The following is a 144,179-nucleotide window of genomic DNA, read 5'->3' as shown; positions in this document are numbered from 1 at the left end:
GGTGCTCTGCTTTTTAGAGTTTCCAGTTTTTCTGCTCTGTTTTTTCCCCATCTTTGTGGTTTTATCTACTTTTGGTCTTTGATGATGGTGATGTACAGATGGGTTTTTGGTGTGGATGTCCTTTGTGTTTGTTAGTTTTCCTTCTAACAGACAGGACCCTCAGCTGCAGGTCTGTTGGAGTTTGCTAGAGGTCCACTCCAGACCCTGTTTGCCTGGGTATCAGCAGCGGTGGCTGCAGAACAGCGGATTTTCATGAACCGCGAATGCTGCTGTCTGATCGTTCCTCTGGAAGTTTTGTCTCAGAGGAGTACCCAGCCATGTGAGGTGTCAGTCAACCCCTACTGGGGGGTGCCTCCCAGTTAGGCTGCTCAGGGGTCAGGGGTCAGGGACCCACTTGACGAGGCAGTCTGCCTGTTCTCAGATCTCCAGCTGCATGCTGGGAGAACCGCTGCTCTCTTCAGAGCTGTCAGATAGGGACATTTAAGTCTGCAGAGGTTACTGCTGTCTTTTTGTTTGTCTGTGCCCTGCCCCCAGAGGTGGAGCCTACAGAGGCAGGCAGGCCTCCTTGAGCTGTGGTGGGCTCCACCCAGTTCGAGCTTCCCAGCTGCTTTGTTTACCTAAGCAAGCCTGGGCAATGGCGGGACCCCCTCCCCCAGCCTGGCTGCAGCCTTGCAGTATGATCTCAGACTGGTGTACTAGCAATCAGTGAGACTCCATGGGCGTAGGACGCTCCGAGCCAGACACTGGATATAATCTCCTGGTGCGCCATTTTTTAAGCCTGTCGGAAGAGCATAGTATTAGGGTGGGAGTGACCCGATTTTCCAGGTGCCATCTCTCAACCCTTTCTTTGACTAGGAAAGGGAACTTCCTGAGCCCTTACACTTCCTGAGTGAGGCAATGCCACACCCTACTTCGACTGATGCAGGGTGCACTGCACCCACTGACCTGCGCCCACTTTCTGGCACTCCCTAGCGAGATGAACCTGGTACCTCAGATGGAAATGCAGAAATCACCCGTCTTCTGTGTCGCTCACGCTGGGAGCTGTAGACTGGAGCTGTTCCTATTCAGCCATCTTGGCTGCCAGCCTAGATCCCAGCTTTGTTCCATTGCTGGTGAGGAGCTGTGTTCCTTTGGAGGAGAAGAGGCACTCTGATTTTTAGAATTTTCAGCTTTTATGCTCTGGTTTCTCCCCATCTTTGTGGTTTTATCTGCCTTTGGTCTTTGATGATGGTGACATACCGATGGGATTTTGGTGTTGATGTCCTTTTTGTTTGTTAGTTTTCCTTCTAACTATCAGGACCCTCAGCTGCAGGTCTGTTGGAGTTTGCCAGAGGTGCACTCCAGACCCTGTTTGCAGAATGGCAAATGTTGCTGTCTGATCCTTCTGGAAGCTTCATCTCAGAGGGGCACTGGGCTGTATGAGGTGTCAGTCGGCCCCTACTGGGAGGTGTCTCCCAGTTAGGCTACTCGGGGGTCAGGGACCCACTTGAGGAGGCAGTCTGTCCATTCTCAGATCTCAAACTCCGTGCTGGGAGTAGCACTACTCTCTTCAAAGCTCAGTTGAAAATGCAGAAATCACCCATCTTCTGCATCACTCGTGCTGGGAGCTGCAGACTGGAGCTGTTGTTATTCGGCCATCTTGGAACCTCCTCCCTAATAACTATGTTTTCATCTGTCACATGGGGACCACATTAGCTCGTTTATGGGGTCGTGATAAACATTCCATGGAATGATGCTTTTAATGGGTTTTTTAGCTCTTTATTCAATACCTGACACATCTATGTGCTGTGTTCCATAAATTTTCATTTTCTTTTTCATCTTGTTGCTATCCTTGGGAACACAACTTTCAGGTATTCCCTTAAAATATGGTGTCCAAAATTCAACCCACTATTCCAAATGGGATCTGACCCTTCTAATATTTTGACATCTCTATTTGGTTTATTTGAGATGTTTTATCATTTTCATTAGTCATCCAAATTGGCATGGGTGGTCCTAACAATAACATTGTCAGGGTCTTAAAGAGTGCAGGTTACATGCCACTGTTTTTCTTGCCATGCTGTAGATAGAAATCCACGTCATCAGGAAAGTGATCTTTGCCCAGGGAGCATCAACCCAGAGGTCTAGCCTCTGAGCTCCTGGCTGCCTGAAATCAAGGTTGTAGCTAAGTGCAGTTCAAGAGGCCTGTTTTCCTTTCCATAGTATAGCTTGTTGGCCTGAGGGAAGAGGAAGCTGTTCTTTCCATTGGCAGATTGTAACTCCCAAAGAATGAAGCAAACCAATTGTGTAATAGGGAGACATCCAGGAAAATAAGCACAGGACAGTGCTCTCTGGCCACATGGGTACTTTCAAGGCTAAAGCAAGCTCTTTAATATCCAGACAATGTTTGTAGTCTATGAGAGAACATGTTAAAAGTCTGATTGGTTGCACTTTATCTTATAAGGAAAACTTCCCTGATTATTTGTATATGGCACATACATATCTTTGATAATCAACAATTTTTTTAGTAACCACCATGTGTTAACACTTACAGTAGTGTAATAGTATAGTTATTATAGTAACAGAATAAGAAGAAATAATAGGATCTCCCATGTGTTGGACAACTACAACTCTTATATTATTCCCTCCATTGTACAGATTAGACAGCAAGGCTTAGGGGAGGTTAGTCACCTGGCCAAGGTCATATAGCTTAAGAAGCAAGGTCATCCAAATCTAGAGCTCAACAGTTAATCTTCACATTCTATTATCACTTTGCTATCAACAAGATGTCTAGACAAGCAAAGGGCCTTCAATAACAACTCCTCCCTTTCAGATCCAGCCAAAGACTAAGCTCTCTCTCTTATGTCCATGGCTCTGGGAATTTCTTTAAATTCTGCTTTCTGACATCCCTAACTCCGTCTTGCCCATTCACCATTGAAGATCTTCTCTTTAGGTTCTAATCTTGCTTTCTGCTCACTCCCATGAGTTTCATTATTTATATCTTCCGTTGTTATTTGCTTCTTCTCCATGAAAGATAGGGACACCAGTTCCTTCCATTCTCCCAATCTTTTTTTCTTTTCCCCATAATTTGATGGTTCCCCCACAAACATGTAGATACAAACATGTAGACTGGGCAGGCAAAGCTCCAGTCTAGGGAGTAGAGAGACTGGGCATTAAGTTACCAAACACAAAATCTCTGCCCTCAGTAGGTTTTGACTCATTATGCAGCCTCTGATCATGAGATTTCAGATATTTTACATCCTGAGAAGGAGATCCAGTAGAGGAAGGAGGGGAAAGATAGTATATATGTTGGAGGAAAGAAAAGAGAAGGGAGAGAAGGAAGATAGGAAGGAGGAAGAAAAAAAGATAAGGAGGAGAGAAACTGAGCCTGGTGCAGTGACCTCAGAGGCATGTTAAAACAATTTGGTGGTGTTTGTGAGTAATTAGCAATTTGTTATAGTAGGAGCAAGAAAACAGGTCTGCAGGTGCTGCCTGGTGCTGCAGAGGGAATATTGAAATATCATTTACCGTGAGCAGAAGAAAAACAGCATACAAAGAGAAATTCTCAGTTTGTAACAAAGCACGGGCCTTTCCAACTCTCCAGTTTAAATTTCTCTCCAGGGGAACTCCAATCTTCCCCAAAACTAGCAATAAAAATAAAGTGCTTGGAAGATGTATTTGAATTTCCTGTCAATTAAAACGTTTGTTAGTTCAAAGTACTGAGAGTTGAGGGTAAAGGGAGCTATATTTTCTTGCTGAGCATTTTTGATGGTGGTAGCGTTAAACTGTATTCTCTTCTCATTCAGCAGCAGTTGGCTGAACTGAGGGTTTATGGAGTACTACAACATCCCTGACATCGTTAAGAAAGGATGGCGATGCTGAAGCAGGAGATATAATCTATGCCTGCAGGAGCTCAGCACCCATGGGGAAATTTGGAAAACAAGATCAGATTCCCTCCCCATTAAACAATGGAAAAAGATACAGCACAGTGTAGTGTTAAATATACTTCTATTTAGAGATGGTACTTATTCCTCCTTTCATTCCAAGTGCGAACTTCATTTCCTTAGGAAGGCCTTCTCTGACCTTCCAGGATAGATCAAGTCACTTGTTTTTAGATGCCTTGTAGTTTCCTTTTCAGCATTAACCACAGTTTTTAATTATACATACTCATATATTGTATTATAGAAACTTGCACACAAATTGTGTGTGTACATATATATATAGCAATTGTATATATTTATTTACGTGATTTAAGAAGAAATTCATCTCTCTCCATAATGGCAAGATTGGGCCTGTTCTGCCTACTATTGTATTCCGCAGTATCTCATACACATTCCAGGTACATAGTAGGTATTCAATAAATATTTCTGAAATGAAAAACCAAAGGAACATGTTGAAAGTCTGAAGAAAGGGAAGAGCATCGTTATTGGGCTGGTGAGGGAGTTTCAAAAGACAAAGCTGACTTTGACCTAGCTTCCTCTTATAAGGAATTACAGGAGAAATTTCTTTCAGGTCTTAATAGCAAGAAAGACTGAATTTCCACTGAAAAATAGGTCTGTTTTTAGGCTTATGGATTCTGTGAGTGATATATATCAAGGTATTTTTGTTTGCTTTGGCTGCTAGGAAGCTTAGAGCCAATTTTGTTACCTATTTCCAGCAACTGAATTATATTTTAATGTACTAACCTTGCACTGGATTTCAAATATTTTCCTAACCTTAATTTTCTTTTATTACTTTTTCTACATTTATTTACATGGTAATAATGTTGTATTATACCCCTTTAAAATGAGATTTGGTGTAAAAATCAATGCTTAAATGAATAATGGCTACTGATGCTGAAATTAATCTATGACAAACTTTATATAGCGTTGATGCTTTAAAATGGATGTGGGCATTCTTAACTTATCTTCTGTTGAAGATCCTCTCCAGAAATTATTTAATATAAATACCTGGGGTGAGGTGGATCATATATGCCTGTTAGAGTTAAGATTCCAGCCAGAAACAGAACCGTACATAAGATGACCAAAATCTCTACCACCATGCTTTGAATTTTGAGACATTATCATAAAAAATATTTAAACCTTGTAAAAATTTTGGCCAAGATAAATTGATTTTAAGTAACTTCTTTACCCTTCATGCTTTAGTCTTATGTCACCAACTCATCTGCTGCCAATGAATCTGTTACACATCGGTTGATCTAATTGGGAAAGCCATATTGATATTAAGCTTGAGTTACGATGGAATAAAAGTTGTTATATTATCTCAAGGGAAAAATTTTTTAAAAGTTAATGTCCAACTACTCTCTGTCACCCCCCCTTTGGGCCCAAAATGAAAAGAATAATTTAAACGCTTATGTTCACCCTAACCAAATAATCACAATGTGCTCTGACTGTATGATTCTATAATGGAGTTACTTTGAAGAAATACAATAAAATATATTATACGGTATTGTTTTTGTATTTTACTATATTAAGCCATTCCAGGTGGTGACTGAACAACACATTTTTGGAGACTCTTTCATTTATTTTCTCCAGCTTAATAGTTATGTAGCAAAGCTTTTGGAGTATTTTATATTATTGTCTGCTTTTGGCACTTTACCCAGTAATTGTTTACTAAAACCACGCCTAGTAATTCTATTTGGGTTAAAATATCCAGCAAATATTAATGTGCTCCTAAAGAAGATGTTAACGCTCATTTAAGCTATTATGGCAAGGAGTGGCAAATTACTAAAGATCTATAATCATGGTCAAATTTACAGTTTGTTTGAAGGTCAATAAGAATTTGGACAGACCTTCTGAATATGAAATACACATCACCATGGTGATAATTGAAAAATTTCTTGTAATTTTAGAAGTCTTTAAAATTAAAAAATAGATATTCAAGTATAGTGGGTTCATAAGTGTATCCTAGTGCACACACTTCACTCTTGGGGTCTCTGGGACATTAGGCAGGCCATCAGAGTCCTATGTGCTTAAAGTCCCTATAGGCATCCTGGGAAAATACTGAAGAAATGGCGCTAGAAATATGTACTCAAACTTATTCTCAAACAAAGAGAACTGGCCTCTGCCCCCACCAATGATGAAGAATCTTGGAGGGTTAAGGAACTCACAAGTGTATAAGACAGTTACACATGTACTCCTTTCTGAGGTTGGTTTTTGGTCTATGGGGAAAGAACTTAATGCAACCATGAAACAGGGACTGGCCAGTTCTTTTACAACATATCTCAAAGTGGAAGGCTGTGAAAACTGAGATGATTAACATTTTGAGAGCAACTATAGATGTGTTCACCGGTTTGAGTGTCATGAGCAGGTCGGCCTATTATCATAGCCTGATTCCTCACAAAGAGGTTACTTACCTCCCCCCTTGTGTTATCTCTCATGATTTCCTGGTTTAAAATTTTCAAGTAAGCCATTGTCTTACCATTCACAGAATGCTTCTTGCCCTACTCTGCCTACAGAATTACTCCCAGAAACTCAGGAATGGGAGAACCTGGAGGTGAGGGTTTGGGATTAGAGCAGTGACAAAGATTGATGATGGTGACAGCAAACATTGATTGAGAGGCAATGGTAGTATTGCTTTGTTGTCACTGTGTGCACAGACCCGGGAGCCAGACTGCTGTGGCTTTGAGTCCTGGCCCTGACACTTACAACTTTGGGCAAATTATTTATCTCTGTTTCCTCATTTATAAAACTGGGACAATAATACTGCCTGACTCCAAGGGTTGTTAATATTTGTAAAGCACCTAGAACCATACCTGGAACATAGTCAGTACTCTGTACTTGCTTGTTAAATAATTGGAGTAGGTAACACATGCTCTTTGGCTATAGAAAGGTAGAAAGCATTAAAGAATATCCTACCAGCTATAGCAACAGTGATTTAAAGACAGAAGAGACAAGAAGGTACAAGAACAAATTAGCAGTGGGAGTCCTCAAACATGAAGTATTAGGGCTTATATTACAGTGGCAGCTTTAGAAAGGAAGAGATTTGCTGGGACTTGTGAGAAAAACAATAGGCAAAAATATGATGATAGATTGGTTTAGGGGGAAGAAGCTGGAAAGAAACTTCTAAATTTATAATCTTGAGGGACTAGAAAGATGATGGTACTGTTGACAACAATGGAGAAATTTGGAAAGAGATGCCTGTTTCTGCAGGAAAGACAGGAAACTTAGGCTGTGTCAATATGGAAGCAACAAATTGGCCATGAGAGCTGAGCTCACTATGGCCTGTGCATTTGACAGATGGGCTGCAGCTGAATCAATCGTGATGCTTCGTGAGGATGTCAGAGGTGTCTCAGATGTCCCGTGCCATGGTCTAATGGTTTTGCCACCAATGAACACACCACCATTTAGTCTGGGTTTGTTATTGGGGTTCTGCTTCATCCTACCGGCATGTCATGTGTGAATAATCTTGGAGAACAAAATGATATATTGAGCTCTCACACATATACATCTCCAAAGTTTAAATCAATATGTACTTTCATAAGAAAATAGAACTTGGCTGAAAAACGTGACGGTTTTATTTTGATTTGTATCATCTAATATCATGAGATAATAACTTTAGCCAACATTTATATAGTGATTGCCAGGGATTATTATAAGCCCTTTATGCAAGCTAACTCACTTAATCATCACAACAACCCTATGTGGTAGGTAATATTATCATCTTCATATTAAGGTAGAGAAAATTGAGACACTGAGGAGACTAGTGGTCTCAGGTTGGATTCAACAGGCTTCTGAGACAAAGAATTGTGTGCAAATGATTTATTAAGGAAATCCTCCTTAATAAAGGTGCATTTTAATAAAGGGGTGAGGATGGGACCAGTATAGGAGAGGGGAGAACAGAAAAGAGAAGAGGAAGAAGCCAAGTAAGGAAGCAATGGTGACAAAGTCTTGCAGAAGGGAGTGTCAGTCTAATCCTGCAGGGGAGCTACAATGTGTAAGTTATACCTCAAAGTCACCCCATTCCAAAGTAGGAGAGCTAAGCTTTCATGCCTGAAAGTCATTAGTTAAGAGTTGTCTGCCTCAGGAGGATGTACCTTTGGCTTTTTGCACCTATTGGCAAATTGGCTCCAGTTGGTCTAAAGCAATTCTCCAAAGAAGGGCTGCAGATACTGCCTTTTGGATGCAAAAGCACAGTGAAGGTGGAGGATGGATGGGGGAGACATTGCTCAAGAAGGGTAAGGAGGAGACAGAATCTTGCAGAGGATGACACTGTTGGCCTCACCAAAGCTTCAGGGTCCCAGCAATATCTGTCACATAGTTCTAGGGGATCAATCAACCAGACTGATTTTTTTTGTTGTTGTTTTAATTTTTCAGTTTGACTCATCTTCATATATGCAGATGGATCTAAGATGTGTAAATCCGTGTGTGTACACACACATAGACATAAGCACATACATGTGATACATATGCACTGAGAAAATGCAGAGCTGATGCAGCCCAGATGTTATTTGTCAGATATCACAAACTGGTATGAGTTGAATGCAGCCTACAGCCATTCTTGATTTGGCCCTTTCGGAGTTCTCAGAAAGTTGAATTAATAGCCAATATTTTAAAAGTTGGGAGATGTCAATCAAAACTCCAGATTCCTGACTTCTCCCCACTTTCATGCCTCACATAATTTGCTGGAAGTGAGTAGCAGATGATGCCTCTTGGAACAGGGCATGTGCTGCCCAGTTTGCCACATTCTTTATGGCCCCTGCTTATCATTCAGACATCATCACTCTTCCTTGTCATCTACTTGGCTTCTATGAACATTTAAACTCACAACTCTTATTATATGCAATTTCTTGAGCATTTCCATTCTCATTTGTTTCTCGAGACCAACAACTCATGCCAGATAGTCATAACTTCTTTCTCGTTTCTATTTCTAGGTTTTGTGCTAGGTTTTGATACACTTTGACGGAAAGTATACTATTAGGTTAATTCTGTCAATGTAGACAGCAACCAAACCAGGTGGCTGTTTAAGCTAGAATGACCTGGGTTGGCTTCTACATTGATGAGACTAATGCAGCAATTGCCAAACTATTCCTTTGCTTATTATGCCAGGACTTCTATTGGCACAAAACACAAATGTTAAGCATAGACAACATTTGTAGATGACAAATTCCAGTTGTTTACTGCTCAGATAAAGATGCCCTAATCAATCTCTCAGCAAGTTCTAATATGTTCATTTTCCATGTCAAAGGCTATGAAATAGATATGAAAATGAAATCCTGAGCTGGATGGGAGTTTAAGTAAATTATAATTTTCTGGGAGTTTAAGTAAATTATAATTTTCTGGTTAAGCAAATAATTATATTGTTTCAGCAAATCATCATTTTCCCTGTATTAAAGCCCTTTTTCTTTGCTTTTAGCATTCCAATGAAAACATGTCTTAATGGGTCAAATATTAAAACTGAATGCCTGGAAATATCATAAGTTCTAAACACCTTCCATCGCAATCTCATTTTAAATTTTCTGGAGTGTTCTTTTGAACATTTTTTCTAACCAACTCAACATAAAATGATCAGATTTTTAATGAGCTATTAAAAAATTTATTTTTCTTCAGAATGTTGAATGCTGGCTACTGGTCAAGGAAGAGCAAATGTCTGTTCTCTTTGCTTGCTTTTTTTCTGAGACAGTCTAGCTCTGTTGCCCAGGCTGGAGTGCAGTGGCACGATCTTGGCTCACTGAAACCTCTGTCTCCCGGGTTCAAGCGATTCTCCTGCCTCAATCTCCTGAGTAACTGGGAGCCAACCACCACGCCCAGCTAATTTTTGTATTTTTAGTAGAGAGGGGGTTTCACTGTGTTGGCCAGGCTGGTCTAGAACTCCTGACCTCGTGATCCTCCCGCCTCAGCATCCCAAAGTACTGGGATTACAGGCGTGAGCTACCGCGCCTGGGCTGCTTGCTTTTTAAGTTTTAGTTAAAGGAGCTGAGATTATATTTTTTAAAATATATGAAAGTAGACTAGGTGTGGTGACTCACACCTATAATCACAACATTTGGGAGGCCAAGGTGGGAACATAATTTGAGCCCAGGAGTTTGAGACCAGCCTGAGCAACATGAGGAGACCCTGTCTCTACAAAAGGAAATTAGAAATTAGCCAGGCATGGTGGCAAGCACCTGTAGTCCTAGCTACTCAGGAGCCTGAAGTGGGAGGATCCCTTGAGTCATTTGGTCTGGTCAGAAATCTGAATTGGAACTGCAGTTATCCCTAAATAAATCCTTTGAAACCCAAATGAAAACAAACATTCACTCCCATAAAGTTATCTTCACTCCTTAAATGCAAAAATGGCTTTTTCGCTGGGCGTGGTGGCATGGCCCAGCTAGTCAAGAGGCTGAGGTGTGAGAATTGCTTGAACCCAGGAGTTTGAGGCCAGCCTGGGCAATATAGCAAGCCTCATCTCTAAAAAACAAACAAAGAAATCCCCCAAGATGCTGTCTCCCTGCAGTTATTCTTCTTGTAATTTATTCACTATTTGTTTAGATTTATTTGAACTCCTGCTTTTTGTTTGTTTTCTGTTTTTGCTGTTAAATGGAAAAACTTAAAATCAGATGCTTGGTATCTGCTACCAGCATAAAACAGACTAAGGAGAAAATCCTAAGACATCCTTTTGGATGTTTGTTTTCTAAAATCTATCTATCTATCTATCATCTATCTATCTTTCCATCCATCCATCTCTCTGTATGTAGACTTGTGTGTGTGTGGGGGGGGGGGGTGGGTGTTTGTGTGGGTGTTTTTTTATTTGTTCAAAAAAGAAGGAAAAGGATATCAGGGACTCTGCAATGCTTTCCTAGTTGGAGTTCTTCCCTTTTGTGTTTACTTCCAACTACCATTTTTGCTAGGGAACTTGATATTCCTAATTCGTGGTTTCATAGGCCAGTGTAGCATAAATCCAGAGAGACATTCAACTCTAATTTCTATGGGGTTAAGCTAAGACCCTGCCCCTTTCGCCTTCCCTTCTCCCAAATGAGGAGGATGTCCACATTTACCTTTGGAGGAGTCTTTCAGTGTCCTCTGAAGCTGGGAAGGCAGAACTGTGGGTGGAGAGGGGAGATTTGCAGGGAATCAAGGTCTGAGATCAAAGAAGACTTGTTTTTGTCCTGATTCTGCCTTCAGTGGGCATGTCATCTTGGGAAAGTCACTAAACCTCTTTCTCTAAGCCTCTGTTTTCCCCTCTGTGAAATGAGATTGATAATAATGTTTCTGCTTTGTTTGCAGGGTTACTGTAGAGAGAATGAAGGAAGATGTTATATAAGAAAGCCCTTTGTTAAAGGACTTAGTTGCTATGGTTTCCCTTGACCGATAACGATACATACATAGTTGACTTTTTAGGACATGTAATAAAAGACAGCGGTATTTCATTTCATAGATGATCATTATGCCTTTCTGCACTAGATGTCAGTAGAGTTCTATGATTCAAAAGCCTCCACTACCTGACCAGGAATAATCTGTTCTTGGAAAATTTTCCAAAGCAAACTCATTGTGTTTTTGCTTATTTTGCATTTCTTACCTAATGGCCATGAATTTGTGTGTCCTCGCCCTGCACCCACCCTCATCCACCCAACTAGAATTCCTCTTTCAGCACAATTTTCTGCTGTGTTGGAGCTTCTCTTTCTTCATTTTCTAGGGAAATTTCTACAAAAATCATTCTTTTTCAAGAGTTTGTTTAGACAATGTGAAAGCCAAAACAGAAAGTCCGAAGGCTATAGGGCAAACTCACAAAACAATTTAGAAGAGTTATTGCAGATGGATTTAGTGCTTTTAAAATTAAAGGTCACTTAAAAAAAAAAAAACTGTCTGCATTCATGTTTTTTTCCACCATCCTGTTGTTGTTGCCATATTTTAGTTTTTCAGCTATCATTTATAATTTAAAAATAGAGCAGAAATACCAGAGTGGCGCTTTCCTTTACCCAGAAATGCTTAGCAGAAGAACCCTCTGTTTTTCAAAATGCTGACTTGTCTCTATAGAGAAGAAAAATAAATCTCTGAGAACCATAGCTCTTTTTGCTTCTTGGAAATAGCTAAAAAGTTCAAGCTAAAGCCTGGCTTTGGACCCATGTCCATCCTTTGGGGACAGTTATGTTCTTTCCAAAAAGTGCAAATTTACTTATGAAGCAGGTCCATGTTTTAACTGGCTTATTCGATCACAGCAGAATTCACTAATTTAATTGCTTCTTTGACTTTCAACGTGAAAATCATTTACCAGCATAAAAATTTTAAAAAGTGCAAGTTGTTGTTAGGATTTTTATCTAAGAATGAAAGGAACTTAAAAGTGTCCAGTGTCTGAGATTTTCCAAGATGATCTCTGTTTTACATTCAAACATAGGGATTTAAAAGTTAAATTGCTTTGAAGTGAGACTGAACATCTGATTTATTTTCAAATGCCACTTTTAAAAAAGTCATTGACATCTGTTTACATAAGGCTATTGCCAATTTAAAGAAAGACACAGAGGCAAAATTAATATAGAGTTGATTTGGGCCAAGGTTGATGACTCACCCTGGGAAACACTGGGAATTGCTTCAAAGAACAAAGGAGAGACTCAAGTTTTCAAAGAAAAAAGGACAAATCAGGAGAAGGGTTGATTACAAAACTTGTTTTTTAGGAATTCTCATTGGTTTACAGAAATAACATTGACTCCTGATTGGCTATACATTGTTGAACTATAGGGTGTGAATTATGATGTCCAGCATATAACATTGTTGGGTTAATTTATGGCTACTCAGTGGCGACGCTCAGTCTAGAGCCCATATAGCAGGGAGATTACTTAGCTCCAGGGCGAGGAGTGAGATGTGACTGCTGTCACATTTCATTGCCCCTCTGGGCCTGATCATTTAAAGGGGCTCACACTCCTTAAATAAAAAGTTTCTTTTATTTCTCACTTTTCAACAGTTTTATGTTCCACTCTGTGCAAATTATTGCTTTTTGAATGAAAATGAGTTAATCATTTTTATTGAGCATCTATTATGAGATAGGTACTGTGCTAGAAGTTGAAGATAAATAATGAGCAAACCTAGCTGTCTTGGAGCCTACAGTCTAGTGGGGAACAAAAATATAATCCAGTAACCACAGAAACAAATGAAAAATTGCAAATCTAAGCTCCTGCATCTTTGTTCCTGCTTATTTATTTTTAAGTACTTATCACCCTCTGACATTTATATTTATTTGTTTTTTTATTGCCTGTTTCCCATCGTAGAATGTCAGCTTCATAAAGGAGAGATTTTGTTCTGTTCAACAATGTTTCCTGAGTACCCAGAACAGCATCTGACACAGGTGCTCCATAAATATTAGTTGAACGAAGGCATTAATAAGAAGTACTCAGTGTTATGAGATCCTAGACTAGAAGAAGTTGATCACATCAGCGAGGTTAAGAAAGGCTTAACTGCAGAAGGGATGCTTGAGTTGAGAAGTCAGCATTGACCAGGCCGAGAAGGGAGAGAAGACCATTCAAGGCAACATGGGCAAAGACCTCATGGCAAGGGGGAGCATGAAAAAGATAAGAAACAGAAAGAAGGCTTGAGAGGCAGAAGAAGAGAGACTGAGCAAAACAGGATTGCAAAGTGAAATAGGAAAGGAAGGGAGGGGCTAGACCTTGCAGATTCTCATAGGCAGAATTAAGAAGTTATCTTTATTCTAAAAACAATGAAAAGTCATTTGAGTTTTTTAAGTGGGGATGAGGCGTGGAAGGTGATGACTTAATTAGATTTGAAAAGATTACTGTGACTTCAGTGTGGTGAATGGACTGGAGGGTGGTCCAGAGTGGAGGTTGCAAGCCTGGCTAAAAGGCAGTGGTTGAATTGAGTGATGGGAGTAGTTTGAACTTGAGTGCTGGTGGTGAGGACTGGAATAGGTGGATGCAGAAGTCGATGAGTCCATAGCAATTTAAGAGGTAAAACCAATTAGACTAGGTGAAGTGCTGGATAAAGAGTGAGAGAGAAGGAGGTATTAAGGTTGAGCTGAAGTTTAGGGCTTGGACAATGTGGGATGGTGGTGCCATTCAATGAAGTAGGAAACCCTGGAAGAATATGAGGTTTGGCAGGAAACATGATGAGCTCAGTCTTAGTTCAGTTTAGATAGGTTTCTTTGGGGCATCCAAGAGGACATATTAAGTTGAAGATGGTCTGAAGCTTGGAAAGCCTGGGCTGGGGCTACAAATACACGATCGTTCCGCAGATAGTAATTGAAATTGTGGGTTAGAGACTAGACTGGAAAGTGGAGAGGATTGTTTGATATAAAGATATCTGGTTTTAAAGAAAAGGATGAAAATGCAGAATGAAGACAGATAAAGCTCTGACGTAAGTGAGTAGGCCTGGGCTATCCATGCCCACAGCTGAAAAGCATTAAATGAGATTTGATGCTAACTTGGTAGAGCATTCAATGAGCCACAGAGAGCAACCTACCAGACCTATTGGACCTTTCTAGATTCAAGCATCCCTGAGAATCAACTTCCTCTTCCTCATGAGACAGAAGACAAAATCTCATGGTATTTTCACCTTGATAAAGTACTTTTACCAAACCCATATTTTAAACATTATTTCTTTATAGTATGTGTATATATATTAAAAAATAGACCCACTGTTGTATTTAATCATCTATTAATTTTTTTCTTTTTTTTCTTTTTTTTTCAGATTGCGATTTAGGTTTATTCTATTATTATTATTATTATTATTATTATTATACTTAAAGTTTTAGGGTACATGTGCACAATGTGCAGGTTAGTTACATATGTATACATGTGCTATGCTGGTGTGCTACACCCATTAACTCGTCGTTTAGCATTAGGTATATCTCCTAATGCTATCCCTCCCCTCTCCCCTCCACCCCACAACAGTCCCCAGAGTGTGATGTTCCCCTTCCTGTGTCCATGTGTTCTCATTGTTCAATTCCCACCTATGAGTGAGAACATGCAGTGTTTGGTTTTTTGTCCTTGCGATAGTTTACTGAGAATGATGGTTTCCAGCTTCATCCAGGTCCCTACAAAGGACAAGAACTCATCATTTTTTATGGCTGCATAGTATTCCATGGTGTATATGTGCCACATTTTCTTAATCCAGTCTATCATTGTTGGACATTTGGGTTGGTTCCAAGTCTTTGCTATTGTGAATAGTGCCGCAATAAACATACGTGTGCATGTGTCTTTATAGCAGCATGATTTATAGTCCTTTGGGTATATACCCAGTAATGGGATGGCTGGATCAAATGGCATTTCTAGTTCTAGATCCCTGAGGAATTGCCACACTGACTTCCACAATGGTTGAACTAGTTTACAGTCCCACCAACAGTGTAAAAGTGTTCCTATTTCTCCACATCCTCTCCAGCACCTGTTGTTTCCTGACTTTTTAATGATTGCCATTCTAACTGGTGTGAGATGGTATCTCATTGTGGTTTTGATTTGCATTTCTCTGATGGCCAGTGATGAGCATTTTTTCATGTGTCTTTTGGCTGCATAAATGTCTTCTTTTGAGAAGTGTCTGTTCATATCCTTTGCCCACTTTTTGATGGGGTTGTTTGTTTTTTTCTTGTAAATTTGTTTGAGTTCATTGTAGATTCTGGATATTAGCCCTTTGTCAGATGAGCAGGTTGGGAAAACTTTCTCCCATTTTGTAGGTTGCCTGTTCACTCTGATGGTAGTTTCTTTTGCTGTGCAGAAGCTCTTTAGTTTAATTAGATCCCATTTGTCAATTTTGGCTTTGGTTTCCATTGCTTTTGGTGTTTTAGACATGAAGTCCTTGTCCATGCCTATGTCCTGAATGGTAATGCCTAGGTTTTCTTCTAGGGTTTTTATGGTTTTAGGTCTAACATTTAAGTCTTTAATCCATCTTGAATTAATTTTTGTATAAGGTGTAAGGATAAAAAGATGTATAAAGTGATATTATTTCTTGAACATTTAAATATAAATCTTAAATAGGCAGTTGACCAGACACTTTAAAATTAACATTTATAATCATAGCATACATTAGTTGAGGGGTTACTATGAGCCAAGTACAGTTCTAAGGGCTTTACAAGAATTACTTCTTTATTCCTGTGTAACCCTGGCAGGTAGTTAATATCATTCCCATTTGACAGATGAAGAAACCAGCACAGCAAGGTCAGGTAACTTGACCAAGGTCACACAGATAAAAAGTGGTAGAGCCGTGATCTGAACCCAAGAAGTCTCCTTTGGAAGCAATGTTATAACTACTGTGCCAGGCTTTATCAAAAATTTACCATGTACATGTTTTGTTTTGCATTTTGGAGAAAACACAGAACCTTTAGTAAGTCTCTTATGAACCACTTGGTGGTTTGCAGATGCTGGTAAGCATTAAAAATCTATTTAGGCCTGCAACCTGGTACCTGACTCAAATTGCCCTTGGATTGTCTGGGATGAAACAGCCCAGAAAGGCCCTGGATCCATTGTGGCTTGTGGAATAATATGTGATACCTTGACTGAGTTTTAATATAATGTTTTGGGGCCTGTTAGTCATAGTCGAGAGATAATTTTCTTGACTCAAAACAGAGGTGTGTCCAGACATGAGGGCACAGGAAAAACATTTAGTAAAATTCCCCATAAAAAATGAAGGTGGAAGATTTGATGGTTTATGTCATTTGGCCAAACTTTGGAGTAGATGTTGCAGCCAATGTTTAAATAACACCTCCAATCCTAACAACCAAGAGGGCAGCGACCCTTTTTCTGATACCACTACTCGCAGGTGTTGATCTGTAGCCCTCCTCTGGGCACGATGGTGACATCATGCACTCTTGGGAGGCACAGGAAATCCACTGATCCTGCTCCTTTTCTCTGTGATTTTCCCTTTGGTTCCTGTTTCCTGCCACACTCCCTCCCCTTCATCACAGCTCTCAAATTCTGCCACATCTGCTCACCCCTCCAGCCGCAGTATTTGGCAAGGAAACAAAAATGGAAATTAATTTGAATTTGGATTCAGCATAAGGACTTCATTTCTGATTTCTGGTCACTCATCATCTGATGAATGGTAGGAAGAGAAGACAGAAGAGTTTCTGAACAGTAGGCTAAATTTTGAGAGCAACCAGGATGACCTAAAGATTCTGTAATTCATTCCTAAATTTGCTCTAGAGCCTTCCCAATTCAGTAAAAATAAAAACTTTTAAAATGATAATAAAGGTTAATATTGATCGAGTGCTTACTGAATGCTAGGAACACCTGAATGTTTAATGAGTATTATGTCTTTTAGTCTTCACAATATCCCTAGGAGGTAGGTAATATGGTCTACCCTCCACCTCCTTCTTTTTCAGTTGAGGAAACGAATGCAGGGACAGGTTAAATAATTTGTCCAAGTTCATGAGGCTAGTTAATATTGTCAAAAGACAAAATTACAACAAATGTAGTGTAAATATGTCAATTGGCTTTACTTGCAATTCTAGAATCAGGCAACATTTCATGCCACAAGATAGAATAAGTGTTCCTTCCAATGAACTGGGCTAATGGGGTTGACATCAGGGCTGAAGAAAATGGAAGCAAAGAGCAAAGAGTGTATCAGTTCTTTCAAAGCTACTTTGCTTGCAAGTGGGGAAGAGGAAGACAGAACAATAGAAAAATAACTGATTAGTTAATACCAGGTTACTTTAGGCCACCTAAAATGTGTAAGGATTAAAGCAGAGAGAACATCACTGCCATGCAGACTGAAGATTTTAAACTGGCCTGTTTGAGAAGTTGGCTGTTATTTCTCCTCATAGCATTAGATAACAACTTACTTTCTTTTTGGCGATGTGGAATCTCACCATGGGTGACTCCATTTTTATTTTTAGTCTTGTCTGTTGGGGCCTCTTGCAGGAGTTTAGTCCAAAACAATGGCATTCTATAATTTTTATGTGACAATATCGAAGCCACAATTTGCACACATGAATTTACACAATTCACACTTCAGAGTCTGGCCTCCTGACCACGACGAGTGTTCACTTACAAACATGTGGACCTGAAAAGACACAATTCACCCTCTTCCCACAAACCCTAGGGAGGAAGGAGTTGGTCAGAACATATGGCACACCCAGTGGGCCTTGTCTTAGTCCACTTGGGCTGCTGTATCAAAGTAGCATAGACGGGGTGGCTTATAAGCAACAGACATTTATTTCTCAGTTTTGGAGGCTGGAAGTTCAAGATGAGGGTCCCAGCCTGGTCTGGTTGGGTGAGGACCCTCTTTCAGGTTGCAGACTGCCAACTCTTTGTTGTATCCTTGCCTCGTGGAAAGAGAGAGCTCCCTGGGGCCTCTTTAATGAGGGCACTAATCCCATTCATGAGGGCTGCACCCTCATGACCTAATCACCTCCTAAAGGCCTTACCTCCTACTACCACGACATTGATGGTTAGGATTTCAACATAGGAGTCTTGGGGGAACACAAACATTTGGATCATTGCAGATCTGAAGTGCACAATAGGAAATAACTAAGAGTAGGGGGTAGGATAGAGGGAGCAAAGGAACCAACACTTCTGGGAAGAAATAGTGGGCAGTGCTGACTCTACTGCAGGTGAGGTAGAATGGTCACATTTTGGGATAGTTTGCGTAAATTTCACAAAGTTTAATTGAGCGAAGAATGATTCATGGGCAGCTCCCAGAACCAGAATATGCTCAGACAGACTCCAGCACTATCTTTTGGTGGGAGAGGATTTATGGACGGAGAAAGCAAAGTGACTTACAGAAATCAGAAGTGATGGGCAGAAACAGCTGAATTGTTTACAGTTCAGCCTTTGCTTTATTTGAACACAATTTGAACAGTTGGCCACCTGTGATTGGCCAAAACTCTGGGATTGACACAAGAGTAGGTTACAGTCTGTTTATATATCCAGTTAGGTTACATATCCAGTCTGTTTACACATCCACTAAAAATATGTAAGGAAGCAGCCCTAGGCTATAAACTTGATTGAGCAATTCCCCTCTTTTGGTCAACCTCTCAATTTTGAGGTTGACCAAAACTTTAGGCATCATCTCCATCATAAGTGGACTTGTTTGGTCTCAAATCTCATTGGGAAATAAAACAGTGGGTTTTGTAAAGCAGGAATAAGAAAACAGAACAAGAGAAAAACATGATTACTTCTGGTTACTTTTTTGTAAGGGTTAGAGCAGAGGAAACTTTATTATGAAATTATCTGTTTTCAGGAGACAAATAAACAACTTGCCTGTGTTGAGATCTATCTGCTTCCTTAAAGTTTCAGTTTGACTATGTTGCATTTAGCATGAGTGGCTGCATTTTGGTTTGGTCTGTTAGGGCCCAGTACAGGAGCTCAGTCCAGAACAGTGGCCTCCCATAATTTTGTTTAACATTTGTACATTATTTCCCTTCTTCTATATATGGGTTAGAAGATCATATGATACCATCTTTGAGGGAGGGAGGGGAAAAGAGGTTACCCACTTGACAATAGGAGCAATCTTATCCCCTACTAAGAGAGATCCTGAAGTACCCTACCCACTCTGAACTGTTCTGTGGTGTCTGGGGGTGCTGAAATCTACACTTATCATTTCCAGATACAAGATACCCAGTTAGATTTGAATTTTGGATAAGCAACGAATAATTTTTAAGTACAAGTGCATCCCAAATATTGCATAGGACATACTTATGCTAAGAATTATTCATTGTTTGTCTGAAATTCAAGTTTAACTGGGTGTCCTGTATTTTTGTTTACTAAATCTGGCAAATCTACCCCCACTCACTGTCCTGCTGGAGCCCTAAAGTATGTAATTATGAACTGAGTAACACAGGCCTGTATGGCTGAGTGGGAGGACCCATCTCCTGGATGAAGCAAATGCTGTGGGAAAGGGGTGGAACCTCCCAAGGCTTGGTTAGATGATATCCAGCAGTGGTTAGAACCTGGAGTTGTTCTTTCAAGAGGTGACTAGAGGCAGAGGACAGTGAAGTAAGGTCAGAAACCACGTTATCCTGTGAAATGTTGCTTTCTTGAACCAGAATAGAGTCCATATTTATGTCACGTTCCAGCTTTTTTCTCCTATCATGCCGTTTTCTCTAGCTTGCCTGTAACACAGTCCTAAGGTCTTATGTTGGTAGAGCGTGGAGAAGAAAGAACAGGGCAGTGAAGGAAAACAGTCCTGCCTCGTACCCAACATGGTGCTTCTGTGGAGGGAGGGGTTTTCTCCCTAGGGGACTAGGTTTAGAGGTCCCAGGCACACAGGTTCAGGTCGTGACTGGAGGCAGTGGGGCAGAGAACGTGATGCACAAGGAATTCACTGGAGCATCTGCTTGGTGAACTCCATGTGAGGGACATAAGATAAACCATTCTCTCCCTTAATTACCATAAAAGAATACGGCATGTGGCTGTGGCTTAGATTATCTATGCCTTTGAAATCTGTACTGTATAAATCAAAGGGATCTTATCAAGGCCACTTTTATTGTGGTAACATCCAATCTTGGCACTATAAGCTCTCAGAACAGGATCACGCCAAATCTCTTCTATGAACACATCACCTGCCCTGTTTTGTTCAATCCATCTCTCTTGATCCTTTGTGCGATGTTCTTCCTGTAGCTGGGGTAGGCTTAGCTTGGTGCTGCATTCTCTTGGCTTTCTCTCATGAATAAGGCGGATTTTTAAAAAAATTTTGTTTTTAATTTTTGTGGGCACGTAATAGGTGTATATATTTATAGGGTATAAACAAGCATATAATGTATAATAATCACATCAGGGTACATGGGGTATCCATTACCTCAAGCATTTATCCTTTGTGTTACAAATAATCCAATTATATTCTTTTAATTATTTTAAAATGTACAACTAAATTATTATTGACTACAGTCACACTGTGGTGCTAGAAAATACTAAGTCTTATTCATTCTTCTATTTTTTGTCCCCATTAACCACGCCCACTTCCTCTCTCCCTCCACACTACCCTTTCCAGACTCTAGTAACCATCCTAGTTACTCTAGTAACTCTCTGTCTCCATGAGTTCAACTGTTTTCATTTTTAGCTCCCACACATGAGTGACAACGTGAGAAGTTTGTCTTTCTGTGCCCTTCATGGTAATCTGACTTTGAATAAGGCAGATTTGAATGTGCCTGATGTTTATCTCAAGTGGAATTTTGCTTTGTCTCTGGCATATAATAATAAACTCTTAATAAATCCTTCTCTCTGTCTCTCTCTCTCACTCACTCTCTCCCTGTTTCTCTTTCTCTCTCTCTCTGTGTGTGTGTGTGCGTGTGTGTGTGTGTTTTATGTGTAAGTAGATGAATGATAGAATCAAGGGTAGAGTTCATGGCATATCTCAAACCAAACAACAGGACATTTACTTTCAAGATGCTAATAGCCTCCATTAGGCATAAGTACATCCAAAAATCATGGGAACATTCTTACGAATTTAGTCCACCAGTATTTCTCCCCCGAGTACTGTCATGATGGCAAACACTAACTCCTTGTTTTAAAGGTCAGACGTTCTGAATTGCCCTTCAGAATCATGAAATAGGACATAAACGTTAGGCATTTGAAAAATTATTCTGTTTTAGAGAAAAACAACCAGATTGTGCACCTTTGCCCTTCGTCGGTGCATTTTCAAGTGGAATATTAAGCTGCCCACTGGACTGCATCCTAAGCACACCCACTTAGATTATAAACATTCAGAAAATTGCAGGCTTTTACCATCTAATTGGCGGTGCTTTTCCGAATAAAACTATATCAGGCCACATGCCACGTTCACTCCAGTTGGCAAGGAATCAAAAGGCAGAAACACTCCCAGCAGTGACCACAGCTCTGCTCCATTAGGTGGACAAATGGGATTTCTTGATGACCTTTTGTTTCCCTAAGCATCTCAGTTGCAGTCGGGCTGATTTCATACACCAGGTTATTCATCAGAATGGAAAGATTTCATGCTTTGATGTGTTCCTGAAGTGTAGCCAGCATCATCTGATGCCAAGAAGAGAAATTACCAAGTTGGAATTGTGCACTCAGCAGGAACAAGCCTCACTGAGTGTGGGTCTCCTGTCACAGCCAATACTTTCTCCAGGTCCTTTGTTCTCGCAAATCCTACAGCTTAGGTTCAGGCATTTTTTCCCTCCCAATCGTCACTCAGTAAAAATATATCATGTGTCAACTGACAAGCAGATATGGGGAGATGATCATGGTAAACTGTTAAATGAGAAAAGCAGGTTATAAACATTATGCAGTGCATGATGCCAAATTTGCAAAACAAACACATCAATATACACAGAGGAAAAGCTGTTACTAGAAATTATCTCTGTGTGGTGATATTTATTAGGTTTTTATTTGCTCCTTTTCTCTTATTGGTATTGTCTACATATATTTGTTTCTTTATAACAAGTAAAATAAATTAATTAGCAAAAGTGGAAAAATCTGCTATCCTTGTAGCCAGTTTCAAATCTTACCTTTTCCCAGAATCTTTCAACATATTCCTAACTGGAAGAAATAATTCCCTTGTCTAAACGTAGAGAGAAAACATGTAGGATGCATGGAATTGCATCTATGCCTCTGTAACAATACTTGCTACTTTCTCCCTTGAAGTACAGTGTATAAGTATTGTCTCCCATAGTAGACTGTAAGTACTTGGAGAACAGGAACTATGCCGGAGACTTTTTCTACCTCTTACAACATCTAATGTCCAACTCCACACTATGCCTGTTGTAGGCAACCATTAAATATATTTTGACTGAATGATTACGCATATTTTGGAGCACAATCTGTGTTTCTGAAAGATTCCATCAACATCTGTTCTCTCAAAATTAAAAATGCAATTTTTTAACAAAATAACTGTGAGATTTAAAAACATTACATAGGTATTTTGCTGTGGCTAATTTATGCAAAAATAACAAAATCCACGTTACTAAATATAAGATGCATTTGTATTACCTCTGAGACTCCAGAAAGTAGTCACTTCGAGAATTATAGGTTTTTTAAGGTTTATTTCTGGATTTCACAAACCACAGATACAGCTTTTCATTTCCCAAAACTCTTAATGGTTCCTGAAGTGCTAAGAAATATGTCAAAAATTCCAAAGATAAGCCGAGAAAGGATGGAGTGAAATTTACTGTGTAATTATTTTTTATAAAGGAATCATGATCGGTGACTTATTTAGTGTGTTGGCTTCAACCTAGCAGAATCCCTAGAAGACAATCACAGATTTATCTAACATGTGCATGGTAAGACATAGAAACAGGCCAAGGCATTTATGTGCAGGCTTAGCAGAGGGGAAAGACAGGCTATGATCTGTGTTTTCCCATAATGAGGCAAAGACTCCCTTGCTCAGATTTTGGACCGCTCTCCTCAGCATGCACATGAATCCTCATTAAATTTGCATTTCAATTAGCTCCTGAGAGCTGCAGAACATGTTTCAAATATTCCTTCACCACATCACTCTCAATCCAGCCTACCTACTTCTTTGACTCCCAGCTCCAGCAATGGTGGATGCATCTTTCTCAACTCAAGTATTGTATTGAAATATCAGACGGCAAGTTCTGATTCTTTTACAATTTGTATTTATTCACAAACTCAACAAACACACATGGAATACCTATGTGCAAGGCTAGTTGCTATGGATAAAGCAGTGAACAAGGCATTATACCTGCCCTTAGACAGCTTCCAGGTCAGCAAGGGAAAGCAGATATCCAAATAAATACCCAAATAGATATTCATCACCATTGTCATAAGCCCTGTGAAAGAAAAGGATGCTAAGGAATTACAGTGAACAATTAGCATTTCTGAACCAATCTGAGGAGTCAGGGCAGGCATCTCTGAGGAAGCCAAGCCCTTCTGGGTGAATTCAGAGTATCCTATGTGGAAAACACAGCACATGTGAGGGCTCTAAAGCCAAGAGGGTGGAGCATTCTAGGAACTAAGAAGGGCTGGTGAAGTCATCTGAAGCCTTGCAGGTCACATAAGAGGGCAGGAATTTATCTACAGAGCATTAGAAAGTCCTGAAAGGCTATGTAGCAAGACAGAGTAATGCCTCCAGATTTGCAGCTTTTAACCAGGAAACGAGGGGCTAGAAGGCCACTATGTGGGAGACTGTTTCAGTTGTTTGCAGTCACCCAGGTGAGAGGCTGTAGGGCTGCAAGCAGCTTGTGGTGTAGTGGAATTAAAGATGGAGGGAGGTGAAGGATTCAAGATATGTTTTAGAAAATGTTGGCAAAAACCAAAGTCAGAATTTATGTCACCATCTGTAAGATGTGAAGTTAATGCTTGGCAAAATAAAATATTTCAACCATATTTTGGTTCATTTTAATTTCATGAGTTTATGGGACTATAGACTTCCCTGAATATAAGTATATATTCCATAGCTAGTCTTCAAAACCCTCTAGGAGGACACTATAGATAACCACTACTAGAAGTCATGTTTTTAAGTTAAGTCAGTGGTGTTGAGCTCCAATTATGTGGAATGCCCTCTGTGATATTAAAAAAAATATGTGATCGTTGTCCTCAAGGGGCTCTGACAGTAAATGGGATCTCTTTGAGACAGAAGCCATAAATGCCAGGAACTGAATCTGGATATCATGCCATAATTCCCAAATGGAATTAGAAAGAGGAACTAGAAAAAGGAGGCCCAAACAAGCAGTTGAAAAGATGAGAAGAGAACCAGGTATTACCACCCAAACTGGGAGGACAGAGCTTGAAGATGCAGAGATGGCTACCAGAGCCTTAGGCTGAGCTGGCAAGGAAAAAAGTGAACAAAGCCATTAGGAAGAATTTGGTGACTTAAGACAGATTCATGACAAGAGAACAGAGAAGACAGAAGCCAGTGCAGTAAGCCCAGAGAGAGGAGAAGATGAGGAAATGAACACAATTGTGGACTAATCTTTGATTGATTCATTCATTTACATTTGCCTTGTTCCAGAAAGATTTAAGGAGGCTTCCAGGGATTCAAATATATGGAGGAAAATGTAAATTAGAAGAGGAATAAGAGGAGAAAGAAAAACAAGTGTGGTGTTCTAAAATGAAGCCAAGATTAGGAATTAGGTCAAAGAAAATGAACTCAACAGCTGCAAAGGGCTACACAACCCCTTTATCTAGCCCTTACTCTCTTTACTCTATTGTTATCTTGGTTTCTTTCCATTTTAAAATTCAGATTGTGCTCCAAACTGCATCAATTAGTCCACACTTCATGTGTTTCTGCTATTTGAAAGGCATCCTTAGTTATAAGATGGACAGAATTAGCATTTAGTCTTCATGTAAACTCATCATCATTCCTTAAAAGGCAAACAAAGCTTATGCCCCTCAAACACAGGTCACTACCGCCTCCTGTGAAAATAAAGGGTGGCACATTTTGGGGGTAATATGCAGTCCTTCAGTAACCAGAATAGGATGGGAAGTGGAGTTGTTCTATGTCTAGGTAACAATCTGAACTTAGACCAAAGAAAGAAAGCCATGGAGAAGGAAGAGCCACAGCAGCACAACATGGCAATCCTTGCCATGTGGCTCCTGCATGCTGCCCCAACAGACTGCAAAATCTGCAAAATCTCTTAAAAGCTCTACTGTGTTCCCTTCCTGATGCCTGGTTTGTGGAAGGTTTGCATAACAAATATATATTGAACAGTAGAAAGAAAATTGTGCCTTTTGGCTCCAATGAGCCTTTAAATAGTTGTGAATGTTGAAATGAATCATGTAGCTTCTCCAGGATTCCGTTTTCTTGTCTGTGAAAATAGGGTGTATGTAACAGAATTTGCTAATTGTCAGGCAATATTCATGCTCATCTTGTAATGGATGAGATGAACATTATTCTAAGGTTAATATGCCTCTCCTCCTAGCTGCTCTCCTGGGATTTTGTGGTCTGAATCATCAGAGAATTCTGCCTTGAGCTCAAAAAGAGCCTCAGGTTCACATTGAATCCTACAGTTAGGAAGGGGTGACAGCTCACCAATACTGAAGGTCAGCTGTGCAACAACAGATTAACCACATATGAGTAACTAAGAGCTGTCCTGGCACAGGCAACCTAAGTTTGTAACCCTTGCTTTAAGCAACTTGCTAACCAGAGCTACTTGGAGAAGAAATAGCTGGTATGGTCAGCTTGTAGTGCTCAGGACATAAAAGGGACTTCATAGCTTTATGAAAAGATGTTGAGGAGTAAATTAAAAAATATTGTCGTTAATTATTATATCAATTCTTTAAAAACTGTCCTTTGATATTTTTGTTCTTTGAAAATGTCCTTTGAAAAATATTATGATACAGAGTGTACCCTTAACAAATGATAAGAAAAAATATTGTTATTTTCAAAAAAAAGGGAAGGACTTTATAATAATAACATCGAAGAATCTTGATTTCAATAAATAATAAGATTGTCCACTATTATAGTGGAATATTTCTTTCACCCAAGGAATACAAACATTTTTTCTCCCAGACCCACCAAACAAAAGGATCTACAAAGTATCCTTTCAAAAACATATTGCCCTAATGTTTATAAAATACAATTCAATGTACAGAAGTTAAAATTGAAATACATACTACCTATCACAATGTCCAAAAATGAATGAATAACTCAAAGTACTTTTCTAACTAACCTGAGTAAGCTATTTACATGATTTATGAAAAAGTACATACCATTGACCTTATATGGCTAGCTATTTGGTGGGAAAACCACCACCACCAACAGCATTTTCAGAACCAACCCTCACTGCAGATTATTACATGCCCTGTGTGAATCTCAAATTTCTTCTGCAAAAGCAAGAGAGTTTTTACAGTTCTGAAGGGGGATATCTCTCTAGTTACCTACTCCAATAGATAGCATTAAATACGTACACACCTTCCTCAAGATTAGGGAATGACCAAAACCAACTTAACTGGAATGAATTCCCTGTTAGGTGGAGGCTCAGCCAGCCATTTAGGAGCCAGGTGAAGGATACTGGGCATCTGTTAAATGAAATCAGGGTCAGGTGTTTGTATACCTACCTGTATTATCAATGCTTATTCAAGATGTTGTGAACTGTCAGCAAAATCATTCCATTCTTAGGAGGGTGCAGCTTTGAAAGCATGTAAACACACACCTTGGTCTTTTCCAGTCTTTCCTATTCACCCTGAGTTAGCACTAGCTTTTGGCTTCTGCTCTGTGTAAAATTTGGCTCTCAAGCCAGAGATGAAGTCATGCTACTGGCTTTATAAGCTATTGCAGCTGCACAATGTCCCTAGAGACCCTCGTTCCCTTTCAGAGTGAGAACATGTGCCTGTGGAGCTGTGAGCTACACTAGTCAGTTCTTAAGGTGCTAGAGTATGGCCTTCTTTCCCAGTGGCAACCTTCATTCTTCACAAAGGTTGGTCTCCAGGCTTCCATGCCAGCAGGGTGCTCCAAAACCACCCCAGGGTTTTTCTTAAGGCCCCACCCTGTGTGGTTTTGGAGGCAAGGTTAGCACTTGTTCCATCTGTATCCTGTTAATTGCTCTAAAGCTGGAGCCTCATGGGGCTAGGTTCCCAATGAATGAGACATGTACATAAGTGCTCACATAGAAAATGAGTTTGGGATTCCTCCTGGTCCATTCTGTACCCTCAGTTGGAAGGCAAAATAAATCTATTTTTCTCCTGTCTTTGAAATTAGTCAATTAATTACTATAAAGCAGTGAACAAAGTGGTCCTCTGGAGGAATTCATGTAGCAAAAGAAGATGAAAGGACTGGGGTGAGATGAGGACAATGGAAGAGGATGACAAGAGTCATCTTCATAATAGGACAAAATGTTATAAAGCTTTGACAGAGAGCTATTTCCTTAAGTAGCTATTAGTGTCACGCAACTATTAATATGGAATTAAGAATATACAGTTGTAAACATGTGACATTATAATATACTAATGTAATTTAAATTAAAACAAAAATGGAATTTTAAATATATTAATAGAATATTGGTTTTAAACATGTCTACTTATACACTTGTTATATTGTTCTATATATTTTAAAAGACTGTACACTTAGAGGAATCCTTAGATGATTTTCAAGTCAGTGTGCTTCCTCTCTGCCATATTTTAAAAGACTGTACACTTAGAGGAATCCTTAGATGATTTTCAAGTCAGTGTGCTTCCTCTCTGCCACTTCTTTTTTTTTTTTTTTTTCTGAGACAGAGTCTCACTCTGTCGCCCAGGATGGAGTACAATAGTGTGATCTTGGCTCACTGCAACCTCTGCCTCCCGGGTTCAAGTGATTCTCCTGCCTCAGCCTCCCAAGTAGCTGGGATTACAGGTGCCCACCACCACATTTGGCTAATTTTTTGTATTTTTAGTAGAGATGGGGTTTTGCCATCTTGGCCAGGCTGGTCTCAAACTCCCGACCTCAGGTGATCCACCCACCTCGGCCTCCCAAAGAACTGGTATTACAGGCGTGATCCATCACGCTTGGCCTCTCCCACTTTCTTAGGGTCTAATTTTATGAGGTAAATCTCTTTCAGAGATAACTCTCCTAGGAAAATGAAAGAAGGAGGAAAGAGATCAAGAAGCAGTGGGTCTAAGAGGAATTGAAAAGTAAAGTTAACTCGCCATTGCCTTCCTCTTCTCTCAGGTATGGGTTACAGAGATCATGGAAGAAGGAGCCAAATGTGACTTATCTGAGAGCTTGTATGACTATTCCTTCTCACCCTTTAAATGATTAGTAGGCTATAAAGGAGTGTGCATTTTGGAGTAGGCTTTTTTTTTTTTTTTTTTTTTTTTTCACTAAAAAAGAGCACAGAGAAGGAAGGATAAGGCTTAATGGGTGTGTTACCGAAACATCAGGAGTTTGGTCTAGGTCCTACTGCTGGCTTCACAGAAAGACAATCACTGAGGCAATGAGTATTGCCAAGGAAGAAATCTTTAATCAGGTCCTGTAGCCAACGAAATGAAAGATCAGTCTCAAATCCATCTCCCTGCCTGACTAAAATTGGGGGTTTAAATAGCAGGGAAGAAATGTAACCATGTGTGGGAAGACAGGAATAAGGGCAGGGTAAGGAAGAGGAGTGGGTCAACAGGAAGCAGATGGTCGGTTAGGCAATCATGATGGGTGAGGGATCTGATGTCTCATTGTCCAAATGCAGTGATCTAATGAGTTTCAGCTCCTTGATACTATCTAGGAGTCCTGATGGTTGGTTTTCTGAGAAAGGAACTCAGATAAGAAAAATTAAGCTTTCTGAAGTTTTAAGACTGGGAGGATCAATTTCTATGTTTATTCAAAGGAATCATAACCATCAGTTCTATGGGACATGAGTTGGTTTCAGATTTATTATCAAAGAAAGGGCAGATAGTCAGGAAGGTGGTTTGGTTGGACACATTTGGGCTCTGGGTGGAACTGGTCTTAGGATGTTTCCAGAAGAGATTAGCATTTGAGTCAGTAGGTTTGAGTAAAGAAGATCTGCCCTCACCAAGGTAGGTGAGCATCAACCAATCTATTGAGGACCTGATAGAGCTAAAGGCAGAGGAAGGGCACATTCTCTGTCTCTCTCCCCTTAAGGGGCCTCTTCCATCTTTTTCTGCCCTCAGACATCAGAACTCCAGGTCTTGGGCCTTTGGCACTGGGACTTACAGCAGCAGGCACCCCAGTTCTCAGACCTCCTTATACCATCAGGTCCCCTGCTTCTCAGGCCTCTGGCCTCAGACTTAATGGTACCTCTAGCTTCCCTGGTTTTCCAGCTTGCAGACTGTGGGACTTCTCAGCCTTTGTAGTTGCATGAACCAATTTCCATAATAAATTTCGTCTTATATCTATAGTCAGCTGAAGAATGACAAGGTTCATAAATAAAAGGAAAGCTTTATTTTTCACAAAGGATGGCAGCCTGCAGGGTGGTCGTTCTGACAGGCTGGGAAGTATATCCTCCAGCTAGAAGCCAAAAACTGGTACTCCGAGGTTGAGAATAAGACAGAGATTAATTCTGAGCAGGTTGACAAAAATATGCATATTCAATAAGCTACAGGAGAAGTCATGAATATTTGTGAAAGGAGACATACATGCATGCATAACCGAGCTTCCTGATCCTTCATGGGTCCCATGTTCAAACAATGGTGGCATTAGCATGATCCCAGCGTGGAGTTTTCAGCTGTCTGATGTCAAAAGGTGAAGCAGAGGACATGAAAACCCCCACTGCACATCCTCCGTAGACTGACTAGAAAGTCTCGGTGGTTGTTGGTCTCTTACCAGGAAGAAATGCTGGTCAGCTGTGTCCAAACCACAGAAGAGAGGAGAAGTGGCAGGAGGTTGGTTGATATCAGTGGTGAAGTCTTTTGAAAGGACCGATTTCTGTTTAGCCTTTGGAGAAAAACCTAAATGGAAGTGAGGGAGGGAGGGGTATGACGAGATGTATCTGACCTCCCAACATGGCCAATAACTCAGTTTTCAGGGTTACTCTGCGGTGCCCTTGTCTAAGATGGGATTCATTCAATTGGTTGGGGGGCTTAGGATTTCATTTTCATTTTTCTCTATGTCTATCTATCTATCTCTCTATCATCTATCTATCTATCTATCTATCTATCTATCTATCTATCTATCTATCATTTATCTATCTTTCTAACTATCCTGCTGGTTCTGTTTCTCTGGAGAACCCTGAGTAATCCAAGGAAGTCTCTGGCACTAACTTCATGGGCTCAGTTGGCCACCCCAAAGATGGTCACATCTTTAAGGTGTATTCCATATTCTACCAGTGTTCTTCCAAAGATACTTTGAGATCCTTCAGGAGCTCAGCCTCTTGCAAGAGGGGAACTGGCAACAGATACCATCAGCAGTGTTCATCTGAGCTATAACCAGGAATCACCAAAAGTTTGACTATGAGGATAACTGAAAATCTGTAAAGAAACACACATCCTGTATGACTGGCGGACTGGGAGTTTACTGTCTAATTGACAGGAAGATGCACTAGCAGCAAACATTCTCTGTATAAGAAAAATGCAAAGGCCAGGTGCAGTGGCTCACACCTGTAATCCCAGCAATTTGGGAGGCCGAGACAGGTGGATCACCTGAGGTCAAGAGTTCGAGACCAGCCTGACCAACATGGAGAAACCCCATCTCTACTAAAAATACAAAATTAGCCGGACGTGGTGGCTCATGCTTGTAATCCCAGCTACTCGAGAGGCTGAGGCAGGAGAATTGCTTGAACCCGGGAGGCGGAGGTTGCAGTGAGCTGAGATCGCACTATTGCACTCCAGCCTGGGCAAAAAGAGGGAAACTCCATCTCAAAAATAATTAAATAAATAAGTAAATGAAAAATGCAACTACTTGGAATAATTTAGTTATCGTCAGGCTGAAGCATATGAAATAATGTGGTAAAAGCCATCTTGCTTCTATACCATTTTACACTGAAATAACGTAACCAATACTCCAAAAGCATTTGACTCCAGGCAAAAACGAAGACATCTACTATGCCTCATTACTGGGAAGTATAAATTGGACAGCCTTTTAGAGGACAAGTTGTCAATACAGATCACAAACCTTAAATAACATATCTGTAGCCCTTGCCCCATTCTACAAGAATGGATGCTGTAGAAATAACCAGACATACCCACAAAGATTTATGGCAGTGATGCTCCTTGTAGTGTGATTTGTAATGCAAAAAAAGGCAAAAAATATCTAAATGTTCCAATAACGGAGGATTGCTTAAAAAATTATGATGTACCTATATATTAGAATGTTAGGCAGCCATATGTTAAAGAAATTAATATAATTATTATTTCAATAAAAATTGTTTTAAATTATTAAAAATAATTTTATAGGAAAAGATGTTATCAGATGAAATAATGTTCTTGATACAGTGTTAAGATTTTAAATAGTAGGTCACAAACAGTATATAAAGTATGAACCCACTTTGGGGAAAATATCCAAACTATATATTCACTCATTTATGGAGCATCTAAATAGGGAGGATAAAGAATTAAACAAGATAGAGATAAGAAGTCTAATATGATTATGACAAGTTGGAGGAAATATTTAAAATATTAATAGTGATTATTCCTGTGCCATGATATTGTTAGTATCTTTAGTTTTCCGTTGTCTTTCTTATATTTTCCAAAATCAAAGTAAAATGAACATGTACTACTTTAAAGTCAGAAAACAAAGCTATATGTTGTTTTACATTGCACATTCAAGAATTCAAAACACAAGAAAAGCACTAATTTATGGGAAAAGGGTAATAGTGGTTTCTTAAAAAGCTTAATATGTCTTTAAACTCCTGGATTGTTTATCTATTTAGTTATTTAATATGACAGAGTTCTCACCATGTTGCCTAGGCTGGTCTCGAACTCCTGGGCTCAAGCAATCCTCCCACCTCAGCCTTCTAAAGTGCTGGGATTATACCACACCCGGACTCAATACTTCCTAAACTTCCTTGGTTCAGTGGCACGCACGGATTCATCTTCTTTTGGTTCCTCAGTATTTCCAGATACTTTTCCCTCTGCTGGAGTGCTCTTCCAGGAATAGAGAGAGATGGTGTCAGTGGGAGGAGAGAAGTGGAAGCAAAGGGCCGCTCTGTAGTCCTGATAGCCAGGTTGGAAGGACCCCCTTCAGACCTAGGTTGGAAGAGGGAACTTGAAATCCTAAGCACTCCTCTCACTCCCATTTCTGTAGTTCATTCCCTCTACCATTTCTTGGGCCCTGTTTCCTCACCTGTAATCAGGGGCTAATAGTCCCTCTCACCCAATAAACTGGTTGCTCTCTCTAAAATACTTTGGGATCTCTCAGTAAATAGTGATGAAAGAAAGCACCATGGGAAGTGATGATGTAGATACCATTTAGCTTGGGCCTCTGGGAACTTTGAGAACAGATACACATATAGATGAGTGAGTGAGTGAATGAATGAATGAATGAATATGGAGTTATCTAAAGAATGTCAAGAGCAGTCACCACTAGAAGAAGAAAATAATGCTGAAAAATATTTTTAGATTCATAAAAACATATTCTTCTTGGTAAGTGGCAGAAATGTATTAAAGCTAAAGCTAAAACAAAGTTTTCTGAAAGGGCAGTTACTAATAAAAAGATAAGCTCTGTGGGTTCTATCGTTCTTTTATTTTCCCCCTCCATTTATTCATCTATTCAACAAATATTCTGGGGTGCTTTTTCTGTGCCCGGCACTGTGCTGGAGCACTGTTTCAAGAGTACAGGAGGCTGAAGTGGCCAGGTTGAGAAGGATTCAGCCATGCAAAGAACTAGAGAGGGAGCACTCCAGGCCAAGGGAACAGCAAGGGCAAAGGCACTGAGGTGGAGCCAGGAAGGAGGCTGGTGTGGACGGAGCACTGGTGGAAGGTGCACTGGGCCTAGTCACTTGGGGCCTTGTGAACTAGGGTTCGGGTGGGCTGTTGAGGGACAATCAGTGGGATGGGTCTGATTTATGCTACTCTTGGGAGAATGGAAGAGGTGTAGAGTGAGCAAGAGCAGAAGCAGAGAGACCTGAGAGGAGGCTTCTGCCACAGCCTTGGCTAGATGACGGGGGCATGAGGTGAAAGTGAGTTAGCCAGAAGACTTGGGGTAAAAGCAGTGGGAAGGCTTCTGGATAGAGGGAATAATCTGTGCAAATAAGAAGAGTACACAGACAAAAGCAATTACAAGGGTTGTAATAAATCCTTGAGAACTCTGGTGAGGATTACAATAAAAGATTTAAATGGTAAATGTACCGAGGATTATATTGAATGCTGTAGGAGAAAGTGGCTCCTGGCAGACACTCAGTCTTAACTTCCTATCCTTTTGTTACTTCATGATCCCTATCCTGAGTACACACTTCCAAAGTACATTCCCTAAGTATTTAGTGTTAAAAATAACTAGCCATTGATCCACTTTAGATTACATCTCTACTTCGTAACACTTTGAATAAGGATATAAAGGAACGTAGATAAATACTGGAGAAGAATTAATGGCATTGCCCACTTCCTTAGAAACTGGAAATAAAAAGTTGGCTGGATCACCCATAAAATCAGCATTTAAAAATTCAATAAAGAAGATAAATGTCAGTTAAATCTCTGTTAGATGAAATTCTATTGAATTTCAAACTCCTTGAAAGTATTAGAGAAAATTGAATGCCAGGACTAAAAAGAGAATTCCACCCAGTTAAGATTGTGCATTGCATGGGTGGCAGGGATGACTCTGAAATTCAGCTGATCAATCTCTTATCTAAAACCCTGGGCCAGGTGTGTTTCAAAATCAGAATTTTTCAGATATTAGAAAGGTAACATGGTGAATATGCTGTATATTATATACCACCTCTGGTCTTGGTGTTGTGTGTGGGGCAGCACTTAGAAATCAAACACATTATTATTTCTTTAGAGAAATATAACACTGTTCACACCAAGTGACACAAATAGAACCCATAAAGCATTTCAGTTAAGTTTAGGGGAGGTTTTCCTACCAGATGAGTTTATGTCCAAAATAGCTTTTCTTGTTTAGATGTTGAAGACGTTCAAATTGTTTTTAAGGGGTTGGGAATCTAATGTGTTTTCTCTGGAATTTCTGCACCCCTGAGACCATCCCCACTCCTGTACAGGGCCCATAGGTGCTGGGGAGAGACTGGATTATGGTGGGCTCAGACTCAGTATCTTACTCAACCCAGAACCTCTGACCCCTGGACCCTGCTGCTGAACTCAGCCCAAGCACTGGAGTCTTCCTTAACTCATGGTGCTCTGGACTTGCTCCCTGAAATCAAGCCTTGACTCTGACCTGCCCCTAACCCTGTCTACCACTCATGTCTGAATTTCAGTTAGACATGGTGCAAGTGTCCTTCCTTGGGACTCCCAACATTCAGGTAAGTCTTCTGTGACAGCTATGTGATTTTTTTCTTGTTTGCACAGAAAACCTCTAAGGTAGGGTAGAAAGTAGCTTACAGCATCAGCTTGCATTTTCTAATCACAGCTCCAGAGCTTCCAAGACAATTTTATATGTACATTTCAGGGTGAGAGAATTTTTTCAGCCTATACTCAGATGTGCAGAAAACAAAACAAAACAAAACGTGTAGCTTATTTATTAGTTGATGACTTGATCTGAGTTTCCCCACAAGCTCCCTATCCTGCTGGGTGGAAATGGGGGTTAAATACATTTAGCCCAATTTGACCAACTCTTCTTATATTCTGGGCCGTTTGTTTAGATAACAGGGCCCCTTGTGGATCTATACCCAGTTTTTCAAATATCTGCCCCAGGGAGCTCTCATCCCTAAGATAGCAATCAGGGTGTGAGGGAAGGTTACTGTGAGCTTCAGGCAGTGTAGTGATGGGTCCTCAGAGCTGTGCTTGTGGTGTCCCTTGTCAGCCTTGCTGCTGCCCACCCAGCTTGGCTTTGTAGTAGACATTGGCAGCTGGTATAACCTGGGTTCTGGTGTCTCTGAGCTTGATCATGAACAGTGGTATACTTTGGCTGTGCTGGTCTCATTCCATCTCTCACTGATTCTATAGACCTTTCTGGACCTAGGTGATTCACATTTTGCCTCTGCTGTGAAAGTCACTTCACCCCTACTCATGGTGCCTGAGGGCAAATCCATGGCTCTCAAACCCATGGCTGCTTTCAAAGAGTCTTTTATGTGCACACAGGGCCCCATCTATGACACTAGGTGTGGAGGAGATTGCTGGTGGGCAACTAAAACCTGTTCACCCTTTGTTCTATAATAGAATTGCTATTGTTGGGCAAATATGGCTCCCCAGTGATACTGAATTTCCCCACATTCTTTGTGGTTAGGTTTGGTCATATGACCAAGTTCTAGCCAATAAAATATGAGAAGAGTTCATGTCTGCCACTTTTGGGCCAGAGTCTCATGACATTGAGTGTACTTCCTCCAGCCTCTCTTTTCCCTTGCTACCAAATGGAACCCAGATATAGTAGTCCCGTATGGTTGATGACAAAGGCCCTTGGACTTGTAGCACAGCAACTACTAGGAAAAGAATCTGAGTCCCTGAATGAAGAAGAGCTGACCACCAGCCTGGAAAATCACCTCAGATTATTTTAGGAGAGAACTTCTTTGTTCTTCAAACTACTATGGTTACAGCAGTGGTTTTCTAATAGCAGCTACAAAGAACTAATTGCAATCAGGGAAATCCACACCTGCCTTAAGCTAAGTAACCCAGATGCATCGCTTGGGCAGAAGTCCTCCATCCTTGGGTTCCTTTCATCCTATCTGACATATGCCTCTGTCTTAGGGCAGGAAGGGTGAGCTCTGCCCATCCTTATCTTGCCTCTTTCTCTCTCCATAATTTATGTATATGTGAATGTGAGAATTTTGGACTTTTTCTCCCCTATCCTATATCTCCCTCCTTCTCTCAGTAGCAAGCCTGATAGTTATCATAGGAAAAAGGAATAGCTTCTCTGTCTTTATGGAAAGAACTCTATATGAGTTTTTTAGGCTTGTTCTTGATAGCTAAAAGAATTTAGAAAATCCTCCCTCTCTGGACAGAACCTAGCTTTCAGGCTTACTGTCTGAAAAAACCTATTTTGATTCATGAACTTGGAAACAAAAGAGAAATGCTCATTAATAGTTTTTGAAGAATTACCTCTCATTACATAGACCAAAAAAAAAAAAGATTTACGCCAAGATGTTTGCAGTGGTTATAACTATATGATAAAATTATGCAATTTTTTTCAGCCTGGTATAGTGGCTTATGCCTGTAATCCCAGCACTTTGGGAGGCAGAAGTGGGCAGATCACTTGAGGTCAGGAAATCGAGACCAGGCTGACCAACATGGTGAAACTCTGTCTCTACTAAAAATGCAAAAAAAATTAGCTGGGCATCGTGGCACATACTTGTAGTCCCAGCTACCCAGGAGGCTGAGGCAGGAGAATTGCTGGAACCCAGGAAGTGGAGGTTGTGAAGACCCGAGATCATGCCACTGCACTCCGGCCTGGGTAAAAAAATAAATAAATAAAATTTTTTTTAAAATGTGATTTTTAAAAAATTCTTCTTGTTTTGACTGTGTTTTCTGACTTTTCTACAATGAACATGTACCACTTGACTAAAATTTAAAAAAAAAATCAATAAAAGTTATTTTTAAAATATGTCTGTAGCGCTATCAGTTGGGAGTTACTGATCTGTAGCAGGTAAGAACTCGAGGCAAATTACAGTCTCTGTGGGAGCTGATTTAAACTTGTCAGAGCAGTTAAATTAATTAGGTCTTAACTGACATTTAACAGCAAGGGTGGCAGACCTGATATCACACAGCAAGGACTTAGAAAATTAGGGATAATGACATGCAGATTGTATTTCTGCAAAGCATGCTCAATTCAAAGTGCATCAAGTAGTGTTCATAAAAAATGCCTCTGTATTTTAGGTTGTTCTTTTCCATGAGAGTTGCATGGGTGGAAATATCTAAGATGAAACACAAGCCTATTTTTGTTGGCACTTCTCCTTTGTATATTTTTGACAAGGGAAGTATTTCAGGCTTTGCTGGAGCTCATTCACATATGGATCATTGTTAATAAATCCTGCAGAACTTTCCCCCTGTAACAAAGAGGGATAAAGAGCTCTCTTCTTTGGTAGGTAAATGTTCTTGAAAAAAAAAATAATAAGTTACAAGAGTTAGATTTGTAATGTCCAGGAGAAAAGACGAACTTCAGAGTTTCCAGGGAAGTGTGAAACAAACTTCCAGGCTAGAAGGCAAGAGAGAGGCTTAGTTGCCATCACAGCTGTTCACTTGGCCTGGCCTGGGACAAAGCTGGGTGAAGGGAGGAAGTGAGAGCAGACCAAGGAAAGGAACCACAGCACGCCTTGAAGCCTCAAGAACAGTGCAGCTGACCGTCCCAAGCAAGAAACTTAAACCCCAGCCTTCAGGAAAAGAAAAAGGTTAGCAGGAAATCCTAGACTCTATTTTTGCTTCATATTTCCTTTGCATATATGAGGCAAACAGAAAGAGCCCCCATCTCCAGAGTCTAAAGAAACTAGCCAAGAAGTTTTCATTTTTCACGTGGAAACCTCCACAGCCATGTCAGACACTGAATCAAAATATAGCAGAGTGGGTTTGCCAAACACTTCTAGGGCAAAGGTTTCTTTCTGCAGCTCTACCAATCCCAGACTATTACCTGTCTACGGCCTCCTAGGCTGGGCCTTAATCACTTCCAGCTGTGCTGGCTCCTATAGTCCCTTTAGCCCCTCCCCGTCTGGCCTCCCTGCACTCTGCCTCTCATGTAGGAAAAATTAAGTATTGCACTTAAATCCCCCCTTAGGACTTAGGGGTCCTGAGCAGGAGCCTCACCGCAGTATCCATCTCCAGCCACAGATGACAGGGCTGTCTTGCCTCATGTAGGGGTGTCTCCTTTCTGCCCTGAAGCTGAGCTCTTCTCCTGGCTCACCACTAATCGGTTACAGCTATGCACACAAAGTAAAGGAGGTAGAGCACAGCTCCACTGGAGAGAACCTCTGCCCTCAAAATCCCATCCTGGTACCCACATACCCCAAATTCATAGCCAGTGGTGTCCTGATGGCACCAGCTGCAGGGATTGGTTCCTTAGGACTAAATTTGTTCCCTAGGGCTCAACCGTCTCCAGGCAGTCATCTTCTGAAATATACATCTTTCTGCCTGGATGGTATCTGCATTATATCAGTTTAAGCCTTGGTGATTTGCAGGGACTGAAAATCTGTGGCTAGAATTAGAATGGAAAGTGCCTGACACCGGGCAGCCATTACCCTATCTCTTACATGTCAATAATCAATTATGGGGCAAATTATCCTGATAACTAAGACTGAGGCTTCATTATCTTCAACACCTCATGTCAGGTAGCCACTAAACTCTGAAAAGAATCGGGAAATTCGGTGAACTCTCTTTGCCATCTTTGGGCTAAGTCCTAGGCTGCATCTTGGGTTTAGTGGGCAATGAATCTGGGCCAGTGGGCAGTGATTGCCTATATCAGTGTTTCCTAAACTTGACCTTACATCAGATTCATCTAGAGGGCTTTTTAAAACACAGATTTCTGGACCCCACCCCCAGAGTTTCTGACTCAGTCTCAGATGAGGGCCTAGAATTTACATTTCTACCTTGTTCCCCAATAATGCTGCTCCAGGCCTGGGGACCACATTTGAGAACCATTGTTTTACATCACAGCAAGGAACTTGAACTTTATTCATCAGGCAATGTAGGATCCTTGGAGGGTTTTAATGTAGGTGGGAGGGGGTCATGGGATCAAGTTTACAATTCTGAAAGCTCAGGTGGCCACAATATGGAGTATTGACTTGCAGGGACTGCAGCTGGGAGAGGATGGCTAACCAGAGGCTATTGGCAGAATCCAGATAATTTTCACTATGAGGTGTTTCATATAATGTTACAGTGTGAGATCCTGGCAACAAAATTGCAGTGATTAGCCTCCAGAACCCTGAGAAAGGTAGAAAGTTGAGAGAGATGATTTAGAAGAAAGATGAAGGCCGGGCATGGAGGCTCAAGCCTGTAATCCCAGCACTTTGGGAGGCTGAGGCAGGCAAATCACTTGAGGTCAGGAGTTCAAGAGCAGCCTGGCCAACATGGTGAAACCCTGTCTCTACTAAAAATACAAAGATTAGCCAAGCGTGGTGGTACACGCCTGTAATCCCAGCTACTCAGGAAGCTGAAGCAGGAGAATTGCTTGAACCCAGGAGGCGGAAGTTGCAGTGAGTCAAGATTGTGCCACTGCACTCAAGCCTAGGAGACAGAGCGAGACTCTTTCAAAAAAAGAAAAAAAAGAAAGAAAAGAAAAAAAGAAAAGCTCTCTAAAATATAGATATAGAAGGCCTGAAAGATAAATGTCGGCCATTTCACAATTTTGCCAAGGGCCAATCTGGTTCCCAGCGGGCACAAGAGACTGGGACCTTGCAGAGAGGTCAGAAGTCACACTCACCAGGCGGACCTCCTAAATAGGTACTGGCTCTCTCCCTTCATTCCTCCCTCTCTTTCCTGTGGAGTAATATTATTAGGGTGAATGGTGTGTAGAGAACAGATCATGATAATTACTAGGAGACAAGCAGTTTCCCAGCTTCATTTTTCAAAGTCTCAAAAACACAGACTTGGAGTGCAGGCTTTCCTGGTTCAGTTCAATAATGTTTGGCTAAGCCTGGTCCTTCTGGCTGAGTGTCTGAGGTATAATTTTGGAAGGACATTAAAAATAATCTATACTCTACCAATAGTGCTTTTCTAAGGAGGATAGGCCTATGGTTATTAGCATACACATGATAAAAGAGAATTCAGAATTTTACTATACATTCCAGATATGTAAGTGAAGCTACTGTAAGGTTTGGACAAATCATCATAATACCCACAAACGGCATCATGGAAGACCCTGCTTGTCAACTTTCAGTGGATTCATGTGGCTTCCAACATCCCTTGACTCAGCTACAGGCTACAAAATTGGTTAGATTGGCCTACTCTGAATCTGCTTTGCTTGTTTTCATCTTTGCTTCTGCCCAGAAAAATCTTCAGCTATGAGATTCCTGTCTCTTTCCTCTCTAAGTTCTGACCTAACCTTAGGGTCTCTCTCAAGTTTACCTTCCTTCATCACTTTTCTTCAAACACACCAACCCATTATCATCCCTCTCCACTCTGAAACCTTATGGCACTTACAGGCTAAGCTTATCCTTTGGTCCTTGGATATTAGTTCCCTTCTTAGGAGTAAAAGTCTTGGCTTCCCAGACTGATAGTAAATTCTTTGGAGCCTGGAGTAGTTGAGTCCCATCTGTCTAAAAATGAGCCATTATACTCACATTATACTTGCATGGGTGACATGGGGAATGTGTTGGCTCAGTTCCTAAATCCTTGGGCAATGAGGCCTGCAGTTGGGCCTCAGGCACAGCTAGAAGCAGGGACATAAACACTGCCAGCTCATGATCTCTTCCTCTCCAGCTCTTGTTTCTGAAACCTGTTCTGTTCTCTGAAACTGTATCCTCAGCAGTGGTGGGAATTTGGCCATTGGCAGCTCTCTGACTCACATTTGACAGTCAAGCCACCAGAGAGGGCATGGCTCCCTTCCCTGTTTACAAGTTCAAAAAAATCAGATTGGCCTGGCTTTGGGACATTCCTAGCCTTGGATCAATTAATGAATGATGGCCAGTGGGGAGGCGGAGAGTCCATTTCAAGCCCCATTCTCCTTTCCAAAGAAGCCCAATTTTGTTATCCTCCCTTTGGTGTATGGTTTCAAGGGGACCAGCTTCCGGTGTAGCCTCGAGGGTGGGTCTGAAAAGTCCAAGCCGAGGGTCAGCAAACTTTTTCTGCAAAGCACCAAATAGCCAATATTTAGGCTTTGCAGGCCATATCTCTATTGAAACTGCTCAACTCTGCCATTGCAGTCTGAAAGAAGCTATAGACAATATGTAAACAAATGACAGTGTGGTTGTGTTCCAATAATATGTTATTTACTTATGGACACTGAAATTTGAATTTCATATAATTTTCAAATACAATGAACTATTCTTCTTTTGATTTTTTTTAACCATTTAAAAATGTAAAAACTATTCTGATCTCTGGTTTAAGCTCATCCCCTGCCAATGTCTTGGATTGGACCAGAACATGTGACACAACTCGGGTCAGTAGTGTTACTGGTGGTGAATCGTTATGGCTCTGTAGCAACCTCAATTCTTGCCTCTTCAGAAGAAAGAATTTGACCTAGGGACAGACTGAGAGTGAGAGACCAAGGCAAGGTTTAAGGCAGGAGTAAAAGTTTATTGAAAAGTTTTAGGGCAGGAATGAAAGGAAGTAAAGTACACTTGGAAGGGGACCAAGTGGTCATCTTGAGAGATCAAGTGCATGGTTTCACCTTTTGACTTGGGGTTTTATACGTTGGCCTGCTCCTAAGATCTTGTTACTTCCCCCCTGATTCTTCCCTTGAGGTGGGCTGTCTGCATGAGCAGTGGCCTGCCAGCACTTGGGAGGGGCCTCATGCACAATGTGTTTACTAAAATTGTGCACATGATCACTTGAGGCATTCACTTACCAGTCGAGTGTTCCCAAAGGAAGGTCACAGACCAGTTAAATGCTACCATTTTGCCTCTTAGTGTGCATGCTCAAGCCCACTTGCCCAACTCCTGAGATCTTATTGGGAAGCTGGTGATCACCAGTTTCAGGTTTTTCTGTTGGGAGACTGCCTTTCCATGGCGCTGGCTGTGGCCAAATACTATTTTAGAGAGACAGTTTAACACCACCTGACTATTACCTGATGGTTGCCTGACATTCCTGGTTGGGTGGGGGTCATCTCCTGCACTGCTCATGTCTGACTAGTTACCTACTGGAACAGCAGGCTGTGAAGGGAAGTCTGCTGGGACAGTCTGGGGAAAGATTTTCTCACACTCAGAAAGAAGCATGGGCTGGGCACAGTGGCTCCTGACTGTAATCCCAACACTTTGGGAGGCTGAGGTGGGAGGAAGAGATAGTCTCCTTTCTGCTTCTGGACCCTGCCTAGTCTAGATATGGCTGCTGGAAATCCTGGGCCCATCCTTTCACCAGCAGGGGAGCTGGGCTGAGAGCAAAGCCCTCACACCGATGCTGGGAGAGCTGAGAGACAGGAAGAACCTGGTCTGTCATGAAGTCTGAGCCACTGAATTAACTACCTTGACACAGCCCTCCCTGCAGTCTTCTTGCGTGAGTGTATAAATATCTCTGTTATTTCAGCAATTGAGCTGGAGTTTCCTGTTAATTGGCTGCAAAGTGAGTGGGGAGCAAAACACTCAAAGAATAGTCTGGAAGCCCATTTTATATGTCCTCATACCTTTATATACTACATCTTCAGTATACCACCTGACTGACTGATCTTCACTCTCTCCCTCAAACCCCATCTCTTCCACATTCTTCTTAGTACAAAGTTGTATTTCTAGTTCCTTCTAAGGACTAAAATATTCCCTGAAATTGCACCAAATGCACATCTGAAGAAACTTCAGGGAGAGGCTCATTGCGACCTTGGGTCTCTCCTCGGCTCACTCACCAAAGTACAACCGAGAGTGTTTCCTCATATGACCTGTGGCTTGAATCATCATTCCCTCTGCCCTTCCTGATTCCAGCCTCACATCCATGATGAATTCCCCTCTTGAGTTAAACTTCTCTTCCCACAGTTCTGGCCACCCTCCCACCACATTCCTCCCCCCAGACCACCCTCTTGAGCATCTCCCCTCGCACCCAGGTGCTTGAATGTCAAGACAGGGAAGTTGTTGTTACCCAGCGTCTGACCGCAAGAGATGGCACAGGCTCACAGCCCAAGAAAACACCCTGCTTTGCCCTCAGACACAGATTTGGCTAGCAGGTTACCTCCCTGTTTGCTTTTCAGGCAACTATGCAGTCCAGTCGGCTGCCTGCATTTTTCCACCAGCAGCTGCAAACCCCTATTCCTTTCTCTGCTTGCTGCTTTTGTCTCTTTCTTCTCTGTATTTATTTTCCTTGCTTGCACACCTTGTTTTTCTTTCAGGGGACCTGCCATATGGTTCTCCTTTACACAAAGTGTGGAGTGTGCAGAGGCAGCCGGTGGGGTCCCTGAACATGCTGGTCTATGCAGGGGTCCCTTGGAGCTCGAGCTGCCACCCAGCAGAGAGAGGCTAAGCCCCAAATGTGGAGAGGAGAGGAGGAGACCAGAAAAAGGCCAAGGCAGGCCACACAGCTCATTAGTTCATTTTGATTAGTTGCTTTTATCCAGTTGTGAGGAATGGTGAACAGTGATAGATGGCAGACAGTCCTGAGATTTTTATCCCCTGAATTACTTACAACTTGGCAAGATTAGATAAACCATGGAGATAGCAGATGAAAGTTGATGTGTGTATGACCAGATTGACTTGTAAGATTTATAGAAGATAGCCTGAAATCCTGATTCTACAGCCTGGAAAGTCTTCTAGGGGGCTTAGACTTTAATAGCTTTCTTTGTCTTTTGCCTCCTTGTTCATTTGTGCTGTTTTTTTCCTCATCAACCTGGGCTGAGAGCCAGGACAGCTGTTCATCTGGACACAGAACCAGGTTAGACTCTGGGCAAGGTGACAACTAAATCCAGCTCCAGATCAGCATTCCAAGGAGAGTTTAGAGGAAGGGGTGTTTTAGGTGATTCCTCCACCCAGAGGGTACACCAATTTGTAATTTATTTCACCTGAGGGCCTTTTCTAATTTGTACAAAGATATCACATAGACTAGCTGAGGGTCAGACCTTAGTCCCTCACTGACTCCTAGGAGGGAGTATCTGCTCACACCAGACACAAGTGAGTTTCTCGTAAACTACAGATTTGAGGGGTCTTGGGCAGAAGGTCTCTTTGCACAATGTACAATCTCTCTCTCACTCTCTTGTTCTGTTCCTTTGTCCTCATCTCCTTCCCCAGAAGCTTAGTGTCATCCTTGTTGCTTAAATAGGTCATTGGAAGTCTTGCTCTCCATCTCCAATGAGTTATCAAAGTATTTATTTCAAATAAATGCAAAGCTCTCCCTGCAGGGATGTCTAGTGAATAATATTACCTCTACCTCAATATGTTGTTGATGACCAAAACAAAACAGTTTGTCTTTGCTAAGCACTAAATTGTTAAACATTGTTGGTTGCAGAAGTAGAGCTCGTAAGGTCAAGAGCAGAAAGCAAGCAATCAGTTATTCTCTCTTTACCCCCTCCCCGACTCACCATTCAAACTTGTTCTGTGGAATTATGCTTTCCTCAGGTCTCCCAATGTACCTGCTTATTTTCGTTACAGTCTTACTTCTGTAATTAAACTGTCTAGTCACATGAAATAGTAAAAACTTTAAATTTCCTTTAAAATGAAGGCTCCCCAATCCTACCAGCTCGGGTCTGCACGATGGTTTCACCTGCCCATGATTCCCTTTCCTCCCTGATTCTCTTTGGGTGGAGAACCAGGGACAGGAGACGTGTGTGTGCCTGGTACCCATGAAATCTGGTGTTGATTCTCTCAGGCCCTGGCAGAAGCTTAAAGCTGAGTTTCTTTGAGCTTGATGAGTGTATAGATCTCTTCCTTTTTCTTGAAGTGTATTTGTGGGCTCTCTGGAGTTTCTCTTGCTGAACCCCTTTGACCATAACTTCAGCTGGCTGCTTTTTTTTTTTTTTTTTTTAGACCAAGTCTCTCTCTGTTGCCCAGGGACTACAGGCACATGCTACGACACATGGCTAATGTGCTGAGGTCAAGATTGATCACTGGGTTCAGGTGCTATCAGCTTGATCTAGACATCTGCCTTGGACCTAATAATGCTAGCAGTTATTAATGGTTACTTCCTAGATCCATTATTTCATTAGATGATTAGCCTTTTATACCCACTAATAAAAAAAAAGTGCATTCTAAATCTAGCATCCTTATGCATTGATTGGCTCAATTTCTCCTATAGAGAGAACTTTTCCTCATTAATTATGGGATACAGTCCATACAGGAAAGGGAGGTTAGGTGTGAGGACTAAGCTCTGATTTTTTAATCTTGCCCCAATTCCCCCCAAGCTGTCTCTTGTGGGGAAAATCTACATTCTATAGAGAATCCCCTTCCCTTTCTAGGTTTTTCTTGATCCAGAAGATAATTAACAGGGTTTGGCATCTTTTAAGTCTGATAAGAAACATTTACACTCTATTCTGTCTGAAGTATGCTATCTGAGGCTTCATCCACATAATAATAACCTTGGCTTCCACAGCTCTTTATCTTGATCTAGACCCTCACTTCTATTGATTCCAAGTCTTTGGATAAATTCTTTTAACCAACTGCCAATCTGAAAATATTTGAATCCACCTACAACCTGGAAGCCCACTGACTCAAGTTGTCCTGCCTTTCTGGACGAAACCAATGTACATCTTCCATGTATCAATTGATGTCTTATGTCTCCCTAAAATGTATAAAACCAAGCTGTAGCCTGGGATCTCCTGGGGCTGTGTCACAAGACATGGTCACTCATATTTGGCTCAGAATAAATCTCTTCAAATATTTCACAGAGTTTGATTCTTTTCATCAACAGAATGAATATTTCAAATATTATTAAAAGATTAAGAGTATTAATGGCTCCCAGTCAGAGAGGGAAGAATAAATTGGGAGGTGGCAACTCAGTAGGTCAACACCAGCAATTTTGTTGTCCTGGCTATTTTACTGAGGACTAAGCTCTGATTTTTTTTAATCTTGCCCTAATTCGTATCTAAGAGATCTATGGAGTCATGCCCTACAATCCATAAGTTCTCATCAGATGGATTTTATTTAACCTTATATATAGTGACTTACTTTCTAATCGGACTCTGGCATAACATTATGTGACAAAGAAGAAAGTCGAAGTGTTTTACCCCAAAACATGCTTCTTTGCCATATTTTGAAATGGTCCTGCAAAGCTGTCCTTTGTGGGGGAAAATCTGCATCTGTAAGAATCTCTATTAACATAGCTAGCTCTTTTTCTTCCAGGCCCCCCAAGTCCTGAAAAGATTAAGTAAGAGTCTAGCACCTTTTAAAGGTCTAAATAGGAAACATTTGTCATCTATTGTCTCTAAGGGCAGCCACTATAAGGCTTCAAAAGAAACTTGCTGTCTATAACCTTTTATCTTAACCTGAACATTTCCTTTCTATTGATCCCAGGTCTTTAGACAAACTCAACCAATTGTCAACTAGAAAATGTTTAAATTTACCTATAGCCTGGAAGCTCCCCCCTACCCCCTGCTTTGAGTTGTCCCACCTTTCTGAGCTAAAACAATGTATTTCTTAAGTGTATTTGATTGATGTCTCATGCCTCCCTAAAATGTATAAAACCAAGCTGCACCCTGACCACCTTGGGCACATGGTCTCAGGACCTCCTGAGGGCTGTGTCATGGTTCATGCTCTTGGCTCAGAATACATCTCTTCAAATATTTTACAGAGTTTGACTCTTTTCATTGACATTACTATGCCTTGGTTTTCACATTTGAAAATAGTTTGTTCGTTAACCACTTTGAGCTTCATTCAAGTTTTTAAAAAGGGAGTTATGCAAAGTCCTGTGAAAATTAGTGTACCCTCTACTGCTACTAAAGATAGAAGACAGAAATATGGGGTCAGCTTTAAATATGAAAGTAATTCAATCAGCCCCAGTGCTCATTTGCCATAAATGTAGACATCAAGCAATGGAAATGTGCTGTTTCCTCTTAGCTTTAATGTATATTGCAGGTGCACATATCAGGAGTAATGAAATTCTAAAAGCCCCACAAGAGCCTAAAACCACACTGGATTGACTGCATAACAGAATTCAAAATTGGAGTAAGGGATAGACGAACTATAAAACTGACAGGATTCATTTTCGATATGAAGTTTAAAAGAAACATTCTTGCAACTCAAAGTTTGCAAGCTCTGCAATTTTTATACATTTTAGAATCAGTGTGTGAAATTACAGACATCTCTTTCAATAAGGCACACCAGGAAAGCTGCAATAAAGCTAAAAATGCACAAATGCTTGCCCAAGGACTCTGGACACTGCAGCCACTCACTCAATACCAGTGCTTTGAGCCACCTATACTTTAAGACATCCCTGAAAACCCTGTTCACCAGTAGAGGGGATTGTCTTACAAGGGAGGGATCTCTTTCTCTCTAATTCTTTCACATATATACATATCACTTCTCTTTTCCAGTCGTGTGTGCTCCCTTGCTGTCCCTGGGTTCCCCCTGTACAGATATGGACAAAGAACTCAGTACCTCTTTGAGTTACCCCAAAAGAATCCACTCACCCAAAAGCTTTAAATAAGTAAGGCAGCCTTTGCTAAACACTTTGAAAGAGAGACAAAGGAAAGTGTTTAAATTACTATCCTACAGCAAGCAACTTTAAAATTTCTTTATGCTGTGTATGCTCTCTGGAGTCCTATTTCAACGTTACTCTCCACTCTGAATGACCTTTTCTCTCTCTCTCTGCTTCTCTTCCATGAACTGATTGCCTATGCAAATGCCTGCCTAACCTATCTTTTTACTCTCTCACTCTCAGATTTCCTCAGGAACTTCAAATGTTTCTACCCTTTATTATTAGGCAGATCAAACTAGCTTTCTCTGTTCCTGCCCTCAAATTTGCCTATGAAAACTCATTGCAAAGATTCAGCAAAGTAACAGATTCTCCAGTTAATAGAACCAATACTCCATAGTTCACATATTTAACAAATATTTCCTGTGTGTCTGCCATTTGTCAATGGTTGTCTTAGGAGGTTAGGATATTGCAGTCAGTGACCATCTTTTTCTGTTTGAGCATGATTATGATGTCTCATCTCTACACCAATTTTCTCATGAAAACATTTCTTCCAAACACACATAGTATTCTCTGAAGGGAATTCTGATGAATAAAGTTGTCTGCACCTTGCTATATTTATTAATGTAATGCATATATAATGTTACATATATTCATGTTCCAAATATTATATATGAGTATTTATTAATGTTTCATATGTGAATCATGAAGGAATTAAAAATCTGAACAGACCTATAACCAATACGATTGAATCAGTGATCAAAAACCTCCCAATAGAGAAAAGCTCAGGATCAGATGGCCTCACTAGAGAATTCTACCAAATATTTAAGAAGAATTAACACTAATCCTTCTCAAACTCTCAAAAAATAAAAATTAAAGAGTACAGCCGGGTGCAGAGGCTCATGCCTATAATCCCAGCACTTACAGAGGCCGAAGCAGGAAGATTGCTTGAGCCTAGGAGTTCAAGGCTAGCCTAGGCAACATAGAGAGATCCTGTCTCTATGAAAGAAAAAAAAAAGAAAAGAAAAATTGAACTGGAGAAAACTCTTCCAAATTCATTCTATGAGGTCAGACTTACCCTGTATTCAACATCAAAGATACTATAACTAAACTACAGGCCAATATCCTTGATCAATGTAATATACCACCTTAACAGAATGAAGGACAAATACACATAAATCATCTCAACTGATAGAGCAAAAGCATTTGACAAAAATCAGCACCCTTTCATGACAAAAACACTCAACACTAGGAATAGAAGGAATTTACCTCAACATAATAAAGCCCATATGTGAAATGCCCACAATAAAATCATACTCAATGGTGAAAACTAAAAGCCTTTTCTCCAAGGTCAGGGACAAGGTAAGAATGCCCAGTCCTACCACTCCTACTCGGCATAGTTCTAGAAGTCTTAGCCAAAGCAATTGGGCAAGAAAAATAAATAAAAGGCATCTAGATATAAAAGGAAGAAGTAAAGCTTTATGACATTGAGTTTATTTCAATGGAGAAAAGCTTTATGACATTGGATTTGTCAGTGATTTATTGGATATGACACCAAAAGCACAGCAGCAAAAGCAAAAATAGACTAATGGGTTTACATAAAACTTTAAAACTTTGGTGCAGCAAAGGAATAATTTAACCCCTTTTCCCATTTGTCCTGACAATACTCACTGGTGGTGCTTGCAGCAGCAGCATTTACCCTGAGATAACATTGCCATGAACTATCTTGCTTTTATTATTATTTTCTCATCACTCTAGCTATCGACTTTGGAAACAAAAGACATCATTCAATTTATAGAATTCGTAGTTAGTTAGTAGTGGTATTGCTATTTACCAAACATAGTAATTCTCTACTGCCAAAAATGTCAAATCCTAGAAAATGTAGCACTCCTACAAATAATGTTAACATTGTTGTTGAATAGTTATAGGCCAAAGATTCATTTGATGAATCTGATTTTCCTGAAATGGATGATTCTGATGATCAGACAATTCTTATGTGAGTTCTGTTTATAAATAACTCTAAAGACAGTTTTTATATTTTATTTTCACATTGAAAATCAGTCAGATTTGTATCAGCCTCAAAGAGTGTGTTTATATAAAATTAAATAAGTGCTGGCAGTGAGCTACGCTTTCTTTTCTAAACAGAAAAAAGGTTAACAAGTGAAAAGGCAACCTGCAGAATGGGAGAAAATATCTGCCAATCATATATCTCATAAGGGTATAATATCCAGAAAATAACCCCTATAAAGAACTCCTACAACTCAACAACAACAAAACAAATAATCCAACTAGGAAATGAACAAAATACCTGAACAGACATTTCTTCAAAGAAGATATACAGTTGGCCAAAGGCCATGAAAAGCTGCTCAGCATCACTAATCATCAGGGAAATGCAAATCAAAATCCCATTTAGATAATCACCTCACACCCACCAGATGGGCATTATCAAAAATACAGAAAATAATGTGTTGACAAGGATGTGGAGAAATTGGAACCCTTGTGTATTATTGGTGGGGATGTAAAATGGTACAATCACTATAGAAAATAGTATGAAGTTTCCTCAGAATTTAAAAATTAAAATACAGTTACTGGGAGTGGGGTGTGTGTGGCCAAGATGGCCAAATAGAAGCAGCTAGTATGCATTACTCTCACAGAGAGGAATGGAAAGGGTAAGTAAATACAGCACCTTCAACTGAAACATGCAGGTACACCCACTGGAACTAATCAAGGAAACAACTCGACCCATGGAGAATGGAGAAAAGCAAGGCAAGACGACAGCCCACTCAGGAGCAACATGAAACCACAGGAACCTCCCCTGCCCAGAGAAGTGGTACTGAAAAATCTGAGGTGACTAGGGACTGGAGCAGACCCCCAGCATACTGCAGTAGCCCTATGGAAAATTGGCTAGACTGTTACGTGGGTGCCCATTCCCTTATCTCCTTGCTGGGCAGGTCCTCCAGGCTTGGGCCTCCAGCCACCCCTTGTTGGGGCTATCAAGCCATTAGAAGCTCTATAACTTCCTAGACAAAGCCCCCAGCACAACTGAAAACCTCTTTTCTCAAGCCTTTGTAGTGGAACTGCCCTTGCTACCCTTGGACTAATGAAGGAGCAAAGTTCCTAAGTGCCTTATCCACACCTCCAACAAGCTGCAGTCAAACCAACGTCCATCTTCCATGGGTCCCACCCACGCCCTACTGCTCATCACCAAACAGAAAACCCCCAGCTTGGGCCCACAGAACAGACCCTCCCTCCTGGGCTGATTGCACTGAATGACTGCTAACCTACATCTCTCAAGCAAAAGACCCTTGGCCACAACCACTACTAATGTCCCTTCTTCTGCTCCAGGTTGGGGAAGGAACATAAACACTGATATCACCTCAGAGCTGCAGTGGGCAGCCCAGGAGTGCCAAGCTGTGAACTACAGCCAGCACTCAAGGGGGAGAAGAGCCAACACCTTCAGAACATTGAGAGGGAACACAGCTACAACTATGAGGAAACACAGGGGAGCCACACAATTGAGCAAGAATTTAGCAATTGACCAATAAGCCTAAGTGCCATCTACTTGATCACACCCCAAAACTTCAGCACTAAAAATACCTTCCTAACATACTCCACTCTGAAATCAAAGACAAGAAGTCAGCTTCAAATACAGACCCTGCACAAAGCCTTGGCTTTGTGAAAACATCCAGAAAAGAAGTCTGTTGATTGCACTCAATCTACCCTGCAGTTAAAGGAACACCCACATGCATAGATAAGAAAGAATCACCATTGCACTCCACCCTGGGTGACAAGAGTGAAATACCATCTCAAAAAAAAAAAAATATATATATATATATATATATATATATATATATATAAGAATCACTGCAAGAATTCCACTAACTCCAATGGCCAGAATGTTGTGTGTCCTTCAAACAACTGCACCAGGTCTCCAGAAAGGGTTCTTAACCAAGCTGAGCTGGCTGAAATGATAGAAAGAGAATTCACAATATGGATAGAAATGAAGATCATCAAGATTCAGAAAAATGGCAAAACCCAATCCAAGGAAACTAAGAATCATGATAAAATGATACAGGAGATAGAGGACAAAATATCTGGTATATAAAAGAACCTAATGAGCTGACAGAGCTGAAAAATGTAATACAAGAATTTCACAATGCAATCACAAGTATTAACAGCAGAATAGACCAAGCTGAGGAAAAAATCTCAGAACTTGAAGACTGGCTCCCTTAAATAAAACAGTCAGACAAAAATAAAGAAAAAAGGACAAAAAGGAATGAACAAAACCTCTGAGAAGTATGAGATTATATAAAGGGCCAAATCTATGAATCACTGGCATCCCTGAAAGGGAGGAGGAGAAATCAAGCAACTTGGAAAATATATTTCAGGATATCATCCATGAAAACTTCCCCAACCTTGCTAGAGAGGCCAACAGTCAAATTCAGGAAATAGAGAGAACTCCTGCAAGATTCCACACAAGAAGATCATTCCCCAAGACATATGTTCTTCAGATTTTCCAAGGTCAAAATGAAACAAAGAATGTTGGCCAGTGATGGTGAGCATTTTTTCATGTGTTTTTTGGCTGCATAAATGTCTTCTTTTGAGAAGTGTCTGTTCATGTCCTTCGCCCACTTTTTGATGGGATTGTTTGCTTTTTCTTGTAAATTGGTTGGAGTTCATTGTAGATTCTGGATAGTAGCCCTTTGTCAGATGAGTAGGTTGCAAAAATTTTCTCCTATTTTGTGGGTTGCCCGTTCACTCTGATGGTAGTTTCTTTTGCTGTGCAGAAGCTCTTTAGTTTAATTAGATCCCATTTGTCAATTTTGGCTTTTGTTGCCATTGCTTTTGGTGTTTTAGACATGGTCCTTGCCCGTACCTATGTCCTGAATGGTAATGCCTAGGTTTTCTTTTAGGGTTTTTATGGTTTTAGGTCTAATGTTTAAGTCTTCAATCCATCTTGAATTGATTTTTGTATAAGGTGTAAGGAAGGGATCCAGTTTCAGCTTTCTACATATGGCTAGCCAGTTTTCCCAGCATCATTTATTAAATAAGGAATCCTTTCCCCATTGCTCGTTTTTCTCAGGTTTGTCAAAGATCAGATAGTTGTAGATATGTGGCATTATTTCTGAGGGCTCTGTTCTGTTCCATTGATCTATATCTCTGTATTGGTACCAGTACCATGCTGTTTTGGTCACTGTAGCCTTGTAGTATAGTTTGAAGTCAGGTAGCGTGATGCCTCCAGCTTTGTTCTTTTGGCTTAGGATTGACTTGGTGATGCGGGCTCTTTTTTGGTTCGATATGAACTTTAAAGTAGTTTTTTCCAATTCTGTGAAGAAAGTCATTGGTAGCTTGATGGGGATGGCATTGAATCTGTAAATTACCTTGGGCAGTATGGCCATTTTCACGATATTGATTCTTCCTACCCATGAGCATGGAATGTTCTTCCATTTGTTTGTATCCTCTTTTATTTCATTGAGCAGTGGTTTGTAGTTCTCCTTGAAGAGTTCCTTCACATCCCTTGTAAGGTGGATTCCTAGGTATTTTATTCTCTTTGAAGCAATTGTGAATGGGAGTTCACTCATGATTTGGCTCTCTGTCTGTTATTGGTGTATAAGAATGCTTGTGATTTTTGTACAATGATTTTGTATCCTGAGACTTTGCTGAAGTTGCTTATCAGCTTAAGGAGATTTGGGGCCGAGACAATGGGGTTTTCTAGATATACAATCATGTCGTCTGCAAACAGGGACAGTTTGACTTCCTCTTTTCCTAATTGAATACCCTTTATTTCCTTCTCCTGCCTAATTGCCCTGGCCAGAACTTCCAACACTGTGTTGAATAGGAGTGGTGAGAGAGGGCATCCCTGTCTTGTGCCAGTTTTCAAAGGGAATGCTTCCAGTTATTGCCCATTCAGTATGATACTGGCTATGGGTTTGTCACAGATAGCTCTTATTATTTTGAGATACGTCCCATCAACACCTAATTTATTGAGAGTTTTTAGCATGAAGGGTTGTTGAATTTTGTCAAATGCCTTTTCTGCATCTATTGAGATAATCATGTGGTTTTTGTCTTTGGTTCTGTTAATATGCTGGATTACATTTATTGATTTGTGTATATTGAACCAGCCTTGCATCCCAGGGATGAAGCCCACTTGATCATGGTGGATAAGCTTTTTGATGTGCTGCTGGATTCAGTTTGCCAGTATTTTACTGAGGATTTTTGCATCAATGTTCATCAAGGATATTGGTCTAAAATTCTCTTTTTTGGTTGTGTCTGTGCCCAGCTTTGGTATCAGGATGATGCTGGCCTCATAAAATGAGTTAGGGAGGATTCCCTCTTTTTCTATTGATTGGAATAGTTTCAGAAGGAATGGTACCAGTTCCTCCTTGTACCTCTGGTAGAATTCGGCTGTGAATCCATCTGGTCCTGGACTCTTTTTGGTTGGTAAGCTATTGATTATTGCCACAATTTCAGATCCTGCTATCGGTCTATTCAGAGATTCAACTTCTTCCTGATTTAGTCTTGGGAGAGTGCAACCACAATGAGATATCATCTCACACCACTTAGAATGGCAATCATTAAAAAGTCAGGAAACAACAGGGCTGGAGAGGATGTGGAGAAATAGGAACACTTTTACACTGTTGGTGGGACTGTAAACTAGTTCAACCATTGTGGAAGTCAGTGTGGCAATTCCTCAGGGATCTAGAACTAGAAATACCATTTGACCCAGCCATCTCATTACTGGGTATATACCCAAAGGATTATAAATCATGCTGCTATAAAGGCACATGCACACGTATGTTTATTGCAGCACTATTCACAATAGCAAAGACTTGGAACCAACCCAAACGTCCAACAATGGTAGACTGGATTAAGAAAATGTGGCACGTATACACCATGGAATGCTATGCAGCCATAAAAAATGATGAGTTCATGTCCTTTGTAGGGACATGGATGAAATTGGAAATCATCATTCTCAGTAAACTATTACAAGAACAAACAACCAAATACTGCATATTCTCACTCGTAGGTGGGAATTGAACAATGAGAACACATGGACACAGGAAGGGGAACATCACACTCTGGGGACTGTTGTGGGGTGGGGGGAGGTGGGAGTGGGGAGGGATAGCACTGGGAGATATACCTAATGCTAGATAACGAGTTAGTGGGTGCAGCGCACCAGCATGTCACATGTATACATATGTAACTAACCTGCACATTGTGCACATGTACCCTAAAACTTAAAGTATAATAAAAAAGAAAAAGAAAGATAGAATGTTGAAGTCAGCTAGAGAGAAAGGGCAGGTTACCTACAAAGGGATCTCCATTAGGCTAAAAGAGGACCTTCCAGCTGAAACCCTGCAAGCCAGAAGAGACTGGGGGCCTGTATTCAACATTCTTAAAGAAAAGAAGTCTTCAGCCAAGAATTTCACATCCAGCCAAGCTAAGCTTCTTAAGTGAAGGAGGAATAAGATCCATTTCAGATAAGCAGATAATAGACGGAGTTTGTTACCATCAGACCTGCCTTACAAGAGATCCTTGAAAGGAGCACTAAATGCACAAAGACAACTACCAGCTAATACAAAAACTCAAGTAAACACACAGACCAATGACACTATAAAGCAACCATACAAACAAGCCGGCAAAATAACCAGCTAACAACACAATGACAGAATCAAATCCACACATAGCAATACTAACCTTGAATGTAAATGGGCTAAATGCCCCCACTTAAAAGGCACAGACTGGAAAGCTGGATAAAAAAGCAAGTCCCAATGGCATGCTGTCTTTAAGAGACCCATTTTACACATAATGACACCCATAGGCTCAAAATAAAGAGATGGAAGAAAATCTACCAAGCAAATGAAAACAGAAAGAAAAAAAAAGGCAGGGGTTGCAATCCTAATTTCAGACAAAACAGACTTTAAACAAACAAAGATCAAAAAAGACAAAGAAAGGCATTACATAATGGTAACAATTTCTATTCAACAAGGCCTAACTATCCTAAATATATATGCACCCAACACAGGAGCATCCAGATTGACAAAGCAAGTTTTTAGAGACCTACAAAGAGATGAAGACTCCCACACAATTATAATGAGAGATTTTAACAATCCACTGACAGTGTTAAATCATCAAAGCAGAAAATTAACAAAGATATTCAGGACCTGAACTCAACATTGGGCCAAATGGATCTGATAGACCTTTATAGAACTCTTCACCCCAAAACAACACAACATATATTCTTCTTATTGCCACATGACACATACTCTAAAATTGACCAAATAATTGGACATAAACCTCAGCAAATGCAAAAGAACTGAAATCATACCAGACACATTTTCAGAGCACAGTGCAATAAAAATAGAAGTCAAGACTGAGAAAATAGCTCAAAATCATGCAATTACATGGAGATTAAACAAGCTGATCCTGAATGACTTTTGGGTAAATAATGAAATTAAGGCAGAAATCAAGAAGTTTTTTTAAATGGATGAGAACAAAGACACAACATACCAGAATCTCTGGGACACAGCTAAGACAGCATTAAGAGGGAAATTCATAGCACTAAATGCCCATGTCAAAAAGCAGGGAAAAGCTCTAATTAAGAACCTAACATCACAACTGAAAGAATTAAAGAAGCAAGAACAAATCAACTCCAAAACTAGGAGAAGACAAGAAATAACCAAAATCAGAGTTGAACTGATGGAAATTGAGACACGAAAAACTATTCAAAAGATCAATGAATCCAGGAGTTTATTTTTTGAAAAAAATAGTAAGATGCATAGGCTGCTAGCAAGACTACTAAAGAAGAAAAGAGAGAAGATCCAAATAAACACAACTAGAAATCATAAAGGAGATGTTACCACTGAAGGCACAGAGATAAAAATAAACATGAGAAACTACTATGAAAACCTCTATGCAAGCAAACTAGAAAACTAGAAGAGATTGATGAATTCCTGGATACATACACCCTCCCAAGACTGAACCAGGAAGAAATTGATTCCCTGAATAGACCAATAATGAATTCTGAATATGAATCAGTAATAAATAGCCTATCAACCAATAAAAGCACAGGACCTGATAGATTCACAGCCAAATTCTGCCAGATGTACAAAGAAGAGCTGGTACCATTCCTACTGAAACTATTTCAAAAAATTGAGGGAGAGTGACTCCTCCCTAAATCATTCTATGAGGCCAACATTATCCTGATACCAAAACCTGGCAGAGACACAGCAAATAAAGAAAACTTCAGGCCAGTTATCCTTGATGAACATTGATGTCAAAATCCTCAACAAAATACTGGCAAACTGAATCCAGCAGCACATCATAAAGCTAATCCACCATGATCAAGTAGGCTTCATCCCCAGCATGCAAGGTTGGTTCAACGTATGCAAGTCAATAAGTTTGATTCATTACATAAACAGAACTAAGGACAAAAAATGCATAATCATCGCAATAGATGAGGCAGAATAGGCTTTTGATAAAATTCCATACCTCATCATGTTAAAACCTCTCAGTAAACTACATATTGAAGGAACATAGCTCAAAATAATAAGATCCATCTATGACAAACCCATGGCCAACATCATATTGAATGGGCAAAAGCTGGAAGCACTCCCTTTGAAAGGCACAAGAGAGGGAATGCCCTCTCGCACCACTCCTATTCAACATAGTGTTGGAAGTCCTAGCCAGAGCAATAAGATAAGAAAAAGAAAGGCATCCAGCTAGGAAGAGAGGAAGCCAAACTATCCCTGTTTACAGAAAACATAATTCTATATCTAGAAAACCCCATAATCTCAGGCTAGAATCTCCTTCATCTGATAACTTCAGCACTTTCAGGATACAAAATCAATGTACAAAAATCACCAGCATTCCTATACACCAACAGTGGTCAAGCTGAAAGCCAAATCTGGAATGCAATCCCACTCACAATTGCCACAAAAAGAATAAAATACATAGGAATAAAGCAAACCAGAGAGGTGAAAGATCTCTACAATGAGGATTACAAAACACTGCTCAAGGAAATCAGAAGAGATACAAACAAATGGAAAAACATTTCATGTTCATGGATAGGAAGAATCAATATCATTAAAATTACCATAGTGCCCAAAGCAATGTACAGATTCAATGCTATTCCTATCAAACTATCAATGACATTCTTCACAGAACTAGAAAAAATGATTTTAAAATTCATGTGGAACCAAAAAAGAGCCTGAATAACCAAGGCAATCCTAAGCAAAAAGAATAAAGCTGGAGGCATCCATGACCTGACTTCCAACTATACTATAGGGCTACAGTAACCAAAGCAGCATGGTACTGATACAAAAACAGGTATACAGACCAATGAACTGGAAAAGAGAACCCAGAAATAACACTGCACACCTATGACCATCTGATCTTCAACAAAGCTGGCAAAAACAATCAATGGGGAAAAGACTCCCTATTCAATAAATGGTGCTGGAATAACTGGCTAGCCACATGCAGAAGATTGGAGCTGTACCACTTCCTTACATCATATACAATAATTAACTCAAGATAGATTAAAGACTTATATGTAAAATCCGAAACTATAAAAACCCTGGAAGACAACATAGGCAATATCATCCTGGACATAAGAATGGGCAAACATTTCATGACAGACACAAAAGCAATTGCAACAAAAGCAAAAATTGACAAATGGGATCTAATTCAACTTTAGAGCTTCTGCACAGCAAAAGAAACTATTAGCAGAGTAAACAGACAACCTACAGAATGGAAGAAAATATTTGCAAACCATACATCTGACAAACATCTAATATCACACATCTATAAGGAATTTAAACAAATTTACAAAAAAACACTATGTTAAATAGTGGACAAAGGACGTGAACAGACACTTTTCAAAAGAAGATGTATATGCAGCAAACAAGCATATGAAAAAAAGCTCAATATCATTGATCATTAGAGAAATGCAAGTCAAAACCACAATGAGATACCATCTTACACCAGTCAGAATGGCTATTACTAAAAAGTCAAAAAATAACAGATACTGGTGAGATTATGGAGAAAGGGACCACTTATATGCTGTTGGTGGAAGTGTAAATTAGTTCAACCACTGTGGAAAGCAGTAAGGCAACTCATCAAAGAGGTAAAAGCATAACTACCATTTGACCCAGCAATCCCATTACTGGTTATATACCCAGAGGAAAATAAATCATTCTACCATAAAGACACATGCATGAGAATGTTCATTGCAGTACTTCACAATAACAAAGACCTGGAATCAACCTAAATGCCCATCAATGACAGACTGGATAAGGCAAATGTGGTACATGTATACCATGGAATACTATGCAGCCATAAAAAAGAATGAGGTTATGTCTTTTGTGGGAACACGGATGGAGTTGAAGGCTGTCGTTCTTAGCAAACTACCTCAGGAACAGAAAACCAAATACCACATGTTCTCACTTATAAGTGGGAGCTAAATTATGAGAACACATGGGTACACAGTGGGGAACAATGGACACTGGGGCCTACTGGAGGGTATAGGGTGGGAAGAGGATCCCTCAATAGGATCAGAAAAAAATAACTATTGGGTACTAGGCTTAACACCTGGGTGATGAAATAACCTATATAACAAACCCCCATGACACAAGTTTACCTATAGAACAAACCTTCACATGTACCCCAAACCTAAAATAAGTTAAAAAATAAAATAAAATAATTATCACATGATCCAGCAATCACACTTCTGAGTAATTATCCAAAACAATTGAAAACAGGGACTCAAAGAGATATTTACACATCTATGTTCATTGTAGCTTTATTCACAATAGCCAAGAGGTAAAATAAACCTAAATGTCCATCACCAGACGATTGGATTAACTAGATATGCATACAATGGAATATTATTCAGCCTTTAAATAGAGGAAACTCCTATTATATGCCACATCGTGGGGAAAACTTAATGTCATGTTAAGTGAAATAAGTCACAAAAACAGTTCACCTTTAAACAACACAAGTTTGAACTGCATAGGTCTATTTATACTTGAATTTTTTTTCAATAAAATTTACACTAAGTATGCCTGCCTCTTCTGTCTCTCCCACTTCCTTTACCTCTTCTGCCTGTCTGAGAAAGCAAGATCAGCCCCTCCCGTTCCTCCTCCTCAGCTTTTTCAATGTGAAGACAATGAAGATAAAGACTTTTATGATGATCCTTTTCTACTTAATAAATTATAAATATATTTTCTCTTCCTTATGATTTTTTTGTTTTTTAAAAATATTTATTTATTCTCTTTCCAACTTTTATTTTACATTCAAGAGGTACATGTGCAGATTTGTTACATGGGTAAATTATATGTCACAGGGGTTTGGTTTTATCACCTAGGTAATTGGCATAATACCCAATGGGCAGTTTTCCAGTCCTCACCCTCCACCCTCAAATAGGGCCCAGTGTCTATTGTTCCCTATTGTGTCCATGTGTACTCAATGTTTAGCTCCCACTTACAAGTGAGAAAATGTAGTATTTGGTTTTCTGTTCCTGTGTTACTTCACTTAGGAGTATGGCCCCCAGTTCCATCCACATAGCTGCAAAGGCCATAATCTCTCTTTTTTTTTTAATAGCTGTGTTGTATTCCATGGTGTATACGTACCACATTTTCTTTATCCAGTCCACCAGTGATGGACATCCAGTTTGATTCCAAGTCTTTGCTATCGTGAATAGTGCTGAGATGAACATAACATACGTGTGCATGTGTCTAGAATGATTTATATTTCAGTGGGCATATACCCAGTAATGGGATCACCAGGTCAAATGGCAGTTCTATTTTAAGTTCTCTGAGAAATCTCCAGACTGCTTTCCACAGTGGCTAAACTAATTAACATTCCCACCAGCAGTGTATAAGTGTTCCCTTTTGTCCACAAGCTCTCCAGCATCTGTTTTCGACTTTTTAGTAATAGCGATTCTGACTGGTGTGAGGTGGTATCTCATTGTGGTTTTGATTTGCATTTCCCTAATAATTAGTGATATTGAGCATTTTTAAAATCTGCTGTTGGTTATGTGTGTGTCTTCTTTTGACAGGTGTCTGTTATTGCCCTTTTCCCATTTAAAAAAATGTATTTTAATAGTTTTTGGGTTATGGGTTGTTTTTGATTACATGGATAAGTTCTTTAGTGGTGATTTCTGAGATTTTGGTGCACCTGTCACCCAAGCAGTGTACACTGTACCCAATATATAGTCTTTTATCCTTCACCCTCCTCCCACCCTTCTTCCCAAGTCCGCAAAGTCCATTATATTATATCATCCTTATGCCTTTGCATCCTCATGGCTTGGCTCCCACTAATAAGTGAGAACATATGATGTTTTCCATTCCTGAGTTAACTTAGAATAATGGCCTCCAGCTCCATCCAAGTTGCTGCAAAAGTCATTATTTCATTTCATTTTGTGGCTGAGTAGTATTCCATGGTGTATACATACCACAATTCCTTTATCCATTTGTTGCCTGATGGGTATTTAGGTTGGTTCCACATTTTGGCAATTATGAATTTTGCTGCTATAAATGCATGTGCATGTGTCTTTTTCTTATAATGACTTCTATTCCTTTGGGTAGATATGCAGTAGTGGAATTGCTGGATCAAATGGTAGTTCTACTTTTAGCTCTTTAAGGAATCTCCACACCATTTTCCATAGTGGTTTTACTAGTTTGCATTCTCATCAGAAGTATAAAAGTGTTACGTTTTCACCACATCCACGCCAACATCTATTATTTTTTTGTTTTTAAATTATGGTCATTCTTGCAGGAGTAAGGTGGTATCTCACTGTGGTTTTAATTTGCATTTCCCTGATAATTAGTAATGTTGAGCATTTTTTCATATGTTTGTTGGCAGTTTGTATATCTTCTTTTGAGAATTGTCTATTTATGTCCTTTGCCCACTTTTTGATGGGATTATTTACTTTTTGTCTTGCATATTTGTTTGAGTTCCTTGCAGATTCCAGAGATTAGTTCTTTGTCAGATGTACAGTTTGCAATATTTTCTCCCAGTCTGTGGGTTGTCTGTTTACTCTGCTGATTATTTCTTTTGCTGTGCAGAAGCCTTTTCATTTAATTAGGTCCCATTTATTTATTTTTTATTTTGTTTCATTTGCTTTTGGGTTCTTAGTCATGAGTTCTTTGCCTAAGCCAATCTCTAGAACAGTTTTTCTGATGTTATGCTCTAGAATTCTTACGGTTTCAGGTATTAGAGTTAAGTCTTTGATCCATCTTGACTTGATTTCTGTATAAGGTGAGAGATGAGGATCCAGTTTCATCTACATGTGGCTTTCTAGTTTTCCCAGCACCATTTATTGCATAGGGCGTTCTTTCCCCACTTTACGTTTTTGTACGCTTTGTTGAAGATAAGTTGGCTTTATGTATTTGGCTTAACTCCTGGGTTCTCTATTCTTTTCCACTGGTCTATGTTTCTATTTTTATACCAGTATCATGCTCTTTTGGTAACTATAGCCTTGTAGTATAATTTGAAGTCAGATAATGTTATGCCTCCAAATTTGTTCTTTTTGCTTGATATTGCTTTGGCTATGTGGGCTCTTTTTTGGTTCCATATGAATTGATTTTCCTAATCACATTTTCTTTTTTTTAGTCTACTTTATTGTAAGAATATTTCATATAAAATACATGTTAATCAACTGTTTATGTTATTGGTAAGGCTTCTGGTCAACAGTAGGCTATTAGTGGTTACATTTTTGGGGAACTAAAAGTTATACACAGACTTTTGTGCTGGGAATTGGCACCCCTACATTGCTCAAGGGTCAGCTGTATCGTATGATTCCACTTTTATAAGTTATCTAACATAGTCAAACTCTTAGAAACATGAAGTGGTGGTTGTCAGGGGCTGGGAGGAGATGGGAAAAGGAAAGTTGTTTTTCAATTAATATAGAATTTCAGTCTTGCCAGATGAAAAATATGTAGAGATCTGTTGCGCAATAATGTGCATATAATTAACACTACTGTATTGTATATGAAAGTTTAAGATAGTAAATTGTATGTTGTATTTTTACCACAATAAAAAAAATACTGGTAGAAAACCCTCCCTCATGAAAAGAAAAAATATATACATACACATATATACATATTATATATGTAGGTATGTGTGTGAGTTTCTTTTTTGTACTTTTTTTGGTTTTTTTTTCAAGTTTTCTTTGATGAGTATTCATTGTTTTCATAAAAAATAATTTGGAAATTTTAGTTCATGAGAGAAATTCTGTCCCAAAACCCTACTTCTTCCATGAAACTATCCTTGTTTAATATCATCCATCTCTTTTCAATTTTCTGCTGATTCCACACCTCTATACGTACTTTCACATTGGTTTTCAATATTTGTGGATATTCCCTATGTATGTTTCAGGATGGACTCCTTATTAGATTGAAAGCTCTTCAATAGGAAAAAATCTGTCTTCAAATTCTTCGATATTTTGTTGCCTACCTATAAACTACCTTTTTGTTGTGTGAATGCTCAGATTAGATTTCAGTGGGACAGCATTTCTCAAATTATGTATCATCGGGCTCTAGCTTCTGGGAGATGCTCCACAAATGAAGAGTTTCCTAAAGAAATAACTTTAGGAACACTTCAAGCTTTCTGTGCCTGTTTAGAATTTACAATGCATATAAGCATATTAAAGGCTCTGAAAAATCCTGCTGTAAATAAACCTGCTTAACTTACTTTAACTCAGCACTTCTCAAACAAATTTGATATAGAGCACTCTTTAAAAAGAAAAAAGAAAACCTATTGACTTTGGCTGCCTTCTGGAATACTTTGTAGAAAATCAATTATTGACAGGACATGGTGGCTCACGCCTGTAATCTCAGCGCTTTGGGAGGCTGAGGCTGGCAGATCACCTGAAGTCAGAAATTCAAGAATAGTCTGGCCAACATGGTGAAACCTCTACTAAAAATACAAAAATTAGCTGGGCATGATGGCAGGTGCTTGTAATCCCAGCTACTTGGGAGGCTGATCCAGGAGAATCGCTTGAACCCAGGAGGGTTCAAGTGAGCCGAGATCATGCCATTGCACTCCAGCCCATGTGATAGAGTAAGACTCTGTCAAAAAATAAATAAATAAATAATTTTTTTTTTTAAAAAAGAAAATCAATTATTATCTCCTAGAAGACAGGGGCAGAGATTATATCTTATTCCTCTTTGTACTTGCCATATCGTAATGTTGTCTGACACATAACAGTGTTAAACAAAGTAAGTGCTTTTGTGTGAATAAAGAAGTACCAGAAAGTGAGCTTCTATGAAGCCCACAGTGATATGTGGTTAGATAGCTGTAGGCTAAGGACAGATTGATCAGGTTTTAAAAATACACTTAGCAATTGTTTAAACTGAGTCCACAAGAAGCTGGTCAATAGAAAAATACATGAAAATGTCCCAATTTCAGGATGAAGGCAAAATTATAGGCCTGGAAGATTAGCTAAGGACAGCACAGCTTACATGCCATGAACCACGTATGCACAGAACATTCAGACAACATGCAACATTTAAGATCACCTGGTCCAATTCTTCTCAAACATTTGCATTGACATATCCCTATTGGCCAAAGATAGTGAACACATACTTTGAGAGAGGTCTATAGGAGAAGTCTAGCTGGCCAAATACCAACAGGGAGTTTCATTGAAGTTTTATATTTTATTCCAAAAGAAAAAAATCAGTTATATAATTGTTCCATAATATTCCTGAGTTTAACATAAAAACAATATTTTACATGTATTAGTTGATTGGCACAGTACTTCTGTTGGAGATGCAAAGCCTATTCCAACTCCTCCATTTAACAGTGGGAAAACTAACATCCACAGAGAGAAAGTGACTTTTTCAGGATCACACAGCAAATCTCTGGCAAATCTCATCAGGCCTCCTGACTGCCAGTTCTGTCCTCTTTCACGGCTAGATGCAGCTCTCCCACCTCACACAAGACTCACAAAATGGAAATTGACTCAGTAATTCACTCCTAGGTACCAATCCTAAAGAAATGATTGCAGACACAAAGAAAAATCCAAAGATGTTGTTTACATTAGCATTAAACTGGAAAGGCTCTAGATTTCTAATAATGGGAACATGGCTAAATAAAATCCATGTGATAGAATATTTTGGAACCATTAAAATGATGCTTATAGGGAGTTATATAGTATTAAATTTAAAAATATGAAAACAGGCTTTCCTACTCTGTAATATATATAATAACTATCTACTATTTTTCTATCTCAAATACAATGCTCAAAATATTACAAGTGACCATTGTTGAGCAGTGGAGAAATGGATGATTTAAATTTTCTTATTTTTACTTTTCTGTTTTTCACATTCTCAGCAATGAACATACAACTTTTATAATTAGAATTAAGTAGAGTATTATTTTAAATTTATTTGTAATTTAAAAAATATTTATGGGAAGATAAACACAATGCTTGGCTATTTTAGCTATCTGATGCTGAGTTTCTTTCCAGACCCTTCTTTCTCTGCCTGGAAGAGCTACCACAAGTTGCGTGTTGGTTGCACTGTTTTCATCCAAAGGTTCTGAGCCCACTGGTAAACCCTGGGAAGAAGATAATACAGAATGCCCTCCACAAATGTCTGAGCTGCCAGGATGAACCTTGGACAGAAATCCCCTTGCATGGCTGGCTTTGTCCTGATACTTCTCTTTTCCACCTTTCTTCCCTGTTCCCTTGTTGGATTTTTACTCTAGAAAGAGCTGGCATGCAAGTCGTGCCCAGCCTGTGAGCACCTGGGCAGTTCTTGCTCAATGTAGCATTTGTCAGTGAGAAAACATCATCCTTGGAGGCTGCAGACACTTGTGTAATGCCATCAAATGAAGCTGGACTCTTGTTTCCAAAGGGGAGGAACACAGTATCCCGAAAGGAAAATGTCTTGAAATAAACCGGGATAACACATCATTCTAGCACAGTGGTTCTCAAACTCTTGAGTGTGGGTTAGAATAACGTGGAGGGCTTGTGAAAACATCCAGCGGGTCCTACCCTCAGAGATTCTGATTCTGTATATGGAAAAGTTGGCTGGGGAGATGAAAATTTGCCTTTCTGCCAAGTTCCCAAATAATGCTGATGTTGCTGGTCTGGGGGCCACTCTTTGAGAGCCACTGCTCAGGCAGAATCAGAGGCCTGTTTAAAACCAGGGAAAGGAGGGTCCCTGTGGCTGTGGACCTAAGGCTCTTAGCAGAGGAAACATTTGATTCATGAACTTCTTTCCTTTCTTTAGCCTAATCATTCTCTCCTTCTGTGCCTATTTAGGAGCTGTTCATTTGCTCATCCAGCAACTCAAAGAGCACCCAGAATACACTAGACAATAAAGGCGGAACAATTACTAGGACAGGTAAAGTCTAACTTGGGGGAGCCTCTAACCCAGTGGGAATGGTCAGAATTGATCCAATTCTGATGTGCATTTCCAGTGTTATTTGAGAATGTTCTACTCTATTACAGTAGATGTGAAACTCATGCAATGTGCTAACTATAGATTACGAGTAAGCAAGCATCTTGTGAGACAGTCAGGATTCATAAGATAAGTAAATATAAGTAAGTAGAGCACATGAAGAGAAATCTGATATTCCTGAGGCACCAAATATTTGTGAAACGCTAAATACACGTGAGGCATCTGAGGCATTTAATATACAGTGTTAATTTAGCCACCCTTGGTGAGACTCTGGCCCCATGTGTCCTCTGCCCAAGAAACACAAGTAAAACCCAAAGGTGCTCATCATGCTAGTTGGCCAAAGGTACTTGTTCCTCCATCTTCCATACAGCAGGTATATGGTCGGGGTTCCAGGTATCTTCCACTTTGAGGGGGCCTTAGTCAAATCTCAACTCTGGTCTTGTAACCATACCATCCATGTGAAAGGCTGAGGTGGCAGAGAGAGAAACAGAGCATGTGCACTTGGCTTAACCCAGGACTCCGGCGGTAGCGTGGTCCTTCCACCCTACTTGCACCCATCCTTTGTGTGTTATTCTGTCCCATCCCTTTCCCCTAACTTCTTGCCGTATGTTTTAAATTGTTTCAAACATTTTAGTTTTATCTGTGAGACCTTCTGTTCCATGACCTCTGGGATAGCTTGCCTTGTAATATACAGCATCGATGTAATTTCCTGCAACACCCTAATAATCATGCAAACACATTACAAGCACATCTTACTACATTTTCTCTCTGCTTTTGGCATTCCCTCTACCCTTTACCACAGCTTAACCCTTAAGCTTGTCTTTGGAAATAGAATGGACACAAAACAGACCTGGGTAACAACTATCTGGCAGGCTTACTACAAAAATCAGAATAAGTATGTATGAGTGTCTGGGGAAGGGTCTGGTTTGCAGTGTGTTCCCCACAAAAGTAGCTATTAGTATTACGCTTCTACCCTCTACAAGATAATACTGCCTTCTAAAAAACAATATAAAATCTTAAAAGCCTTCTTCAATTCTTAAAGGATTTTTTTACAAAGCGGTACTAAATTATGCGGCAAAGTCACATCATCTAATGAGCTTGGTCACAGGTTTATTTCTGTTTCTTTCCCCAGAACACAGGGTCTCCCTCACTCTCTATTTTAAGGGACTGTTTCTCACATTGCTTGGGTATAATTACGCTGCAACTCACAAAACAAAGACCATGTCTGGGGTTCATCCATTGACACTATCACTTTGTCCTCTGCTTGCAACTCCTATCACTTAATGACAAACATCATATATTTCTTCTGTAAAATCAATGCTTTGTAATTCATCAACCCCCAACGAAACAAGCTCTCTTCTCATTTACTGAGAAATCATGGGAACCCCCTTCCTATTTGAAACATTCTATAGCACTGGCTTCCATGAACTCCACAAAACAGCTGTCTGTATCAAGACAGGAAAAGCTGGGACACATTTAGTAAGGTTTTGTTTGGGATTTTTAAAATGCAGCCTGGAGGGATCTCCCTTCTGCTAGAGCTGAGAAATTAAGCTGCAGAACCCGGCTGAAAGCAGCCATTCAGAGGAGCAGCTGAAAGTTATTTCACCATGAAGCCAGCCTTGGCAGGCCTCCGACACTCCATATGGTTGCAACTCTGGCCTCCAGGAAGCCCCCAGATCATTCTCTCCCCTTGGTTTGCATTGTTTATAATCCCAGCATGTGTGTTTGAAAGGCAATTATACAGAAAAGATGCCTCACTCTGAGTTTTTTTCCCTATTAACTTTTATGTGAATAATCCACTGAACTGTAATTTAATATTTCTTCCATGTATGTATTCTCTGTTCATCTAAGTTGTAAGACAATTAAACATGACTTGAACCAAGAAGGACTCAAGGAAGCAAATGAAGTTGTTACCCTCAAGGGGCTAAGGTGTGAAAAATATGTATACTGTCTTAGTCAGTTTGGGCTGCTATAACAAACTACTATAGACTAGGCAGCTTATTAACAATAGACATGTATTTCTCACAGTTCGAAAGGCTGGCAGTCTGAGATCAAGGTGGAGCATGGTTGGGTTGTGGTGAGGGGTCTCCCTTCTGGGCTGCAGACAGCTGACTTGTTCCTGTGTCCTCACATGGCAGAAAGAGGGCTAGTGAGCTCTCTGGAGTCTCTTGGATAAGGGCACTAATCCCATTCATGAGGGCTCCACTGCCATGATGCAATTTCCTCTCAAGGCCGCACTTCCTATATCATCACCTTGAGGGTTAGGATTTCAACATATGAATTTGGGGAGGACACATTCAGTCCATAACATCTATCTCTCTGTGCACTCCAGAGGCCTTAGAAACACCAAGTCCTGAAGCCTGGGCTGGCATCTTCCCAGAGGAGCGACCCCAGCCAGAGAGCACTGATGGGGGCTTGAGCCAGCACAGCTGCCACCTGTGGGAGGCCTGGCCGAGAGGAGCAGCGGCTAGAGGGCTCCAACTCCCTGGATGCATTGGGATCCCCATGGAAACTCCCAGAAATACTTGCGTGCCTTTTAAAACTCCCCTCAGGACGTGAGGAGCCCCTCTGCCTGGCTGCCCAGTCTGGAAAGTGAGGAGCATCTCTGCCCCACCGCCATCCCATCTAGGAAGTGAGGAGCGCCTCTTCCCGGCCGCCATCCCATCTAGGAAGTGAGGAGCGTCTCTGCCCGGCCGCCCATCGTCTGAGATGTGGGGAGCGCCTCTGCCCCGCCGCCCCGTCTGGGATGTGAGGAGCGCCTCTGCCCAGCCGCGGCCCCGTCTGGGAGGTGAGGAGCGTCTCTGCCCGGCCGCCCCGTCTGAGAAGTGAGGAGCCCCTCCGCCCGGCAGCAGCCCCGTCCGAGAAGGGAGGAGCCCCTCCGCCCGGCAGCCACCCCGTCTGGGAAGTGAGGAGCGTCTCTGCCTGGCAGCCACCCCATCCGGGAGGGAGGTGGGGGTCAGCCCCTGCCAGGCCAGCCGCCCCGTCCGGGAGGGAGGTAGCGGGGTCAGCCCCCCGCCCGGCCAGCTGCCCCGTCCAGGAGGTGAGGGGCGCCTCTGCCCGGCCACCACTACTGGGAAGTGAGGAGCCCCTCTGCCCGGCCAGCGGCCCCGTCCAGGAGGGAGGTGGGGGGGTCAGCCCCCTGCCCGGCCAGCCACCCCGTCCGGGAGGTGTACCCAACAGCTCATTGAGAACGGGCCATGATGACAATGGCGGTTTTGTGGAATAGAAGCGGGGGAAAGGTGGGGAAAAGATTGAGAAATTGGATGGTTGCCGTGTCTGTGTAGAGGGAAGTAGACATAGGAGACTTTAAAAAAAAAAAAAAAAAAAAAGGAACACCAAGTCCTCCTTCATTCCCCAGCTCTCCATTCTGCTTCCCTAGAAAGCTGCACACAGACTTCTCCTTCGGCCCCAAAGCCAAAGCTTTTATGCATAAGAGGTCAGCTCTGTGACCGCATCAGACCCCACAGAAACAAGGCAGTTTCTCTCCTGGCTCAGCCCATGTGAAAGGCACCCTGATAGCCAAATGCCGATATCATGAATTTGCTTAGAGTGAGAATCTGCTGTCACTTTTTATCACTTGATGGAAAAGCAGAGAAATTTTATTCCTCCTTCCCTGCTGAGCTCAAGAGTAAGGTTCATGCTGTCCAACAGAAATATAATACAAGCCACAAATGCTTGCCATCTTCAGACATATGCAATTTAAGATATGCTAGTAGCCACATTTAAAAAAAGAATTATAATAATAAATTTTATTTAACCCAATATATCCCCATTCTATCATTTCAACATGTAATCAATATAAAAATTATTAATAAAAAATTAAATTATCTTTTTATAGTAAATCTTCAAAGCCTACTGTGCATTTTGTATTTACAGCACATCTCAATTTGAACTGGTCCCATTTCAAGGGCTCAATTGCCACATGTGACCAGTGGCTACAATATGGGACTATGCAGATTTAGAGGCTCAAAAACAAAGTGAGTGGCATAAAGAGAACCTCTGAGTGAGAAATTTCCATGGAAATCACATGCTGTTTCACATTTTTGGGAATTTCCTTCTGTCTGATGAGTGCTGCTGAAGAACACTTCCTCTGGGATGAGGCTCACCTGTATCTGTACCAGGAAAGCTTCCTTCTTTACCTGCTCCCTCTACTCCAGAGCATTGCTATACCCGCTCTCTGTGCACACAGATCCTCTGGTGCTGATTGAATAGATCTAGAGTCTCCCCTCCTCATTCCTCTCCAATCATGCCCTTCTAATAAGCTCCCTAGTGACTCTGCTCCTGCTGGTCCTTGAACCCCACTTTGAATAGTGAGGTGCTGGATACTGATGCTCTCCAGAGCTGTGCACATTTGATCCAATGGAGGCAGTAGATGTCATGGTGGGAAGAATGTGAACTTGTACTCAGACCACCAGGGCATAAGCCTCAGTCCACCATGTGCTAGCTGTGAGCTGGGCAAGCTACTCAACCTCTCTAGGCCTCAGTCTCCTTTTCTATTTAAAATGGAGGCAATAGTAGGGCTACCACATTGGGTGGTGCTAGCACATAAGAAATGGTCAGCAAATCTCAGACATTTTAGCTTTACGACATTCAATTCAGCCTAAATTCAGACATTGAGAAAAGGAAGGAATTACATTTTCTTGATTTAAACAGAAATGTGTCTAGCTTAATCACTTCCTGAAGGAAGCCTTCCCTAACCGTCTAGTTTGAAGTAGATGTACAGCCATGCATTGTTTAATGGTGGGGATATGTTCTGATAAATGTGTCATTAAGCAATTTTGTCATTGTGCAAATATCATAGGATGTACTTACCAAACCTGGGTGGTATAGCCTACTACACATCTAAGCTAATAGTTTTGCTCTGAGGCAATAAACCTGCACAGCATGTGAGTGTACTAAATACTATAGGCAATTGTAACTCAGTAAGTATTTGTGCATCTAAACATGTTTAAACATAGAAAAGATAAAGTAAAAATATGATATAAAAGATAAAATAGGATAGAACTGTGTAGGGCACTTACCGTGAATGGAGCTTGCAACACTGGAAGTTGCTCTGGGTCAGGCAGTGAGTGAGTGGTGAGTGAATGTGAAGGCTAGGACAGTACCGCACACTAGTGCAGACCTTATAAACACTGTACACTTAGGCTACACTAAATTTATAAGAAGATTTTTTTCTCTCTTCAATAATAAATTAACCTTAGCTTACTGTAAATTTTTTACTTTATAAATTTTTCAACTTTTAAAAACTTTTTGACTGTTTTGTAATAACGCTTAGCATAAAACACAAACACATTGTATAGCTGTCCAAAAGTATTTTGATATCCTTATTCTATAAGCTTTTTCCCATTTTTAAATCTTTTTTTACTTTTAAAACTTTTTTGTTAAAACTAAAACACATTAGTCTAGGCCTACATAGGGGCAGGATCATCAGTGTCACTGTCTTGCCCTTCCACATCAGGTCTCACTGGAAGGTCTTCAGGGACAATAACACACATGGAGCTGTCATCTCCTAGGACAACAGTGCCTTCTTCTGAGGGACACCTGCCTAAGGCTGTTTTACAGTTAACTTAAAAAAAAATAAGTAAAAGGAGTATCATCCAAAATAATGACAAAAAGCATAGTCTAGTAAATATATAAACCAGTAAGATAGTCATTTGTTATCATTATGAAGCATTATGTAACTGGTAAAGCGGTAGGCTTTTTTTACACCAGCATCACCACAAACACATGAGTAATGTGTTGTGCTGTAATGTGACAGCTATGATAGCACTGGTTGATGAGAATTTTTCAGCCTCGTTATAACCTTATGGGACCACTATTGTATATGCAGTCCGTCATTCACTGAAACACAGTTATGTGCATGACTGTGGATGTATCCCCTATTCTCAGATGTGTATATCTCCAGCATAGCCTTTATCACAAATTACCAGTCTTAGTCCATTTGGGCTGCTGTGACAGATTACTATAGACCAAGTGACTTATAAACCACATATATTTGCTTCTTATAGTTCTGGGGGCTGAGATGTCCAAGATCAAGATGCTGGCAGATTTGGTGTCTGGTGGCAGCCCATTTCCTGGCTCATAGGTGGAGCCTTCTCACTGTGTCCTCACAAGGTGGAAGGAGAGAGGTGGCTCTCTGGGGCCTCTTTTACAAGGTTGCTAATTCCATTCATGAGGGCTCTGCCCTTATGATCTAATTACCTCTCCAAAGGCCTCACTACCTAATACCATTGTCTTGGGGGTTAGGATTTCAACATACACATTTTAGGGGGACAAAACATTCAGACCATAGCAGTACTATAATTATTAACTTATTTCTCTGTCTCCCCCATAGGAATTTCAGTAGTTTGAAGGCAGCAAGGGCAGCATCTCACTCATTGCTTTCTTATTGCTGGAGAGCCAACGATGGCTTGGCTGTGTAACAATCACTTGGGGAATTTGTTAATGATATCGATTCGTAGGCTCCACCTCCAGATAGTCTGGTTCAGTGGGTCTCATTTGGACCCAGAAATCCATACTTTTTTAAAAAGTACCTCAGAGATTCTGCTGCATAGTCAGGTTTGGAAACCAGTGGATTTTTTCCTCTTTGTATCCGTGGTACCCACCAGTGCCTGGCATGTAGTCAGATCCAAATAAAATGTTTGCTGAATGAACACATCAGCCTTTCCATTGATACAGCAAGTCATAATCTCCAAAGGGCTTGCTTATATATAATCTTATCTGCAGGGGTGGATCAGGTTTTGTGGAACCCAACTCTTAGCCAATCTGAGGAGCCTCCTTAGAAAAGAAATACAAAATTAGAAGTGAACATTAATATTTATTTAAAATGAAAAAAAATCACAACAAATTACAAACTGAAAAAATGACAAATGCTACATTACAAAAACCACTTACTACCTTTACTAATTAATTGCCTGATATGCCTCTATAGTACTTTTTAGCTTTTTTTTTTGGAAAGGGAGGGAATACTATTTTATCACCTCTTTATGTATTAATGATTTTATCATGTTATTGATAACAAAATTTTCAGTAGAGAAATAATGACATTTAGTTATTTCTCTAACATAGTTCATCACATTTTGTTTCCCTTAAAATCTGTAGTTTTTTACACACTTGCTATTTGTAGTATTTCTACTAGTGTGTGTTCTACAAACACAGAAATCTTAAAAATTATATTTCTTGTAACTGCCCTAAAAATATGTGTGGATAATGTGTATTTGTGTATTCTCCATTATCAAGTATAATCCTAGCAGAATCTTTCTTAACTAGGTGTTGATGAACTGAATTATCCAATCACAACATCATACAGCGGTGATTAGAATTTTCCACAAATCACCTTCTGGCCGCAAATAGTCCAAACCTTGTTTTTCCTCTTCTACCCACATATTTCCAGTGTCGGGGCTGTAGCAGGCCTCATATCACAGTGTGGCTTCTGTCCCACACCTTTGGGTCACAACACCACATGAGTCAACACAGTGACTACTATGGGGTAGTAGGATGATCCTTGGAAGGCTTTTTTAAACTGGAACAACTTGCAATAACTTTACCGTATCTGAAAATGACTGACAAATCTAATGATTCCATTACACCCAAACTAAATGTATCTCCAACTCAGCTTTCTCTAAGCTGGATTCTCAAAATGCCTTTGTCCAGTCCATTAACAACCAACACAAGGGGAAATGCAATAAAGGGAAATACAAACTGGAAAGAAGCAGCAGTCTTAAACAATAGCTGTTAAAATCTTACTTTTGCAATGTAATTTAAAGATATGACCATGTGAACACATTGCCTGAACTCCTCCCAGGTTCGTGTAAGGGACTTATGCACGTAAAGGTCTCAATATCCAAGCTCAGAGAGCTTCACAGTCAATCTACCTCTGCCCATTTGATCCTCACAATCCCCACATTAGACAGAGTTCCCTGGTTGTGTGCAACAGAAAAAACTCTGGGTCAGCAGGAAGGCATTTACTGGAAACGTATCAGTCCCCAGAACAGAAAGAAAACCTGAAAAACCGTTTCTCTGAAAGCAGCTCTTGGATCCAGGAAGCGAAAACACATCAATGGGCTTTTCAGATTTCCCCCCTTAGGATAAGTGGGATTCAAATGTTTTTCAGCCACTGCTTCAATAGTTCAAAAATGTGATTCCAGGGACATAATGAGCATGGCTCATGGGCCCACCCCCTTGTCCAGGGAGGAGATGGGTGGCTTAATTGACATTTCCACCAAGACTGGGTCCAATGGGAAGAGGCCTGGTTACCCAACACTGGATCAGGTGCTGCTATCAGAATAAGGGGAACATGGAGCCAGCCTCTCACTCAGAGATAGTGAAGCCCACAGTCTTCTCTGCTATGAGAAGCTCATCAGCCAAAAAGCCTAATCAAAACTGAGTGTGTGCCAGCTGGCAGCATTGCTCCCTCCAGGTGGTTCTCAGTAAGGAGTCTTGTAATAGGAGGTCTAAGTCATAATGACATTTGCTTTCTGCAGCTAGGAGTTGTCTAAGCTCATTGAAGCATGGCAGAGCTAACAGGGAGAGCCCTGGGATAAAAATCTTGCCAGGAGTTCCCACAGCTGGACCCAAACTAATGCTTTTTCCAAGTGCAGAACAGCAAAATCTGAGTTGTGGCTATCATTGGCAATGGTTCTCAAACAACAGCATGCGCTCGAGTCCCTGGAAGGGCTTCTTATGATGCCGATTGCTGGGCCCCATGACTTCAGCAGGTCTAGGGTGGGATTTCAGACTCTGCATGTTTAACATGCTCCCAGAGGATGCTGAAGATGCTGGTCTGAGGACCACATCTTGGAACCTACTGGTTTTAGAGGCTTCTCTGTCTTCTCCACATGATTACTGCTAGGGATTCCACACCCTCTACCTGGCTCAGCTATCAAGGAGAAGCTTTCAGGGTTGGCATCAAAGGATAAGCAGCGTATCAAGTCATCCAACAACTGATCACTGGCTTTAAGACATGGCGTATAAGCTTCTGTACACACCAGGGGTTCTCATTTTGGACCAGATAATTCTTTCATGTGAGCGGTGTCCTGTGCACTGTAGAATGTTTACAAGCATCTCTGGCCCCTACCCTCTAGATGCCAGTAGTATCCTGTCCCTCTACCCATGGCCAGCTGTGACAATCAAAACTGTCTCTAGACATTGCCAAATGTCACTTGGGGAGTGGGGGGAGCAAAATGCCTCCAGTTGAGAACCACTAAGATATATGAAAACCACTAATATGTATGAGAACATGCTTCTGCAGCATGAGTGGGTTCTAGGGGAGAGCATTCAAGATTTCTCCAGCTGGGCTCTATGCATTCCCCTACAGCAAACTGTAAGTTGACATAAATCATAATGATGCCTTTCCTTTGGCGCACACATTTTTAGGGCTATTTCACTTACTCAAGTTCCTCTGATTCCTGACCTGTGTGATTGGTACAACAAATATTACCATCTTCCCCATTTTAAGAATCTCATGCTCTGCTGACTGACTGAGCTAGCCAGGCGCTCTGTTGTCTCTCTAAAACTCAGAAAGTCTCGAAGAGGTTTCAGATTTGCCCAAGTTTACACAGATAATAAATCTCGGAAAATGACCAGAATACATGCCTTCCAATTTCTAGGCTGATGATTTGTCCATCACATGATGCAATCTGCATTCATTCTATAAACATTTCATAAATAGCACCAGGTAACAGATTTCCATAATTTTTGGTGGTCAAAAAGTCAGAAAAGACATGAAAACATTTGTTTGTACAGATGGTGGGCTTTGAAAATCCCAACCAGGGCCAATGAAATCTATGCAATACGGGTTAGCCATTGTTGTTGTTGTTGTTTTGAGACAGAGTCTCACTCTGTAGTCCAGGCTGGAGCACAGTGGTGAGATCCTGGTTCACTGCAACCTCTGTCTCCTGGGTTCAAGTGATTCTCCTGCCTCAGCTTCCTGAGTAGCTGGGATTACAGGCACCCACCACCATGCCCTGCTAATTGTTGTATTTTTACTAGAGACGGGGTTTCACTATGTTGGCCAGGCTGGTCTCGAACTCCTGACCTCAGGTGATCTGCCCACCTCGGCCTCCCAAAGTGTTGGGATTACAGGTGTGAGCCACCATGCCCAGCCTATGGCTTAGTTCTAAAGCTCCTCCTAAGGACAAGTTGACAGCCACGGAGACTTCTTGGTATATAGGATCAGGTAAACCTAAAGTTCCCTCGGAAATGTACCTGATCAAGCCAATGAGATTCTTCTGATGGCTAGTCTAGGCCCTGTAGCCATAAGCAGAGCAGGGACACCTTGTCTCAGATTTATCCAAGTTACCTCTACCCTTTCTAATATGTCAAATAATATTTTCAGTGGATAACATCCAGGCCTAAGTCACCACCTATGTAACAATCTCTCTCTCTCTCTCTCTCACTCTCACCCTGAATTTATTCCAGAGAGGAGTTGAAGCCAAAGCTCATAGTGAAACATCAAGCCACATAGAGAGTTCAATAAATGCTAGAAATTCAGGGTTAAGGCATCTCCACATGTACACAGTATATTGCCACCTCCCATCATATCTACCAGCTTGCACTGCAGTGTGTGACTCTGGTTTGTTGGAATGAGTGGTTGGGCAAAGACAAACCCCCAGGGGCAACATGTATCCACATGAAATATTTTTCCTATTACTTTAATTTAGCCTCCCTGCCTTTCTAATTTCCTTGTTTACTGTCCTAAAGAGAAAGCAATATCCACTTGAGTTTGAGCATACAACATGTCAAGAAACTACAGACAAGAACAAACCCAGGAAATTAAGAAGATAGCCCAGTAAAATGTAAGTATGGGAAACAACCCATAGCCTTTATGTTTTTATGCTAATTTGAAAGCATCCCTAGTAAGGGGGTGTGTGTGTGTGTGTGTGTGTGTGACCATTATCAGGGTCTTACTAGTGAGAAGACTAATAAATGCAACACAATTTGTCAGGTTTTCAAAGCTGGTTGTCATTTATGTCTTCTGCCTCTTAGGCTCAAAAAAACCTTTCAATATGAAGTTAACATGGTTGAGGGTTGCTGAATGAGCCAGCAGGGCTATCCCAGAGAGGGCAATGGACTTCACTCCTAGTGAGATCAAAACAGAGCTCTTGGCTGGAAAGAACCCCCTAAATAAGCCTTAAAGTAAACTAATAATGAAAGCTTGGATTCCGCCAATCCCACCCTCCCTCTCAGTGTGAGATCGTCTCAACGTTCCAGCATGCTGTTGGAGGCTCTGGTGATGCCAGGCAGATGGAGTTACAAAAATAATCGCCCAGCCAGAATGCTCACTGCCATGTGGCAATGAATTCGTGTCATGACTGCACATGCCCGAGTGATTTCACCATCCAAACAAGATGAAGTTACTCTAATGGCTCCCACTAGCTCCATATGGCCTCTCGATGTTCTATTCCCTGCAGTGGGATTTTCCTTGGTCTTATTTCTTGCTGTGAAATTTATTAAGAGGAAGAAAGGGAATAATAATGAAACACAAAACCCTTACTTACCCGAGTTTGTCTGAAGAAAAGGAAATTCTATGGAAAATATATGGAAAGAAAGACCAAATGAAACTGTAGCACCTTTTCAGTCTTTGACCACATCTTCAATAAAATAAGAACTTCTTGAACTAAAATTTTATGACTCTATTTTGTTCTGGGTATATTGTGTGTTTCCGTTAATACTTTTGAAGATGGTTGAGTCAACATGTATAGAGATTTGAGGTAATTAACAATATCAATTTCATAAAAAATATTCAAATAATTGAATAGAAAGTTAAAAGCATGGGTATTGGGTTATCTGTTACTTTCTAGCTGTGGAAGCTTGGGCAAATTACTTAACAGCTCCACTTCATTTTTCTCATCTTTAAACTAGCCATTAAAAATGATGGTCTTGTTGAGTTTTATGAAAATTCTATATGTAAAGGGAAAACTAAAGCATGTTATCAAAAGTTGGTGAAAAAAAGTAGGGATGTAGAGTTATAAAGGTAACTATTAGAAACTAAAATTGTTAGTATAAACATCAAGCTTTAGGAGGGCAGGAGGAAGAGGTATGGTGTGTGAGAACTTAATCCTCATTTTTTTATTGAAAAATTAACAAAATGTCATTTGTAGGTGATAGGTTTAAAAATGGAAAGTATATAAATATTAACTAAATTTAGTGCAAACTACCAGAAAAGCAAAGGACAGCAATGTTAAAGGTTGATTCTGGGGAGTGGGGCAGGGATGAGTGAGTGTTGTATGCAAGACTATTACTTTTTATCATAGTCTCTTCCGTATTCTTTGATTTGCTTCCAAATGCAAATATATGCTTCTATTTAATAAAAAATAAAGCATCTTAAAATTAATAAGAATTAAAAACATAAAAAGGTTTACATTAAAATAATACTGTGAAAAAATTAACAAATTGTTTCTTTTTTTACAAGTCTAATATTTAATTGTACAATATAAGAAAACTTTTCAATCATTTTTGATGTGTTATAATTAACCATAGCACATAATTTAAAATATTAATCGAATATGAGGGAAAATACTTCCATCAGATATACATCCACTTATTGCCTACCATTTGATGTCTAGGGAGACATATTTCTTCAGATCTATTTTGAAGCATATTTAATATACATTGATTCAGGGAAGCACAAATATAACTATTTCAGTAAATGTAATACACATAGTTATGCAACATTATCTTAAAAAATTGTCTTTTTCTCTAGGCAAGAGAAACTTTTCCAATTATCCTTTAAATTTATAGTCTTAAAACAAGACAAAGTGTTTATTATCTAATGTTGTAATAGTACAGGTATATTATAGGTACATGAGTAGGAGGATGTGATCTGGAACCAGGCTGCATAGCTTCAAAACTTAGCCCCCTATGTGTTTCTGAACAAGCTATTTAGACTCTCTTAGAAACAGTTTTCTTTTCTGTAAAATGAAAATAATATTGACTACCTAATAGAGTTTTCATGAGAATTAAATATATTTAATACCTGAAAGCTCCTAAAACATTGCCTCTCCCTATGCCATTGGCAAGTATCAATAAATGTTAGCTATTATTATTACTACCCACTATTTTCAGCAAAATTTATTTTTTTATTTTTTTTAATTATACTTTAAGTTCTAGGGTACATGTGCACAACGTGCATGTTTGTTACATATGTATACATGTGCCTTGTTGGTCTGCTGCACCCATTAACTCGTCATTTACATTAGATATTTCTCCTAATGCTGTCCCTCCCCTATCTCCTCACCCCACAACAGGCCCCTGTGTGTGACATTCCCTTCCCTGTGTCCCAGTGTTCTGATTTTTCTTTTCTTTTTTTTTTTTAAGTTTTTTTTTCTTTTATTATTATACTTTAAGTTTTAGGGTACCTGTGCACATTGTGCAGGTTAGTTACATATGTATACATGTGCCATGCTGGTGTGCTGCACCCACTAACTTGTCATCTAGCATTAGGTATATCTCCCAATGCTATCCCTCCCCCCTCCCCCCACCCCACAACAGTCCCCAGAGTGTGATGTTCCCCTTCCTGTGTCCATGTGATCTCATTGTTCAGTTCCCACCTATGAGTGAGAATATGCGGTGTTTGGTTTTTTGTTCTTGCGATAGTTTACTGAGAATGATGATTTCCAATTTCATCCATGTCCCTACAAAGGACATGAACTCATCATTTTTTATGGCTGCATAGTATTCCATGATGTATATGTGCCACATTTTCTTAATCCAGTCTATCATTGTTGGACATTTGGGTTGGTTCCAAGTCTTTGCTATTGTGAATAGTGCCACAATAAACATACGTGTGCATGTGTCTTTATAGCAGCATGATTTATAGTCCTTTGGTTATATACCCAGTAATGGGATGGCTGGGTCAAATGGTATTTCTAGTTCTAGATCCCTGAGGAATCGCCACACTGACTTCCACAATGGTTGAACTAGTTTACAGTCCCACCAACAGTGTAAAAGTGTTCCTATTTGTCCACATCCTCTCCAGCACCTGTTGTTTCCTGACTTTTTAATGATTGCCATTCTAACTGGTGTGAGATGGTATCTCATTGTGGTTTTGATTTGCATTTCTCTGATAGCCAGTGATGATGAGCATTTTTTCATGTGTTTTTTGGCTGCATAAATGTCTTCTTTTGAGAAGTGTCTGTTCATATCCTTCACCCACTTTTTTATGGGGTTGTTTGTTTTTTTCTTGTAAATTTGCAATTGCCACCTATGAGTGAGAACATGCGGTGTTTAGTTTTCTGTCATTGCAATAGTTTGCTCAGAATAACGGTTTCCAGCTTCATCCATGTCACTAAAAAGGACATGAATTAATCTTTTTTATGGCTGCATAGTATTCCATGGTGTATATGTGCCACATTTTCTTAATCCAGTCTATCACTGATGGACATTTGGGTTGGTTCCAAGTCTTTGCTATTGTGAATAGTGCTGCAATAAAGATATGTGTGCATGTGTCTTTATAGTAGCATGATTTATAATCCTTTGAGTATATACCCAGTAATGGGATCACTGGGTCAAATGGTATTTGTAGCTCTAGATCCTTGAGGAACCGCCACACTGTCTTTCACAGTGGTTGAACTAGTTTACACTCCCACCAACAGTGTAAAACCGTTCCTATTTCTCTACATCCTTTCCAGCACCTGTTGTTTCCTGACTTTTTAATGATTGCCATTCTAACTGTTGTGAGATGGTATCTCATTGTGGTTTTCATTTACATTTCTCTGATGACCAGTAGTCCTAAGCTGAGCCAGAGTACATGGGGACTCTAAACGCTCACCCCTCCAACACTCACCCTGTGTGCAGTTTCTGTGGGTACCTGGGGTGAGAAGCCAGCTTAGTATGTGTGTCCCAGGCCTATACCCTGGGAACAGAGAAGACAAAAAAATCTAGAAGATATTTCTCTGGAGTAATTTCTGGGCCATTTTGGGATCCACATATCATAGCTGAATGGGAAATGAGGGAAGGGGCATGCTGCCATTGCTTTGAGGAATTCCATAAGGCCCCAGCTCAGGAAGCACCAGAGCCTGGAGGAGGATGGTAGTGGGGTGGGGGGCAGGATTTACTGTTTGGTGAGCAGTGGAAGTCACACTCTAAAGTGGGAAAGTGATGTTCCCATGTAGGGTAGAACCACAGTGGCACGTTCCGGAGGGCTTACAGGCCACAGTTGGGTACATGGGACACAGCCCTGCATTACCTGAAATATTTGGGACAACTTTAAGGGTGGTGTTGAAGTTCTGAAGGTTTGTAGATAGGGCTCTGAAATAACAAAATTTAAGAAACCATTTTAACGTGACCCCATTAGTGTCCAGAGGCCTGATGAAAGGTGTATTTCATAAGTACTCCTGACTGAGATAATTATGGAAGCTGAAGCTTGTTCTTCATCCTTCCAACTACAGATGGATTTATATCATCTAATGATGGTTTAAGAGTGCACCTGCCTAGAGACATTGCTGGACAATAACTTCCCAAATTCACTAATAGTTTCTGTTTCTATAATTATGTGGCAACTTCTCCTTTTAAAATGTCTCACAGCCTGTCTTTAAAATGTTGTTGTCTGGGCATGGTGGCTCATGCCTGTAATCTTAGCACTTTGGGAAGCCGAGGCAGGTGGATCATGAGGTCAAGAGATCAAGATCATCCTGGCCAACATGGTGAAACCCCATATCTACTAAAAATACAAAAATTAGCTGGGCATGGTGGCGTGTGCCTGTAGTCCCAGTTACTCGGGAGGCTGAGGCAGGAAAATCACTTGAACCCAGCCACGAGGCAGAGGTTGTAGTGAGCCGAGATCATGCCACTGCACTCCAGCCTGGCAACAGAGCAAGACTCTGTCTCAAAAAAATAAAAATAAAAATAAAATAAAACAAAATAAAATATTATTGTCCCTGTGTGTGTTAAGTATAAAATGTTTGACAATTATCCAGTCAATAATTGTAGTAAAACTATATAATTATAGTAAAACTAATAATTATAGTAAGGCTATACATATCAAGAATCCACAATGCATGCCTACATTTTAAATGTCTTAAAATATGACCTAAACTTTGATTTGCCCTATATATTTATCAAAGTACTCAAGGAATTCTAACAAAATATTTGTTAAGGCAGAAAAGCTATAGTATGTCATTTCAGGAGATAAGAAATCTGATCCCATTGATAGAAAATATTATAAATTGCGTTTTATATTTCTTAATACCTATTAAAAATAAGGAAGTTATGCTTATTTTATTATTATCATTTGGATATATGACAAATTCCCTCAGAGATATGCAGATCAAGTTTGAAGTATATATATTTCAGAAAAAATCAGATTATGTGGCCTTAAGTAAGTTATTTAACCTGTCTTAGCCCCAGTTACCTAAACTAGGCATTCATTTATTCATTTATTTGTTCATTCAACAGATATTGATTGGTTCCTACTGTGTGCTGAGGACTATTTTGAGTATCCTCAGTGAGTACTGAGTACTGAGGATATACTGAGTACTGATGATACAGTCTTTCAAGAAAGACAAGCTCCTCACTCTCATGGAATTGACATTTCTAATAGGAAAGAGAGACAATTAAAATATTGAAAATTCAATAAATCAAAAATAATGCCTGCTATTGAATAATACTAATAGCTCTTTCTGGCATCCAGATCACAGCTAAAATGTCACCCCCTTAGAAGAACTCCTTGTCCATTCAATCCTTCCCTTTGTATTTAATCTAACTACATTTGACTCAATACAAATAGAAGGATTGAATGACAAGAAAAAGCAAGCCATGAAAATGTTAGGGGAAGAGCATTTGAAATGGAGAGAATGAAAACTACAAAGCTACTTCAATGGAGGAGAGCTTGGTGTGTTCAAGAATGAAAGAAAAATTCTGCCTGGCTGGAGCCTGATAAGGAGAGAAGAGTGTGGTGCTGGAGTTGGCTGGCTGGATAGGTAGATAAAGGAGAATTTGAAAGACTATGATAAAAGAAATTAATTAATTTATAAAATAAAACCATTAGAGGTTTTATTCTGAATGTGATGGAAAGTTTATCTATTGCTGCATAACAAATTAAAGATTGCTGCAAAAGATTTGATGTTTGTCACAAAGCCATTTCTTAATCTTATCATCCTTTGCCATTAGAAAAAGCTGAGAATTTTCAGAACCTCCAAGTCCAGGCTCCTTTTGTTTAAAAGTCCTTCTTTAATCTTATCTCTTTCCTCTTGCTTTTTAATGTGAGCAGGAAGAAGAAATCAGGAGTCACTTTCAACACTCTGCTTGCAAATCTGTCTTACCTAGGAAACCTAGCCCATTAGGCACATTTTCTGCTTTCTACATTATCAGCCAGGCACGATGGCTCACACCTATAGTCGTAGCACTTTGGGAGGCCAAGGCGGGAAGGTCACTTGAGCTTAGGAGTTCGAGGTTACAGTGAGCTATGATTCCACCACTGTACTCCAGCCTGGGTGACAGATACATTAGCACAGTTTAGTGTTGCTAAACTTTCTGCCCCATATGCAAAGATGATCCTCTGTCCTCTAACTTCCCATACCATTTTCTTGTTGAGTCTTCACCAGTACCTCTTTGAAAGCCATTGGGCTTCTGCTAACACTTAGTCAAAACACCTTATGCTTTCACTAACACACTTTCTTAAAAGTTCTTTCTACTTCCACCCACTGCTGGATTCCAAAGCTACTCCCACAGTTTAAGTTTTTGTTATGGTAGCACCCAGTGTTCAGGTACTAACATCTATATTGCCATGTAACAAATTGCCCCAAAACTTAGAGGCATAAAGCAACAAATATTTTTAATTTCTGAGAGTCAGGATCCTGGGAATAGTTTAGCTGGGTGGTGTTACCTTGAGTAACTCATGAAGTTTTAATAGAGGTGTTAGCTAGTAGGGTGGTAGTCATCTGAAGGCTTGACTGAAACTAAAGTATCCAATTCCGAGATGTTTCATGTAAATAGCTGGCAAGTCTGTGTTGCTGGTTCACCATGATTGGCTGTCATGCAGTCCTCTCCATAGGGCTGCTTGAGTGTCATGACATGACAGCTAGCTTCTTTCAGAGTGTGTGATATAGGAAGACCAAGACTAAAGTCACAATGTCTTTAATGTTTGAGCACTGAAATTTTCAAATAATGAGTTCTATGATATCCTAGTGTTTGTACAGTTCCAACCCATTAAGGGCAGGATGGGAATACACAAGGGCATGAATACAAGGAGGCAGATATTGGGATCATCTTTTTTTTAAGATTCAGGGGGTTCGTGTGGAGGTGTGTTACATGAATATATTGCATAATGGTGAGGTTTGGGTTTCTAGTGTACCCATCACTCAAATAGTAAACATTGTTCCCAATAGATAACTTTCCAACCATCACCCCACTTCCATTCTGTTCCCTTTTGAAGTCCCCTGTGCCTATTATTTCCATCTTTATGCCCATGTGTACCCATTGTTTAACTTCTGCCTATTAAGTGAGAACATGCAGTATTTGATTTTCTGTTTCCGAGTTATTTCACTTAAGATAATGGGCTCCAACTCCATCCATGTTGCTGCAAAATGACATGATTTCATTCTTTTTATGGCTGCATAGCATTCCATGGTTTATATATCCCACATTTTCTTTATCCAATAAACAGTTGATAGACACCTTAGGTTGATTTCATCACTTTACTATTATGAATATTGCTGTGATAAACATACAAGTGCAGGTATCCTCTTTAAAAAATGGTTTCTTTTCCTTTGGCATATACCCAGTAGTGGGATTTCTGGGTTGAATGATAGTTCTATTTTTAGTCCTTTGAGAAATCTTCACACCGTTTTCCATAGACATTGTACTAATTTACACTCCCATCAACAGTGTATATGCATTTTCTTTTCCTGCATCCATGCGAACATCTGTTATTTTTTTTTTTTTGCTCTTCAATAATCCATTCTGCTTGATGTAAGATGATATCTCATTGTGGTTTTAATTTGTATTTCTCTAATGATTAGTGGTGTTGAGCATTGTTTTCATATGTTTGTTGGTAACTTACGGATTTTCTTTTGAGAAATGTTTATGTCCTTAGCCTACCTTTTAATGAGGCTATTTGTTTCTTTCTTGTTGAATTTTTTAGTTCCTTGTAGATTCTGGATATTAGTCTCTTGTCAGAGGCATAATTTATAAATATTTTCTCCCATTCTGCAGGTTGTCTGTTCACTCTGTTGACTATTTTTCTGTGCAGAAGCTTTTTAGTTTAAGTCCCATTTGTCTATTTTTGTTTTTGTTGCATTTGCTTTGGGATATTAGTCATAAATGCTTTGCCTGAACCAATGTCCAGAAGAGTTTTTTCTAGGTTTTTTTTCTAGGACTTCTATAGTTTCAGGTCTTATTTAAATCTCTAATCCTTCTTGAGTTAATTTTTGTATATGTTGAGAAATCTGAGTTCAGTTTCTGCATATGGGTAGACAATTTTCCCAGCACCGTGTATTGAAAAACATGGGTGCATGTTTTTGTTGACTTTGTTGAAGACCAGCTGGTTCTAGGTATGCAGCTTTATTATGAGGTTCTCTATTCTATTCCATTGATCTGTGTGTTTGTCTTTGTACCAGTACCATGCTGTTTTAGTTACTATAGCCTTGTAGTATAATTTGAAGTTAGAGAATGTGATGCCTCCAGCTTCATTCTTTTTGCTTAGGATTGCTTTGGCTATTCAGGTTCTTTTTTTGGTTCCATATGAACTTTGGGATTGTTTTTCTAACTCTGTGAAGAATGACATTGGCAATTGGATAGGAATTATATTGAATCTGTAGATTTCTTTGTGCAGTATGATCATTTTAACAGTATTGATTCTTCCAATCCATGAGCATGGAATGTTTTTCCATTCGTTTGTGTCATCCATAATTTCCTTCATCAGTATTTTGTAGTTCTCCTTGGAGAGATCTTTTATCTCCTTAGTTAAATGCATTCCTGGGGTGTGTGTGTGTGTGTGTGTGTGTGTGTGTGTGTGTGTGTGTGTGTACTGTAAATGTGATTGAGGTTTTTGGTTTTGGGTTTTTTTTTTAAGCACAGTTTCACTCTATAACCCAGGCTAGAGTGCAGTGGTGCAATAATGGCTCACTGTAGCCTCAACCTCCAGGCACAAGTGATCTTCCTACCTCAGCCCCCTGAGTAGCTGGGCCTACAGGCACTCACCACCACACCAAACTAATTTTCTTCTTGTAGAGATGGAAGTCTCTACAAGAGACTTGCCCAGGCAAGTCTCAAACTCCTGGGTTCAAGCAATCCTCCACCTTAGCCTCCCAAAATGTTGAGATTACAGACAAGAGTCACCGTGCCCAGCAGAATTGAGTTTTTGATTTGGTTCTCAGCTTGAATGTTATTAGTATATAGAAATGCTACTGATTTTTATACATTGATTTCTTATCCTGAAACTTGACTGAGGTTGTCTATCAAGTCTAGGAGTCTTTTGAAAGAGTCTTTAGGGTTTTCTAGGTATTAAATTATATCATCAGTAAACAGAGATGATTTGACTTCTTCCTTTCCCATATGGAAGCCTTTTATTTCTTTCTCTTGCCTGATTGTTCTGGCTAGCACTTTCATTACCATATTGAATAGAAGTGGTGAGAGTGGACATCCTTGTATCATTCCAACTCATAGGAGAAATGCTTTCAAATTTTCCTCATTCAGTATGATGTTGGCTATAAGATTGTCATATATGGGTCTTATTATTTTGAGGTATGTTCCTTGAATGCCTAGTTTGGTGAGGGTTTTTATCATAAAAGGATGTTCGATTTTATAGAATGCTTTTTCTGCATGTATTGAGATGATCATATGGTTTTTGTCTTTATTCTGTTTATATGGTGAAACACATTTATTGATTTGCATATGTTGAACCATCCTTGCACCCTTAGAATTAACTGCAGTTTATTGTGATGTATTATCTTTTTGATGCACTGTTGGATTTGGTTTGCTAGCATTTTGATGTGAATTTTTGCATCTATGTTCATCAGGGTATTTGCTTGTATTTTTTTTTTTTTGGTCATGTCCTTTTTTTGCTTGTGTACTGGTTTATTGTCTAGTCTTCTGCCTTCTACTCTTGCCCCTCTACAATCAATTCTCCCCACAGCAGCAGGTGAACTTTTAAAGACTCGTGTCACTCTCTTGCTTATAAACCTAATGGCTTTTTGTAGTAGCCAGCCTTCAAGATGGCTCCAAGGAAGGCCTGTGTTTAGCCTCCTTATGGAAAAGAAATGGGCTGGGTGCAGTGGCTCACAAGTATAATCACAGCACTTTGCAAGGCTGAGACAGGAGTATGGCTTGAGCTCAGGAGTTCAAGACCAGCCTGGGCAAAAAAGTAAGACCCCTGTCTCTACCAAAAAAAAAAAAAAAAAAAGCCAGCCAGGCAAGAATTTTATGTTCTGCCAAAACAAGCTTTAGAAATGAAGGAGAAGTAAAGTCTTTGCAAGGCCAGAAAATATTAAGAGAATTCATCATCATGAGACCAGCCCTACTAGAAATGCTCAAAGTTATTCTAAACATGGAAACAAAAGGACAATACTCACCAACACAAAAGCACACATGAGTAGAAAGCTCACAGATCCTAAAAAACAATTACACAATTGAGACTCCAAGGCAACCAGCTAACAACACTATGACAGAAACAAAATCTCACATATTAATATTAACCTTGACTCTTACATTGATTTAGGTAATATTTTTATCTTAACAATATTTAGTGATCTAATCCATGAATATTAGATTAAGATGTTTTCTAATTACTCAGGTCTTCTTTAGTTGATTTCCACAATATTTTGTAGTTTTCATGTTAAAAGTCTCACATTTGTTTTATTAAGCTTATTTCTAATTATTTTTTAAATTTTTGACGGCATTATAAATGGAATTGTTTTCTTAATTTTATTTTTGGACTTTTCATTGTTAATGCATAGGAATAAAATTTATCTTTGTATGTCAGTCTTATATCCTGCAACCTTGCTGAGCTCATAAGTTCTTTTGTGGGTTTATTAGAATTTTCTACATATAAGATAATGATGTCTGAGAATAGCTAGCACTTTCAACATTATGTTGAATTAGTGGTGAGAGCAGACATCCTTGCCTTGTTCCTGATCTTAGCAGGACATCATTCTTTTTTTTACAATTGAGTATGATGTTAGCTGTCAATTTTTTGTAAATGCCTTATCAGTTTGAGGAAGTCCCCTTCTATTTCTAGTTCGATACATGTGTTTATTATGAAAGGGTGCTGGATTTCATCAGATACTTTTTCTTCATCTTTTGAGATGATCATGTAATTATTGTCCTTTATCCTATTAATATGGTATATTACATTAATTTATTTTTCTGATGTTAAAAAAACAAACTTGTGGGGTTTTTTTTTGTTTGTTAAATCCTACGTGGTCAAGTTGTGTAATCCTCGTTTAAATATGTTCTTGAATTCACTTGACTAGAGTTTTCTTGAGGATTGTTGCATGTATGTTTATAGGGAGATTGATCCATAGTTTTTTGTGATTTCTCTGTGTGGCTTTGGTCACAGGATAATATTGGCCTTATAGAATATGTTAGAGAGTATTTCCTTCTCTTCTACTCTTTGGAAGAACTTATGAAGTGTTGGAATTAATCTTTTTAAAATGGCTAGAATTTGATGGGACATCTCCTCTAGGCCTGAGGTTTCTTTTTATGTAAGTTTTCAAAATTACTAAGTCAATCTTTTTTTCTTGTTATAAGTCTGTGTATTAATACATGTTCTAATTGTTATTCAGTCAGTTTAGGTAGTTTGTATTTTGTAGAAATTTCTCCAGTTTGTATAGATAATCTATAGATAATCAGTTATTCACAATATTTCTTTGTAATCCTCTTTATTTCTGTAAGGTCACTATTAACGTTCTCTCTTTCATTCCTGACTTTAGTAATTTGAGTCTTCACCCTTTTGTTCTTGCCAATCTAGCTAAAGTTTTTCAATTTTGTAGACCTTTTCAAAAAGCTAACTTTTGTTTTGTTGGTTTTTTTCTATTGCTTTTGTGTTCTCATTGGGAGAAGCTCAGAGACTCCAAACTTTGCCCTTCAAGAGAGATCCAAATATACAACATCACAATGTATATAGCACTAGAGAATTAGCAATCAATCTATTATGGTTACTCCTCACAGCTTGTATATGAGGTGAAATCTAAAGAATTTGTTTTGATCTGCTCAGAGGTCAAAAAAGACTTTTTAGAAGTCAATGGGAGAAATGAATTTCCATTCCTAACTTCATTCCATGCATCCTGAATGCTCCCAGTTAGTAACAGTTAAATATTTCCAGTGGGAATTCTTGTTCACTTCAAAGTAATAATTTCTCCAGACAGTGGCTATAAAGCTCCTCCTAATAAAAATGTAGTCCCATCCACCACTTAAGATAAATTTAACATGAGACGAAGTTTTAATTTAAGATTACCAGGTGCATATTTTAACAGTAGGAGCCAATACACAAAATCTGTGGTGCTGAGAAAATAACTGAAACTGTGATTACCCTTGAAAAAATATTAGCATGGTCACACTTTTTTGCATAACAGGTGTTTTTAATTATCTTACCCATTCACAGACTATCTCTCTGCAGAGTTCATAAGAATTTTTATGACAAAATGCTACTTGCACCTACAGCTTTTGGCTTGCTCTCGTACTCTAATTCCTGAATTGTTAATTAAAACTCTGAAATTTTGTCAGGAGACTGGAACATTTATTCAGCATTTACTGTATGCATATGGGATATTGGATTAGGCACAATAAGAAAGAAACTTTAAATAAATCAAACACTTCAACAATAAATGTAGTGTTTTGGGGAGATGGTGTACTGGAGGATGGATTCAAGATGTGCTTCTCTCCAACTACAAAAAAGGAAAAAGTTTGTAATCCATGGAAGCATCCTAGAACTGTCAAAAGTATATTAAATCTATGAATGCTGTGATACATAAGAACTTGTTTTATTTGTTTCTTCAACAACACGAAAAATACAAATTGTTCTTGGAAATAGAATAAAAACGCAAGGAAACTAGTTGTACTTTGCTATGACAACTCACAATGAAACTTCCTTTGAAACACATTGTGAAAATAACTAGCATTACAACTTCTGACAAGGCTGTGTCCCCTAGTCCTTATTGGCTCCTTCCCTAATCTCCAAATATTTTCTTCTCCTGTGCCCAGGATTGACCCTAGTGTCAACACACATCCCTGGAAGAACTTATTTACAATGCACATTCTTGCTTCAATGCTGTTAATATGGTATAGATCCCAGATTCTGCATTTTAAGCAAGTATCCATATTTTTTCTTTATGCTGGTAGAACTAGGACCACACTTTCAGAAGCTTGGACACATTGTGTTTCTGTTCTGTGCAAGGCATAGTCTATCCTGGAGAAGCTTAAAATTTAGTCAGAGTCAAAACACAGTAACAAAACAAAACAACCTTTGAAGAAAGAGATAGCAATATTCATTCATTCAACACAATTTATCAAGTGCCTACTATGAATCTAGGAGTTTACCAGAAAAATAATAGGGTGTTTAAACTTTTCTTGTTTCCAGTTTGAGGTTTCAAGATATGGATACCACATTTTAAAGTGAGGCCTGAAACCATCAGGCAGGACTTGCAATAGAAGGTTGTGGGAAACTGGAATTTTCCCATAGCTGATTGCCAATCTTCAGCCTTTGAGGCTGAGGAAAGATTTGGAGGTGTGAGAAAGAGTGTCCAAGAGAATAGCTGGTGGGCTGTGTGTCCCACCCTCTTTTATGGGAATGGAAAGGGAATCTTCCTTTTTTACTGAAAATCAACACAGAGTTACTCTAAGGTAGGTTAATATTGGTCCCCTACAGTTGGGGGACAAGGTGGACTGGTTTCTGACTAATGACTGAGGAATCCGCAGGGTGGGAGGGGAATATCTGGTTTGCCAGAGGGCTTTTCCTATCATACTGCTCTGCCTTTTCTGCCAAGGGGGGTTCTTTGTCCTGACTGAGTTTCATGACATTTTTCAACTAAGGGCCACAAAGTGATTAATTGTTGAACTCCTCAACACCGTGGTGAGGCAGTTAGGTATCATTATCCCTAATGTCCAGCTAGACAAACACAGAAGGTTGGCTGCACTGACCTAAATCACACAGGGGGCACGTTTAGGAAGAGAAATGGGCTGTAGCCTCCTGAAGCCAGAGTGAGAACTTGGTCTGATCTCCCTAGGAAGATTCCCAGTTGGCCGAAATGTTCAGCATGGCTCCTTGAAGTGCAACAATTTGTGGGGCATTTTGCAATTGTCAGTGTCTATGAACTGAGAGCAGCTGTGTGATAAAATATGAGGGAGGGAAAATTTTTCTAAAATATCCAGTTTCCAATTTGTGCCTGACTGGCAGTCAGAGAAAATTGTGCTGATTTAATTGGCAAGGGAAATGTGCACCCAAGGCACTTGCTGGGGTTTCCTTGCAAAGAAGGAAACCCCAGAAAGATTATATATATACATATATAGATATATAATTATCATAGCATTAATATATTAACATAATATATTAAATAAATATTTATTTTTCAATTAAAAGATATATGTTTTGAATGAGTTCTACACACCTTAGCATGCAAGCCTTTGGCAGCAACAAACTGTTCTCAGAGCTCTCTAGAAACACTGCCCTATGCAACAGATGCTTAATAACTACAAAACCATTCAATTGAACAAACACTGAATTAGCCTGGGAGCAGATTTGGGAGGTAGGTGGACAAAGAGATATATATAATACAGTCCCCACCCTCTGGAAGATTACAACCTATCCTGAGAGGTGGATCTGGAAGGCAAAACACAACCAAATAAGCAAAATGCAAAAACAGAAGTTTACAACCTAAGCATTGATAAATATAACAGAGTACCGCTCTAATTGGGGTTAGGTTCTAAAATCGGAGAATAAATAGAAAATCTCATTTATTCAAAATTACCCTTGAAAGTTTCATTAACTTGTCCATAAAGTGTTACATATATGGGTCATAAATATAAGTCTGTGCAATAATTCTTGTGTCCTTTAAAATGTTAAGAACTACTGGAGTTAAAATGTAAGGAGCATAAACAAAGGGCATGTGCTTTGTGTGAACATTCAAACTTGCCTACCAATGAGATAATTATCGAAGACCTAGCTGGGAATGGAGGTTGGAGTGTAAAATCATACAGTGCATCTGCTTGGTTTTTCTGCATCAGAAACGATCCCAAAACTCAGTGGCTTAATATAAAAATCTTGCCTGAGCTTGGCTGGGCCAGTTCAGCTTTGCTCCACAGTTTCCCTATTCTCCCTGTAATACTGTTGAGCTATCCTGGGCATGTTTTTTTCCATGGCAATTACAGAAGCTCAAAATCCCAAGCCTGGCCGGGCACGGTGGCTCATTCCCATAATCCCAGCACTTTGAGAGGCTAGGGCGGGAGGATCACTTGAAGTCAGGAGTTCAAGACCAGCCTGGCTAACCCCATCTCTACTAAAGATGCAAAATTAGCTGGGCTTGGTGGCAGTTGCCTGAAATCAACTCAGGAGGCTGAGGCATGAGGATTGCTTGAACCCAGGAGGAGGAGGTCACAGTGAGCCGAGATCATGCCACTGCACTCCAGCTTGGGCAACAGAGTGAAACCCTGTCAAAAAATAAAAATAAAAAAAAGTCAACAAAACCCCAAGACCTTTCACTCAAGCACTTTTTAAGACTTTGCTTGGTTGGGTGCAGTGGCTCAGGCCTGTAATCCCAGCACTTTGGGAGGCCGAGGCAGGCGGATCATGAGGTCAGGAGTTTGAGACCAGCCTGGTGAAACCCTCTCTCTACCAAAAACACAAAAATTAGCCAGGTGTGACGGTGGGCACCTGTAATCCCAGCTACTCAGGAGGCTGAGGCAGGAGAATCGCTTGGACCCGGAAGGCAGAGGTTGCAGTGAGCCAGAATCCTGCCACTGCACTCCAGCCTGGGCAACAGAGCAAGATTCCGTCTCAAAAAAAAAAAAAAAAAAAAAAAGAGACTTCGCTTACCTCACACTGGCTATGACTAAAGGAAGTCACCTGACAAAGACCAAAATCAAGTGATGGGGAGATAAGTTCTACATCTTTAGTGATTGGAACTGTAAAATCACATGGGAAGCTGTATAGACACAAAGGAGGGTGGATTCAGTCCATCACTGGAATTTATTTCATTTCACATTTCAGAGTTTGGTCTCTAGCCTTCTTATTCATAAAATGAGCTACTTTCCCATAAGTTCTTTTTCTGCTTGAGTTGTAAACAGTGTTAGTTTCTCTTTGCAACCATATATCCCACAAATAAAAATTAAATGTGCATAGCAAGCATAGGGGCAAAGGGGATTTCCCTTCACCCCTAGCAGACCTGAGTCTTTAAGTCTGCTGAAAAAGCAGGAGGAAAAGCATACAAATTTATTACCAAGCATGAGGACATCACAAGGAGGTGAGCACCCAGTAACCCAATGAAGTTCAGAAGCTTAGAGACCCTTCTTCATAGGAGAGAGGGAAGTGGGAGATGTAGGCAATAATCAATTTTAGAGGTGTAATAAATGATTTTTAGGGTAGATAATGGGCCCACAAAACAGACAGTGGCCTCAGACAAAGTTTATCTGGGCTCTGGGTATAGTGTTTGGTTTTTAGTCTCTTCTTCCACGATTTGTATTTAATCTTCCCTGGCTAATGAAATTGCAGTTAGAAGGTTGAAGGTAATTCTGTTCCTTTTTAGCAGATTTGCTCTTTAGGTTGATAAGAGAACTCCAGAGAACAGCCTCATGCAGCATCTACTGATCCCCATGTGCCTTTAATTTTAAATTGTCAGCATACCTGGTTGCTATATTTTGGGGTGACTTTCTTAGGACTTCTTCAGAAGCAGCTCCTCTGCCAGGCAGACTGTGAGATACACATAAAGTGAAATGGAGAGACATTAATTTTAGCAGGGAGAGGACACCCAAGAAGACTTTTAGGAAAAGTTGGGATTTGTCTTGAATTGTGGGGAATGGGTAGGATTTGGGTATTCCAGGCTGAAGGGAGGTTTCAGAGAGAAGGTGAAAATCTCACTCTTCTGTTTGGAAAGCAGGTCCTTTTTTGTTGTTGTTGTTATCTATAAAATCACCTGTAGCTCTGGTCTCAAATTATTTCTATAGATAAAAAATAAGAACTTTAGAAATCACCAGTGTGTGCATATAAAGTATCACGTCTCCTACAAACATGCCAGAGCTCAGTTCAATCAAGCTTTCCTCTCAAAGCACAGTCAAAGCAGACATCGGGAAGGATCCAATGTGGGACTGAAGGAAAGTAAAGATGGCTTCATTGTACTTAGCTTATGCTGCCCTGAAACACAGTTCAGCTTTCACAGAGCCTCAGTTTCCATGTCTATGTGCTTGACAGTGTTGACTAAGCTTGGTTCATGGGGAGACTGGTTCCCAGAGAGAAACTTCACATCCACCTTCACATCAGAATGGGACCATCTCCAGTTCACAATACTAAGAGTGGAACTAAACTTTGATGACTACAGAATTTAGCTAGACTTTAAACAAGAAGTGGAAAGGGTTGATGGCTTTTGGAGATGGGGGGAGTTAGAATAAAAGGATTCTTTTTCACTCAAACGGTGAAAAAGAGTAGATAAGGGAGGAAAATTCTAAAGAATGAATACTTAGAAAGTCAGTAGTGGGAATTCATCAAGTTTTGGAGAAGGGGAGACTAAGTTTTACGAAGACCCAAGTTATCTGTTTTGTTCATTGTTATTTTCCTAGTGTCTGGTATATGATACAATTATACAATGCAATAATGCAATACATGAATGAAAACAATTATATAGACACATACATACACATACATATACATATGTTCACATATGTATATAAACATAGTTCAAAATTTTTACTTATGTCAATGGTGTACAAATTGATTCTTCTGTAAAAGTCAAACAATTAAAAAGTATGTAAAGCAACAGTGAAAGCTGTTTTTCACTAATCCTGCAATTTCACTCTCTTCCCCAGAAGTAATTGCAGCTATGAATTTGATATGTGACCTTTCAGATAGTTTTCTCTGACTAGATGGCCTAGAATGTGAAATGTAACTCACCCTCTACTGGATTGATCTAAATTACTGCTTAAATAATGTTAAAAGCAGTACATTTACTTGTAATCTACGTTCATTCTTTCTTCACTCATTACATGAAACTTTCTCATTCTAAGTGGAGTGCTATGCCAAATTCTAAGAAAGTTGTCTAACTTAAGGTGTTCAACCCCCATTTAAAAGACCATACCAGAACCATTTAGGCTTTTAGCCAACCATAAACATCGTGTGTGTGTGTGTGTGTGTGTGTGTGTGTGTGTGTGTGTACTCCACAATTCTTCCTCTTCAATTCAGAAAGAGTTGCTCCCAAGGCAGCTCCTAAATGCTGGAAGTATTCATTTGCTAGGGCTGCTATAAGAAAGTACCACAACTGGGTGGCTTAAACCACAGAAATGTATTGCCTCATAGTTATGGAGGCTAGAAGTCTGAGACCAAGATGTTGGTAGGGTTGTTTCCTTCTGAGGGCTAAGAGGGAGTGATCTGTTGCTTACCTCTCTTCTTGGATTATAGATGGTCATCTTCTCCTGGTGTCTTCACGTTGTCTTCCCTTTGAACACGTCTGTGAAAGTGTCCACATTTTTCCCTTTTATAGGCATATGAGTCATATTGAGTTAGAGCTCACCTTAATGACTTCATTTTAACATGATTACCTTTGGAAAGATTCTAGCTCTAAATAAGGTCACATTCTGACATGCTGGATGTTAGGATTCCAACATATATTTTTTGTGAGGATACAATTCGACCCATAACACTCAGTTACTAGGGATTATATTCATAAAACATTGTCTCAGAAATCATTCTTTTAGTTGCTTTGAATTATTTTATTTGGAGGAAGCCAGAGCATTAAAGATCCTGGACCATATTATTGTGGCCACTTTTACATTTGTTGTTGGTGAGGCAGTTCAGGTTCTTGAGTTTGTTGCGCAAAATAATTTGAGAGTGAGTCCAAAGTAGGAGTAGGACAAGAAGTTTATTGCAAAGCAAAAGCACACCTGGAAAGGCAGAGCAGGCTGCTCAAAGGGTGAAACATCCCCTAGTGCCTTAAGGGAAATTCCCTTTATGTGAACTGTACATACATATTCATAAAATACTGGTGAGGTCAAGCATGCAAAGGTGGACCTGAAGCTGATGCATGCACTCAGAATCTACAAGCTCTAACATGCATCACATGCATCATTAGCATCTAAAATCTCTACCTAGGGGTGTGTTTTTTCTATTAAAATGAAGAAAAGGTCACTATAAGCTAAATCTTGAGCCTAGCTGCACAGATGAGACCCAGAAAAGTCCCTAGCCTCCCCAAGGCAGGAATTTGTAGCTAATAGCTTCTTGGGATTTTGGTGCTGATTGGCTGGAAATTAGGGGAGCCACATCATGAATAAGGGGCTTTTGTTTTCTTTCCCAGGCCATTTTGGGTGTCAGGAGCTTGAAACTATCTGGCAGTCAGTCAGTTGACGTCCTGTAGGATTGCTTATCTTGCAAAAGAGTTAGGTGTTGAGGCAGAAGGGTGTGAGGATGGGAGAGGAGACTGCAAGGCTTCACACAAAGGGACAAGTCAGTGTAGCCTCCTAACCTTGCTTGTCCTACCTCAAGTTGGCTTTTATTGACATCTGTCACACACTACCAACATTTTACTTACCAGACCTTTTCATGAAAAATGCGAATGCAGCTTAGCTGATGAATAAACTTAGCAAATAAGATGGGTAGAAAAGCTCAACCGCCCCCCGCCCCCACTCCCCTACTTTAAGATAGAGAACACAACAATTCTTTGGAAAATAGGGACTACTTCATAGATTCCAGGTGGGCATATTTTTTGGGGTGCCACAACTTAACATATTACACTAGCATATGAGAAAGAGGCAAGAGGTGGGTGTGGGATTCAGAAAGGATCAGGAGACAGTGCCAAAGATCAAATTTGCTGTCTTTGTAATCCTGCCTTGGAATTGGAAGCAGCTGATGCACCCTAGAAAACTGCTGCCAAAAGCTGTTGATGCACCCATTAAGCTACTAGAACTGGCTCAGATGGTTGAAATTAAGTATTCTCTAATTTTACCTAATTTTTTGCATTCTTTTTGTGGCTGAGATGAGTAATTAGCCCTCAGTATCTATTCTTTCCTTCTTTCTTTTAGTAATAGAATCTTCAACTCAAGTGTTTTTCATATTTTTATTGTTTTATTTTGTTTTAAATTGCCAAATAATAAATGTACATTTTTATGGGGTAAAGTGTGATGTTTCAATACATGAATACATTGTGTAATGATCAAAGCAGAGTAATTAGAATATTCATCACCTCAAACATTTATCATTTATTTGTGGTGAGAGCATTCAAAATCCTCTTCACTATGTTGAAAAATACATTATTGTTAACTATAGACATCCCACTATGCAGTAGAACACCAGAACTCATTCCTCCAAGCTGTAATTTTGTACTTATTGACCAGCTCTTCCTATCCCTACTCCTTCCTCCCCTCTCCAGTCTGTGGTAACCACTATTCTACTCTCTACTTCTATGAGATCAATTTTTCCAGATTCCACTTATAAGTGAAATCATGTGATATTTGTCATTCTGTGCTTGGCTAATTTCACTTAACATAATGTCCTCTAGGTTCATCCATGTTTTTGCAAATGGCTGGATTTTGTTCTTTTTTATGGCTGAATAGTATTTCATTGTGTATATATACCACATTTTCTTTTTTTCTTTTTTTTTAATTTATTATTATTATACTTTAAGTTTTAGGGTACATGTGCACAATGTGCAGGTTAGTTACATATGTATACATGTGCCATGCTGGTGCGCTGCACCCACTAACTCATCATCTAGCATTAGGTATATCTCCTAATGCTATCCCTCCCCCCTCACCCCACCCCACAACAGTCCCCAGAGTGTGATGTTCCCCTTCCTGTGTCCATGTGTTCTCATTCAATTCCCACCTATGAGTAAGAATATGCGGTGTTTGGTTTTTTTGTCTTGCAATAGTTTACTGAGAATGATGATTTCCAATTTCATCCATGTCCCTGCAAAGGACGTGAACTCATCATTTTTTATGGCTGCATAGTATTCCATGGTGTATATGTGCCACATTTTCTTAATCCAGTCTATCATTGTGGGACATTTGGGTTGGTTCCAAGTCTTTGCTATTGTGAATAGTGCCTCAATGAACATACGTGTGCATGTGTCTTTATAGCAGCATGATTTATAATCCTTTGGGTATATACCCAGTAATGGGATGGCTGGGTCAAATGATTTTTCTAGTTCTAGATCCCTGAGGAATCGCCACACTGACTTCCACAATGGTTGAACTAGTTTACAGTCCCACCAACAGTGTAAAAGTGTTCCTATTTGTCCACATCCTCTCCAGCACCTGTTGTTTCCTGACTTTTTAATGATTGCCATTCTAACTGGTGTGAGATGGTATCTCATTGTGGTTTTGATTTGCATTTCTCTGATGGCCAGTGATGGTGAGCATTTTTTCATGTGTTTTTTGGCTGCATAAATGTCTTCTTTTGAGAAGTGTCTGTTCATGTCCTTCGCCCACTTTTTGATGGGGTTGTTTGTTTTTTTCTTGTAAATTTGTTTGAGTTCATTGTAGATTCTGGATATTAGCCCTTTGTCAGATGAGTAGGTTGTGAAAATTTTCTCCCATTTTGTAGGTTGCCTGTTCACTCTGATGATAGTTTCTTTTGCTGTGCAGAAGCTCTTTAGTTTAATTAGATCCCATTTGTCAATTTTGGCTTTGGTTGCCATTGCTTTTGGTGTTTTAGACATGAAGTCCTTGTCCATGCCTATGTCCTGAATGGTAATGCCTAGGTTTTCTTCTAGGGTTTTTACGGTTTTAGGTCCAACGTTTAAGTCTTTAATCCATCTTGAGTTGATTTTTGTATAAGGTGTAAGGAAGGGATCCAGTTTCAGCTTTCTACATATGGCTAGCCAGTTTTCCCAGCACCATTTATTAAATAGGGAATCCTTTCCCCATTGCTTGTTTTTCTCAGGTTTGTCAAAGATCAGATAGTGGTAGATATGCAGTGTTATTTCTGAGGGCTCTGTTCTATTCCATTGATCTATATCTCTGTTTTGGTACCAGTACCATGCTGTTTTGCTTACTATAGCCTTGTAGTATAGTTTGAAGTCAGGTAGTGTGATGCCTCCAGCTTTTTTCTTTTGGCTTAGGATTGACTTGGCAATGCGGGCTCTTTTTTGGTTCCATGTGAACTTTAAAGTAGTTTTTTCCAATTCTGTGAAGAAAGTCATTGGTAGCTTGATGGGGATGGCATTGAATCTGTAAATTACCTTGGGCAGTATGGCCATTTTCACCATATTGATTCTTCCTACCCATGAGCATGGAGTGTTCTTCCATTTGTTTGTATCCTCTTTTATTTCCCTGAGCAGTCGTTTGTAGTTCTCCTTGAAGAGGTCCTTCACATCCCTTGTAAGTTGGATTCCTAGGTACTTTATTCTCTTTGAAGCAATTGTGAATGGGAGTTCACTCATGATTTGGCTCTCTGTTTGTCTGTTGTTGGTGTATAAGAATGCCTGTGATTTTTGTACATTGATTTTGTATCCTGAGACTTTGCTGAAGTTGCTTACCAGCTTAAGGAGATTTTGGGCTGAGACAATGGGGTTTTCTAGATATACAATCATGTCGTGTGCAAACAGGGACAATTTGACTTCCTCTTTTCCTGACTGAATACCCTTTATTTCCTTCTCCTGCCTAATTGCCCTGGCCAGAACTTCCAACACTATGTTGAATAGGAGTGGTGAGAGAGGGCATCCCTGTCTTGTGCCCCTTTTCAAAGGGAATGCTTCTAGTTTTTGCCCATTCAGTATGATATTGGCTGCGGGTTTGTCATAGATACCTCTTATTATTTTGAGATATGTCCCATCAATACCTAATTTATTGAGCTTTTAGCATGAAGGGTTGTTGAATTTTGTCAAAGGCCTTCTCTGCATCTATTGAGATAATCATGTGGTTTTTGTCCTTGGTTCTGTTTATATGCTGGATTACATTTATTGATTTCTGTATATTGAACTAGCCTTGCATCCCAGGGATGAAGCCCACTTGATCATGGTGGATAAGCTTTTTGATGTGCTGCTGGATTCGGTTTGCCAGTATTTTATTGAGGATTTTTGCATCAATGTTCATCAAGGATATTGGTCTAAAATTCTCTTTTTTGGTTGTGTCTCTGCCCGGCTTTGGTATCAGGATGATGCTGGCCTCATAAAATGAGTTAGGGAGGATTCCCTCTTTTTCTATTGATTGGAATAGTTTCAGAAGGAATGGTACCAGTTCCTCCTTGTACCTCTGGTAGAATTCGGCTGTGAATCCATCTGGTCCTGGACTCTTTTTGGTTGGTAAGCTATTGATTATTGCCACAATTTCAGATCCTGTTATTGGTCTATTCAGAGATTCAACTTCTTCCTGGTTTAGTCTTGGGAGAGTGTATGTGTCAAGGAATTTATCCATTTCTTCTAGATTTTCTAGTTTATTTGCATAGAGGTGTTTGTAGTATTCTCTGATGGTAGTTTGTATTTCTGTGGGATCAGTGGTGATATCCCGTTTATCATTTTTTATTGCATCTATTTGATCTTCTCTCTTTTTTTCTTTATTAGTCTTGCTAGTGGTCTACCAATTTTGTTGATCCTTTCAAAAAACCAGCTCCTGGATTCATTAATTTTTTGAAGGGTTTTTTGTGTCTCTATTTCCTTCAGTTCTGCTCTGATTTTAGTTATTTCTTGCCTTCTGCTAGCTTTTGAATGTGTTTGCTCTTGCTTTTCTAGTTCTTTTAATTGTGATGTTAAGGTGTCAGTTTTGGATCTTTCCTGCTTTCTCTTGTGGGCATTTAGTGCTATAAATTTCCCTCTACACACTGCTTTGAATGTGTCCCAGAGATTCTGGTATGTTGTGTCTTTGTTCTCGTTGGTTTCAAAGAACATCTTTATTTCTGCCTTCATTTCGTTATGTACCCAGTAGTCACTCAGGAGCAGGTTGTTCAGTTTCCATGTAGTTGAGCGGTTTTGAGTGAGATTCTTAATCCTGAATTCTAGTTTGATTGCACTGTGGTCTGAGAGACAGTTTGTTATAATTTCTGTTCTTTTACATTTGCTGAGGAGAGCTTTACTTCCAAGTATGTGGTCAGTTTTGGAATAGGTGTGGTGTGATACTGAAGAAAATGTATATTTTGTTGATTTGGGGTGGAAAGTTCTGTAGATGTCTATTAGGTCCGCTTGGTGCAGAGCTGAGTTCAATTCCTGGTATCCTTGTTGACTTTCTGTCTCATTGATCTGTCTCATGTTGACAATGGGGTGTTAAAATCTCCCATTATTAATGTGTGGGAGTCTAAGTCTCTTTGTAGGTCTCTAAGGACTTGCTTTATGAATCTGGGTGCTCCTGCATTGGGTGCATATATATTTAGGATAGTTATCTCTTCTTGTTGAATTGATCCCTTTACCATTATGTAATGGCCTTCTTTGTCTCTTTTGATCTTTGTTGGTTGAAAGTCTGTTTTATCAGAGACTAGGATTGCAACCCCTGCCTTTTTTGTTTTCCATTTGCTTGGTAGCTCTTCCTCCATCCTTTTATTTTGAGCCTATGTGTGTCTCTGCACGTGAGATGGGTTTCCTGAATACAGCACACTGATGGGTCTTGACTCTTTATCCAATTTGCCAGCCTGTGTCTTTTAATTGGAGCATTTAGTCCATTTACATTTAAAGTTAATATTGTTATGTGTGAATTTGATCCTGTCATTTTGATGTTAGCTGGTTATTTTGCTCGTTAGTTGATGCAGTTTCTTCCTAGTCTCGATGGTCTTTACATTTTGGCATGATTTTGTGGCGGCTGGTATCGGTTGTTCCTTTCCATGTTTAGTGCTTCCTTCAGGAGCTCTTTTAGGGCAGGCCTGGTGGTGACAAAATCTCTCAGCATTTGCTTGTCTGTAAAGGATTTTATTTCTCCTTCACTTATGAAGCTTAGTTTGGCTGGATATGAAATTCTGGGTTGAAAATTCTTTTCTTTAAGAATGTTGAATATTGGCCCCCACTCTCTTCTGGCTTGTAGAGTTTCTGCCAAGAGATCCGCTGTTATTCTGATGGGCTTCCCTTTGTGGGTAACCCGACCTTTCTCTCTGGCTGCCCTTAACATTTTTTCCTTCTTTTCATCTTTGGTGAATCTGACAATTATGTGTCTTGGAGTTGCTCTTCTCGAGGAGTATCTTTGTGGCATTCTCTGTACTTCCTGAATCTGAATGTTGGCCTGCCTTGCTAGATTGGGGAAGTTCTCCTGGATGATATCCTGCAGAGTGTTTTCCAACTTGGTTCCATTCTCCCCGTCACTTTCAGGTACACCAATCAGATGTAGATTTGGTCTTTTCACATAGTCCCATATTTCTTGGAGGCTTTGCTCATTTCTTTTTATTCTTTTTCCTCTAAACTTCGCTTCTCGCTTCATTTCATTCACTTCATCTTCCATCACTGCTACCCTTTCTTCCAGTTGATCACATTGGCTCCTGAGGCTTCTGCATTCTTCACTTTGTTCTTGAGCCTGGGTTTTCAGCTCCATCAGCTCCTTTAAGCACTTCTCTGTATTGGTTATTCTAGTTATACATTCTTCTAAACTTTTTTCAAAGTTTTCAACTTCTTTCCCTTTGGTTTGAATTTCCTCCTGTAGCTCAGAGTAATTTGATCGTCTGAAGCCTTCTTCTCTCAGCTCGTCAAAGTCATTCTCCGTCCAGCTTTGTTCCGTTGTTGGTGAGGAACTGCGTTCCTTTGGAGGAGGAAAGGCGCTCTGCTTTTTAGAGTTTCCAGTTTTTCTGCTCTGTTTTTTCCCCATCTTTGTGGTTTTATCTACTTTTGGTCTTCGATGATGGTGATGTACAGATGGGTTTTTGGTGTCGATGTCCTTTCTGTTTGTTAGTTTTCCTTCTATCAGACAGGACCCTCAGCTGCAGGTCTGTTGGAGTACCGGGCCCTATGAGGTGTCAGTCTGCCCCTGCTAAGGGGTGCCTCCCAGTTAGGCTGCTCAGGGGTCAGGGGTCAGGGACCCACTTGCGGAGGCAGTCTGCCCATTCTCAGATCTCCAGCTGCGTGCTGGGAAAACCACTGCTCTCTTCAAAGCTGTCAGACAGGGACATTTAAGTCTGCAGAGGTTACTGCTGTCTTTTTGTTTGTCTGTGCCCTGCCCCCAGAGGTGGAGCCTACAAAGGCAGGCAGGCCTCCTTGAGTTGCGGTGGGCTCCACCCAGTTCGAGCTTCCGGGCTGCTTTGTTTACCTAAGCAAGCCTGGGCAATGGCGGGCGCCCCTCCCCCAGCCTCGATGCCACCTTGCAGTTTGATCTCAGACTGCTGTGCTAGCAATCAGTGACACTCCGTGGGCGTAGGACCCTCCAAGCCAGGTGTGGGATATAATTTCCTGGTGTAGCTTTTTTTAAGCCCGTCATAAAAGCACAGTATTAGGGTGGGAGTGACCCGATTTTCCAGGTGCCATCTGTCACCCCTTTCTTTAACTAGGAAAAGGAACTCCCTGACCCCTTGCACTTCCCGAGCGAGGCAATGCCTTGCCCTGCTTCTGCTCACACATGGTGCGTGCACCCATTGACCTGCACCCACTGTCTGGCAGCCCCTAGTGAGATGAACCCGGTATCTCAGATGGAAATGCAGAAATCACCCATCTTCTGCGTTGCTCACTCTGGGAGCTGTAGACCGGAGCTGTTCCTATTCGGCCATCTTGGCTCCTCCCATTTTGTTTATCTATTTATCCATCAATGGGCACTTAGGTTGATTCCATATCTTGGCTATTGTGAATAGTGCTGCAATAAACATGGGAGGCCAGATATCTCTTCAACATATTGATTTCCTTTCCCTTGGATATACACTCAGTAATGGAATTGTTGTGTCATATGGTAGTTCTATTTTTAATTTTTTGAGGAACGTGCATACTGTTGTCATAATGGCTGTACTAATTTACATTCCTACTGATGGCGTATAAGAGTTCCCCTTTCTCTACATCCTTCCCAGCATTTTTAATGTTTTTGCCTTTCTGATAATACCCATTCTAACTGGGGTGAGGTGATATCTCATTTTGGTTTTGGTTTGCAATTCCCTGATGATTAGTGATGTTCAGCATTTTTCCATTATATCTGTTGGCCATTTGTATGTCCTCTTTTGAGAGCTGTCTATTTAGGTTTTCTGCCTGTTTTTTAAACTGGATTATTTCTTTGTTGCTATTGATTTGAGTTTCTTATACATTCTGGACATTAACATCTCATCAGATGCACAGTTTGCAAATACTTTCTCCTGTTCTACAGGTTGTCTATATTCCATTGACTGTTTCCTTTGCTGTGCAGAAGATTTTTCATATGATGTAATCCCATTTGTCAATATTTCCTTTTCTTGCCTGTGCTTTTGAGGTGCTATCCAAAAATTCCTCACTCAGACCAGTGTCATAAAGTGATGTTTCCTCTGGTTTTTTTTTTTTTTTTTCAGTAGTTTCATAGTTTGGGGGTTTTAAATTTGTCTTTAATCTATTTTGAGTTGATTTTGTATATGGTGAGAAACAGGGGTCTAGTCTTATTCTTCTGCATGTTGATACCCAGTTTTTCTAGCACCCTTTATTGAAGAGACTGTCCTTTCCCCAGTGTTTTGCTGCCTTTCTCAAAAATAAGTTGGCTGTAAATACCTGGATTTATTTCTGGGTTCTCTATCTCTTCCATTCATCTGTGTGTCTGTTTTTGTGCCAGGACCATCTCTTTTGGTTACTATAGCTTTGCAGTATATTTTGAAGTCAGCTAGTGTGATACCTATAGCTTTGTCATTTTTGCTCAAGATTGTTTTGGCTATTTGGGTAATTTCATTGTTTCATACAAATTTCAGAATACCTTTATCTATTTCTGTGAAGAATGCCATTGGTATTTTGATAGGGATTGCACTGATTTGGTAGATCACTTTGAATAGTATTAATATATACGTTTTAGCAATATTCTTCCAATTCATGAACATAAAATACCTTTCCATTTGTGTCCTTGTCAATTTCTTTCATCAATATTTTATAGTTTTCATTGTAGAAATTTTTCACCTTCTTAATTAAATTTATTCCTACTTGTTTTGGTAGCTATTGTGAATGGGTTTATTTTCTTGATTGCCTTTTTAGATAGTTCACTGTTAGCATACAGAAATGCTACTGATTTTTGCATGTAGATTTTGTATCCTGCAAGTTTACTGAATTTATTAGTTCCATTAGTTTTTTTTGGTAAAGTCTCTAGGGTTTTTTATATATAAGATCATGTTGTCCAAAAACAGGGCTAATTTGACTTCCTGCTTTCCAATTTGGTTGTTCCTTATTGTTTTTTTCTTGCCTAATGGCTCTGGCTAAGAGTGTCAGTACAATGTTGACTAGGTAGTAAAAGTTGGCATCCTTTTCTAGATTTATATCTTACAGAAACCTTTCAGCTTTTATCTATTCAGTATGATGTTAGCTGTGGGTTTGTCATATATAGACTTTATTGTTAAGAAGTACATTTCTTCTATACCTAGTTTATTGAGGGTTTTTTAATTATTAAAGGGTGTTGAATTATCAAATGCCTTTTCTGCCTCTAATAAAATGATCTTATGGTGTTTTCCTTCATTCTGTTATTGTAATGTATCATGTTTATTGATGCATGCATGTTGAGCTATCCTTGCCTCCCTGGGATGAATCCCATTTGGATGTGGTGAATGCTCTTTTTAATGTGCTGTTGAATTTGGTTTGCTAGTATTTTATTGAAGATTTTTGCATTTATAGTCATCAAAGGTATTGGCTTCTGGTTTACTTTTTTTGTTGTGTCTTTATCTGGTTTTGTCATCAGGGTAATGCTGGCCTCAAACAATGAGTTTGGAAGAATTTTTTCCCCTTCAATTTTGTTGAATAGTTTGAGACGAATTTGTGTTAGTTCTTCTTTAAATGTTAGGTAGAATTCAGCAGTAAAGCTGTCAGGTCCTGGACTCTTCTTTGATGGGAGACTTTTTATTACTGATTCAATCTTGTTACACATTATTGATCTATTCAGATTTTCTATTTCTTCATACTTCAATCTTGGTAGGTTGTATGTGTCCAGAAATTTATTATCCATTTCCTCTAGATTTTCTAATTTGGCAGTATATAGTTTTTCATAATAGTCTTTTATGATCTTTTGTATTTCTGTGGTATCCATTGTAATGTCTCCTTTTCTATCTCTTATTTTAATTATCTCTCTTTAGTCTAGCTAAAGATTTGTTAATTTTGTTTATCTTTTCAAAAATCCAACGTTTTATGTTTATTTTTTGTATTTTTTTAGTCTCTATATTGTTTATGTCTGCTCTGATCTTTAGCATTTCTTTCTGACTACTAATTTTTGACTATTTTTCCTTGTTTTTCTAGCTCTTTGAGGTAATACTTTAGGTTATTTAGTTGAGCTCTTTCTACTCTTTTGATGTTGGCATTTACTGCTTTAAACTTCCCTCTTACAACTGCTTTTGCTGTATTCTCTAGGTTTGTCATGTTTCCATTTTCAATTGTTTCAAGAATTTTAAAAATTTCCTTCTTAATTTCTTTATTGACCCATTTGTTATTCAGGAGAATATTGTTTCATTTCATTTATTTGTACAGTTTTGAAAGTTTCTCCTGTTATTGACTTCTAGGTTTATTGTACTGTGGTCATGAAAGACATTTGATATTATTTTGATTAAAAAAATTGTTGAGTATTGTTTTGTCACCTAACATGTGCTCTATCCTGGAGAATATCTCATGTGCTGTTGAGAAGAACGTGTATTCTATGCTGTTGGATGGAATGTTCTGTAAATGTCTTTGGTCCGTTTGGTCTAGAGTCTGGTTTATTTCTGATGTTTCTTTGTTAATTTTCTGTCTGGATAACCTGTTCATTGCTGAAAGTGGGATGGTGAAGTCCCCTACTATAATTGTATTGCAGTATCTCTCTCCCTTTAGGTCTACTAAAATTTGCTTTTACATTTAGGTGCTCCAATGTTGGGTGCATATATATTTATAATTGTTGAATGCTCTTGCTGTATTCACCCCTGTATCATTATATGGCATTCTTCTTTGACTCTTTTTACAGTTTTGGCTTAAAGTATATTTTATCTTATGTAAATACAGTGGCATATGTAAATACAGTGGCACCTGCTCTTTTTTTGGTTTCCATTTGTAAGGAATATCTTTTTCCATCCCTTCACTTTCAGTCTGTGAGTATCCTTACAGATGAAGTGAGTCTCTTATAGGCAGCATATAATTGGGGCCTTTGGAAAAAAATCCATTTAGCCACCTATGTCTTTTAATTGGAGAATTTAATCCATTTACATTGAAGGTAAGTATTGTTAGGCAAGGGCTTCCTACTGCCATTTTGTTACTTGTTTTCCAGTTGTTTTATAGATTCTTTCTTCCTTTCTTCTTTTCTAACTCTTTTTCTTTGTAGTTAAGTGATTTTCTCTAATAGTGTGTTTTGATTCCTTTCTTTTTATTTTTAATTAAATTATTTTATATATAATTATTTATGATTATTTTAATTATAGATTTTTGTTTTGTGGTTACCACCGGCTTACTAAGAACATCTTATAGTTATAACAAGTTATTTTAAACTGACTAGAACTTAACTTTGGTAACAGAAAAAAGAAACATAAAACCCTGTACAGTTTGCCTTCATTCTCCTTCCACATTTTGAGTGTTTGGCATCACAGCTTGCATCTTTTAGTACTGCCTATCTCTTAACAAATTGTCTTAGCTATTATTATTTTTAACAATTTTGTATTTTAATCTTCATACTAAAGATATAAGTGATTTACACACCAAAAATTATGGTGTTAGAGTATTCTGAATTTTTCTGTATATACACTTTTACCAATGAGTTTTATACTTTCAAATGTTTTCTTGTTACACATCAGTATCTTTTTCATTCAGTATGAAGAACTAGCTTCAGCATATCTTATAAGACAGGTCTGGTCATGACAAATTCTCTTAGCTTTTGTTTGGGAAAGTCTTTGCCTCACCTTCATTTCTGAATGACAGCTTTGCTGAGTACAGTATTCTTGGTTGCCAGTTTGTGTTTTTTTTAGTACTCTAATTATATTATTCCAATTTCCTCCTGGCCTGCAAGGTTTCTGCTGGGAAGTCTGTTGCCAGACACATTGGAATTTCCTTATATGTTATTTGCTTCTTTTCTTTCACTGATTTGAGCGTCCTTTGTTGGTCTTTGACCTTTACAATTTTGATTATAACATGTATTGGGGTAGTTTTATTTGGAATGACACTGATTAGTGAACTTTAACCTTCTCTACCTGGATATTTATACATTTTTTTAGGTTTGTAAAGTTTTCTGTTATTTCTTTGAGTAAGACTTCTACCCTTTTGTCTTTTCCTGCTCCCACTTGAATTCCAGTGACCCAAATATTTGCTCTGTTAATGCAATACCATAGATCCTGTAAGCTTTCTTTGTTCCTTTTCATTATTTTTTCTTTTTTTAATCTCACTGTATATTTTCAAATAGTCTGTCTTCAAGTTCACTGATTCTTCTGCTTGATTAAGTCTGCTTTTGATGCTCTCTATTGCATTTTTGAATTTCATTCATTGTATTTTTCAGCTCCCAAATTTTTGTTTCAGTTTTTAACATTTTAATCTCTCTGTTAAATTTTTAAAATAAAGTTCTGAATCTTTTCTCTGTTTTCTTGAGGTTCACTGAATTTTCTTAATGTAGCTATTTTGAATTTTTTGTCTCCATCTCTTTAGGGTCTGTCGCTGGCACCTTGTTTTGTTCATTTAGTGAAATCCTAATTCCCTGATTGTTCTCATTTTTGTGGACATATGTTCTTATTTTTGTGGGCTTATTTTGTGTGACATATGTCAATGTCTTTGCACTGAAGAGTTGGGTATTTATTCCAGTTTTGAAGTTTGCCTTTGTGTTGCTCTTTCTTCAGTGGGCCTGTCCAGAAATCTAAGCAGACTGACTGTTATCAGAGCCCATAATCGCTGAAGCCATTTCAGCACTAGTGGGTATCCTGAACCCATGTTTGCTGTGAGTCTTGCAAGGGCTCTAAGATTGATGCAGCACCTTGGCCTAGATGGACCTGGGGAAGACCCAAAGGGTGTACCCAGGCTGTGTAGGAAAACGCCCAGGGGTCCAAGTGTGAAAGCCTGTACTATTGACCCAGACAGGCATGCATTTCATGGCAGGTCTCTGAACAGGTGGGACAGTTCTTTGACTGTACCCTTGTGATAAACTGTGGGATGGGAATCAGTGGGCTTAGCCTAGTGGCTCTGACGTGTATGCTTGTGAGCATTCTTCTGCTCAGGCAAGGTCTCCTTGATTGTGGCAAGAGAGTGGAAACTGGCCCCTTAGGATCTGCTGTGGGACAGACAACTGTGAGGCTTCTCCAGTAGCCCAGGCAAGTGTGCATTCCCCAGCAGTTCCCCACAAAGTTGGGCGAGCTCCCTGAGTGCAGCAAGCTGAGACTGGCCCCCTCAGTCTCTACTTTTGGATGGAGACCAGAAGGTACATTATGGAGGCTTAGATGGATGTGAAATATGAGTGAGTCTTGCTCTAGGTCCTTGTATGTGCAGTAATAAGTAGGAACCATGCTGAGGAAGCTGAGCCAAGTTATAGGGTAACTGTCAGATCCAGTCTTGAGAGTGATGGCAGGCAGAAAAGCTTTTCTGCTGAGGCAATAGCGTGCATGATTCCTTCTAAACCTTTGGCAGATGGTTTTGGTAACAGGATCAATGCCAAACGGGGCCATAGCCAAGCCCAGTGGGGAATGGGTTTGAACCTAGGAGCACAATTGGCAGCTCTGCTACCTGGTTATTGGTCTGCACTCTCAAATCAGCCTTCCTCGGTTTTAGGCTCCACCAGGATCTCAAAACCTCCTACTTGAATTCTGAGGCTCTCACACAGAGACTTTTTTCTGTAGATGGGTGTAGAATTCTTGTTGTTGTTGGGGGATATGAGCACATTATATTCTATTCTGCCATCTTGCCAATGTCACTATAGCCCAACCCAAGTTTTAAGAGAGCATACGTCTACCCATCTAAAGACTACAATTCACAGGCCTTTCGAAGCTAGGCCATATGACTGTGTTCTGGTAAATCAGGTATATGAAAACAAGTATACAACTTCTGCATATAGGACCCACATCTCTAGTAATGAGGATGTGAGGTAAGAAAGAGATCTGAGAGAAGCAGGCAAGAGGTCAGAGATATAGCCAAATGGACTACAGGGAAACTGGTGCACTATTAGCAAATCAAGGCAGAAGCCAGATCATAGGCAAGTTCTGGAATAGTAAGACCAATATAATCAGACTAATACAGTTCAGAATAATTGAATTTAGAAGGCATATAAAGCTAAAGACAGTAAGATTAATTTCAACACTATGTAGTAGTAGTTCTTGATGCTGGCTTTCATAGGGACTGTCAGACTCTGAAAGAGGATGAAATTGTAGTTCAAAGATGCTCAGGAGAATTGCATGAGCAACGCTGGGGAGTTAGGGATTGGAAGCACAGGTGAGACTAAAACACAAAGGGAAAAAGTCACCAAAGCCTTCAAACCACTTCTAATGCATTCTATAAGGTTTTATCACCATAAATGCCACTATTGTAAAAAATAAATAAATAAATAAAAACAAATGGTTTAAACTAGTATTTATTCTTTTTAAAAAGTAGATGTGGGCCAGGTGCAGTGGCTCACACTTGTAATCCAAGCACTTTAGGAGGCTGAAGCAGGTGGATCACTTGAGGTCAGGAGTTCAAGACCAGCCTGGCCAATGGGGCAAAACTAAAAATACAAAAATTAGCCGGGAATGGTGGTGCATGCTTGTAATCCCAGCTACTTGGAAGGCTGAGGCAGGAGAATCACTTGAACCTGGGATGCAGAGGCTGCAGTGAGCCGAGCTCATTCTACTGCACTCCAGCCTGGATAACAGAGTGAGACTTTGTCTCAAAATAAAAACAAAAAAAATTTTAAAAAAGAAAAGTAAATGGAAGTGATTTTCATGTGTTAAGTTAATATCTGATGGAATACTACTATTGCCTTTTCCGTCATCTTAGGTTTGCTGCCTCATCTGTTTTTCTTTGTGTGAGGCTCAAGTCCCATTATTGGCTCAGAGTGTGTGAAATTTCATCAGGTAAAGTGCGAAATCATTGCACCCTCTGAAAGAACCTAAGCATTGAAGAAAATAATCTATGATCCATATTACAGATCAGTAGGCCCCAAATCAACTTTCCTCAGTCTCCCAGGGAAGGGAAACCTTGCTATGAGTCTTGCATTTTGTAATTGAAAGTAACACATACTTTCTGTTTCCAATGGTTTTAAATCTTAATGAATATTTTGTGTGTGTGTGTGTGTGTGTGTGTATACACTTTGTTTTATTTATTTATTTATTTATTTATTTTTTAATTTATTTTGTTTTAATCTGATGTTTTTCCCCAACTATATTATCATATGAATCAAGAACACATCTGTTTGAGAAACAGAGTCTTGCTCTGTCACCCAGGATGGAGTACAGTGGCACGACCTCGGCTCATTGCAACCTCCGCCTCCTGGGTTCGAGTGATTCTCCTGCCTCAGCCTCCCAAGTAGCTGGGATTACAGATGCCTGCCACCACACCTGGCTAATTTTGTATTTTTAGTAGAGACAGGGTTTTGCCATGTTGGCCGGGCTGCTCTTGAACTCCAGACCTCAGGTGATCAGCCCGCCTTGGCCTTCCAAAGTGCTAGGATTACAGGCATGAGCCACCACGCCTGGCCACTTCTCTACTTATATATAGAATTTTAATACTAAAATATGTATGCAGATTTTCCAGAATTAATTATTATGTTAATTTAGAAAACTAAAGCCAAAAATATCAACCTTAAGTAGTCTTTCTTCAATAGTGAATGGATTCAGCCCAAATATGAAATATTACAGTGTCATACAAAGCCAATAACTTTGCAAAAGAGTTTATAATAAAAAAAAAATAGGCCGAACATGGTGGCTCACGCCTGTAATCCCAGCACGTTGGGAGTCTGAGGCAGGCAGATCACCTGAGGTTAGGGGTTCAAGACTAGCCTGACCAACACGGAGAAACCCCATCCCTTCCAAAAATACAAAATTAGCCAGACGTGATGGCACATGCCTATAATCCCAGCTACGCGGGAGGCTGAGGCAGGAGAATCGCTTGAATCCGGTAGGTGGAGGTTGCAATGAGCCAAGATCATGCCATTGCACTCCAGCCTGGGCAACAAGAGTGAAACTCCATCTAAAAAAATAAAAATAAATAAATAAATAAAGTTTCTAAGCAACTAAATTAATCCAAATAGAAACAATAAGCCTATTAGAAAGTTTTTGAGAGAAAAATAAGTTTAGAAATGTAGTAAATGGAATCAAAATAAACCAAACTGTTTTAGTCTCATGTTTGGAAAACATTTTTAATTGTAAAAGTAAGACAATACATCCTTAAAAGTCACCAGAACCAGGTGGTTCTACAGGTGACATTTTTTAAAAAGTTCAAAGAATGTGTAAGTCCTCTGTTACAAAAACTTATCAGAATATTAAAAAGAAATAAAACATATTAGCTCAGTGTTAAAACTAGCCTAACACTAATTTAAAAACCAGACTCAGTTGGTACAAAGAAATAAAATAGCTTGGGAGGCCAAGGCAGGTGGATCGTGAGGTCAGGAGATCAAGACCATCCTGGCTAACACGGTGAAACCCCGTCTCTACTAAAAATACAAAAAATTAGCCGGGCGTGATGGTGGGTGCCTGTAGTCGCAGCTACTCAGGAGGCTGAGGCAGGAGGATGACGTGAACTTGGGAGGCGGAGCTTGCGGTGAGCCCAGATCGCGCCACTGCACTCCAGCCTGGGCGACAGGGCAAGACTCAGCCTCAAAAAAAAGAAAATAGCAAGTTAATCTTACTTTAAATACAGATGCAAAAGTTCTAAATAAAATGTCAGCAAATCCCTATCATAAATAAAGTGTTAGCAAATCAAATTCAGTAGTGTTCTGAAGGAATATTACATCATAACTACATAGAATTTAGTCTAAAACTGCAAAAATATGGTTCAAAATGTTAAAAAAACTACCAATTGTGATAATAAAGAATAAAGGCCATATGATTATCTTAATCACTGCTAAAAAGTATTTACTAAAATTCAGCACTCATTCCTCGTTTTAAACTAACACACACACACAACAAAGCACAAAGAGCAGCAGCAACCACTGAAAAACGGCAGAAAGTCCCATGACGAAACATGAAATATACAAATCAATGATTTTCCTATGTAGCAGCAGTAACCAGTTAGAAGGAAAATGATCCCAATAATAACAGCAACAACAATACATGTGCAAGATGTACATGAAGGAAACCATTAACTTCACTTAACTTCAATGAAAATTCGATAAGTGAAGTAATATATCATGTTTCTAGAACGGAACATACAATATTATAAATATGTCAATACTCTGAATTAATTTACTAATTTAATGCATTTCCATTAAAAATATTAACAGGATTTTTTTAACGGAAGTTATAAGCTAATTCTCAATTTCATAATAGAGTTTTGGAAAACAGTAATGAGAAAACCTGGACTACCAGATATCAAAATACACTATCAGCGCATCAAATTCAAGACAAAATTAAGACACAAATACACAAATAGATTATTGGCCAGACAAAAAGTAAGAAAAACAGATTTGCATATACATGAAAATGATATACCTAATCAATGACCAAAAATTAGACTCTTCATCATATGGTGTTGCAACAATTGGCTATCCTCTTGGAGAAAAAGGAAAGTAGGTCCTTAGTCTATCCCACTTACGGAAGTAAATTACAGATAATTAAACAATCAAGGTATCAAAGTGTAGCCTCAGTCACCTCAAGGATCAATTGGAGAAAAACCCGCATTCAAGATCACGCACATCGTTTGTAGCAGGATGTGGCTTCCTGTGGACTGCTGGGATGAGGTCCTCATTTCCTTATTAGCTGTCTTTGCCACTTGGGCCTTTCCAAAAGGCAGCTCACAGCATGGCAGCAGGCCTCATCATAGTGAGCAAATGAGAGACAGCCAGAGAGAGCTCCAGCAAGATGTCACATTTTTGTAATCTAATCTCAGAAATGAAATCCCATCACTTTGTAAATATTCTGTTTGTTAGAGGTAAATCCTTAGGTTCATCCCAGATTCAAGGGGAGGTGATTAGACTAGGGTGTGGATACTGGGAGGAAAGGATCACTAAGTTCTATTTTAGGAGGCAGCCTGCCACAATAAGCAATGGTTACAAATGGGAGATTCTTAGAAGAGGGAAATGAAAGCCCAGCAAACTTAAAACACAGTAGAGGAGCTCAGATTGTCCAGAGAATTCAAATAAAAACAACATTTCATTTTTCTTCCATTTAACTGGCAGAATGTAAGCTCTAGGGTCATGTTGCCTGAATTAGTATTCCAGCTTCACCATTTCCCAACTGTGTTACTTTGGGCATTTGCTTAATTTCCCTGGCATCTATTTCCTCACCTGTAAACAGAAGATAAAAATAGTACCTACCACACAGCAGTGTTTTGATGAATAAGTAAGTTGATATATGCAGAGCACTTAGTGCCTGAGACATAGTAAGTGCTCAATAAATACTTTTAAAATATCATTGTTATCCAAGGCATAGAAAAAGCACATACATTGCTGGTTAAGAATATGAATTTGTGAAGTATTTCTGGCTATGATTTGAGAGACTCTTTTATTATACTAGTTAATAGTATATAGTAAACCCTCACTTAACATCATGGACAAATTTCTGGAAATGGTGACTTTAAGTGAAACAACGTATAGCAAGTCGTTGAATAAGATTTCCTTCGATGATGTTACATTATAACACTGATGAGAAAAAAAATTGGTTTTGTTATATGTTGTTTCACTTAAAGTTGAAGTTTCCAAGAACCTATCAACGACACTGAGGACTTACTGTATTCCCTTCCAAGCAGCAATTCTACTTGTCTAGAGTTATAGTCACACAGTTGCTTGAAAATATATGTTTAAGAATTTTTGTTTGTAATAAAGAAAAATTTTTTATCAAAATGTTCATCAGTAGAGAAAGGGTAAACATAATATGATACAATTTCATACTTTGCAATTCTTTACAACAGTTAAAACTTTTTTTAATGTAGCAATCAAAGGCCTAAAGTTACAAAATATACAGCAAACATTGAAACCTGTCATCAAAGTGCTTAACATTTGTTGAATGAATGAATTATTACATTAAAAAGTAATTCTATATATAGTGAAATGGAAAGGCTGCTAAGAAATATCATTACTGAAAAAAATGAAGTGCAGAATAGTGTTCAGTGTGTTACAGTATATACAAATGACCACAATTAACCCATGTGTAGATAAATGGCTTAAACAAGGAACTGGAAAGATTCAGGCCAAACTGATAAGGAATATTAGCTCTGAGGAAAAAACTAAGATCTCAGGTTTTGGTGAAGGGAGCCTGTCTATTCATTTATTGTTTGATATTTTACAAATGTTTATGTATTCTATATTGTATAATTTTTAAGTAAATACATATGTTTATTACTTAAAATGTAGAAAATTATCAAAAAAATTAAAATGTCCATAGACCACTGCACAAAGACTTAGCATTTAGTGATATAGTCTAGTTTTCTTTACACATATAACTGTATGTGTGTTTGTAACTATATATGTATGTATGCATATAAGAATCTTATAATTTCAAGAAAAGGTATAAAAGCTCCATTACCACTTTGCTACAGACTGAATGTGTTCCTCCAAAATTCATATGTGAAACCCTAATCCCCAATGTGATGGTATTTAGAGATGTGGACTTTGGGAGGTGCAATGGTTTGAATGTGTCCCCTCCAAAATTTAGGTAGTGCCAATGTGACAGTATTAAGTGAAAAGTCATTAGGCCATGAGGGCTTCTCCCTTGTGAGTGGGATTAGGTTCTCTTATAAAGGAGCTTGACGGAGGGAGTTGGCCCTCTCTTGCTCTTTTGTCAGCGGCCATGTGAAGATGTTGGCATCTTGGTCTTGGATTTAGCCTCAAGAACTATAAGAAATAAGTTTCTGTTAATTGTAAATCACCCAATCTGTGGTATCCTGTTATAGTAGCACAAAACAGATTAAGGCAGAAATTGGTACATAGGGTGTTGCTGTAACAGATACCTAAAACTGTGTTAGCAGCTTTGGAATTGGGTAATAACTAGAAGCAGGAACAATTTTGAAGTGAACATGAGGAAAAGCTGTCTTGCTGTGAACACAGCATTAAGGGTGATTCTGGTGAGGGCTCAGAAGAAGAAAGCTGTAAGGAAAGCCTCATTCTTTTTAGAGATGAGTTAAATTATTATAAACACAATGTTGGTAGAAATATGGACAGTAAAGGCCATTCTGATGAGGTCTCAGAAATGAGGAACAAGGTATTGGAAACTGCAAGAAAGCTCATTCTTGTTATAAAGTGGCTAAGAAATTGGCTGAATTTGTCTATGTCCTAGGACTTTATGGAAGGCAAAACTTAGCAATAAACTAGGATATTTGCAAAAGAAAACATTAAGCAATCAAGTGTTCAGGATGCTGTGTGTCTTCTCTTAACCACTTATAGTGAAATGCGAGAAGAAAGAAACAATTTAAAGACAAAATGTATAATCAAAAGGGAAGCAGAATGTAAACCTTTGGAAAATTATCCTGGCCATGTAAAGAATAAAAAACGTGTTTGGGCCAAGGATGTGGCCCAAGTGACCATTTTGTAAAGAAAGCAGTATAGATATACGGAAGCCACATGCTATTCATCAAGTCAATGGGAGAATGACCCTTAAGGCATTTTAGAGAGCTTCAAGACTGCTGCTCCCATCACAGGCCAGAGTGCTAGGTCCTTGAGGGAAGAATGGCTTAAAGGGAGGGGCCCAGGAACGACTGGGGCCTCAGGGCTCACTGCCCAGGGCCACCTCAGTCTCTGTTCTCTGAATTCTTGTGCAGTGCTCCTCAGCTGCACCACCTGTGGCTCAAGCAGACCTAGATGCTGCTTGGGTCACTTCTCTGGAACGTGCAAGTGGTGTACCTTGGAAGCATCTGCGTGGTGCAAATTCTACAGCCCCAAAGAGCAAAACAGCTGTGGAGTCATGGCTTCCTCCACTTAGATTTCAAAAGATACCTTGGACAGTTTCGGGACCCAGGCTGAGACATAGCACTGTGGCAGAGCTGCCACAGAAAGTCCCCATTAGGGTAATGCCTAGTAGAGTTGTAAGCAGGGTTGTCCCTGTACCCCAGACCTGTAGCGATACCAGCATGCAGCAACAACCTTGAAAAGCTGTAGGCATGCAATTTCAATGCATGAGATCTGAAGCATTAGCTGTACTCAGTAAAGCTATGAGGATGGGGTGGGGCTACCCTGGGGACTTGGGGCCCAACCCCTGCCCCAGAGTGTCTAGAAGGTAGGATATGAAGCCTAAGAAGATTATTCTAAGCTTTAAGATTTAATGTTGCCTGCTCTGTTGTGTTTTGGACTTACTTGGGATGTGTTACTCCTTTCTTCTTTTCTATTCTCAATTTTGGAATGGAAACGTTTTTCCTATGCCTGTCCCATCACAGTATTTTGGAAACACATAACTTGTTTGATTGCACAGGCTCACAGTTGGAGGGAAATTTGCCTCCAAATTTCCAAATTTTCCATCACCATATAACGATGAATTACACCTTCAGTCTCACCCATATAATGTTTAGATGAAACTTTGAACTAGGCTTTAAAGTTGATGCCGGAATGAATTAAGAATTTTGGGAGCTATTGGGATGAAATGAATGTATTTTGTATATGAGAAGAACATGAATTTTGGGGTGTCAGGGATAGAATGCTATGACTTAAATGAATCTTCTCCAAAATTCAGGTTTTGCCAGTGTGATAGTATTAAGAAGTGGGACTTTAAGAGGTGATTAGGCCATGAGGGCTCCTCTGTTGTGAATGGGATTAGGGTCCCTTATAAAGGAGCTTGATGGAGGGAGTTGTCTCTCTCTTGCTCTTTTGTCTTCTGCCATGTGAGAATGCTGCATCTTGATCTTGGACTTCTCAGCCTCAAAAACTATGAGAAATAAATTTTTATTATTTATAAATCACCCATTCTATGGTATTCTGTTATAGCAGCACAAAACGTGTTAAGACAGGAAAAATTAGAAGTATGGAGCCCTCTTGACGGGATTAGTGAACACATAAGAAAAGTCAAAGAGAGATTGCTTTTTCCCCCTCTCCTCTTCACCATGTGTGGCCACAATAAGAAAGTGACCATCTGCAAACCAGGAAGCGGGGCCCTCACTGGACATCTGATCTGATGGCAACTTGATCTTGGACTTCTTAAGCCTCCAAAACTGTGCAAAATAAGTGTTTGTTGTTTAAGCCACCCAGTCTATGGTATTTTTTATAGAAGGCTGAACAGACAAAGACATACTCTGAACCAATATGTCTTTCACCTTCTCACTGATGTTTCTTTTGCCTAGAATCATGTTAATTTCCACCATTATTTAAAAATCCCTCCTTGTACCTGATCCCAGCTATTCTCTCCTTCACTCCTTATCTTTGCTGTCACTTGTCATTCTGCTAATTAAATTATTTTAAACAAAACTTGCCACATTTCAGAAGTTAGCCCTCTCAACAATATTTTGATAGAAACATGCCCTACTTTTTGTATTTGTCCAAGCTTTCATGACCCACATATCTTCTGTTACACATTTATTTAAAAGTTAAATTTGGAGACTTCCTCATGGAGCCAGAAAGGCTTTCTTTACTTTGCTCCTGCTACATCCTCAGTCTTGATGTCCTCTTCATCAAGATTCTTCATGGCCATCTTTTGATAGGGAAGGTGTCTGAATTAGTCCATTTTCACAGTGCTATAAAGAACTACCTGAGACTGGGTAATTTATGAAGAAAAGAGGTTTAATTGACTCACAGTTCTGCAGGTTTAACAGGAAGTATGACTGGGAGGCATCAGGAAACTTACAATCATGGTGGAAGAAGAAGGGGAAGCAAGCACATCTAACCATGGCACAAGCACATCTTACCATGGCAGAGCAGGAAGGAGACAAAGATAGCACAAAGTAGGGAAGTTCCACACACTTTCCAACAACCAGATCTCATGAGGACTCACTATCATGAGAAAAGCAAGGGGGAAGTCTGCCCCAGTGATTCAATCCCTCTCACCAGGTCCCTGCCCTGACATGTGGGGATTATAATTAGAGATGAGACTTGAGTGGGGACACAAAGACAAACCATATCATTCTGCCCCAGCCCCTCCCAAATCTCATGTCCTTCTCACATTTCAAAACACAATCATGCCTTCCCAACAGTCCCCCAAAGTCTTAACTCATTCCAGAGTTAACCCAAAATCTCAAGTCCAAAGTTTCATCTGAGACAAGGCAAGTTTCTTCTTCTATGAGCCTGTAAAATAAAATAAAATAAAATAAAAACAAGTTAGTGACTTCCAAGATACAATGGGGGCACAGGCATTGAGTAAATGCTCCCATTCCAAATGGGAGAAATTAGCCAAAACAAAGGGGCTACAGGCCCCATGCAGGTGTGAAAGCCAGCAGGGCAGTCATTAAATCTTAAAGCTCTGAAATAATCTCCTTTGACTCCATGTTTCACATCCAGGCCCCACTCATGTAAGGGGTGGGCTCCAAGGCCTTAGGCTGCTCTGCCCCTATGGCTCTTCAGGGTACAGTCCCTGCAGCTGTTTGTATGGGCTGACATTGATTGCCTGCAGGCACATGATGCAAGCTGTCAGTGGATCTACCATTCTGGGACCTGGAGGGCAGTGGCCCTCTTCCCACAGCTCCACTAGGCAGTGCTCCAGTAGGGACTCTGTTTGGGGGATCCAACCCCATATTTCCCCTCCACACTGCCCTAGTGGAGGTTTTTCATGAGGGCTCTGCCCCTGCAACAGACTTCTGCATGGACATCCAGGTATTTCCATACATCCTGTGAAATCTAGGTGGAGATTCCCCAACCTCAACGCTAGCTTTCTGCGCACACACACACAGACACACACACACACACACACACACAGAGAGAGAGAGAGAGAGAGACCCAACAGCACATGGAAGCCACCAAGTCTTGGGGCTTGCATCCCCTGAATCAATGAACTAAGTTGTACCTTGGCCCCTTTTAGTCTACAGTGGGAGCTGGAGCAGCTGGGATACAGGGTGTCATATCCTGAGGCTTCACAGAGCAACTGCGCTCTGGGACTGGACCATGAAGGTAATTTTTTCCCCAGGCCTCAGGGCTTGTGATGGGAGGAGCTCAGCAGAGGTCTCTGAAATATCCTGGAGATATTCTCCCTATTGTCTTGGCTATTAACATTCAGCTTCTCTTTAGTTATGCAAATTTCTGCAGCTGTCAGGCTGCAAATTTTCCAAACTGTTATGCTTTGCTTTCCTTTTAAACATAAGTTCTAATTTCAGACCATCTCTTTGTAAATACATATGACTATGTGAACCCTGAGTAACTGAGATAGGTCTCAGTTAATTTAGAAAGTTTATTTTGCCAAGGTTGAGAACACTCACCCATGACACAGCCTCAAGAGGTCCTGATGACATGTGCCCAAGGTGGTCGGGACACAGCTTGGTTATATACATTTTATGGAGACATGAGACATCAATCAATATATGTAAAATGTACATTGGTTCAGTCCAGAAAGGCAGAACAACTCAAGTAGGGAGGGTGCTTCCAGGTCACAGGTAGATGAGAGACAAACCGTTGTATTCTTTTGTTTCTGATTAGCCTTTCCAAAGGAGGCAATCAGATATGCATTTACCTCAGTGAGCAGAGAGATGACTTTAAATAGAATGGGAGTCAGGTTTGCCCTAAGGAGTTCCCAGCTTGACTTTTCCCTTTAACTTAGTAATTTTGGGGCCCCAAGATTTACCTTCCTTTCACAACTTACACTGTTAGGGGCAGTCAGGCCACATCTTCAATGCCTTGCTGCCTAGAAATTTCTCTTGCCAGATATCCTAAATCATCTCTCTCAAGTTCAAAGTTCCACAGATCTCTAGGGTAGGGGCAAAATGCCACCAGTCTCTTTGCTAAAGCAAAGCAAGGGTGACCTTTACTACAGTTCTCAATAAGTTCCTTATCTCCATATGAGACCACCTCACCCTGGATTTCACTGTCCACATGAGTGTTATCATTTTGGTCACAACCATTCAGCAAGTCTCTAGGAAGTTCCAAACTTTCCCACATCTTCCAGCTTCTTCTGAGTGCTCCAAACTGTTCCAACCTCTGCCCATTACCCAGTTCTAAAGCCGTTTCCTCATTTTCAGGTATCTTTATAACAATGTCCCACTTTCCTGGTACCAATTTTTTGTATTAGTCTATTTTCACACTGCTATAAAGAACTACATGAGACTGGATAATTTATGAAGAATAGAGGTTTAATTGACTCAAAATTCTGCAGGCTTAACAGGAAGCCTGTTAAGAGGCTTCAGGAAACTTACAATCATGGTGGAAGGAGAAAGGGAAGCAAGGCACATCTTCCCATGATGGAGCAGGAGAGTGCAAGCAAAGGGGAAGTGCCACCCACTTTCAAACAACCAGATTTCATGAGAACTCACTCACTATCACAAGAACTGCAAGGGGGAAGTCTACCCCCACGATTCAATCACCTCCACCAACCCCCTCTCCTGACATGTGGGGATTATAATTTGAGATGAGATTTGGATGGGAACACAGAGCCAAACCATATCAGCTCCCATCCTCCCTGAGCTGGATTTTTTTCTTTTCCTTTCTGTTTAGTATGTGACTGATATAGTTTGGATATTTGTCCAAGCCCAAATCTTGTGTTGAAATAGAATCCCCATTGTTGGAGGTGAGGCAGGCCTGGTGGCAGGTGTTTGGAACAGGGGGTGGAACTGTCATGAATAACTCTAGGTGATAATTGAGCTCCCTCTGAGTTCTCACAAGATCCAGCCATTTTAAATGTGTGGTGCCTATCCCTGCCCCACTCTCTCTTGCTCACTTCTGCCCCCCTTCACCTTCTACATGAGTAAAAGTTCCCTGAGGCACCCTCAGAAGCCACATAGATGCCGTTACCATGATTCCTACAGAATATGTTCTGCATGCAGAACAGTGAGCCAATTAAACCTCTTTTCTTTATAATTTCCCAATCTGTGGTATTTCTTTATAACAATGCAAAGAATTGCCTAATACATTGACTGTGTTATTATACTTATTAGTTCTTTAAGTTTCTAGAGTCTGTATATACTTGTATATAATCAATATTCCCTTCATTATTATTATTATTCCAAGATACATGATCATTTTCTTTCCAGGCTCACTTTTACTTCCGTGGTCACTTTTAAATTTTTGATTGGCACCAAGTGCACAGTTACCATTTCCCTGATTATTCCTGACTTCTGAGAGAGTTCACATTTTCAACATGGTAATCAAGAATTTGCCTAATAATCTTTGAGCAGACCAAGACTTCCTGCAGGGATCTGCATAGCTGAGGGCCCCCATCACCACTCCTTCTTGCTAATTGTGTTTGTTCATGTGTATGTGCTTAATTTGCATTATAATATCTCATTCATTCTGCTATTTAGTTGGATATCAGCAGTAAACTTCCACAGTTGAACCATTGGGCTTGCTCTCCCCTCATAGCCTCTTTCAAATAATGACCACTGAACTTACAATTTCATATTCATGGATTTACATCCAGATGTACATCTTATTGGCTTGCAATGCTGACCTCTGTTCTCCTACTATACATATTTCTTTTGAAGAATACCCAGTCATTTTTCAAAATGGGCAATGAAATGTCCTACCCATGGTAGGAAAATGAAATCCTAAGGCCCCCAACAAACTGAATGAACACCATGTTGGCCAAAGGGACCCCAGAGAAACCTTGAAAACTGAGTTCCCAGCCATGATGGGATGGGAGGTCAGATATACGTCATTATATTTTCTCCTTGGGTCTTCCCTAAGAGTTAAAACGAAAGAAACCAGCCCTTTGGAAAAACTTGCTGCATCTCTGATATCAACCAACTGTCTAATGCTACCTCTCCCTTTTGCAGTTTTAACAAAACAACTGACCAGCATTCCTTCCTGATAGGAGGCCAATGACCAGGAGTGCTTCTGGCTGGTTAATGGAGGATGTGCAGTGAGGGTTTTTGTGTCCTCTGCTTCACGCTTTGACGTCAGAGGGCTGAAAATGCCTCCCTTGGATCATGCTACAATTGCCATTTTCTTTTTTTAACACGGGTCCCAAGGAGAGGCTTCAGCTCAGTTGTAAATGCACGCTTTTCTCCTTTCATAAATATTCATGATTCATCATGTAACTAATTGAATAGGTATATTTGCCCACCTGATTTGGCATAAATCTCTGTCTTATTCTTCTTACCCTTGAGGTGTCTCTTTCTGGCTTCTGGCCGGAGGCTACACCACCCAACCTGTCAGAATAGCCACCCTGTAGGCTCAAACCCTTATTGAGAAATAAAGTTCTTTTTTCCAAATGTATAAACCTCATTCTTCAAGTGACAGTCATATTATAGTTACTGTTTTTGTCCTTAATACAGATCATAATTATTTCCTTGTGTTAAGATTTTAATGTCATTTTGTCATGTTATGCCACTTATTTCCAATTTGTTTTATATAATGATACACATAGCACATGATACTCATTTATAATACACACGAACAGGAGCATATTGAGATTCTGACTCAACACCTCACTTTTGTGGGAGAAGTAGAGGCCTGTAACAATTTATAATTGTTGTAACTCTTAAAAGAAAGGGGTCCCAATCCAGACCCCAAGAAAGAGTTCTTGGATCTTGCGTGAAAAAGAGTTCAGGGCAAGTCCGCAGTGCAAAGCAAAAGCAAGTTTATGAAGCAAGTACAGTGGTGAAAGGACAGCTACTTCATAGACAGAGTAGGATGTACCTGAAAATAAAAGGAAGAACGAATCCACCCTAGGTACAATGCTTGTATATATGGGGAGATGTGCTCTGCTACAAGGGTTTGTGATAAAAAAAAATTAGTTTTCTTAATTACTGTATTTTGCAAGAATTGATATTATTATCTTTAAAGCAAAATTAGGGATGCCTTCATTCTGAAGATATTGGGATATTAGGACACTCCCAAGTCCGGGTCTGTTTAGTAAACATTATTAATCTGCTCCTTTAACCTTAAATATCTAGAGGCTAGGAATACCTTTTTTTCTGAGAATGCAGCCCAGGAAGCCTCAGCCTCATTTTCCTAGCCCTCACTCAGAATGGAGTCACTCTGGTTTGAATGCCTCTGACATATCTCCCCCTCCCTTTACAAGAGGATCCTTAATCCTAAGGGTTGCAGAGGGATGAAGATCCATCTTCTGTAACTTCTTCAGGCTGAATAGGGGCGATGATATTCCTGCCTAACTATTAGGGTCTCTTGCATTCAGGGTAGAGAGAAGCTCAGTCAGAGAGTGTTGGTATGGTGAAGGTCATTCATAATGCCAAGTTCCGACAAAAGGTGATATCTGAAAGATTAATAAGTGTCCAATTTAAGAAAGCATTGAGTGAGTGTGTCTTGCATTCCTACACAAAGAATACAACTGCAATATATTCCACAACAGCAAAGCAAAATAAGTAAAATTATTCCAAGTAAACTAAACAGAAAGGCTTTCCAAGAACTGGGCAGTTGTTGGAACCAAGCATATACAGGGTCAACTGATAGTGGATCAGTGGCAGAGATATGAGTGTCTACAGCTTTCATAGCCTGGGTAATATTATGTGAATAGTTTGGAGCATACACACAACATTCAGTTTTGATCAAAGAACAAGATCCCCCTTGGGCCGCTGTTAAAATGTCCACATACCCAACAGTTTGTCTGATTATGTAGAGAGGCTAAAGTCTACGCCCATCAGTAAATAAGTTACTGTCTGCATGATTCCAAGTTATATCCAAAGGTGAATGCCAATCCATATCTGTATGTTACCCATCCCTTTCATTTTTTCTGAACGGGAGTCGGAAATCACCGATTGGCTCATAGGAATAAACAGAATCAGTCTCTTGTGTTCCGTTGGCCTGTGGGACTTCATAAGAGACAGGTTTAATTTGAGATAAGTGGACCCAGCTGTTTATTCCCAGAAGTTTAACTGCAGTTGGGATGCTAAGGAGAACTTGCTGGGGTCACTTACATTTTGGGGAAAGCTGATCTGCTGGCATTCTTCCTTCCAAGTTTTTAATAGGACACAGTCTCCCAGCTGGGTTGTAACCACCACCTTAGTTCTTCCTTAGTGGGGAAGGGAGTCTTTGATTTCCATATTCAAGGAGCGCGTTTTTCACTTGTCTTAAGTTGATCACATAATTCTGTAGCTTGAAATTATCTATGTCTATTAAGAGGTCTGTAGTTAAGAAAGGCCTTCCATACATTATTTCAAAAGGGCTGAGCTGCAGATTTCCCTTACGGGCCACTTGAACCTATAATAAGGCTACAGGTAATAAAGACAGCCTGGTTTCTGATGTCTCTTGGCGTAGTTTAGCAAAAGTCCTTTTTAGAGTTTGATTAGCTCTTTCTCCTTTTCCCAAAGACTGTGGCCTCCATGGTGAGTGAAGGCGGTACTGAATTCCTAGGGCTGAAGATATGTTTTGGGTAATTGTCACTGTGAAAGATAGGTCATTATCACTCAGTAAGCTCCTAGGCAGCCCAAATCTAGGAATTATTTCCTTTAGTAGGAGTTTAGAAACCTCATTTGCCTTTTCAGACCGGGTGGGAAAAGCTTTGATCCAACCCATAAAGGTGTCAATGAATATTAATAAATATTTAAACCCTTTACATGGGGACATCTGAGTATAGTCTGTTTACCAATCTTCATCAGGGTATGTTCTCCTATGCAGAACAGTTCTTACTAGAGGAGGAGGTAAAGACTGATTATTTAGGTTATTCTGGGCACACAGTTCACAGGCCTGAGTTACCCCCTTTACTGTTTTAAGTAAGCCTTTTCCTATAAAAAGCTGGGACATTAATTGAAACAGGGAATCTCTTCCCAAATGAGTACAGTCATGAAAATGTTAACTATTTTTCACTGACGAGCACCTGGTATTAACCGTTTGTTGTCATTGATAAGTCAGCCAGAAGGATCTTGCATTAAACCCTGGCCTTTAGCCCATTCTTATTCCTCTTTAGTATACCTAGGTTCTGTCATTATCCTGGCTTAGGTCATTAGCATGCAGACAAGTCCAACTAGCTCCTTTAATGCTGCTGCCTTAGCAGCTGCATCTGCAAAAGAATTTCCCTTAGCCACACTAGAGTCTCCTTTTTGATGTCCTCTGCAACAGATTACAACTTCTTCCTTGGGCAGCAAAACAGCACCCAATAGATTTAGAATTTCTAAGTGATGTTTTATAGGAGAACCCTTAGCAGTTAGGAGTCCCTGTTCCTTCCAGATAGCAGCATGAGCATGAAGTACCAGAAAGGCATACTTAGAATCAGTGTAAATGTTAATTCTTAAGTCCTTTCCCAATTGCAGGGCTCTGATAACAGCTATTAATTCTGCCTTTTGAGCTGAGGTAGAAGCTGGTAAGGCCTGAGATTCAGTTACCTGTTATTGACTGACAACAGCATACCTAGCTTTCCTGTTTCCCTGGTGCACAAAGCTACTTCCATCTGTAAACCATTCTACCTCAGGATTATCTAGAGTCTCATCCTTTAAATCTGGATGGCTGGAGTAAACTTTCTCCATAACTTGTAAACAAGAATGATCTAGGGTGCCTGTGGGTTCAGGCAAATAGGTAGCTGGATTCAAAGTTTGACATACTTTAAGTCTTATATCAGGAGCATCTAGCAATAAAGCCTGATATTTATTCACAGGAAAGGAGAAGGAGGAATTTCTTGTCTGCCTCCTGATTTCCAAAAGATACCACTGTTTGCATTTGAGTCAACAAGTCCCTTCCCAACAAGGGAATGGGGCATTCACGAGAAAACCAAACTCCCTGAAGATCAGCTTAGAGGATAGGTAAAGTGAAGTCTATGGGGTTGTCCATCTAACCCCTTGACCATACAGTTTTGGGGTGACAGAAGCCCATTATAATGGGTCAAAACAAAGTAAGCAGTCCAGAAGGAAGTCAATGTTGTTACCTGCCATGTCAAGGGTTACCAAGGCTCCTCTGGATATATGTTGTCCAACAGGAGCTGTGATGGAAGGTCTTGCTTCACAAGACCTTGTTACTCTTGTTACTCTTGGGCTTGCCTGGCTATTTCGGCCATGATTGGTTTGGGTGCCGATGGCTCCCTTCAGAATCTGGGCAACCCCTCTTCCAGTGGCCAGTTTTTTTACAGTGTGTACACTGATTTATGCTCAAGGTGCAGTGACTTAGATGCCCAGCTTTGGGCTTCCCACCTTTCAGCTCCCCTTGTTCAAGCCAAGAGCCAGGAGGGTAACCCCATGTAGGAAATGAGCTTAAGGCTGCAGCCAAGAGCTGCACCTCGTGGGAAGTCCTTCTTTCTCTTTCGGCTTCCTCTGCTTTGTCCCTGTCATTAAAAACTAAAAATTCCATGTCCAAAAGCTGTCCTATAGGAGTTTGGGGGCCCATAGCTGCTTTTTGTAGTTTCCTATGAATATCAGGGGCAGACTAGGTTCTAAAATGTGCTCCCAAAAGGGTCTGTCCTTCCCTTGAGGCAAGATCAGTGTTAGTATATTTCCTGATGGCCTCAACTAAACACCCTTGAAACAAAGCTGGATTCTCATCTTTGCCCTGAGAAACTTCCTTAACCTGTTAATAGATAAAAGGCTTTTTCATACATTTCTTCATCTCTTCCAACAAACAAGTGACCCTATGATTTCTCCTCCCCAAGTCCTCACTGCTCCGTTAAGAGTTCCACTCTGGATCTTGATCTAGAACTCCTGTACTCCTGCTTAATATATCGTATAGTTTGGGTTGCAAGCCAATACCTCAACTATGTGGGTCCTAGCTGTCCCCAAAATGCATTGTTTCCCTTCCACTGTACAACACAGAGACAACAAAACATTCAGATCCTGCCAAATTAAACTATAGGTCAGAGTTAATTTTTCAAACTTATATATGAATTTTCTTGGATCTTCAAATAAATGACCAAACTTCTCTTTACATAGAGCCAAATCAGACATGGAAAAGAGAATATGTACCCTCACAGTGCCTTCTTCCCCATTTGCCACCTCTAAGTGGACAACGGTTTCGCTTTGGAGGTTGATAGGAGGCTCCACTATGAGTAGTACTCACTGGGCTAAGTTCCTTAGGGAGTGGTGGGTGTAGAGTGGGACTACGTGGGTAAGAAGGAGGGGACAAATGGTTCTCAATACAACTTTCAGGTGGACTAGAGGGAGAAAGGACCAACACATCTGAACCTTCAGAGTTGACAGAAGGAAGTGTTGCTCCACCCGAAACTGCCTGCCAATTCCGGGGCGGGGGGTGGGAGGTGGGCAGGGGATGGCATTGCATTAAAGGATCATCTAGTATGTCTAGCTCTTTTTCTTCTTTTCCTCTCATCAAACATGATTCACATTATCCATATAATATTAGTGAGCTGAGACATGAATCTTAAATAAATCACAAGGTCTTTGAAAAAAATGTTGAATAAGGCAAAGGAAATGAAGAGGATTTAGATGGGAATGACCAGAGCAAGCAGCTTCTGGCCAATAGTGGCAGTGTGGATTGGACAAGTAAAGCTAGTTTGCCCGAATCCAGGAAAGGAAAGAAGTTTTTTCATGTGCAAAATGAGACAAAACAGCAAAGAGAAAAGTTCCCTGATTTCCATCCTAGTGCTTCTCGATCACACGTAGTCTGCATAGTAGCAACAAAACATAGCTACATCTATCTAATCTTATTGCTCATAGCTGTTAAATATCGATCTCAATCAGCAATTTTAGAGATGGAGCCTTCAATGATTTTTGTTCCCAATGTTTCACAAGCGAGTGGACAGAAATCGGGAGGCGCATAGGAAATGAGTAAGGTAAAATCCCTAAGACTAGTTAAATAAAGTCTCCTGAAAATGACAGTGAAACACAGACAATAACCAAGAAATTGATGTATGCAGCAAGGAGGACAAGGCAGATTAATATGAAGAGCATAGCCTGTGGTGCCAAACCCATTTTCAGCCAAGAAGGACTTTACTGAGAGGAGCCTGTAACCCCCTAAATCTTAGAAGGGACTCTAACCCTCCTAAGTTGGGCCTCTAATCCGAGGTCAGTCAAGCGTCCTTGCCCTTTTTATTAAGAGAGGCCTCTAACCCATTCTGTCTTAGGAGAGACTCTACCTCCCCTAACCCCATCCCATTCTTTACCCAGGTACCCCCACACTTATCCAAAGTCGTCCAATCACTGCTGCAGTCTATTTCCTTTGGGTTGGAGGGGTTTCTTCAGTATCGTCTCTTCTGTGGTCTCCAGAAATATGTTACAGAAAAGGGGTCCCAGTCCAGACCCCAAGAGAGAGTTCTTAGATGTCATGCAAGAAAGAATTCAGGGAGAGTCCAGTGTGCAAAGCAAAAGCAAGTTTATTAAGAAAGTACAGTGGTGAAACGACAGCTACTCCATAGACAGAGTAGGACATTCCTGAAAGTAGGAGAAGGAATGCATCCACCCTGGGTACGATACTTGTATATATGAGGAGATGTGCTCTGCTACAAGGGTTTGTGATAAAAAATTAATTTTCGTAATTACTATATTTTGCAAGAATTGATGTTATTATCTTCAAAGCAAAATTAGGAATGCCTTTGTTCTCCAGATATTGGGATATTAGGACACTCCCAAGTCTGGGTCTGTTTAGTAAACATTATTAATCTGTTCCCTTAACAGTAAACATCTAGAGGCTGGGAATACCTTTCTTTCTGAGAATGCAGCCCAGCAAGTCTCAGCCTCACTTTCCTTGCCCTCACTCAAAATGGAGTCGCTCTGGTTCGAACATCTCTGACATAACTATTAGCAATACATTTCAGACATAGAAGCTCATAACTGGCCCTAGTATAGATAATATCAGCCTTAGGCTTTATAAAATAGCTTGAACTCTATCTCTATATGCCTCACAGAAATGACTTAATTGACTTGATATGGATAACTTGAAACTAATGTAACTTTAAAAAAACTCACAAAATTTATATTGTATTGAAACCACCTTTGCACAATTATGACTGAGACAGTGAAAAAGATCTAAGTTACTCAACTCCATCTTGCTTCTAATCTCCAAGTTGTCCTTGTTCATTCCTGGGTGTATGCTGAACTAACTTTGGGAGAAACTTAGTTTATAGTTTAAACAAAGACGGTAACAGCCCTTTCTCAAAGCAGACCTCCTTCTTGCCTGGGGACTAGATTGCCTTTGTAGGACTAACACTAGCCACAAGATTAGAATTTATGGTTTAGGAGGCAGGCAGTTGGAGGCTACAAGATTCTGACCCTCCCTAAACTGCTCCTAAGATCAGTGCTTAAGATATTTTGCAGACCCTGCACTTGACGGATCAGCTGGCACCACCCAGATTGGCTCATTTGATCTTGTGACCCCACCCAGGAACTGACTCAGTGCCAGAAGACAGCTTAAACTCCCTATGATTTCATCCCTGACCAATCAGCACTCCTGGCTTACAGGCTTCCCCCTATCCACCAAGTTGTCCTTAAAAACTGTGCTCCCTGAATACTTGTGGAGACTGATTTGAGTAATAACAGAACTCTGATCTCCCACACAACTGGCTCTGCGTGAATTACTCTTTCTCTATTGCAATTCCCCTGTCTGGATAAATCAGCTTTGTCTAGGCAGTGGGCAAGGTGAACCCACTGGGTATTACAGTATTATTAGTAACAAAATATAACTTACCTCATGATAAATTAAGATATATTGATGTATCACTGAAGAACTGCTCTATGCCTTGGTAAGCAAAACCATGAATATTATTTTTGACCTACTTCCTTATTAGTTTCACCTGAAAATTATGAGAATTTCCTCCTTTTTCACTTGTTCTTCTTGTATGCCACTGATTACCCCTGCCTTCATTATCCATTACCCTCTTTTCAATGTTAGTAATATAATGTCCTCCAAGATTTCAGCTGGGCACATGGCTGCTCAGCTGGACATTTCCCAGCCTCCCATGCAGCTAGGTGTGGTCATGTGACTGGGTACTGGCCAATTACATGTAAGCAGAAGTTATGTTACCAACTTCCATGCCAAATTTCAAAAAAAGTAATTGTTTGCATTTGATACCACTTTTAGACCCAGGCAACAGGATTGCCTTCCATGAGACCCGTGCTTTTCAAGGCCCTATTCTGGATGTGTCCCTCCCTATAGGGTGAGAATTCTGCAGGACCAAAGGGACCTGCTCACCTCCATATGGTTCTTCTAGACCAAGCTTTAAGTCCATGGAACCTTAGAATTCCTTGCCCAAATGTCTCTGAACCTGCTTCCAGAGCCTGCATGAGCTCTTCTGTGGATCTATCCTCCTGAGTGTAAACGATGCCACCAGTTCGTTCACTCCTAGGATGAGGGCTCACTGAGGAACAGCTGTATAGTGGGGAGGTATACAGACAAAAGAGTGTCTATACCTTGTACACAAGGATGCTGGCTGTGCAGGATGGAGCTGCAGTGGGGGAGAAAACGTGGTCAGCCATAGGCTCAGGGTCAGGTGTGAATTCTCCCTATACTGTCCTGTCCAGCTCAGAATTCCAAGAGGTCTGAGAATCCTAAATTTGCCCCTGGATTTCCAGGCAGTTAAGAAGGTATATCTGTCAAAATAGTAGGTTTGTTGGCAGTGTTTTTGCTTATTTAATAATTTGGAAATATTTAGACAAATAGCATGTGGGCCTATAATTGTATCTCTGTCCTGGTCTCCTGAGTGCAGAAAAAGGCCTGCTTACACCTTTCTTCCTTTTTTCTTTAGGCTGGAATACAGATGTGTTGCTGACCAGCAAGCTCTGACCTTGTATGAACAAATACAGTATCTAAAGGGATGGAAGAGCAACCCAGTCAAAGGAACCGACTTCCTGAATAAGCCTGCATTCTAGAGCCACCCCAGCTCTGGAATGCTCATACCTAACTGTTCCCTGGAGAAATGCCAACTTCTCTCTTGTTTGAAACACTGCATTTTGGATTTTTTTTTTAATCAGTATGATCTGTATTCTAACCAACACAATGAGTTTCAGTCTCTTCTCCCACTCTGCACACCACTGGTTCTATTTGAAGACCTTCTTAATAAGATGAATAGATTCCTAGTGAAGCACACTCTTTCTACTAAATATAAGATTCACTTTGTCTCATACTGGGTGTTCTGCAGCCAGACTGCTTGAGTTTGTGTCTCAGCTGTCCTTTTACTTTCTATATGTGACCTTGACAATGTTAGTCAACCTCTCTGTGTCTCATGTTTCTCATTTGTAAAATGGAGATTAAAATAGTTTCTTCCTTCTCAGGTTGTTGGGAGATTAGATGAGAATCTTAGTCTGTTCAGGTATAACAAAATAATATCAACTGGGTGGCTTATAAACAGTAGAAATTTATTTCTCATAGATCTGTAGGCTGTAAGTCCAAGATTAAGGCACCAGCAGATTCACTATCTGGTAAAGACTGGCTTTCTGGATCACAAACGACAATCATCTCACTGCATTTTCACATGCTGGAAGAGCTGAGCAAGCTCTCTGAGGTCTCTTTCCTAAGGGCACTAATCCCATTCATGAGGGCTTTACCACCATGACATAATCACCTCCAAGAATCCCACCTCCAAATGCTATCACATTAGACATTAAGAATTAGCATGAATTTTGGGGGAAACAAACATTCTGTCTATACATGCACAAGACCAAGAACAATATCTGGCAAAAGTAGGCTATCAATAAATTTCAAATTTTTTATTATTATTTGTTTCAACTGGCTTTCATTTTTTATTAGATTGTGCTACAGTAACAAACAGTTCCCAAATCTCAGTGACTTACAACAAAAAAGCTTATCTCCTTGCTCACCTTGCATGAGAGCTACAGCTCTGTTTCAAATATCTCCTTCTTCCCATGATCAGGCTGTTTGAGACACTGGTGTTCTTGTGGAAGAGGTAAAAAATATATAGATATAGGAGAACAATGCAATAGCTTCCAAGAGACCTACAGAACTTCTGCTCACATTTCACTGGACAAAGCAAGTCACATGGCCAATCTTGATATCCCTAGGGTAGAGAAGCATAACCCACTCACATAGAGGGGCAGTGAAAAGTGGGAAATAATAATGCAGTCTACCACATTCTCAATCTAGTGCCAAAGCTGTGGTGCGTAAAACCATATTCTTTGACAGCTGCGATTTTGCTGGCTCAACACCACACCTTCTTAACTCCCAAAGTGACAAATGGAGAGGGAGATGTTTGATCCATCTGTGCCCCTGATTTTCCATGTCCCTGATTTTTCTACCCCTGATTTAAGTGATCACAACAGCATTTTATATTTTTCCTTTCTTAATCCTTCCTTCTCCTACAACTAGGGAGGCAGGAGAAATGGGTTTGATGGTTTTTAGGCTGCAAGGCCATAGAAAAACTTTGGGGGTAGATTGTGTTATTGCTCTCAACTCTTTACTCTCCCTTTGTACAAAAGAAGTATATGTCCTGCCCGTTGCCATGAATATTCAGTGTCTCTTATGAGAAAAAGAATACACAGCCCAGTCCTATTGACATAGGGCTTGGCCATGTAACTTGCTTTGGCCAATAAAGTGGAAATAGATATAACTTATGCCACATTTAAACAGAAGCCCTTTGCCATAAGAGTAGCATGTTGTAAACAGGGGTTCCTTCACCCTGTATCCCAAGCAAGTCACATCCAACAGAAGTGAAGCTTTGTTGCTGCAAACCACAGAGCATTGGGCATCATTTGTTACCACGGCAGAGAGAATCAATGTGCCTTTTGATTTAGCACCACCTGTCATCGCACACCCACCTCAATCCTTTGAAGATGGGAGGTGCAGAGCTCTATTTCTTGTCCCTCCCTCCCTTAATGGGCATCAAGATTCTTCACAGGGAAAATGTTCCACAGAGCATGGGAGCTTAGTTCTTCTGAGTGGCCAGTTTTGCCTCCTGTGGAAATAGGCTCTTGTGAATAACACCAGCAGTCGTGTCTTCTTCTCTTCCCCTCCGGTATCATACACTCATATTCAATACTTGATATCAAATTTGATTCTCCCTTGATTTCTTGACATACTAATTTTTTTCTGTTTCCTGCTTGGATAACTTATCTCATGCTCTCCAGAAATACTTCATGAACTAGAGCAAAGAAAGGCAGGTAAAAGGGTACAATAGTGACAAACAGGCAAGACCCTGCCCTCATAGAGCTTAGATTCTAGTAGGAAAGACAGACAAGAAATGATAAACAAAAACGCAATGTCAGATGGTGAGGAGTGCTATGTAAGAAAAATAAATCAAATAAGGGGAATAAGAATGACAGAGTTTTACATTAGCCTGGGTGGGCTGGAGCAACTGCATGTGTTAACACACTTTAGCATGGTACCACTCTGTCCACACACTGTAGACTGTGTCTTTGGCTAAACCACACGATGTCGCTAGCAAAAATCCTGAGTGCTGACCATTTTCAGTATCTTTAGCACATATGGTATCAGTCACACCTGAGAATATCCCACTGTGTTCTACTTGCTGCTTTGAGAACCCCAGTGCTGTCTTCTTTCTTAATTGTAGACCAATGTGTTGATGACTCACCTCAGGTTTGTGTATTGCATTGTTTTAAAATATTTCTCTTTGTGCCTCAAATTTAGAAGGGAACTCAAGACAGCAGTGAGGAAACAAGAAATAGGAGAAAATATTTGTTTGCATTTGGCAAAAGAGAAGCCGAAAAAGAGCCTGGGCTGTTGCGCTTTACAACTTTGCTCCCTTCCTCCACCCCTCGAATTGGGGTTCATTTATAACAGGGAAGCAGCTTGACAAGAAGCAAATATGACTTATCTGTAATATTTTATTTATTTTAAAAAAGAAAGAAAGACTAGAACCAAATCTGGCTAAACTTAAAACTTACTAATTTTGCATGGTAGAAAGATGAATGTTTGCCATGTGGGTCTTTATTCCCTTCTATGTTTAAAATGTATCTTTAAAAAAAGGTTCTAAAGGAAAAAGAAGAACAGAAGATTCAAAACATTTGACCAGAACATTTGGTACCAGCCCTTGCATTACCATGTCAGTCTATGTGTCCCTGAGCAAGTTATTGAAGTTCTCTAAGCCTTGTGATCGTAAGACCTGTCTTTTAGCATGTGGTTATTAAATTAAATCAGAACATGTATGCAGAACACCCAGCATTGGACCTAGATTCATATGTTCTTAATTCATGGTGGCCACTATGGCTACTTCCTGATTTCCCAAAATGTGTCTGCTACAGTTTTAAATGTATATTCTCTCCGAAATTCCTGTTGAAACTTAATCCCCACTGTGGTGGTGTATTAGTCTGTCCTTATACTGCTAATAAAGACATACCCAAGATTGGGTAATTTACAAAAGAAAGAGGTTTAATGGACTCACTCTTCCAGATGGCTGGGGAGGCCTCACAATCATGGCAGAAGACGAAGGAAGAGTAAAGGAACATCTTATGTGGTGACAGGAAAGAGAGAGCTTGTGTAGGGAAACTCTCCTTTATAAAACCATCAGATCTCATGAGACTTATTCAGTATCATGAGAATAGCACAGGAAAGGCCCGTCCAATGATTCACTTACCTCCCACTGGGTCCCTCCCATGACATGTGGGAATTATGGGAGCTACAGTTAAAGATGAGATTTGCGTGGAGACACAGTCAAACCTTATCAGGTGGTATTAAGAGACAGGGCCTTTGTGGAATGAATTAAAGTGCTTATAAAAGAGGCTTCAGAGAGAGTCTTCCCTCTCTTTTCCTTCCACCACTCTGCCATGTGAGGACACAGCATCCCTTCCCTCCTGAGGATCCAGCCACAAGATGCCATCTTGGAAGCAGAGAGACAGGGCCCTCACCAGCCACCACCTTGATCTTGGACTTCTCAGACTCCAGGACTATGAGAAATAAGTTTCTTTTGTTTATAAATTACCCAGTCTGTGGTATTTTATTATAGCAGCATGAACAGACTAAAGCAGTGTCTATGGAACAATAATACCACAAGAGGTTCCCAGGTATTCTGAGGTCAAGAAAGTTTAGGAAACTCTATACATTTCATTTCCTTCTTGAAGATTCAGAGTGACAACAGGATATTAATAACACAGAGAATTTCGACAGTTAAGAAATCTGTTTTGTTTATCTTTGTCTTTTCATTTACGTCAGTATTTCCCAGGTTTTGAACATGAGACACGGGCCTACAGTACTTTTGCCTAAAAAGAAGAAATGAAGCTACACTTGAGGTTCCTAAACTTTGTGAGAAAGGCTTTTAATTTCTTTTCCTCGAAAAACATGATGCAGAAGTTGGAGGGGCAGCTACAAAGTGACCATATTCTTCTCACTACTGGGACATGTGGCAACCTGTAGACAGGGAGGGCTCAAAGCTGCACCTGACATGGGGCCAACCAATAAAGCCCTGAAGTCCACTGCTGGGTACTCATTAACTGGTTGGAAAGCTAATCCTGTTATTCTTTACAATTAGAAAATTATGGGCCGGGCCAGGTGGCTCACGTCTCTAATCCCAGCACTTTGGGAGGCTGAGGAGGGCAGATCACCGGAGGTCAGGAGTTCAAGACCAGCCTGGCCAACATAGCGAAACCCCATATCTACTAAAAATACGAAAATTAGCCAGGCGTAGTGGTGCGCGCCTGTAATCCCAGCTATTCAGGAGGCTGAGGTGGAAGAACTGCTTGAACCTGGGAGGCAGAGGTTGTAGTGGGCCGAGATCGTGCCACTGCACTCCAGCCTGGGCGACAAAGCAAGACTCTGTCTCAAAGAAAAAAAAACAGAAAAAAGAAAAAGAAAAAAAAAAGAAAATCATGTAAAATTTTGATGATCTCACAAAACAAACAAGCAAACACATTTTCAATGACTAGGTATTGTTAGCTGTTAATAATTACCCAACGGGCAAAAATCTGCTTCACCCTAAAGTACATCGTGCCCTGTTTTGCAGGGAAGAGACTGTTAATAACAGCCCCATCACGAATCCTATTGGCAGATTTTCCCTCAGCATGAAAAGGCCAAATATAGACGAGTTTCATGCTTGAAACTAATGCTTAAGATCTGTTCGAGCACTTAAGCATTTTACCATGAGGACGATATGTACCCCCTGCGCTAGGCTACATATTCAAGAAGAGCTTAGCCAGAGACGCTGGGAAGAGGCTGAGCAGGGGCTGGAGAAAGTCTGCATTATTACTGGCAGTGTGTCCTGGGGTCCATCAGCTGGGCGTGACCATGGAGGATGCAGACAGACCTTTAAAATCGATGACAGCATGTCTCCAAAGAGGATGAGCGGCCAAGGAGAAAAGCAGCCTGCCCAGCAACCCAGGCAGGAGCCGAGGTGATGCAGGCAATATCTCCTTCCTAGAGAACACGGCTTCTCTATCATTGTGTTTCTTTTCCATACATTCATGTTTTCTAAACAAGGCAGGATTGAGAGAAGAGGTGGAGGGGTCTTACTGGGTGAGCTGAGGGGGCCTTTTCAGGGTCACGAATTTATTAATTCAGCTCTCCAAGGCCAGATTTCCAGCTATAAAATAGGGACAGTAATAGTATCTACCTAATGGTGCAGATCAGATGAGAGTCTTACCACAGTACATGGCCTGTAAGAGGAGCTCTGTTAATGTTGCCTTAATTTAGACAATGATAGTAGAGTGTTTACCTCCTTGAGCTCATGTCATATGCTGACCATATTTCACTTCCTTCTCCTAAGAGGGCCTGTGTCCCAGCAGGCGCTTGGCTGAAGCATGCTCATGGTAATTAAATCTAAGGTCTGGTGGTGTTGTGTAAAGAATAACTGATAGGCAGAGATTCTGAAGGGAGCTTTGGGAATGGAACATCTGGTTTGGAAGGAAGCCTTATAGGCCAACCCCCTGTAGGCCAGGGTAGGAGAGGAAAACAGGAAGTTTTATTCATCTTACTTTCTTGGTTTTTCAAGTTACAGTCTCCAGCTGTTTACATCAACTTTGTTTTTCCTAAAGAACACAGAGAGTATAAAGCACTGTTAAGTCACAGCCTTTCCATTAAGTAGCCCTTTGTGGAAAATCGGAGTTATTCTTTGACTTGGCTAGTTCATCTTTTATTTTTCTTTTCTTCGCCCAAAGCAAATATCTTTTCCCTGGCTTCTTTTCAGGCCTGAATAAGTTGTAGAGAAGGACGAGAGGAAAGAAGTTTGGGAAGAAGAAGGTGGGGAGGAGCAGGAAGGTGGAAGAAACAGGAGAAAAACCCAGGGGAAGAGGAAAGAAAGGAAAAGAGTTCATACCCCAGAAATTTAAGATACCAACATGTTTCCAGGGTTGGAGGGTCTGCACGTGGATCAGTATGAATTCAGTGGGGCACCACAGATGGGGATCGTTGTCCTCAGAACTGAAGAAGAACAACACGAAACAAACCCTCAAAATGAAGACTATGTGTTCCTCGAAAATAGATTATATTCAACTTATTGACAAGTATCACTGCAAACAATTAACATGACATTTTCTAATCTTCCTGTTGCCCTCATATCTCTTCCCTCTAGGGTAGGGGTGAATGAATAGTCTCTGGTGCTAGACTACAAGGGTTCAGACCCCAACAGGGCTACTCGCCAGTCAGGTGACCTTGGGCAAACCACTTAACTCTCTGGGCCACAGTTGGCTCATTTGGCCTACCCTGTATGTTAAATTACCAACCTACCTCCTATTTCCTGAGAATACATTGATTCATGCCTCTCAGGAGTTTCAAAATCTTGAGACATGCATGCAAAATAAAAGTCAAGATCGATTGGTTTTAAAATACAGGCACAAATTCTTCAATGCTCTTCTCATCAAGAGGTGGGTGAGGGTCTATATTTACTCTTTAATCTGTGTAACGTTATGTCTGCTTTGACCTATAAAGTGTGGTGGAAGTAATGCTATATAATTTTCAAGGGTAAGTTACAGAAGGTCATGCAGTTTTTTAATCTCTAAGATTGTTTACTAGAATACCTACTCTTATAGCCATGCCACGCCATGTGAGAAATCCATTGACCCTGAGAGGCCCTGAAGGGAGGAAACCCAGCCACATGGAAAGACAACATGTAGATGCTCTGGTCAACAGTCAGCTGAGCTAGCCTTCAACTTAGAGATACAAGGCATTTGTGTGCAGAAGCTTCCATAGGTACCAACACCCAAACTTTCATGTCACTTCAGGCTGTCTGAGTCTTCAGAGCTGAGACCTCAGATGTCATAAAGCAAAACATCCCCTATTGTGTCTTGCCTAAATTCCCTATCATCGAACCTATAAATCTAAGAAAATGGCTACTTCTTATGCCACTAAGTTGGAGTGGTTTGTTATGCAATAGATAAACTGAAACAATCATAAACTTGAGAGAGAAAGAGAGAAAGAGAGAGAGAGATAGCATTGTATTATAAGCCTTTGGGGGCCTATATTAAAATTTACATTTTAGGATCTTAAAACTATGAGGAAGAGTAGCTAAATAGATGCATCACTGATTAAAACATGAAAATAATTTTTACAACCCAAGATGGCTCATTTAATATTGGCCAATTATCTTCAAAGAGGTTTGCTCAAGTATGACACCACAACTTGGAACAGCTCATTCGTGAAAAGGTAGCATCATGGGGTTTGCAATACCCAAGGTTTATTTTCCAGGGGGATGTTTACTTTTACTTTTATTTCCCCATAGGCCCCAACTCCCTATTATTCTTTTACTCTTCCCTCCTTGTATATAGCCTTTCAGCAAAAGATCAAACTCTGGCCCTATTTCCCCTGACATCAATGGAGAAAAGAAAAAGGGAAAAATTTGGATCTAAAGAAGTCCATGGAGACCCTATATAACTGGGAAATGTGCCATTTGCATTTATTTATTTTATATATGGTTTCAAATTCTTTGAGATCCTCAAGCACTTTGGTTTGCCTGACTTTGGGGCAAAAGTAAGTCTGTGTAGTCCAGCATTTAGTTGGCTGCCTCTCTTGATCTATGCTTTGCTCCAGTAGCATAGCAAAGACTTGCTTTGTGTTGTAGACAAACAGAAGTAGACGTTTGGAAATTTGGCATCAAGGTGGAGCCCAGAAAGTAGGTAAAAGTTAAAACAGACAAAAAATTGAAAAGATGAACTATTGATCTTGATAGCAGGCATATAAGCTCACTAAAGAAGAAAGCACTTTATATATGAAACCACTGCATAGGAAGGAAGACCCAATACCTGAAGATTAAATTAAATCAAAGCATAATTGCTTCTAAAAATAGTAATAATGAGAAAGCTATTGGAGTTGTATATTAAATTATAGATATTTGGCATAAACCTTGTAACCAGATGAGTTTTCAGTGTCTCTGTAGACTCTTTCTCCTCTCAAACCATTTTGCGCACTGTCATTATATTAATCTTCCAAAAAGTTTATTTCCATCAAAAAGTGCCAGAAAATATTTTCTCCTACTGTCCTATTTTGGATTTGAGAAATTGAAAGCCAGAAAGGTGATTTAGCCAAGGTACACAACTGCTTCATGAACTGGGGCCCAGATCATCTAATTCCCAACTAAAACTATATACTTTCTTAAGGCACAGACATTGAAAGGCAGTAGAGAAGATATAAGAGAGGTGACGAGGAAGCAGCAGCCAAGAGACTTGGGTTATCACCCAGGAAAACAGAAAGAAACTCACAAAAACTGTGAATGCTGTTTACCAAAAGTGAGTATCGGTGATTAAAACAGAACTGCAATTACTCTTGTAACTTTCTGTTTCAACAATCATAATAAAAGAATTCATGATTGAAATAACCCACATTAAGCATCCTATATGTGCACTTACACCCCATGTACACCAGTTTTTATGACCAAATGGATTTGCTTCTTGCAGAATAATTTATGTCATCTATGTAAGATTGATTAAAAAATCCTCACAGAGGATAATATATATCTAAATAGTTTATATATTTTGACTTCATGGCACTCGTATTAGAGAAACTAATCTCACAGAGGTATGTTGATAGGAATAAAAGAAAATAGGCTGGGCACAGTGGCTCACGCCTGTAATCCCAGCACTTTGGGAGGCCGAGGCGGGTGGGTCACAAGGTCAGGAGATCGATACCATCCTGGCTTACATGGTGAAACCCCGTCTCTACTAAAGATACAAAAAATTAGCCGGGCGTGGTGGCAGGTTCCTGTAGTCCCAGCTACTCAGGAGGCTGAGGCAGGAGAATGGCGTGAACCTGGGAGGTGGAGCTTGCAGTGAGCCAAGATTGCACAACTACACTCCAGTCTGGGCGACAGAGCGAGACTCCGTCTCACAAAAAAAAAAAAAAAAAAAAAAAGATATATATATATAATTTGACTTCACAGCACTCAGAAACACCAAGGCCGAGCATAGGCATGGTGGCTCATGCCTATAATCCCAACACTTTGCGAGGCTGAGGTGGGCAGATCACCTGAGGTCAGGAGTTCAAGACCAGCTTGGCCAACATGGCAAAATGCTGTCTTTGCTAAAAATACAAAAAGTAGCTAGGCAGGATGACGGGCACCTGTAATCCCAGCTACTCGGGAGGCTGAGGCAGGAGAGTCGCTCGAACCCGAGAGGCAGAGGTTGCAGTGAGCTGAGATCGTGCCACTGTGCTCCAGCATGTGTGACTGAGCAAGACTCCATCTCAAAAAAAAAATAACAAATAAATAAAAAACCTATCTCACAGAGGCATGTTGATAGGAATAGAAGAAAGGATTTTAAAGCAATTTTATTGAGCTCAAGATACCTATTTTTAGATTTTTGTCTGAAATGAAGAAAGAAGGTCTATAATTTCAAAACTTTCATCAATTGAAATAGCATCATATTTGTACCTAAATTACCTTGAGTTTTTGCAATGGTTGTCTTTAAATTGCAACACTTAATATCAAAATCCATGCTTCAGATATGGGCTATTAAAACTAGAATATACAATCAGTATCTTGAAAAGATATCTGTACCCCATGTTCAATTGCAACATTACTACAATAACCAAAATATGGAAACAATCTAAGTGTCCATTGATGGGTGAATGGGTAAAGAAAATGTGATACACACACACACACACACACACACAATGGACTATCATTCAGCCTTAAAAAAGAAGGAAATCTTGCCATTTGCGACAACATGGTTGAATCTAGAGGACGTTATATGCTAAGTGAAATAAGCCAGGCACAGAAAGACAAATACTATATGACCTCACTTATATCTGGAATCTAAAGAAGTTGAACTCATATAAGCAGAGAGTAGAATGGCAGTTGCCAAGGAATAGGGAGAAGGGTGAAAAATGGGAGATGGTGGCCAGAGAGTGCAAAGGTTCAGTTATGTGGGAAGAATGGGTTTTGGAGCCGTAATGTACAGCATGGTGATTATAGTTAATAACAATGTATTGTATACTTGAAAATTCCTTTAAAAAGTTGATCTTGAGTCTTCTCCCCCCCACCCCCACACACACAAAATCATAACTTTGGAAAGTGATGGATATGTTAATTAGCTTAGTTGTGGTAATCATTTCACAATTTATGTCATCACCTTGTACACTTTAAATATATACAATTTTTGTGTGTCAAGTCTACTTCAGTGAAGCTGGAAAAAAAGAGTAGGAAAACATTCCCCACAAAAACCTCCCTCAGTAACCAGATCCCACCCTTCCTGACCTAAGTCTAACAGAATGAGAGTTCAGAATCCGAAATGAAGTTGAATCACAGAAAATGCACAACGTTTTCTTTCTTTTATGCTGGAGTTCGTGAAATGAGAATTATACCCATTAAGTATTTCATATATCAAAAAAGAGTCTCTTAATGGTGTCCTTAGAACCTTATAGACTCTCCCAAAGACAACTGTTTTATTTTACTTAATCGGTGAACACGACCTCTCTGAAATGTAGCATCTTCAAAGACAATCAGTTTTAGTAAAATTTCTTCCTTTAATTGATTCTCTTTCTTGTATATTTAACATAAAGAAGAAACATATGTTCCTGGAAAGATCTATTTTACAAGGCGTTAGATTGGGTCCACAGCCAGATGGAACAAGGCAAGACGTAGAATGTGCAGCAGCCAGTGTGACAGGGCTTGCAGCTCAGACAGTCATTGAGCGCCTTCCTCAAGGTCTTATTAAAGCCTACATGAATCCCCAGTGCCAAGCATTGCAAAAGTGAGAGAAATAACATACTGTTTTTCCATCACCTCTTTCGGTTACAACTGAATTCACTTAGCAAATAATGGAAAAGTAAATGGAATGGGTTTTACCTTCTTTAATAGCTGACATTGCTATATTGATCTTTTCCCATACAATAGTAGCGGCCCTAGCACCAACAATGGATTTTATTCTGGTCAGTGACATTTTCTTGAAGGAATCCCAAGTTTAATAAAATGGAGAAATATTTCTTACAATTGACATAAAGCTTTGTGACTGTAAGTCATAAAATCTGGAAGAAAACACCTTAGTCCAGTGTTGCTGTTTTTCCCCCAAGGTAGTTATTAACAAACACACAAGGCTAGCGATAAAATTCAATGATGTTTCTAACAACAGGAGAAAAATTATTGCTGAATCTGCTGTAGTAAGAATTAATATAAGGCAGATAATGACACTGTGGGATTAGGAGCAGGAAAAATTCATTAAAATGCTCTTTGTGTACTTAAAGCAGTTTGCATATCCTAGTGAATTACTTGAATGCTGGCGGACATTTACCCTCAGCATCTGTTTTATTATCCACTAGGAACCTGTGCACATACCTTGGCGAACCTCATCCTTGCTCTACCAAGATAAACATGCCAGAAAGGGATTGGGTTTGGCCAAGAATGAAGCATTCACTACACCATCAAGCATTTTCTTCTTTGTCATAAGGGAGCACTCAACTGGTTTTCCAAAGGCACACGTGCAAAATAGAATTATCTCTGCCTAGTTGTGATGGCTCTTCCTCCTTCCTGTGGGGACAGCCCTGCCTCAGTGCACTTTCATAAGGGCAGCATCTTTCCCCCATGGGACCTGTGTGATTTATAACTCTGAAGAAAAGCTTACACTCCATCTAATTGGGTGGTCAACATTTGGACTCAATTTTGAAATTCATTTTCTGTTACTCTTTGTAAACCTAACAAAATAAACAAGTGTAGTTAATTTAGATGTCTCTGGGCAATTTTCATCCATATGTACCTTGCGGCTTAAATTAAAAAGCAATTAAACCAGAAGACTCTATTTTGCTGTCAGAAAATTGCTCTCTTAAAGGGGGGGGGTGTGTGTGTGTGCGCGCGCATGCGTGTGCATGTGTGTTTCCAATAAATAAACATAGTGAGTCATTGGATTGCAAGCTCGTTGAGGGCATAATCTTGTTTAAAC

The 144,179-nt window shown here is 39.9% G+C and overlaps 1 long non-coding RNA gene across 1 annotated transcript; it reads left to right on the top strand.

The window, feature by feature from the left end:
- Positions 1-76,483: 76,483 nt before the first annotated feature.
- On the top strand, positions 76,484-135,253 carry LOC134758250 (uncharacterized). Its single transcript, XR_010133230.1, has 2 exons — positions 76,484-76,598; positions 131,663-135,253. It is a non-coding gene; the product is annotated as an uncharacterized lncRNA (long non-coding RNA).
- The last annotated feature ends 8,926 nt before the right edge of the window (positions 135,254-144,179 follow it).

The sequence above is a fragment of the Gorilla gorilla genome, chromosome 3, assembly GCF_029281585.2.
Source record: "Gorilla gorilla gorilla isolate KB3781 chromosome 3, NHGRI_mGorGor1-v2.1_pri, whole genome shotgun sequence".
In the NCBI taxonomy this organism is placed as follows: domain Eukaryota; kingdom Metazoa; phylum Chordata; class Mammalia; order Primates; family Hominidae; genus Gorilla; species Gorilla gorilla.
The sequence above is the reverse complement of the archived record's forward strand: the minus strand, read 5'-3'. Positions and strand labels throughout refer to the sequence as shown.